Consider the following 101,509-nt stretch of genomic DNA (forward strand, 5'->3'; position numbering starts at 1 on the left):
TTATTAGAGAAACTTGGGATGGCAATTGCAAACACTGCCTAAAAGCCACACCACTCCTCCCCAAAACCAAAAACGTGAAACAGGGGTCAACTGCAGGGTGAACAGGCTTTAGCAGAATGCTTTCTTGTTACATGTGAATTGGATTCCAAAGTAAACAAAAAAATCTCAGACTGTGCCCTTTCAATCCCAGTGACGGAGCAGGACAGGTACTTTGTTGCTGTGTTCTGCAGCGTTCATTTTTGTTAAAAGATGTATCAGAAAAGCCTTGTTCAGATGCTGATTTGCCTCTTCAAACAGCTCTGCTGCTTCCTCCATAACACTTTCTCTGGCTGGTCTTTTTCCTGATGGTCTGAATAATTAGTTCTCTGGGGAGATCAAGTCTTTTCTTGCTTCCTACTACTGGAACAGGGAATATCTGGACTAATCCCATGGTACCCTGATAATGCTCCCTTTGACATGTAGGAGATCCTTTATGGAGCATGATGTGACCCTTCCTGCAGACAAACACATGTCACATGTGCCAGGTGAAGCAGGCTCCAGCTAGATCCATTTATGTTTATCACCCAGTACAGCAGGACTTGCACAGTGGTATCTCTGCAGCAATCCTGTTTGATAAGCTGCTCTGCAAAGAGCAGAATGCCAGTGTGGATGAGAGCTCCTCTATTCCTGCCTGGGTGGCCATAACAGATGGTCTATAGTGGAACTCCAGACACACAAAAAAACGTGAAGTGGCACAAATCTGAGTCACTGGTACAAAAATCTCTGTTCTGGAGGGCTCTTGACTGCTGTTCCAACTGTCTGGGTGCTAAAAAGCAGAGCTGAACTGGTGAGGAGCTGGCCCTGAAAATTCCTTTCCAGCTATTTTTAAAAAGCCCTTTTGTAGCAGAGTGAGGCAGTGTAAGTTTTCAAAAGAATAGGTTTGTCTTGCATCTTTGATAGCAATGGAAAAACACTGATCAAAAGCATTTATTATTGCTTGTAGATCTCCAGGAAGGGCTGCAGGTACTGAATGTGCACATATTTTCATATATAGGCCCACACACTTGTATGGGAAATGTTGGTCATGGGAACTTTTATCTGAGGAAAGTTAATTTTTATTCTTGCAAATTGGTATTACATGTATTTATACAAACACATACATAAACATATACAGATACACATCTATGTAAAACACCTGCAGAACTCAGTTCTTCTCCATCTCTGCTTGGGATTCACATCACCATTTTCAAAGCAGCAATTTTTACAAAATACAGGCTAAACAGAGAATAGGAGAAGGAAAAGTAACAGTATCCCTTTAAAACATCAACAGTCTTACATTCATGTCTTATGTTGTGCTCTGAAATCTCATCACAGATGAGGACTTCACAGATTAAAGCAGAAAAAAGAAAGCGACCAGGAAATAAATGGGAAGCCCACTGCATAAAATCTGATGGCCACATGATAAAGAAAAGGTAAGATTTGGTTATTCCCTGATAAAGCCTGTATTTTTTCCTTGAATTGTTACTGTCCAAACATCACCTGATACAAAACACATCATAAAAATGCTTTACACAGCCAAAATGGAGCAGCCAGACTACATGGACCATCTAAGAAATGAATTAGCTGAATGCATTATTTACCAGCTTGTTCAGCTGCACTGAAGAACTAATTCTGTAGTTATTATACAAAGTCAGAATGAAGAGTAAAAACATCTGTGTGCACTGGACAGTGGACTTGGACAGCACTGTTGATTTTTGTCCCTTCTATGGCAGTTATTTTAATAGATACATCACAGGTTTCAGTTTTAGGTATTTGATGTTTTACAAAGATGGATTAATCCCATACTAGGAAAACTGAAGTACAATCATGTAAAATGACTTGCTGAACTGCACCTGAAGTGCCAGTGTAGCCATCAGGCTGTGCTAGAACCTCCCTTCTGCAGAGTGTGCTGCCAGCAGCTTTATGAGCTGCTCACATCAAAAGCAGCACACAGGACACTGAGCAGAACTGAGCAATTCTGAGCACATGGAACAGCACAACACACACAAATGCAGGTTCTGTCCCTCACTAATGGGACATTGCACTGGTTTTGCCATATTTTACCTTATCTTGGTATAACTCCAACCCACATTCGTTGTTATCCACCCTTGTTTGCATTTAGAATATTTTAGCTGCTTTAGTTTAAGAAAATTTAAAGTTTTAAATGTCTACAAATGCGTACAAATAACTCTTCTAAACTTAAGAGTTACACAACCCTTCTGTAACTGTGGCACAGTTCAATCTTAGTTTTGCTTTTTTAAATACAATCCTTCCGAGAAGTGCAATCGATTTACAGAGGATGACAAATTCTACAGTTCTCTGACTTAACATCACATGGAATTTCATTTTAAAAGATGCCTTGACTGCTTGATTATAAAATAAAAATGAAGGCATGGCATTAGGGCTGTTGCAGGAAATAATTTCTCAAGCAGCATTACTGTCTACTTGAGGGAGAAATACCTGGCTTGGGAGGTCAGCAGAAATGGATGCGGGGGTAAAACAGGTCAGCAGGATTGTGAATAGATCAGACTGACTCAAAAGCTTTTGTATTGGCAGGTGTGGACAGGAGTGGGGTCTGTGACAGGCAGGACAGCAGATGCTGGCCTTGCTGAGGCCTTAATTTTAGTAATGTCCAGTCTTGGGCACTACTGTTAAAAAAAAAAAAAAAGATGTGAATGGTTTTGAGACAACATAAGGAGAAGACATAAGCATCTTAATAGGTTTAAACCTGTGCCACACCAGGAAAGATTGAAAGGAAGCGAAATTGCTTTGCCTATAGGTAAAAAAAATATAGGGGAGACATTTATCTTAAGATACAAGGAGGCACTTTGAGAGATGAGAAGCAAAACCACTCACATCCATTACAGTTATACTTCAGTGGCCATAAGCTTTTCACTAGTGCTGCAGGTTCCTCAGCAGGAGCTGGACCAGGGAACTGGCTGAAAATTAGCAGTTTTGAAAGCAGTTTGACAACAGCTTAAATGACTTTGAATCAAGTCTGACACAGTCTCACTTCCTCCGTTATGCCAAAAGCTGAGTCAGGAAGCTGAGTAGGACAAAGCTAGATATCCTTTGCAGGGTTAGTAATGTTGAGGGGATTCAGCACCTGCACAAACAGCAGGGATGTGGCTGACCCACCAAAGCAACCAGCTCTCAAACTCCCTTTGAGCTAATTTCCTAAAAAAAAAAAAGACTGTACGTCAGAGGGATTTGGTCATATCAACATAGGAGGGCTGCTACTCATAGATGTCAACTTTTTAAAAAATATAACATTGATATTAACACCATTACAGAATCTCACAATCAGTGAGGTTGGAAGAGACCTCTGAGATCTAGGACTGAACACCACCTTGTCAACCAGACCATGGCACACCAGTCTTTCCTTAAACACCTCCAGGGACAGTAACTCCACCGATCACCCTGGGCAGCCCATTCCAATGTCTAATCACCCTTCCTGTACAGGAATTCTTTCGAATGTCCAACCCAACCCTCCCGTGGCTCAGCAGGGATGTTCCCTGACATCCCTTACTTTGTCCCTTTATTTCTGTCACTTGTCTGAGAGAGAGGAGACTGAACCCTGGCTACACCCTCCTTTCAGGGAGTTGCAGAGCACTAAAATCACCCCTGAGCCTCCTCTTCTCCAGACTAAACATCCCCAGCTCCCTCAGCTGCTCCTCACAGGACCTGGTGCTGCGGATCCTTGCCCAGCTTCGTTACCCTGTAGCCATTAGCTGTATTTGGGAAAACCCCCAGCAAAAACAAATCAACCAAACCCATCAAACACCAAGCCATCGGGTAGATAAATTTCACCGAAATTTATGATATTTAACTATGGTATCTACAAGCAGTCATGGTGCTGGTCCCTGGTTCCAAGTATATATAAATATACTTGGGGGGGCAAAAAAAAAAAAAAGAAAAAAAGCGATGGAGGCAGCGATCACACACTGGGCTGAGAAACCCAAGGGTGCAGAGCTGCAGCAGAGAAGAGTGAGGGGTGCAGCGGCTGCTTCCCAAAGCAGGGACCCGCCGGCTCGGTCCCTGCGGCTGCACCCAGCGCGGCCCCTCGCCCGCAGTGCGCCCCGGGCAGCGGCTCTGCGCCCCCCGAGAAGCTCCCACGGGGCTTTACCTCAGCCTGAGCGCGGTGTCCCCTCAGCAGCGCCGGGTTTTACTGCTCAGCCGACGGGCCCCGCCGCTCGCCCGGCACAGGGATGCGGGCGACGCGCGGCCGAGAGAGGCGAGGGACGCGCGGGGCTGCGGGGCCGCGCTGCCGGGGGAGGGGGCGGCCCTTTCCCGGCGCTCCCGGCGGCCAAGGCGGCTCCGGGCGCCACTGAGGCGGCGCGTCCCGGCGGCGGCTCCGGTGGGCGGTCGGAGGCGGTCCGCGGGCGGGGGGCGGTGGCAGCAGCGCGCTCGGTTGTGAGCGAGAGCGAGTGCGTGCGAGCGAGTGCCATGGCCGGAGCCCGCTGAGAGCCACAATAGGAGCGAGACCCCGACGCCCACCGGGACCCTCCGCTCGCTCTCCCCCGCGCCAGCCGCCGGCGGAACAGCAGCGCTCCCCGCCCTGCCCGGCACTGCCCCCCCCCCCCGCGCCCGCCGCTCCCCCTCGGCTCGGCTCGGCTCGGCTCCCTCCCGCCTCGCAGGGCCCTTCTCCGGGAATGTGAAGAGGCAGCAGCACCGCAGGCAGCGGGGAGTGCACGGGACTGAGCGGAGCCGCCCGCGCCTGAACCCGCCGCCGACGCCGCCCTGCGCCGGGGAGGCCGCGCTGCCGCCGAGGCCGAGGCCTACAGGGCTCCTGCGCCGCCGCGGCAGCGACCGAGCCCGGCGAGAACCGCACTCGGGCCGCCGCCGCCGCCAGGCATCGGCCGCGCTCCGCCAAGGCCGTCGCCGCCTCCCTCCGTCTCCGGCTTCTCTACCGGGAGCGTCAAGGTAACTCCATCGGCGGCCCGGCGGTGCGGGAGGAGGAGGCGCGGGGGGCTGCGGGAGGACATGTTCCAGCTGCGGAGATCCCGTCTGGAAATGACAGCCGAGAGCGGATAATTGCGCCTCTGCTCCCTTCCCCGCCGATAGCCGTCGGTATTTTCACTTCCCCCCCCACCCCCCCCACCCCCGGGACCGGCGGATCTGATGAGCGTGGCTTCGTATTTACCAAAATACTCGGGGAATGGAGCGGAGGAAGCGGGGAGCGGTGGCCGGGTTTGCAGCTTTTCCCCCTCGCACACAATAAATAATCTCGGGCTTTATTCCCCCCCTCCCCCCCACTGTTGGTGGAAACAGAGTATTTCCCTGTGATAGTGTATGCAGGGCAGCGAATGTTCATTTGGAGAGGCGAAAAAAAAGATCAGTGTTTACCGTAAGGTTGTTAGGCTGGATGTAGTCTTGTTGAATTAGAATTAGATTTTAATAATTTATAAAGCAGGTTAGGGAAACTGTTACTAAATTTACAGCAGAGAAGTGTCAGTAAAGCTCCTTGCTGACACAATGATCCTGCAGTTTAAGTGATCTACTTTAGTCGCTGTCCATTATTACTATTTTTATTATTTTTCGTAATTTGATTTGGAGAGAGCATGCAAACATTTCTGCAGGGATGGTTACACTTTAATGATGCACGTGATGAGGAGGGGAAGCTTTCTGATGAGATGAGATGGGGCCAAACCGATTCACGTTTAGGGAATATATTTTTGCTGATATATTCAGAATTTGGTTTATGTAACAGGTAACTTTGTGTGTTTTTTGGCGGACTGTTGAAATCTTAGAAGTGGGTTACTAAAGTACAGGCCATTCTATTCCAGTTTATCTGACTTTTTTATTTATTAATCTTGGCTGGGGCCTGAATGCCCTGGTGATGGTGGCTTTTTTTTTTTTTTTGCCTGGGTGATAAACAAGACCAGTTTAAGGTACAGGTTCATGTTGCTGATAGTATATTATATTTAGAAAGCCTAAGCTGGTAGTGAAAGAATACCTCAGGAGAAATCAAAATGATGGAATAAGGTTTCTTTTTCATTATTGTAATGCCAGCTGCACAGTTCAGTTTCTGGGTGCTGCACATGCTTCCTTGAAGAAGCTATGGAGTTTATACTCCCTTTTTGATAGATTCACTGCACCTATATGTAATTTTGCATTAAATAGTTCTTATCTTTTGGAGCTTGTTTACACTGTTGCAACAAGTCTTGCTTTCGAAAGCTTTTCTTACAAAAGACAAACCCAAATAATGCCTGTTTCAGTGGATTTAGTAATCTACCAAGCATACGAGTGAGCAGATCATTTCAATAAAAATAATAAGTACTCGAAAGCGTTCTGTGTGTTGTGGAATCAACTTCTTGTGGCACACGAGGAGTCACTTTGGTAATTGAAGTCAACAGACATTGGGGATGAGTAATGCTTTCCAAGGACATGCTCTAAGACCCTGATCCTGCGAGTGCTTACGCCGATGCTTAACTTTGCACGGGTGCCTGTCCTGGCCGAAACCGCCAGAGCTGCCCTCGTTAATGGTCGTGTTAATTAATGAATGCAGATGAGGCTGCTGGACTGAACTGTGCACCGAGCTGCTGCTGCTGCTTGTAACGTGTAGGCCTGAATTCCTCCTGTCTCCTCTGCCTTGAGTATTACTCATGGATTTCATCAAGCTCTGATGGGCCTTTTTAACAGGCAGGACCAGACTGGTAAATAAAATAGCTGGATGCGTTAATTCAGTGCTTGCTAGAGGTACAGAGTCAGCTGCAGGAGTACCACCAAGGCAGGTTTTGTAGGAAGAAGCGAATGCCTATTGCCTAGGCCAGCTGAAGTTGGGAAACAAACAAACTTTTGCTTGCAGAAGCCTTTTTTGGCTCTCTGCCTCTCCCTGCAAACCTTGTGTGTCTCATGCCCTTAGAGCAGTTACTGCTGCCACACTGCCAGTCGTCCAGAAATGCCAGGACATGGAATAACCACATGTAAAGGCACTCACAGGGAAACAACTGAGTGTTTCTGAAGTGGAGAATAAAGAAGTAATACGCACAGTTTGTCAGTGTTAGTGAAATTGTGAAGCACAGCAGTACTTTTTACTATAGTTTCCTAAATTTCTGTAAAATCTTGCATGTAGGTGTGGCAAATAAATGGAGTTTTTGTTCTGTCCTGTGTTTTTTGTCCTTAATGCCAAAAAACCATCTGTGCCTTTTTGTGTACCCGTTCTTGAGCAGAGTAAGTTGAAATGACTTCATCCCAAGGAGTGCATAATTTAAAGCTACGGTCAGGTCTGCAGGTCTGTGAAGTTCTGTTCTGATGAAGTTCTGAATGCAGTGATGTCAGCATTAGGTCTGAAATTTTTGGCAAATGACAGACACAGATAAAAATGTAGGCCAGAGGAATTACTACACTAATAATTAAGTTTATTCCATCCATAAGATGGGTTAGACCTCTCAACAGTTTATCTGTGTGAGTTGTCAACAGGAAGAAGATATTTGGAAAGGTTAGATGAATCTTTACCTGTTTCACTCATTTGGGACACACTTTTAACACATGCTTTCCTTCAGTAGGGATATGTCCTCAGCACCAACTACTCCTCCATCAGTGGATAAAGTAGACGGATTTTCTCGGAAGTCCGTCAGAAAAGCCAGACAGAAGAGGTCACAAAGCTCCTCCCAGTTCAGGTCTCAGGGCAAGCCTATCGAGTTAACTCCCCTGCCTCTGCTAAAAGGTAAGATCAAACACAGTTTTTAATAAATAAAACAATTTTTGCTCTACATCCAACTTAGAAAATCAAAGTATTGTCAGGAATTGCAGGGAAGTTTTCCAGGCATTGAGAAATGTTTCGTGCCAGATGTATATGTGTTTAAGCTCCACAGAATATTTTATCTGTGACTTGAGGGTGTGGTAATTGTTTGCAATACTTTTGGAAGTTTTAAATGCTGATGTTAACCCCTACCACGACTTGAATTTTCAAGGCTCTCAGGCTTTGTGCAAGTGTGTTCTGGTTTGTGAATCCTCAGCAGCTGACATAAATCAGCAGTAATTCTGGTAAGGGTAAATGGACTTCTGAGCTGAAGGAAACTGGTTTTTAGTGTCTTTCCTTGGTGTGTGGATCTGCACCCTGTGACAGTGGTGCCAACTGCAGCCCCTACAGCAAGGGAGGAGGTGGGATCCCCTCTCTTACCATTTGTGCATGGATAGCTCCCAGGTCCTGCCTTCTGCTGGATTTTGAAATGGAAAGGTCCCATGAGCTGCAGCCTCCCAAGGGGGAAGATGCTGCCAATCTGGTCTTAGGCAAGGCCCTGCTGTTTTGAGATCTTGCAGATCCCAATGCTGGTTGGGTTTCTGCTGGCAGATTGAACCTCTGGTTTGAGAAGGAAAAATATTATACAGCATACTGCTCTTAAAAGGATGTCAATATTTCTGTGATACTTTTCCTGCTTCTCCATAATTTTAGTTGTCACTGAATTTCAGTACAAATCCAGGGGTCAAAAGCACCTCTCAGAATGTCTGTCTGGTGAGGAAGGGGAACTCACCTTTCAGAAGTCTTCAACACTGACTTCTCAAATGGTTTATTTACTTCTGTGTGTTTTTTTCATTGCTATTCTTCATTTCTGCTCTAAGTAGTGAAAATAGGCATGGCTGATGCTGATAATTCTGGAAAATAGGAGGTTTATTAGGTTTAATGCTGTCCCTTTTCTTCCTTTTGGGGCAAGTATATTCCCCACATTCTCTCATCTAACTTGTTTGACAAATTTGTTAATCAGGGTATTTAAATATGTAACAAAGGTGGAACTGCACTTTGGTTGGTTCTTAACCCCACTTCATAAGGATACAGTAGTTGCAAAAAAAAAAACCTCAACAAACTCCCCAAAAATCTCACACCTTAATGTGTGTTTCTAAATTTAATTAAAAGTAGGATTCTTTTACAGGAACAGGATTAGTTCCAGTGGATCTGTCATTGCAATATTGTGGGCTTCTTTCTGTGGCTCCCTGTAGGAATGCACAAATGGAATATCCTGAGTCAAACTAAATATGCACCCAGCCCCCCTGCACTGTGCCTGGTGATGACTTTTATCCAGTATTTCTCAGTTTAGGGTTGGTTGGTGCCACTGGATTTGACTTTGTAGTCTGCAGTGAATGTTATTGGTGATACTTTGGGTGATCCTGTGCAGGGCCAGCAGTTGGACTTCAATGATCCTGTGGGTTCCTTTCAACTCAGGTTATTCTGTGATTCTAAATTTTTTTTCACTTTGTTGTTGAGCTCTTTTGTTGTTTGGTGAAAATATGATAAAGAAGCAAATACTTCTTTCAAATAGTTTTAAAGCTCAGTTTTACACTTTTCAGGTGATTTTTGGTATGCAGGTTATTTCATGCCAGTTGCTACATTTTGGAAGATGACTGGAGTTTATCCTTTGGCTTAAATGATGGGATTAGTGGAAAACATTTGGATTTCTATTTGTACAAATGAAGAAATTGATGTTGTAATTATTTCTCTCTATTCTGTAGTCCCATTCAGGGAGTAAAGCAGGCATGGACATGAGTAAAACAGTGAGACCTCGCCTTGCAGAAACACAGGCGTGTCCAGGTGCTTCATGTGACTCCTGCAGCCAGTCCTGAGGATTGAGATATAAAACTATAATAAGATAAAACAAACAGATGGGGAGCAGAGAGTGTTGGTGAGACATTTATGATTAGCGTCATAATGAGTTACAGTGGTCCAGCTTCAAATGCAGAATGTGATCCTGGGAGTTGCTTTTCCCTCTTTGCCTTAATGCGGATCCCCAGAGGCACAGGGATCTACCTGTGCAGATTAATTTGTGGGATTTGGGCCTAAGAGTGTCTCTGAACAGCAGAGCTATTGGTCCCTGCAGAAGGGACACTGGCAGCTAAAAATCATGCTGCTGCTGTTTGGAAATATTCTTGACCTACATTAATATTTGTAACATTCAGGGTTGTTAAGTCTGCAAGAAGTGAGGAAATTATTTTCTTCTGTGTTGTTCGTCCTTTTCTTGACCAATTTCATCAATGTCCTGATTATTTTTTAACTCTTATGGTTACGCTCACCTTCCAACAAGCGACCAGTTCTATTCCTTCTGTCCAGTAACCATATGATTTCCAGTTTTATCCTGGAAAATTTTGTCCTTTAAACCCAAATAGAGAAGAGATACCAGCAAAGTAGCTTTTTAAAGTCTCAAAACTGAGCTTAGTTTGGAGATGTGCAATTGATAAGCTTCCTGGTTTGGGTAAATTTCAGGTTTAATGAAATATCTTCAGAAATTTTCAGTATGGGAACTTTTTAGAGGACAGACCTCAAATTCATATTCATCAGATGTATTTCATATGCATCATAGAGGGGTCTTGCTTACACAAATATACATGCTATGCTCCCTTATATTATTTTTTTTAGATTTTTTTTGTGGATATATTGTATATTGACATTGTCAGGCTGCTTTATCTCAAACAGCACTTTATGGCCTTCAGTATCTTCTGTGATTACAAGAATCATGTATGCAGAAAAGTGCATACAACTGCTTGGTCCATTCCTTGCAAGTTTTTATACTCTGCCTGTCACCATAATGATCTGAGCACCTTCCAGTAGTGTATTAAGTGACGTGACTACACATCTGTCACATCTTATCTGCTCTCCTTCCTCTCCCTAGGGGCAGAGTCACATAGAGTGAAATGGCTTGTTTTGGTAGTGTTTTAATGCAGTCTGTTGCCTTCTGTGAGCATACACGCCTGTATTGCAAAAACAGATAGATAGCCAGCCTTGTTGTTGTTCTTCGGTAATAAAAATATTTTGGGAAAGAAAAATAAGAGGGATGCTATGTTTTGATGCTCTGTATAAGTCTGAAGGATAAGCTGCTATTTAGGAAATGGAATAAGAACAACTGGAAATTTCAATGTTGCTCATTTCAGGGAAAAAAACGTATGCAGAAATGAAGTTGTTACTCTCATATTTTTTTAAAAAGTGTGTGGATGGTATCAGTTTGCAAACAAACATTTAATGTATTTGGAAAACAAGGTGTTCCTTCTGAGGCTCTGCTGAGTTCAGGCTTTCAAAAGCCCTAAGTCAAAAAACTTCTGTTTGCCTAGAGTAAAGACTTAAAATTTTAGATGATTTCATTATATTTTTATTTATTGCATTGTGACTCAATCTAATTTGAAGCTAGCTTGAAAAATCTGACTATTGTCCAATATTACACTTTAAGCCCAGTGTTTTCTCCTTTGTTTGAAGTGTAGAGGAGTGGGATGGGAGGTGCACACGGGAGTTGTGGCACAGGTGCATTTTGCCTGTGTGTGTGCTCCTCTGTAGTTTCTCACATGCATTTTTTGAAGGTTGCTTGCTTTCCCCCGGTGGATCTCGCAGTGCATGATGGATTTTGGCTGTCCTTTGAAGAGGCTGCTGGTATTCCCCAGGCTGGCAGGTGCCTTAGGTGTAACTGGCTTGTGACAGAGCAGTCCTGGTGAAGGGCCCTTTTTTGGGATTGAGTAATTCCACCTGTGTGCCTGAAATCCCCTCCCAGGTTTGCTAACCAGGTTTGTGGTGTGCCTCAAATCGAGCTTGTTCTGTAGAGGTAAATAGGATTGTAGCTGCACTGGATAGGTGTATTATTTATTGGAGGACTATTTTGCTTTCATTTTGTATAGCTGCTCTTTTTACTTAGAAGTCTCTAGAGGTGGAACAGCAGGAGTGCAATGTTAGAAAGCATTTGGCTGGAAAAAGAGTATATTGTAAGTGCTGGACATGTGAAAACAGAGCAATTTCAGTATTACCTGCAAAAGGGGGAGGGGGAGCTCATTTGTGTTTCTGCCTGGTGTCTGTAGAGGTGGAGGAGTGTTCAGAGAATGAAAACTTACACAGAGATGATTAAAAACATCGTGTGTCTTACAAATGCACATTTAGCATCCTGAGAAATTGCACAGAGAACTTGCATGCAGCTCACAGCATCATTGCCATCCCCCTTGTCCTCATTACAAATACAAAAGTTAGGCAAAGCAAACCATCCAAAAGCCAGACTGTTAATTGTTAAATCATTTGTATCCCATTTTTCTAATTCAGGGTGTGTTTTTTTCCCTGTCATCCTTCTACACTTTCCAATGATTTAATGTAATTAGTGAAGGTTACTTTCATGTTCTCTGCAACTATTGTATATTTTTGTTGAAAAAGTTTCAAAATATGATTTTTATTTTTAGATGGTTTTTCCTCCTTAAAATAAGTGCTCAGAGCAGAAGTTCTCTGTCAACAGTACCAATTGCTTTGCTGCCTCAATATTATGAAATTTTTTGAGCTTCTAATACATTTATCAGATAGTTTCCATGGCATTAAAGAATTGGTGTAGTGGCAACAAAAGAGCATTGCATAGTCAAAAAGGGAAAAATCTCTTTCCACTTGCTATTTGCTTTTGATCATTAAATTATTTCCCTATAGCTGAGATTTTATTATAAGTTTTTCTTGTGAATCTTATCTATTGGTCAAATGCTGAGGTTCCTAAAGAGTAAAAAATTGTAACAATTTGAAAAGACTCTCAACTGAGAACTGCAAGATGTGCACCTTGTTCAAATGCAGTTACTTTTGAATTTTTAAAATATTCCTTTAGCATAAAAAAAGTATCCAGGTCTTTGCAGACCTATGGATGCCACCTAAAACTTGTAATATGAGAAATAGTTATGATTTGAGTTGTAGAAGAAGGACAGAGTTTGTTTTCTGTTGGCTTCCATGGGAGCTGCCTGCTTATCTTGTCTGTGCTGCTCTTCATTTGAGACATTTAGAATGTTTTACAGATATCAGATATACAAATATCAGTAAACTGTTAATAAAATCACTGAGCTAAATGCTCTCTTCTCATAAATAAACAGGAATTTAGGGTCATAGTGGTTATGATTTCCCAAAATAAAATTCAGCCTTATTTACAGAATTAGAAATAGATCTTAGGACTCCTAATTTATTGCATGGAAGAAACACTGCAACTTGGTTTGAGCTGCATGTACATAATCAGGGATGAATCCTGGAACTGCTTCTAGGAATTTTATGCCCATTCTGGTTGATATAAATTCTGGACATAACAGGCCACCTCTGTGTAAGATTTGGGAACAGGGCCACAATCTCAAAAGGAAGAAGTACTTAGCCCATTTAGTATATTTTTTATGAATATGTATAATGTTGTAGTCATAAGTATTAAATTTCTTCACTTTCTTTGTGCTCTTGTCAGTTGGATTTTGAATATGCACTTAACCTTCTTTATAACCTGTTTACATCTGTTGATTGTAGAAAAATTTTTCCAGTAATCTTAAAGGTTTCTGGGTGTTTCAATACACTAATTACATTCTGGTTTTTTTGATATTTTTGTTATTCTTTTGATTGCTTGTTACTGTCTCCCACATTGGGAATGTATTTTTGGAGGACAACATTTGTAGAGAATGGACAGGTTAAGTGAAAGAAATACCCTCTTATCTTAACAGTGTATGGGTGAAAATGCAGTTGGTGGGGAATTCTGTCAGCTTACCCACAATCTTCCAACGTTTCCAGTCAGTTCTCTGTATTCATTTCTGAGTCTCTCTAGGGCTGGCAGTTTTCCTATGGTCAGAGTGGTGGTGGGTTATTTTTTGTTTTTTGGGGGAAGGTGGTTTGGGTTTGTTTTGTTTTGCTTTGCTTTTGAAGCCTCCAGTGTAATTGTTTTACTTCCGGAATTTCTCAGCCTGGCTTCTGGAAGTCTTTAGTGATGATGATTCCCACCTTTTCCTTTTTTTTTCTTTATAATAATTTTTAAAGTGAAGTAAGTTGTAATTATGTAAAATGTGTTTCTGTACTCTTCACAAGATTGAGTCTGAAATCTTGATAATTTTCTGCAGGATGTTTAGACTTCATCATAGAATCACAGAGTCACAGAGCAGTTTGGGGTGGGAGGGACCTTAAAGATCATCTTGTTCCAGCCCCCTGCCATGGACAGGGACACCTTCCCCAGACCAGGCTGCTCAAAGCTCCATCCAGCCTGGCCATCATCATGAAAAACTTTTGGTTTCAGTCTGTACTTGCACAGTATGTCTTTATAATGTTCCCAGTAATACTTATCTCTCTAATAATATTGCCATTTTCTTTTCTGTGCCCAAGTGTAGCTCTGGGGGTCTGTAATAAAACCTCCTGTTTCTGTAATAAGTACCTCCTTTATATTCCTTTCCTGAAGTACCTTCAACAAATACAAGTTCTGCTTCAGCCAGGCTATTATTTCTATATAGTGCACATGGCTGTTGAAGTATAGTGCTGCCTTTATAATTGATTATGTTATGGAGCTTTACTGTTGTGAAAGAACACATTTTCCATATCTCTGGAAGTATGTGTGTATTTATAAAATCTGTGTTTGTGTATATTACATGTGTATAATATAGAAGTGTATATAAATAATCTATAGACATATTTAATGTCTTATACAAAGTTTATATTTTGAGTTTATTTAATTTTCTGTTTTTCAAATGGGATAGTGCTTCTGTTCATTGGTGTAGCTTTATAGTAAGGCAGCAGTCCTTTCACATTCATCCATTGTAAGCTACTGCCTCCCTGAGAAAAGAGCACTTTCATTAATGCTTTCTGGGGAGTGGGAGGAGGACACACAACTATTTTTAGGTTCAGGGTAACTTCCTTTCACCTACAGTTTTTTCATTCAAGTTATTACTGTTTCTTTGACTCAATCAGGCAAAAATCCTTAGTAACAGAGGAGGGGACTTGGGGAGTTCAGGGAGTTTTGGTAGGGTGGGTATTTATGGATTACTGTATAACTCACAAGTATCAGCAGATGGGCTCACTTTGCTGCATGAGAGGTTAAGGCAAATCTGTTAGAAAAATACTAAAATCTTCCTTTGAAACCTCCCTGGTAATGTCATTCTGGTTGCAGGTGCAGTGACAGGAAGGTTTTTTTCCTGGTGGCAAAACTTTGAGAAGTTCTGGAGCCAAGTGTGGCCTCTGATCTGCCGAGAGAAATGTCTGAGGGCCACAGAGCAAAACAGATTGTTGGGAACATTCCACCTCCTCCTGATTTTAGTGATGTGCTTGATCCTGTGTCCTCTCAAACAGTTAATTCAGCTAATCTGAAATGCTGGTGGATATTTATGTAGGGTTGGTAGTTTCTGTGTCTGTGGTTTTCTGCTTAAAGTAAAGAACAGTGCAGCTACAGTCTGAGGATCTTTATCAGGCATTCCAAAAGATAAGGCAGATGTCCGAAGAATCAGTGTAAAATACTTTTCTGCCCTTAGTTGTTGCACTTGATTGAAAATTTTGTCTGTTTTCAATGAAGTCTTGTAATCAGACCAAAGAGGAATCACTTTGATTAGGAGTAATAATGATCCACATTTATGGAAGGTTTTTCACCAGTAGTTTTTTTCTAATTGTTATATTAAACAAATCTAAGAGTATATGCATTTTGAAAATTATACATGTCAGTATCATTTTACTTTTGAATTTCCTGTAGGAAGTTTATTTTTCAAGTCACAGTATGTCTGACATTAACAATTTTTTTTTCCTTGAAAACAAAGAGTTAAGATTTTATTTTAAAACACTTTAGCATTTTTAATAGATTTTATTAAAAAATATTATTATTTTGTATTTATTCTCTTTGTTGATTTTTCCACTCTTCTTCCATTCCAGTATGTATGACAGATCTTAGACAGTAATATTTGCTTTGTGTGTGAAGTGCAAGGTCCTTCCTGTAGCATCTGCCAGAGTGTGGGGCAGAGGAGGAAAACAATACAGCAGAATTGCTGTACCTGCTTAAATGGGCTGAAAGAAAAAAAAAAAAGTGAAATGGCTCATTTCTGGGTAGCTTCCCAAAAGAAAAATTAGAATATCAGATTGCTGTGAAGTCTGTTTTACAGGGTTGGACATGGTGCCAGCCCTTCTGTGACAGCAGTTTCTCGTGTTCCTGAGCTGAGGAGCTTGTTCTGAGAGCTCAGTGTTGGACTGCAGAGCTGACCGAGTTACAGATGTGGAGACTGCAGACAGCAGCCTGCTCTTCTGATTACAGGAGTTTGTGCATAATTAGGGTATTTCTGAAGATTTTTATGAATTGGAAAAGGTGCATCTCCCGCCAAACACCAGTCACAGATTCAGCTGTCCTTACTTGATGGCATTTTGCAGAAGTTGAAGTAAACCATGAGTGGTATCTCAGGGGTGATGAGTAAATGCCGACACCTTTGTGGCCCTGCTGGTTAAAAGTATCAGTTTTAGAACTTGGCCCCCAGCAGGAGATATGATAAACCACTCAGTTGCAACAATTTTTATTCTGAAAAATCAGATACCATCATGAACAATAAAGTTAAGTTGAAATGTGTGTTGCCTGGAGTTCTTTGCTGTCAGATTTTGATTTAAAAAATGAAATAAATATAAATTACATGGTTATCTGTTTTATGTTTTTCATTGTGAAGACTGTCTGGGCAAAAATGTAGTTTGGGTATTGGGGGAAGCATTTATTTGGGTATTATCATAATCTTAAGGAGATCTGTCATTAGAATTGCTAGTGAGTTTCTAACTCTTTGAGGAGGATCAGAAAAAAAGTTTAGTGTCATTGAGAATTGTAGTAACTGTAGTTGGATGTGGTCTGTAGTTTTCTGTGGGATTCCTGGAAGGTTTTCAGGAAGTTTTAAGGATGTGTTGTGTATGATGTATTTTTTCATAATGCTCATGATGTGGCTGCCTAGTCTGAGTTGTGCTTTTGTTGTTTGGGATTTCTGTGCTTCTTTGCAGTGTCATGAGTGTAATGTTATTATGACTTCTTGGTTTTTTTCCATGTGCTTATACTGAACTTGGATTTTCAAATTTTACAGCGTAGGTGGTAGCAAATTTGTTTGTTGCTTTCACTGCTTTTGTCATATGGATTATGCTGCAAAGGAAATCGACTGCAAGTTAAATTTCTCCTATTACAAATTGATACTATGGATAGTCAGAAACTGAGGGAAGGATGATTTCAGATTTTTAAGGAATTAAATATTCTTATTTTTCCTTTATGTTGCCCAGTAGGATGTACTGTGAATGCATAAACTTGCATTAGTTTTCTTGGCAAGTTCTGCTCATGTGCTCTCCCCTTTCACATTCCAACAGCAGGACATGGATGTTATATGCAGTCTCTGTATAAATTAGAAAGTCTATTTAGTGTTTTCTGCTTTCACATAAGATTAACTGTTCAAAGCTGTTTATAGAGAATATGTTTTCCCATCTATGTGTAAACAGAAATGCAAAAGGTGGTGATTACAGCTGAGGCAGTACTTGATTTGCTGTTGAGAACAAAACTTATTGGTCGAATATTGTCAGTGTTACCAAGGGAGAGTAAATTTGGCAGCTTGCTCTGTTGATGTTTTCAAATAACATTTTTGGGATAGCTTTTTGAAGAAGTTGAGGTGCCACTGTGTCATCTTTGTTCTCCTTCACTTTCCCTTTATTCTCCTGGTTTCTCCTGTGCTTGTTCCTAATCACTGCCTTCCTTACTCCCACTTCTTTTTCTTCCTGCACCCTCTGATGGATACAATAACATATTTTTCCACAAGAGGGTGATAACACTCACACGTGTTAAAAGGAGCACTCCAGGTGGAGGGGATTGCAGAGGTTATTGACAAACTCAATAGAATAAAATTAGCTGTACTTATACAGAAAAACAGTCTGCTCACCTTCAGCTCCATCCATGTGTTACAGTGGTTGTTTGTGTGCACTTCTGGAGGCAAGACCAGACCTGTCAGGATGGAGATCCACCCTGGGAAGAACATGCCAGCTCCATCCTGCCTCTGTTGCAGTAATCAGACCTTGCTGCAAGACAGTCTTTCATATCTGTTATTCATGCAATAATTTTCCTTTTCCTTTCTCCCCCATGCACCCTCATGAGTATTTCTTGCTTTTTTCCCTCCCTCTCCTGTTTACTAGGATACAAAACTTCCTTCTTCACTGGTCCTATGAAACTGCAGTGGTTGAAATTTGGATTCATCTTTAAAAAGTGCATAAAGAATGAAAAGATGAGGCAGAGAGAAGGAGGAAAATAGCCATTCTTGTGATTTGTCTTTAATAGTGAATCTTAGTAAAAGTTTCTATCTGTTTTTGACTGTACCCAGACTTGAACAAGTGTTTTACTCAGGACTAGATGCTGCTTTAGTTATTCTTTTTAGGGCTAGGAAGGTTGATGGAAATAAGTGGCTCTTAGTCCCTGTGACAAGAGCAGCTCCAAAATTGTGTGCCTTAAGTGACAGAGACCTTGACAGGAGTTCTGGCACCTGGGCCTGGCTCTTGGAAAAGTGTTGTGGTGTGGCTGGAGGACAAAGATGTGGGAGCAGATCCATTATATATGTGGGAGAGGGTTGGGATGCAGGGCTTTTTAGGTGACCTTCAAGAAGAAGTCAACATGTCAGGGTGGTTGTTATCCTGTATTTTGGATGCCATAATCTCAGAAGAAGTGTCCATTGCTGTAAATTGCTTTGGAATATGATCTGAGCTGCCAGATGAAATCTCTGCAGTCACAAGTAAAAAGAGCTGCTGTGAGTCTCCTAATATTAGAGGAATGAGCAAATGAGCTCTGTACTGTGGGTTAGGCACAAGCCAGGCAGTGAAAAGGCTCCTGGAAAAATTCTGAACACTTCATTGCCATGAGTCAGCGGGAATCGTGTCGAGGAGGGAGAGAGGAACAAAGTACTTGAGGTTATGTTTACTCCATCCTCCTGTTAACTGTGAAATTCCTGGTCACAGAGTGAAATTTCTCACTCTTCTTTAATTTCAGGAAGAACAAACAAGTGTCCCAAATAATAAATAAAAAAGATTCTATCTTTTTCTAAGAAGACAACCACAGAGTCGGCGATCTTGTCAGAATCTCTTTTAAAATATTTTGTCTTTCTTTAACTGTAGGAAATACCAGTGGCGAGAGAAATGTGTTGAATTTCTCAGGACAAGTCTGTTCCTCTTCCTGTTCTTTTACTGTCCTGTTTGTCCTTAAACTACCACATCCATAATGTGCACAGTCAAGTTCAATAAACAGCATTTGGAGCTCTTGCTTCATGGGCCAAGTTTAAGTTTTGCTTCAGATATCCCATAATCTCAAACGGGACAAAATCTTACAATTAACACTCTTGAGGTGAACATCCCACCCTCACACCAGAAGAAACAATCTACAAAACCCCAAAAATACTTAGAATTTCTGTATATGCTTCTGAGCTGATTCTGACTGTAAGGGAATTGGGGACATTCTAATTTCCATTATTATGTAAATCTATTTTTCTTAAGTTTTTGGGATATTCTCCTAATGAAAGAATGCTGTAATACCTAGGAAAAAAAATTAAATAGCTCGAAGCAGGCTTTGAGTATGTCTAAGCAAGTTTCTTTTATTTCCTGCTTGGTAAGGAGCAATCATTCCTCTTGCAGAAACTTTCTTAATCAAGGACTTTGTAGAGAGGAGGATTGCCATGCCCTTCATATAGATTCTAAGGCGACCTCATTTGACACAAGTGCAGCATTGGTTTGTCTTCCCTTGTTTTGTGCAGTTGTTCCCAACGTGAACAGGCATTGCACTATGGCAAAAATTCATTTGAGAGCCAAAATCTTCAAAGTAATTTCAGTTGTGGTGAGATGTGCCAAAACTTCATGGTCAATAAAAAGCAAATGGTTTGGAAATGAGCATATTTTCATGTTTATTTGCTTTTGGAGAAGTATTATACTTCTGGATTAAAGTGTTCTGATATATCAAATATAAGAAAAAAGCTCTAAATCACCACATCATATACAATAAAAAATTCACAGCCTGTTTTTCATTACACTTGGTCTTTTAAGCTAAAGCACTCAGTAGTTGATAGTATGTTTTGCCTATGTAAAATGTCTGAAGGAACAGGACCTGTCTCATGTCCAGAGCTGCAAGGAGGAGTGGAATAGAGCACCCACTCGTGTGTGCTTCATGTTGGGAGAGCTGTCAGATGGGTGAAAGGGAAGTAATTCAGTAATTCAGCCTTCTCCCCATTCCTACATTCAGTGGCTGGACAGACACTCCCTCCCTCTTTTTTTTTTTTTTTTTTTTCTCATGCTGCTTTTGTGGTTAATGCAGTTTTTCTGCACTGTTTTTTCTTTCCCAGGTTTCTTGTCCATATTGAATATCTATATTTGGGATTATTTTTCCCAGATGTATTAGCTGATGTTTTTCCAAACTGAATTTCACATTATTTTCTGGCTGTGTTAGGAATGAGCTTAGGTTCCTTTGTATTATTTCTGACTTTACTGCTGTTCGAAATTCTCTATTTAATATCCTCTGAAGATGTTATCTATATGCTATTTTAATCATTAGATCATTAAGGAAGTTATTAATGTCTGGACTAAATTGATTCTTATATCTCCCTGGCATTTCTTTCCAGTTGGATACTTGGAGATTTTTATCCTTTTAATTCTAGACTTTTTGGCAGCACTGTGTGTCAGCCTCTTCCATCCAAAAAAATTGGAATCTGCTTTAAACGTAGGACTTTGAGGGAAAACTGAAGTGTGATTCATGCTGGAATAGAGTAAACTTTATAAATCAAATCACAATTGATACTGAAGATGTGTTGTAATCACTACATGTAATCACTACATCACTACAATACATGCACGTATTTTCACATGGATTTCAATATGCTGTCTTTTGTGCTTTCATTTGTACAGTAGTAGTTCTTAAATGATAAATTATTAAGTAAATATTTTCCTAGTGGAATGTGCTTTCTATTTTTGTATATCATCTTGAGAACAGAATGTGATTCCTTTCTGTAGGGTCAGCTATTTGAAATACTTGCCTGTGTTTGTTCTAACTACATAATCTATAATCCTCAATATGTCTTTAATCCACTTTATCTCCTACAGAACTAAATCTTTGGAATTGGGGGGAATATAGTGTGATAGATGGTATCTAAGGTTATAAAGTTTGGGAAGATTAAATTTACTTCTGAGGTCAGATTGATAGATTTTGGCAAATAACAGATAAAATAAATGACTAGTAAAAAAATAAACACTGCTCCTATTTTCATGCCTATGGAATAAACAAATAATAGGTAACAAAGAGGTAACAAAATTTCATCTCTAGAAATAAGATAAAATTAAAGATGAAATTTCCCACTTGGCTAATATTAAGCATCTCCTACAGTGATAAGGAAAAGGAATTGATTTATTTTCTGTTTTATTTTTCTTGTGTGAAGATGAATTGAACTTCAAAATGTTTACCTTTGTGTGCATGACTAAGGCAGAAAGCAGAGTGCATTTTTTAGCACTGACCACTTGGGAGTGAGTGGATGCATTAATGTGAACAGATTTAACCTTGGCTTCAAGGAGAAGGTGTGTGCATCCACACACGTGTCTTGAAGTCTGTCCTGGGATTGTTTAGGGTGCTTTAACACTCTGGGGTGCTGGCTTTGCTAAGGATTGCACAAAGTGCTTCTGTGGGATTGCTTCCTTAGAGAAATGGAAGGAGAAAAACTCCTGGGAAAAAAACTCCTTTTTTTAATCCTTCAATAAAACAAGCTGTCAGAGGTCAGGTGTCTGTGTTTGTCTAATAAAGGCATTAGGTATCGTTTGTTAGGGGATGATGGATCTGTCATTTCATCTAGTGATAAATAATCTGATTTTATAAGGTGTTTGGGGAATGAGGATAATGATCATGTCAAATGGCAGGTCTGCACAGCACAGGATTTGTTAATGAAGGCACACTGCATGGCAGGCCTGGGTTCAAAGTCCACAGGTATTTATTTTGTTTTGTTTTAAGTAGTTGGTGTTCTACACAAATACTCCTGGTTTCATATTTTAGAAGAAGCAAGATGATCAGCAATGTTAAGTAAATCTGGCTCATCAGTCCTAATATTTGTTCTTACAACAACATGCATAATACTGAAAAAAACCACATGCTTCTAATACTAAACATAAGAAAAAAGTTAGTGTGGAATTTCAGTATACTGTACTTGTAAAATTTAGGACAATCTTGAGAGGAGATGCAAATTGCAGGGAAGCTTATTTACATGAGTAGAGATTTCCTTTATGGAAAAATAAAGCTACCATGTAAAACATGGCTTTGTCTGGTACAGACCCTTAAAAATTATTCCCTGTGATCCATTCCCTGGGAGGGATGGGAGCTGGCTGACAGGGCAGTGAGTGATTCTGGCCACTGAAATGTCTCTTTTGCCACAGTGGTGGAATCCATATGGCTGCAAGGAGGAAAGGCCTGCATTTTGTTTTTTTCCAGTGAGGAAGTAAATGGGATTTCACTCTTTTTTCCCCCCCTTCAGACAACAAGAAGTTTTCTCCCAGCTTCAGTGCTTAAATTCGTGTTGTGCTCTCTGTGCTGCCATACCATTTTCAGTAAAAGAGCAGTTGCATGGAGACAAAGAGGCTGCTGATTTAAGTCTCAATAGAGAAGTCTGTTAGGCTTCAGCTGTGGGAGGATGCTAAATGTAGCTCAGAGGTTGGCAGATGCTACCTGGACCAAAACTACTTGAAAATATTAGGGAGCTGTTTAGTAGGTTTGCCTAAAAAAAGAGACATTTAATGACTGGAAGAATTGGGACAAATATGACAAAGGAGTTGCAGTTTAAAAAGGTACTTACGGTGTGGATGTGATCTGCTGTTCCTGTTGAATAAAAAAAAAAGTTCAGCTACAAATATTTTGCTAATCTTGATGGGAGGGCAGAAAAAATCCAACCCCAAGCCCTTTCTCTTCCTACCTGTCTTACTTTTTTTTTTTAAATTATGTCAGTTTATGCAACATTTTGAACTTCGTTTTCAAAGGGAACAATACTGTTTCTGATTATGATTATGTAAGTTAAGCTGAAAGCTGTGGAGTGTCATTTTCTGAAGTTTTCAGAAAGCTCGGTGTTACTATTAGCATTTTTCTAAGCCATAACACAATGAAAATTTACCTTAAGGGTTTATTTTGTGCTGAAGCTTTTGGGAGCACCATAAGCATCATTAGTGAGGTGGTGGGACTGGGCTTGGCTTTCTGCTGGGTGTGTGTGGAGCTTCATGGATGATCCAAGAGGGGAAGTTTTCTTCATCCCTGCATGAGCATCATCCATCCCTGAGGTTGGATAGTTCTGGGATCTGCCAGGGTTTCTCACCTTGTTGCTGAGCCAGAGTTTAAAGGCTCTTTAGCCATTTCATTTCTGACCTGTGAGATGCTGTGCAGGACACATGAAATGAGGTATCCCAGCATTGTTTGTTATTTTCTCTTTTAGGGATGGAGAGGGGAGATAAAAGTAATGTGAAGGTGCTGTGCAGCCTGGATAAACATAGAGAAAAGACCTAAGGAATCCACTGCTCAGTTGATTGAACAGGGAGGATGAACTTCTAATTAATTTCCAAGTGGGGTTTCTTTTATGACCTGTTCCATGGGGAGAGTTGATGAGAGGATCTCTGTGGCATGTTATTAAATAGTTAACTTCAAGGGAGATAGTTTTGCTTCTGAAGCTGAGGTTTGCACACGTGTGGGTAACAAAGCGTTTCCAGTAGAGCACGTTTGATACTTAACCTGCAAAATGTCAAAAGAGGTGATTAATGTTTTGTACCTTTGGAATAGGTTTGATTTTTGTGTGCCTGAAGCTTCTAGCAGGTGCTATAGAAACCAGGGGAAAACATTATCTTTTCAGCATGTTGCACTCAAAGTTCACATGGAGCCACAAAATATCCAAATGAGTGACAATCTCTTGTTTGAATCTAAATGGAAAATGGAGTTTTCTGTGGCCTACTTATTCTAGAAATGATCATTTCATTGTAGGCAGATTTAACTAAAACCTAGGAGACTTTGTCAAAATTACAGGAAAGAAAAAAGATAATATTCACTTTTAAAGTGAGGGAAAGAAAATGACAAGAGACTTTTCAGAGGGTCTGTGTTGATCTATCTCGCCTGCTTGTTCTTCTTTTGAGAGAAAGCAGTTTTCACTTTTCATAAATATGTTCTTGGTTGTTTGATTGCTTTTTTTTTGCTACTACATTATACAGTAATATGGCTAAAATTGCTATATACAGTTTCTTAAATTTTAGGGGTGTTTTCCAGAGTTTATAAGAGTGTATTTCAAAATGGTGCTTTAGAACTCTGCGAGTGGTCCCTTGCTATTAGTCAGGGGTGATGTTTATGCCCTAGGTCAGCTTTTTGCCTTGCCTGTGAACACCAGCCCAAAACTGGCTGAATTCTGAGACAGCAGATGACTGTGTGTAACAGCTAGATAGGGCTATCATAATTAAGAATGACCAGGCATTTTAGCATGTTATTAACCACAGTGTAGGTGTGTCATCCTCGTGGAGCAGCTGAGGGTGATTGTTTCCTCTGAGGTGTGATGGAGGCATCGCTGTTAGATCTGGCTGGGGCTCAGTAAGATCAATATGAGGATGCATCATGGCCAAACTTGCAGGAGCTGTAGCAGGATAAGAGAGATGTAGCCCCATTAAATGATGGAAAACCCAGAGAAAATGCCTTATGCAATACAATTAAAAAATAATTTTGAATAGTTTATTAAAAGGCTCATGAGCAGATATGTTCATAGTGTCTTATGGGGAGGAAATACTGGTTAAATAGAAGAACTGATGCTGTCAGCTAAAGCAGGATCCATGTGGTTTTAATAGTGAGGGAAAGTCTGTGCTGGCAGGAGCTCTTTAAATGGATGATAAATTCTCTGTGAGTTTGCTACAAGTCATGAGTTTTGATTTGAGAAGTTGTAGTTGAGCACATGTTGCCAGATTAATTCGTGGAGGGTTGCTTCTGTAGGATATCTTAGGGACTGTTTTCATTTAGGGTAAATTACCTGCTTTGGTAGCCTCTTCCAGCTTGAAGTCTCCTAAATCTGCAGCTCAAAGACCCCAGCTTATCCCCCTTGTCAAGCTGTCAAAGTCGGTGGAAACACAGCAAGGAATTTGGGAAGAAAAGTGAGGTTTTCATGAGTTAGACTAGTGGGATGTTCCCTTGGAGGAATTAGCCTCTGTTCTTTCCTCTGCTCTTTGTCTCCTGGGTGAATCTCTGCTCCTTTCTGTCTCTGCTGCTCAGCCTGAGACACGAGGGGGTGATTTACAGAATGCAGGATGACTCAAAGTGCAAGTGAACTTGGTGGGAGCTGCTCCTGAGCATCACACAGTGCTAAGTAAACATCCAGAGAAATCAGGATGTCTCCAGTTGAGCATTGAGAATTAATGGGTGCTTTTAATCTGAGTCTTTTTATTTCTCAGCATTCTTCTACATTGGTATCTTGTGAGTAATACAGCATAAAAATGACAATCTCTTAAAAAAATATTATTGTCAGCTTTGAGGAAAAACAACATAAAAATTCCATACAACATTATGCTAACTCTTTGAGATTCACTGCTTTTATTACAGCTAAGTAACTGAAAGATTGCTCTAATTTTATTTTAATAGAAACAAATCTGATTGAATTATTTCTGTTTTTCTTTTCAAAAATGTGACTATTACAAACATTTTAAAAAGTCTTGATTAGAGGTGACGAAGTGCCTAGTGAAATTCAAGTATCCAGACTGGAGCAGTGTTGTTGCTTCATTGGTTCATTTTGAGCATGAAGTCTTTTGCTTTTCAATCAGATTATATTTTTCTTTAGGAATAAAATTTTAAAATTAATTATTCTTGTTTTTTATACAATACAGTAATTCCTGATTTTTATTATACAAAATTAATTACTTTTTTTTCTTAAGAGTAGTGTACTCCTAGGGTTTTTAAAAATTTTAAACTGAAATCCATAGTCCATTTTGTTGCTTCACTGGATATTTTTCCTATCCTAAGCACATTTTAGCAAGGCTCACCAGGTTAAAGAAAGGCCATAGTGTTAAAATAATTTTAAACTGGGATCCTGCTTAAGCTCTTCTATTTTCTCACTTCCTGACTGAGCACAGCTATCTTTGCCTGGCCTTTCTCCCCTCTTTTGTTTACAGCTGAGGACAGGGCTGATACCCCATGCATTGGAGATCTTCATTGTCAGCTCAAGGAGTTCAGTAGCAAATGCTTTTTCTTAGGGAATATTGAGCAGCACATCCCTACCCTGTGAAGAGATATTTTATGGCATCAAAAATTTCATCTGTGTGAGCTTTCAGTGTTTATTCTACTGATTTGGTAGTGGAGCATGCAGCAATTTCTTGTCATGTGTTACATATTAATAGATCTGAAAAAAAAAAGGAAAGCAAAATAAGGTTAAATAAGGTTTCCTGAATATTTTATTACTTTATCTGAACTCCTTAAAACTTGCTTTTTGGTTTATTTTTTAATAAGTTTGGAAACATGAAACAGTGTGCTGATGAATCTGAAATTTATGGAGATTTGATATATATCGTATCTATTCTTAAATATATGAAATGTTTATATCAGTGAATTGCTATTCAATATATCTTGTTGAAAAATGATTATGCTCTTGTTCTCTGAAAATAAAGGCTTGTAGTTCGAGACTGCCTTTTTGAGAGTTCCCTCCAACGCTGTCTCAAGGTAGAGTTTGAAAAAGGAAGCAGTTTATAAACTGCTGAAATACAGCTCAGTGTCAAAGCAACCAAAGAGTAAAATTGCTCAAAAGAAATAGTTGCTCTTATTTTGAAAGCGAGTCAGAGTGGAGGAGCTTGCTTTGTGCTCCGCTGCTATTGGCTGCACAAACCCCTCATCTCTGTGGCTAGTGCTAGATAGGAATATTAATAATATAACTCATGCCTCGTCGTATTTTGCTGCTTAATCATCTTGTTTGGCACACCCCTGGTCATGTTGTACGTGGCCATAATTCAGGAAAGCAAACTCACTGGGGCACTGGTGTGTTAGAGTGCAGCAATCAGAGGCTGGGATTGTGCAGATGATGAAAGCGCTGCCCGGCGTGGGTTTATCCAGGAAAGCTGGGGAGAAGCTGTAGCAGGCAGGAGCAGAGTGAGGAGCACCTCCTGTGCCAGCCCATGGCTGTGCCTCCCTCGTCACAGCTTTGCTGAGGATCCAGGCTGGGTGAGCAGAAACCTGTGTCAGCAGCTTTGCTGCAAGCAAAAACTCCAGCTCTTACAAATCCTTCCCACTGTTGTCTTCCCTGTGCTCGTGCTGCTGTCAGAAGTGGCATATTAAGGAGGTTGATAATATTTTGTTGGAAAATACTTGATTATGTTAATTTAGTTTGGGAAGGTAAAGAGGGGCTCTAGCATGAATTCCAACAGAAAAGAAAATTTTTATTTTTAATATTTCCTCTTAATTTTTTCTGAACCTGACATTTCCTCAGAGACCAGAAATGAACCCTGTGAATTGCTTGTAATTCAAAGTGTTTTTATATTAGTCAGGAAAACTTCTGAAATAAATGTGGAGTAGAAAACAAATGTTTGGCTTGATCCTAAAGGTTGGATCCTTTATAGTTGAGGATGCAAGCTTTATATATCCTAAAGGTTGGATCCTTGTATTCTGTCATCATTTTATCCTATAAAGGATAAAATGATGAGAGAATACAAGGAAGTATCTAAAACAAATCAAAGGGGAAACTAAATTGGATTGGGTTTTGGTTGTTTTTGTTTTTTTTCCTTTGTTTTATTTTTAAAAAATCAAGAAGTCCTTTCCCTCTTTTGGTTTATAAATAGTTTAATCTTTAAGTAGTGTAGGTTCTTCCAAGAGACCCATGATTTTTTGTGAAGTGGCTTCCATGCCCTTGTCAATGCATGAATAAGAAATAATAGAATGGGTGGGGAGGAAGTTGATTGTAATTTGACTTAAAAGCATGAATGTTTTGACCTCAGCGATTGGCAGTTTGAAAAGAATGATTTGCTGTGCTGTTTGTGTGAGTGCTGGGTTGTTTGGTGTTAATCACCATCCAGTTATGAATATAATTCACTCGTTAGGCAAGTGAATTAGACTGTAGGCTAGTGCTGGACTTCTAAACATACCTTCAGTAAACACTCAGGTCAAAACGAGGGAGGTTACTTGGAGTGCTTTGTTGAGGGAAATTTCATACTCATCTTGTGGAAGTATTCATCTTGTGGATGTAATGAAGATAATGCTCTTCAATTTGGAGAGGTCTGTAAAAATAAGAAATTTTTATTATAGTTTCTTATGTAGTTAAAAGGTGTATTTTCTGAAATACAGTTTTGACTGTGAAGTTTTCATGTATAAACAAAGGTGTTAGGGTTTCCTTTTTGGTGAGATGTTGTTTTATTTGCTTTTTCTAGAAGTTTTGTGTTTTGGGCTCTAAGTTTCAAGTAGGATGCTTTTTGGTTTGGTTTATAATTTGACTACTTTAGCAGCTGATACCATTTAAGAATATTTTGTCTTCGCTTGCTGTAACAAAGCAGTTGAGTCAGAGGAAAGCTGATCCTTACTTTTTAAAATGATACTTTTGTTTGTGGTTTTTAGAGCTTTGAGACAGTGGTTAAAAATCAAATCAACATAAAACCTGATCCTAGCTACAGAGTTCTCCTAGGCTGGAGAGGCCCAAATCGGAAAGTGTAGGATCAGTCCCCACATTGTAACAGTTTTTCCTGCATTTCAGAATTTAGACCAGCTTTTGTGATGCTCAGGAATAATTCTTATTTGGTTATATTAGCACTTTGCCTGATTCAGGATTGCTGAATCAGGTTCAGTATTTGAAAGGTGAAGGAAGATGAGTGTTAATGTTTGTGTTACTCTGGCTGGTGTGTTTTGTGGTAACATTTTAATAAAGCAAGGGCTGATCATTGTGTTGAAGATGTTAAGAGGGACTGTGTTTGTATTCTAAGCCAAAAGAGAGATTTTCAGTTTATATTTTGCCCATCTTTTTGCTGAAGTTGTTGAGCATGCCAGGGCCTGAGTTGGTTCTCCTCTGGTTGAAGTTAGACAATTATGCTCAGAATAAAGATAAAATTTACTTACAAAAATAAACTTGAACTAGAGTTTTCAAAGTTTTTATGTGAAAATTATAAATCCAGACGTTTTTGTACCAGTAACGTGTTCTTAAATATTTTTCATAGGAATGAAATACTGTGTTTCAGTTTGGTTTGAGAAAGGACATCAGCATTGCTTATTAAGCCTAATAGAAAAGTAGATTAGTTTAAAAATAGCAGTCTAGTCGGTTTTTCATACACCTCCTGTGTATTCTTCCCCATGGACATTAAGAAAACATTAGGGGTTTCAAGTACTGTAGATAAGACATTTAGTGTGGTCACAGGGTGGTTTTGTTTTTCTTTTGTCCCCCCTAAACATTTTCAAATAGTTCTAAACTTCTTCTTCCTACGGATTTCAATGAGTTCCTTACTTACAATGAGAAAATAAACTTCCTGTTTTTTGTTGTTGGTTGTTTTTTGTTTGCTTTAAGGGCTCAGGAAGCAGAAAACCAGAAAATGACCGAAGATTGTTATCTTAGACCTACCCAAAATTTAAGGGTTAAAGGCAGCTTGTGAGGGGGTGCCAAGGAAAAATGGGATGATCAGGGAAGGGGGAACAGCCAGGGAGGGAGGTTGTTGCTCAGTCACAGAAAGGGGAGCAGAGAGGAACTGGCCAGACCTGTTGTGTGGGAGCAGCTGTGTCAGGGGCAGGGCAGGGAGCTCTGCCCCAGCCCTTCATTCTGCACTGAGAGGGGCCGAGTGCTCCTGGCAAACTGCTGCTGGCAGAGCTCAGCCACCTGCCCTCAGCCTGTTACAGTCTTTGTAACATGGAAACAGAAGAAAGTTCATGGCTTCCTTGATGTGCTGTTTCTTGGAGATAGCGAGGATGTAGAGAAATGATAAGATTTTATTCCTGAGCAGGTAAAGTTCTGTACAATAGTACGCTACTGTATAATAATACAATTTTGTTTGCCATACTTACTTATTATTCAGTCAAAATCTCTATGTGTGAGCTTACATCTGTCTATCAATTGGTTGAATTTTGGAATAATTTGATTTTTTTCCTCAAGTATCTGAGCTGTTGAAGGGAGGGCCAAGAGTAAATACTTGCCCCATGAGTGCCCTAAAGTGGTGCAGGTGCTTCAAGGAAGGATTATCTCACAGTGGGAAGAGTAGTGCCCAGAGCAGAAGAACCTGTCATTTTCCTCTTCATTACACAAACAGCCTTTTTAATTTCCTCTGCCTTGCTGAATCCTGATTGAAGCCTTGCATTGGGCCAAGGCAGCCTGGGTGCCCAGGTGAGGCTGTGTGCAGTGAGAGAGGTCTGCCTAGAGATTGCATGAGAGGAGTCTCCTGTAAAATGAGGAGAAAATCATCGGGGCAAAGACTACTTGGGTGTGCCTGAACCATTTCTTGGATGGTTGGGGTATGTAACTAGGGGTGACCGTGTCTGTCCACAGCTAGAAACTCCCAAATGGTTTTTCCAGCATAAGGTTTGTGAGTTGGAGGAGGAGTGAGAGGGATGCTCTCGAGCTGGGTCCTAGGGCTCAGGTTCCCTGGTGATCTTGTGGCTCTGAGTGTCCTGTGGGGTTTTGCTCTCCCTCCGCTCACTCCTTGCTCTCTGCAGGCACTGATGTCCCTCACAGTGCTGTGTCATGGTTTTGAGGTACCTCCATGTGTTTGAACCCAAAGAGATGTGCACACCCATTCTGTAATTGACTCCAACCCTCAGTCAGGACCAGGGCTGTGCACAGCCATATGGAACTGTTCCTTCAGAAAGAGAAACAACCCCAGCCAAACCACACTAATGGGAGAGTGGGAAGCAGGGATGTGCCAGCTAATGGGGTGGTGGTTTGCTGGGCAAGGATTTTGCAGTCTGTTGTATGTGTTCTTTCAGCAAAATCACATTTAAAGCAGATTGTTTTAGCCTTCATTTCAAGTGAAAAGGAGTTCCTTTCTCAGCAAAACAAACCATCATAGAAGCATTCAGTTTCTCATTTGCAGAATAAATGATTTTAAGTTCTCTTGAGTCCAGCATGGAAAAAGTGTTCCATCGTTTAACTGGATGCTGTGTTCTCCAAAACATCAGGTTTTTTTAAATGGCTGTTTCTTAATGATCCACAGCTGAAGGTCCTTCCCTTTACTCTTGGCAGCCTGAGCTGTCTTCATAAGGTGGAACAGGCTCTCTCTTTGGTCCTAGGAAATAGTATTAATCCTGCCAGTATTGAACTGAATCCAGAATTACTAACCTGTCAAAACTCTGCTTTTAGTTACTACAGGTCATATTCAGGATATCTGAGAGTTGCATTCATGTTGTCAAAAACACATGATGTATTTGTCTGTGGTAACATCAGAATTTCTAGAAGGAATTTGTTATGTTAATATTAAATTATTCCAGTCTCTGTTAGTAAAAATGAGTCAGGTTATCTTAATAAAATGGTAATTTTCTAATTATGTACTATATTTCTAAAGTAATGGCTTTTAAGTACCAAGCATTTAAATTTGGCTTTTTAGTGGAATAATGAGGTATTACAAAGGCTGTCAAATGTTTTAGGATGCATTCAGATAACTTAGTTATTTGTTTTTCCCAGTGTTTTCCTGGTAAAAGCTGCCTAACTAGTCTGTCTTTCTCATGGTCTGTTTTTCTTGTTTGTACCAATTTGGTTGATAACTATACAGAAGCAGAATAGTTGGGAGGAAATTCCAAGATGTTTCAACTTTTCATTAACAAAGTGACTGGGTAACAAGGAGGGTTCACTCAGATGTCTGAAACATCATTTTGTAGCTGTGTAGCAAGCTGGGCTGTATCACATACATAAGAAAGAAGTCCCTATGGAAAAGCACCCCCTTAGAATGGGTTGCTTTTATGTGTGTATTGTCTTTGCTTGTTTAAGTCTTCAAAACTCAAAATTTGCATTATTTTTGTCATTTCTTTTGAGTAACCCTTGCAAGTTTGCACATTGGTGTAGGTAGTTTGAGGGGGAAAAAACCCCTGGTGAACAGGCAGGGTGAAGTTGATCTTTAGTGCTGCAGTTTTATATGGTGCTTGCTTAAGGATTTTGAACTTTAGGCATCTTGTGCAGGAAGGCTATTATTTAAAAAAAAGTGTGTGTGACACTGCTGTAAAATCCTAGAAACTAAATTCTGGTTAATTTGTGTTAAACCCTGGAACAAATTTACTGGAAGCTTCCCTGTGTGAATGAATGTGAGCAGCTGAGAAGGAGTTACTCAGCCAGGTTACTTTTCCAGTTGTGACTAAGGGGCCAATTAGCAGCATCCGGATGAGACGGCAGCGCCTCGGTAAAAATAGATGGCATTTGGAGGAGCTGGGGGCTGCCTTGGAGGAGGGCTTCAGCTCTAGACTGAGAGAAACAAGGGAAAGAGGCACCCTTGAGCAAGGAGTAGTGCAGGACTGTGAGAAATTCCATGAGCAGCCCAGAGGAATGGCAAAAAGCAATGCCAAATTAGAGCCTGAAAGCAGCAGGGCTCTGCTGCCACAGGAGCTCCTGAGCTGGGCTCATCCTTCCATTTGACAAGAGCATAAGGCTGGCATTGATATGAAAATGAAACAGGCTGTAGCATCCTCTGAAAATGACAGGAACCAGAGGTGTGGGTGTAGAGCTCGCTAGATTGTTAGCTCTCTGTTCAGGATTGATACATTAATGCCTCAGTCAGAGGCAGGAGTAAGTCACACACCGGTGATGCTTCAGCTGATTTGCTTGCAGGCAATTAGCTGGCTACTGCTGGCATCTCTGAGACTAAATAATTAACTACCATGTGGGTACAGGGAGGAGAGCTGGATGGGCTGGGATTTTGCTTTCCAGCCTTTGCTGTTACAACTTAGTCCTGGGACCACGGCAGCTTTGATGGTCCTGCCCTGTTGTTTTCATAGGATACTGAAGCTGCTGGATTAGGATAGTTAAAAACTCTTTTGTTGCCCACTGACCTACTTTGGCTGCATATTAGCTATTGGATTGGGAAAGGGCCATCTGTGTATGTGCCCACTGGTACAGGCTGAGTGCAAAGAGAACCCAGGATGTTGTCTGTCTTCTCTGGATAAACCTCAGTCCAGGGGAGGCAATTACTTAAAATACTCAATTTTATTGTGAATGGCTGGCTTCACTCAGCATTTAATAATGTATTAGTGAATTTGCTACTTCATGGAAGAAAGAGAAGGCATGAGGGATGCACTTGAAGTCCTGTCTTCAAATACAAAGGGTGTAAGTTAAAGATTTCTTACTAGTGGTGTAGTAGTGAGCTGGCTGCTTTCTGAAAAGTGCAAGCCAGGGAAGTTGTGATCTGGGTATTCCTTTGGACAGATACAAAGCATGTTTGCTGATCTGTACCTGCAAAAGCTCTATAAAAATGCTTGCAGAATGTTATGCTAATTCACCAGTAGTGTATTTGGATCACCTCGATCACCTCACTTTTAGAGCTACCTGTATTTGTATAAACCTGCAGAGCACACATTTTTCCTGCTGAGTTTTTCTCCATTAATTTGTTGTGGAATATATAACTCATGTGATTGCTCTTCCTTTTTTAAATTTTTTTTTTATTCATTAGTAAGCAATGAGCTTTCTGCCAATTAGAGGAAAGGTGTAATCACAGTTGTAATGAACCAGAGTCACACTCCTTGACTTCAGTTTGGCCAGGGTACCACCTTCAAGATGAAGTTTGTGACCACAGCACAGCTGGGGATAAATATTGCTGGAAATCAAATTTCAGTTTATCATCTTCAACAGAGAGGCAGCTGTGCTAATGAGCAGCTTGGAAGAGGTAGAGAGGGTAGCAGTTGATGATGAAGGGTATTGTTTGGTAACCACAGAGGAAGTGTTTTAATTATATTTAATGCCTAAACTGTTATGTCTGGTTAATATTTCTAACAGTCTAAACTAAGGCTCTGCAAAGTGGCTCTAAACCCAGCAGAGCTATACCTTTGGTTGTGTTACTTGCATGGCATAACCTTGTCTGTGGAGTTTCTAATTTTCTCAGACTTATTCTTAAGAATTTAATACAAAACTTCTAATTTGTTATGGGTCAAATATTTATTTTTAACAGTAATGTGCTGTTGTAGAGTGATAATGATATTGCAGAGTGTTTAAGCAACTTCTAGAGAAATTCAGGTGCCAAGGCCCAGTGGTCATCAGATATATTTGTCTGTCCAGGAGCAGACAGCATTTATGAGGGACAAAACCCCCTGTGATGGATTTGCACACAAGCAGGTAGGTTATGTTCTGCCTAAAAAACCCTGGATTATTTTCTTCAGTGTTTCTGAGGAGGTGAGAGGTAAAGATCTTGTGAAAAAAGGTCCATGTGCATCATGCTAGTGCGAGGTTATGATAAAGGTTGTTCTTTAGACTGTTATAAATACTCTGAAATTAGATCTTTGCTCTCTAGAACCATGTTAGGGAGATAAAATGCCTATCCCCATTCAGGGTTCAAGAAGCAGAATAAAAAGTTTCTGTTCAAAAGAGAGAAAAGTGGCCTAATAGTCTATGTCAGTCAATTTTGCAAGTTTTTGCTAAAATACCTGGTTTAGGTATAACAGAGCAATAGACTCTAAAGGTGGATAATTACTAGTAAATGACTCTCATTTACATAGCTTTGAAACTGAGCTGAGCCATTCTGTGATGGACAAGATGCTATTTCTAAAGGCATAGCTGTTATTTTTACTTAGACATATGTAATGATAATACATAATAACATAAAATACCCAGCACAGCACATATTAACTTGACAGGTTATAGATGAGTATTATATAAATGTCATGTTTTTCCCTTCTATTGCTGAGTTGTTCCAGATCCTGAATAATCTGAAGATCAAAAAGTTGCTGTAGAAGTGGCATAGAATGGCAATGTGTTTCTGTGCACCAGGGAATGTGAGAGAGCTCTACAGCAATTGCAAAAGCAAAATAAAGTCGATTTATATATTTATTTTCTGTCATTTAGACATATGCACTGGGCTTGGCAGTATGAAAAAGGGCGTTCCCTGTGAGTTATTCGAGGTATTGTCACAAGGCGTTGAATAGCAGAGTGTGAGGCTCACAGGTGACCGTGTCTGGGGCTGAGCCCTGCAGGGAGTGCGCGGAGCGGGAGCCGCGTTCCCGGCAGGGAAACTGCATGGGCTGCTCGTGCTGCAGAGCCCTCACTCACCCAGCACCTTCTGAGCAATGCCTTGGAGCTTCTCAGCTGCCCAGGAGCTGTTATCCCAGCTGTACCTGCAGGTTTTCCTGTGTTTGCCGCAGCTGGGATGCAGCAGGGGGTTTGTTCTTGTGCTCAGCAAACACAGGGGATGCTGTCCCTGAGGGATTTGCTGCTGCAGTGGTGTGACCGTGTTCACAGGGGTCTCAGGATGAGGGAAGAGATGAGGATCTGACTCCATGTTTCAGAAGGCTTGATTTATTATTTTATGATATATATTACATTAAAACTATACTAAAAAAATAGAAGAAAGGATTTCATCAGAAGGCTAGCTAAGAAAAGAATAGCAAAGAATGATAACAAAGGTTTGTGACTCAGAGACTCTGTCTGAGCCAGCTGACTGTGGTTGGCCATTAATTAGAAACAACCACATGAGACCAGTCACAGATCCACCTGTTGCATTCCACAGGAGCAGATAATCAATATTTACATTTTGTTCCTGAGGTCTCTCAGCTTCTCAGGAGGAAAACTCCTAAGGGAAGGATTTTTCATAAAAGATGTCTGCGACACAGTGGAGCATCCCTGCAACCCCAGCTGGCTTTTGGCATAACGTTGAGTCCAGCTTGTTGTTTCTCATCTTGGACATCTCCGTAGGCTGAAACTAGAATTAAAAAAAACTAAATGTATAATGAAGGCTAAACCCCATGATTTTGTTGTTATGTCATGCTGGAGCATATACAGAAAAGGAAGAGATAAGAATATCTCTTATTCTTAAGAAAGAGAAATAGGAGATAAGAATGTGTAAGAAGCTGAGCTTTCACTGTGTCCGTTTGGGCACTTGGTAGTGATTTCCCAACTTGTTTCTGCAGTTTTGGGGTATGTTTACTAAATACTGGGTTCTTTTCTTACACAAACATAGTAGTTTAATGATATGTGTCACAGACATATTTTCTGAAAAATCCTTTCCTTAGGATTTTTCCTCCTGAGAAGCTGAGAGGCCTCAGGAACAAAATGTAAACAATGGTTATCTGCTGCTGTGGAATGCAACAGGTGCATCTGTGATTGGTCTCATGTGGTTGTTTCTAATTAATGGCCAATCACAGTCAGCTGGCTCAGACTCTCTGAGACACAAGCCTTTGTTATCAATCTTTGCTATTCTATTCTCAGGTAGCCTTCTGATGAAATCCTTTCTTTTATTCTTTTAGTATCGTTTTAATATAATATATATCATAAAACAATAAATCAAGCCTTCTGAACATGGAGTCAGATCCTCATCTCCTCCCTCATCCCAAGACCCCTGTGAACACCACCACAGATGTGCAGTTCCATAAAATCTTTACTCCATTACACACGTTTGTCCCCTCTGTGGAGGGAGTGAGAGAGCAAACAGTTGGGTTGTGTAGTGCATTACTGGAAAATGTTGGGAGACTATTGTGGTAAATTAGCATGAAGTAGAATATGTTGCTGACTAAATTTATACTGCCAAATGAGAAGAGAATGGAAATCATGTTTTCAGGGTTCAATTAAACTCTTCTCAATGTATAAACAGGGTTAAAGAAATGTATACTTTATATGTATGTATATTATTTAAGCTAATAAATGTGAATATTTTAAAATATAAGCCTGAGCTCTTAGACATTGGGTTATGTATGTAGAGCAGCTCTCACATAATTATTTGTTTCACTCGAGAATGAATTCCTGTAACTTCTGGGATAAATTAATGGGTCAGTATCAAGCAAAGCAGCAATTCTGGCACTTGCTCTGAGCCTGCTTGGATAAGAGTTATGAGTTGAGTTTCCTGTGCTCTTGGTTCAAGCTTTTTTGCAAGTGTCTGGGCATTTCTGTATAAATTTCATAGAGCAGCTCTGTAGTTGAAGCAAAATGAATATTGCATATTTTATTTGGACAGATGGCAGTTTCAGAATACTTACTAAGCAAGATACAATTTTTGCATTCTTACAGGAAGCATGTACAGATGTATAATTTTATCATTATTTCATTATGCACTTAATGCGCTGAAGAAATGAATTGCAATGCAAATCCTGGACTGTGACTGCATTCAGGGTGGAAGTTAGCTGTAAGATTGCTGTGACGTGTTTGTGTTCTTATATTTAATGATCATTACAGAGCACAGGCCTCTCATGTCATGCAGAAAAAAATTGTGATCTGGTAAGAATCTTATCAAAAGAAAGACAATAATCCTCTTAAGGATTCTTCTGTCTTAGGTCAGGAGGCCATCATGGGGTTTGTGCAAAGGTTTGTTTTCTTAGTGTCCTGGAAGTTGTAAACATTTTAAATTTAAGAAGCCTGGAAACAAGGTCCTGTTCATTATAAATGGCTGGTCTTGCCATAATATTGCCATTAATTTACAATGGAAAAAAAAATTGTGCACACTGTAGCAAGATAAAGCTGCAGCTGCAGTGCAATCCATCATGCTCTCTAAAATCAACAGAAAACAAGTATGAAATAAAAGAGATTTGAGCATAGCTTGACCAAGTTGAAATAATGAGCTGAGACTTGGTGTTTCTATTGATGTTTTGGGTTCCAGTGCTCTACTCAGAACTTTGGAATGGATGTAGGATGGCAGGTCCTAGAGACCAGCTGAGCAATTAAAAATACACTGAAAAGCACCTGGAAGAACTGTTAGAGATTTTAAAGGAAAGGGTGATTCCCATGGAGCACTAAGCTGCCATTGTGCAGCTTTGCTCTGTATTGGATGTTTGAGAAATCCCTTGGAAAACAAGGTGGCTTTGTTGATGTGGTGGGCTTTGGGATGTGATTTAGGGCAGAGGAGTTGAGCACATAGGTAAGTTCAGTTTACTTTGCATTTACTCTACATGTAGCTTTTGCTATTCAAATATCTACAGAAAAACCTGACTTTAATTCTGGTGTGCAGCTGCTGCTGGTCAGGGCTGAAAGGAGCTGGTGGAGGGCTCTGCACTGGAGGCATCACCAACTGGGGCTCAGCAAAGGTGGAAGGAATAACACTTGGTGACTAACCCTGGAGCCTCCCCAGCTGCAAGGATTCCCCATGAAGAGTCAGTCTTGTGTTTGTAACCAAGCGTGGTGCTAAAATCCAGGAGATCTTCTGAGTTTGTGGCATTTTCATTCTTACACTGAGAATGTTTAACAGCTCAGGGAGTTGCAGAGCATGAGCTGAGTTTACTGTGTTTTAGGGCTGTCCCCCAGGTTTGGTTTTGTTCTAATATATCTGGTTAATTAAAAGATTAGAGTCAGAAAAAAACCCAGAAGCAATAAACCATCCAGAAAACCAAACTGAAAGATGCTTATGTTTATATACATGTAGAATTTAGAAAAGAAACAGTGGGGACTTTTTTGTGAATTTTTTTTTCTTTTAATAAAGAACATTTACAACCCATTGTGCTTTTTTCCCCCCTTCTGGGAGACTTTGAAAAGTAACAATTAGGTGTTTCATGTGTAATGCTGGGTGGTATTGGGCAGAAAGTGTGTGGCAAAGGTATCCTGATAACTTCTTGACCACCTCAGGTCAGTGTTTTCAAGTGGCAGGACAGACATTGGCACCAGGTATTTCTGGTGACTGTTCAGCCATCTCAGTGGCTTAGCTGAGTGAAGGGTAGCTTGTACTTTGAAAGTGCAATTCAGTAAAAACCTACTTAAAACAACTGGCATGAGCTTTCTGAGCCAGTGTAAAAGAAACTTGAGTCAGTCCAAGAAACTGGCCACAGTAACTCTCAGTGTTTCAGCAAAGTATTTTTGTCTTCTTTTGGAGCTTTATGCCCTGTGTTCAATTTAGAGAATTGAAATCATATTTATGTGTGTTTTTGCCAGCCTTCTTGCTTTCCTGGAAAAAAAAGAAATTACTAGTAATTGTTTTTGAAATATTAGTAAAAACTGGGGAGGGAGAGAGCAAAAGGAACCTACAAAACCTTTGATCAGCCTGGGGCTCAAGTGTGTTAATTTGATGTCCAGGCAAACTCACCCCAAGTAATGTAATTGGATATATTAAAGATGTCAGAGTGTCAGGAACCTCCAGATATGTGGCTGCTTCATCAAATCCAGCCCCTAACCTCTAACTCTTTCATTCTTGTTTTGCTTAACCACTTTGAGCTGCTACTTTTTTTTCTTTTTAAAATATTCTACTTTCATTGTGTACATATTCTCCAAACATTTTTTCCCTCCATCCTCCAAATCTCCTGCTCTACCTAATTCTTTCTCTCCTGATCTTTTAATAATTTATGTTGTTTCCCTGCCTTCTTTAACTTCTCTCTGCCTTCTTTAGAATATTCACAGCCTCTTTGCTGTTCTTCCATCTCTGCTGAAATTTTTTTGTACACTCATCTACTTGCTGTTTTTCCATCAATTTTGCTCTGAAATCTTGTCATTTGAATCATTTTCCTTACCTGCTCTTTTACCTTCTTTGGCCTGGATTTCCAAATTCGAGCAATTTTTGGCTTGAATGGACTTGCATGTAGAATAGGTAAATGTTGACTGTCGTGGGTTTATTTCATTAAACTCATCCCAGTTCTTGAAGAACTAATGGGGAAATGCTGAAAATATTGTCAGTTTACCTAAAAAATGAAGATATTGCTGCCTGATTATGAAGAGACATGGTTCTGCTGAGTGGTGATTATCAGTCCAAGCATAAGGACTGACAATGTACAGACCAAATATCTCATGAGGCTATTTTTGTGGGACACCAGTTGGTGCACCAAAATACCCTGGCAGTCTTGTCTTCCATTAATTGCTCAGGAATTCTCACTATCCATCATGTATTTCCTTGATTACATGTCATTATCTGAGATGTTTCATGTAACTATTTCATAGCAGATTCCTTGTGTAGGTCAGTGATGAGTGAGAGCACCCAAACTTGTGAAACCTCAGCTCCCTTAGAGTCTCTCTGCTCACTTGGGGGTGCACATCATCAATGCCACTTTGCACTAATACAGACCTTTTGCAGCCAGTGTTCATGGAATAATGTTTTGTTATGGCTCATAAATGGCTTTGACAACCAGGCTTGTGGTCTTGGTTCACTTCCAAATTTAAAGATGTTCACAGCACAGACATCATTGGTGCGAATGGACAAGTGTTGGTCACAGTTAAATGAACCATAGCCCAGAGGAGGCTTTGAGCTGTATGAAAATGAAGAGAAATTAAATTAAATTATATTATTGCCTGCACTGTGCCTGATGTAGAAATAGGCAAAAGGTTCAACTTCATAAAGTGTAAAAGCATAATTTTGAAAAATATGCTTTATTAAATTCTTTTTATTGTCAATTTATAGCACTTCATCCACGTAGTAGTCTATTCAGGGGCTGAAACCTGAGGTACCACATATGTGAGTAAAGGCAGAATTTTGATTAATATATCTACATTACAAAATTTGGGCAGTTTATATGTCTAAGAATACATCTTTTAAGGAGTACACAACACAACCCTGTGTTGTTTGTAATGCTGCCCCACTCGAATGATATGTTAGATCTACACTGAGTTTATAATACCCACCCCAGTAAATGATGTTTGTTGAATATCTATTAAATGACTGGGGAGTGTTATAAGCAGTGGAGGCATTTGTGGATCCAAGATCCGTGTGGAACTACCCAGGAAAATCCCACTTGGTGAGAATTTGCTCAGTTTGAGTTGGGGCAAATTTATGGCCAGGGAAATAATTCTCAATTTTGTGACAGATTAGCTGAAGAGGCAGTGATTATCAGGAAATTGGTGGATTATGTCCTGTGTTGCATTTCTAATCATGCAGTTTGAATGTGCTGGAAATGGTATGGTAATGTTGTGCTTTTTCTTTGAGTGTTTTCACTCAGGAAAGTCAGCTTGAGTTTGTCCCACTGTATTTATTGCTGTGTGAATAATTGTGCTGGTTAGATTTTACATATTTGGAACACAGTGCCTGACTGCTGCCCTGCCTGTATAATTATTAAGTCTAGAGAATGGGTTGGGAAAACAGCTTTGAGAAAAGCACCTCTTATAAATGAATGATTACTGACTTGGCAAAGCATTCATAATACTGACAGCCAGTTAGGAAAATTAAACCAATGCAATAGTGATTATTTTTCTCAAGAAGTGTTTGTGTAAGAAAAAGAGGGCAAACATTTGTACTTCTTGGAATGTTAAGAGCAATATTCTGCTGTGAGAAGTGACCTATAGACACGTGGTTGTTCTGTATTTCAGGGCTGTAAGTTAGGAAAAACTCTGAGCTGGGTGTCACCTTCTTCTCAAAGAAAACCAAAAGCTTTCAAATTCAAATTTGCCAGTTTTATTGGAATGAAGACTAGAAAGGTAACTTCTTCCATAATAAAATCTTCACAGTGATTTGTTGGGGTGAGCTGTAGCAGTTTTATGCACCACTGCCCCCTTTGTGCAGGTAGGTCTTGATGCAGGGCTTGGTTGTATTCAATGTGATTTGGTGAGTGGCAGCAAAGTGGGAGCTGTTTGGGGTTTGGAAGATTTTTTTGTCACAAGGAGATTTTGCTTAACTAGAAAAAGAATTGTGCTAGGTTTACTTAGTAACTGGAAGATATGAAAATTAAAGAAGAGTTGAGGAATTATTTTGCTATTAAGTCAAAAGGAAAAGTTGAAATTTTGCAACTCAATTGAAAGAGGAAATCTCAGAGGTGGAGCGAATGCAGAGTTCTCAGATGTTGGGACATTATAAGGAAGTTCTTAAAATTAATGTGAATAAAAATGTTACTATTAGTCTCTCTTCCTCATTTTGGATTTACTTTGGCTTTAGTATGTGTTTTTATTTTTTGTGTTTAATGTGGTGTTTGCTTTTACTGTCATACAAGAAGATGATGGTAATTCTCTATGCAAATGTCATCCTCAAGCTAACGAATACCATTAATGTATATACTGGAAGCAGTACTTATTCTGAAAGCATTTTGATTTCAATGATTCATAAATGTTCTGATAGTGCATATGTGGGTGAAGGGTAGCATGTGTGAGCATCCTCTAGTTCTGCTGAATACTTCATATGTAATCTGCATATTTTGTCTTGTTTCATTCTGATTTCTGCTGCCCTGTGTCTGCAGTCCCATGGCTTTTCCTCACAGTTGTCATGCTGCTTTGAGCAGCTCAATCCCTCCCTACACCTTCACTTCTTCACTTCCCAGCCTTGTATCCTTCACTGCAGAATTAGGGGCAGGAGGGAACTGATGCAGGTTCTCCCCCATCTGGTGTTCACTTGCCAGGGAGAGGAGAGGCAGAGCTCACTTCCCTGCATGCAGTTCCTCTGGTGCACAGTTTGTTTCCTATAATCCAAAATGAGTTACTTGTAAATGACTTTAATTAAAACATGAATGTAGTATTATAAACGTTAATATGTTTTTATGGATGTTAGAGACTTGCAATAAAAGTGTGCCATCAGATTTTTGTGTCTTTAGTTGATAAAAGGATGCAGAAGGCAGAGACTGATGAGAAGGGATGGGCTGGTTGGATTAGGATTATTTTGGGAAAAGGCTATTAAGAGAAAAACAGAATTGCTTTAGCCATTTTACTATTTCAACCCTTGCAGTAAAAAGTGTTGGTCCGTGTCTAAAAAAAATTATAGCACCTTCTGTCAGTTTTTCTGATAACTTTATAAAAACTTGACTTTAAAGCTCTGATTCTGTCTTGATAATCAGCATTCAGATGTCCTAGTACATGCTTTCACTAAGCCGATTTCCTTTGAGTCTGTGAATACTCACTGTATTTCAAAAGCTCTGAACAGTTTTAAACGGCTGAGGAGAGAACTGACAAGCCTGAAAATTAAATTGTAGCAAAGACCTGAAAATGAGGAGAGTTCTCACAGTCACCCAAACAGAAATTTATCTTGCTTTAAATTTTGGTTTTAATAAATGTATACTCCTCTGTGTATTTGACATAAATCATACATGCTACTTAATAGTGTCACTTTAATTTTATTTTATAGGTTATTAAAGTGTTATGAGTATTTACACAGATTTATTAGAGTGCTTGCTCAATTTTCTACTTTTATGTGAAAGTAGATACAATGGTAATATAGCAGGTTATTAAATTTTGGCACCTAAATGTGTGGCTGTGTGTTAGCATGGGAGTAAAATTCATTGAAAGCTCTGAGTATCTGCTGAGAAGAAAAGGGTTTGCTGTCTTTGCTCAGCCAGCTGTGAACATCTGTAGGGAGCTGTGTGTTCATTCCAAGCTGCTGCATTAGGGAGTTCAGGAGTTCTGCTGTGGGGTCTGTAGGTGTGTGCCCCAAATACCAGAAAAATTGAGATTTTTTCCGGGGTGAGATTCCCCACCCCGGAATCTCAAACCAGCCAACACCATGGTCTGTGTGGGAAGGCTGGGAGCGTGGAATACGGATTTTATTTATTTGTACCACCCTTTTCTTGGCTTAGGACCCCCTAATTTTTCAAGCATATTTACTCTCATATACATCCCCTGTTTCTAAGTACAAAACCCCCCTGGCATTGTGTGTTACCCTGTTCCCAAGGCACCCCAAATTCCCAGGAACACTGAGAAAATTTACTGAGTGAAACTTCTTAGAGTTGTATTCCCTAGTGTGAGTGGCAACTTGCTTAATAAAGAAAAGCAGATATGACCAGAACAATTGGTTTATGGGGTTTTATTCTGTGGGGCTTTGAGGTTTTTTTGTTGTTTGTTTAGAGGTTTTTTGCTTGGCTGTGGTTTGGTTTTTCTTAGTTTCCCCTATGGTTCATGTGGCCTGTTGATGCAGTCAGACTGGCATGAATTTCATGAAGGGTTTTAGAGTGGTTTTTCTTGAGAAGAATGTAATTATACTTTTTGTTTTGTTCCCACACCTCCAGATACTTAACTGGAGAAAGAAAAAGAAAAACTTTTATGACTTATTTTAATGCTTTAGTAATTTAAAAATTTTTATTTAATATGAACCCTGCTTAAAATGAGTGCAATCTTGAGTCATATATATGAGTCTGGTTTTAACTTGTGCTGAATTGTATCCTAATGGATTCCACTTGATTTCAGCCTGTTTTTCTTTAGCTATAATGTCCTTGTTGGTCAAAACAAACATGTTAAAGTCATGTAGAACAGTGCAACCAAACCCCATTATGGTCATGTAGCAACATATTGATACCTTTTAAATATTTTCAAGGTCTGTGGTGCATTATAGGTGTAATAAAGAAGAGTGTAAGTTTTAGAAATAAAGCTTTTGAAAAGTAACCAATTGCACTTTTTCTTTTTTTCAGCCTGTGTATAAGGCTGTCTGTGGAAGAAATGTTTCATCATTTAACTGTTGCCTGCTTGTTAATAACAGTGAATTCTGAAGTCCATTCATCTCTGTTATTTGAAGGCAGGTAGTCAAGAGAGCAGTCACAGAACTCTGCTTCCTCAGGCCCTTTATGTCCTGTAGGGCTGTAACCTTAGAAAGGTCATGTATAGAAATGATCTTTTTTGTTGTGGGTGAAGGCTAATGAGTTTCTCTGTCTCCTTGGCTCATGTTGGGTTTCAGCTCTGTTTGAATGTGTGAGAGACACCTGGCCAGTGGAATGGCTTCAGGGTGCCTGGTTTTGGGACCTTCAGTGTTCCAGAGGTGTTTGTGGAGGATTCTCCTCCCATGTAAATTCCCTGTTGAATCCTGTCACTACTTCAGTGCTGTAAACAAAACCAGGTTGAAGAAACTGTTGCATCTTTATTTGTTCTGCAATCCACGTTTATTCTTTTTAGTGTTTAAGCACTGGTTTTAATTAAATTGAAGCACTGTGTTAAAGCAAAACAGATTTGTGGTGCTTAAGTCTTAAAACTATTTAAAAGTACCATACAATTACTAACACCTCCCAGCATTTGCCAGGTATTCCTTACTATGACTTATTCTGTGTCAGCAGTGAGAAGTTCCATCTTAGATTGGCCTTTGAGAAGTCCAGGTTTTAAGAAATAAACACAAATTCTTTACTATTAAAGCTTTTTTTTAAACTGAGATCAGGAAGGTGGACCAGTGGATTTTGGTGCTGAGGCAGGCATTGGTGCCTAAATAAAACCAGGTAGTTGAAAGGAAGCTCCCTAGTCTGAGGCCAAACCTTCAGAGTAAAAATGTGGAATTTCATCTCTACAACTTTCTGCTGTTGCTGTCCTCTTGTGTACATGAACATTGGATAAATGAAGTTGCCTCTGTATTCTTTTGATGCATGTGGTAAAGTAATCAACAACTAAGAAGTTGACATTGCTTTTATTATTGTATTAAGTCTTTTTATTTGCTGTAAATTAAGAAAACAGAGCAAAAGTAGTGAGTTCTGCTTACTTTATTGGTCAAGCACATATTATTTTTTGTGAAAATGTTCCTATTGATGCATGTTATGTGTTCACAGTACAGAAAAAAAATCCTCACTGTTTCAGTGAAATTGATTTTGCTATGGGAAGTGTCAATATGGGAATAATGATTGAAACTCAGAACTTGTTTATGGAATTATGGCCTTGCTGTGTGTTCATATATATGTATTCATGTATATTCATGCAGGGTTATAAATGACGTGGTGTTTTTAGAAATACAAATTAATCAAGCTTGATGTGTTTGACACTTCTTTCATCCTTCTTTGGAGTTGAAGTTAATGATGGTAAAAGCCAGCCTCCAATCCAAGTAGTTGTTTATTGTAAAATTAAATCTTGAATGCTGGTGTGTGTCCATTCTCTACTTCAGCCTGGACTTTCTTGGTGAACTTTATTTTCCTCGTGGCAGTTGATGATTAAATTCCTTCTACAATACGTTCAAGATCTCAAACACACAATAGCAATACAGTTCCTGTAAGTGGTTCATTTGTTAATCTGAGCTCTGTTTTACAAGAATTGTATGAATGCTGCTTTCCTTTGAAATTGATCTTCAAAAAGAAATCCTGTTTTGTATAATAAGATGCCAGACTCACAAAGATTTCCTTTCTTGTTTCATAGACGTTCCATCTTCAGAGCAGCCTGAACTGTTCCTAAAGAAACTTCAACAGTGCTGTGTCATTTTTGACTTCATGGACACGCTTTCAGACCTTAAAATGAAAGAATACAAGCGCTCCACTCTTAATGAACTGGTGGACTACATTACAATAAGCAGAGGCTGTTTGACAGAGCAGACTTACCCTGAAGTAGTTAGAATGGTGAGTTCTTTCTTTCTCATGGTCTCTTGTTAAACCCACTTGCACTTCCAGTTACACCCTGTGGGCAAAATTGAACCCTGGGGTAGGTGGATTAAGTGATGCCTTTGGCTTGGATTTATTGATAGACATTGATTGGGGATAATTCTCCAATGACAAAAATATTAATTTTTATATATTTTAAATGAAAGTCAAGTAGATTATGGTTATTATAGTGTCACAAATTACGAAAGGAAACCTGGATTGTTTCCTGATAGAGAAAGCCAGCAGCCATTAAATCACAGTCCCTCATGTTTCCTCAAATCTCTCTTCCCTCTCCTCCCAGTGTAAATAATGGAATAATTTTTGCAAGTTTCTTTTCTTTCTTTGAACTTTCTCCAAGTTCTTGGGTGTCTGCCTCAGGTACAGATACCTTAAAGCATGCATGGATAATAATTTTAAAATAATAAATGCTAAAAATGTTGTACAGGATTGTTGTGTCAATTTCCTCGTTGGGTTATGTGGATTCATTGCAGGGGCTGTTAGAGTGAGCAAGATTGCTCAACTATAAAGCCACACCTTGTATATATAAATTGTTAAATAATAGTGTTTTCATTGTAAAAATGGAAACAGTACCAGATGCTCTGTGGTGAAGAATGTTCATTGCAACTGGCAAAATCAATCACTGCTTTAAAATGTTTGTTCTGTGCTACTGAACAGAACCCTTATAACCTGTTCTCTAAATGAGAAAGCAATTAATTAAATATAGATTTGGTCTTGACAGTTTCCTAACAGTACTGTGTGATTGTGGGATCCACTGGCTATGTGCTGTAAGAAGAAAAACATGAATAGTTTTTGCATTGCATTGTGTTTGCTCCTTGCTTCTTTTCTGACACACAGATACATGCTGTGTTGCTTGTCTGTAGTATTTAAAAATAGCTGTAAATTGTGACAGAACCATCAAGCAGTTAATCATGAAGGAAAAAAAACAGAATTAAGGGTGTATGAAAAAATCTTAATATGTCTTCTTTGTGTGTATGAATTGTCAGAAAGCCTGTAATTATGAGTTCAGGTTCTTTCCCTTCTCCCTCACCCTCTCCTGCCCCTTTCTGCACTGGACCAGTCTTGTGAATGAACTGCTTGCTGTGTTATTTCTTCACAATGTGAACTCATGCACCATTCACATACCAGGCAGAATACAGAATGGCTTTTTTTTCTTCTCATTTTTTTGCTGGTGCTGCACTGTGGTATCTAAATGGTTTGCATGTGTTAGTTTAATCTGATGTGTACCCCTTGTGATGAACAAAGTATATCACACCCTTTGCCTAGAAAAGATGTTGATGCACAGATAACTTCAATAAAATGGAGGACTTTTTCTGTGTGTAGCAGATGCCTCCAAACTCATCCCCCCAGAGAATTTGGTAATTTTTATAGCATTTCTGTTACTGAGGTTTTATTCTTGGGTTGACACTGGTTATTGTTGTTTACTGCAGCAACATCTCTTGAATAAAAACTCTGCAAGTTAGTGGTGCCTTAGCCTGGGCCCCAGGAAGCAAGAAGAATTTGATTTGTAATTGTTTATGAGGTTCAATTTGAATCATAAATAATAATCTATGAAACAGTAAAGTAAAACCCCTTTGGTATCATGTCCTGCTGTCCCTGCAGTCACTTGTATTGATTCACACAACAGGTTTTAACTTAAGGAAATGATGTATTGCCTAAAGAGTTTGAAAAGCATGGTTTTGAATAATTTCCTTAAATATAGTCTGTATTTATGGTATGGAGTAGCTATTGGAAATAAAGACACAGCCTGAATATTTCCAGTGGATTTCACAGATATTTACTAATGGTGCTTAAGAAATTCCAGTTTCACTTGGATCCTTTTAGATAGAAATCTGTTCTCTCATCTTTTCCTTTCATGGTGTCATGCCCTTCTTCATTCTGCTTTCTTCTACTTTGCATTTGTGGTGCTGAACCCAGGCTGTTTCCTCTTCAGTGCTGGGATACTGAAGCAGGGGAGGACTGTGAATATTCTCATGTCCTGTGTCTGGCTACCCAGTGACTCCTGACTGCCCAAATCTGATTTTTTTTTAACAAGTAAAAAGATGCCTATTATTTAAGTATTTAAAGAAGTGAACATGTTTTTATTCCTTAAGAATTTCCTGAGGAAATTTTAAGTAAATATAATTGGAAATTGTAATTTAGATTTTGGGTGAAACTCCAACCTGCAGCAGCTGCCTGAGCTTTGGTGAAGGTGTAAGCAGCTGAAAGCTGGACTCCCCTGCTTGTGCCTGCCACAACCAGTGGTGTTTTGGGTGCATGTGCTGCTGGAAAACCACTTTGGTGGTTGTGTTCCATGGGAGCAGGAGGCAGTGCTGTGATGCTGAATTTGTGGGGATGAACCCATAGCAGATACATGAATAATTCCTGTTGATGGTCCCAGTGAATGCTGCTGCACTGTTTCTGCTAAACCACATCACCAGGGCTTTTGAGGCTTGCAGGTGTTTTGTTTTTTGTAGATGGACTGTCTGGTAAAAATGCTGGTTTTTCCTGCTGGTCTTTGCCTATAAAAGCAAGACTTCTTCACCACTTTGAGAGCACAGGCCCTACAGGGAAGGGTAGTTCTAATATGCTATAGAATGAGTTTTCAGCACATACTGCCTGGTGAAGAGATGGCATTAGTCACTTTGTACTAAAGCACTGCTTTTTGGTGTAACTTACTCTTTGCAGTAAATACATGTTCTTGTTTCAGGCAGCTTTGTGCCCATAATCATGCACTGATACAGACTTAAATGTGCACAGTTGACTTCACAAGTGCAGCTACCACCTTCATGTGCTTTTGGGGATTTTCACCAAAGTCTCCAGCTGGGTTCACAAGGGAGCTGTCACATTGACAGTCTCAGACCTGTCATGATAGTGAAGAAAACAGCAATATCTGTGTTCTGACCAAATTAGCATCCCCACTGCCTGCCTGCCACAATTGTCATGGGAGTGTTTTGATTGAAAGACCAGGATCTTAAAACTGATCAAAACTGAGCCTGGTTGTTTTATGTCCCTTTGAAAGATCTCTACCCCGTTATGTTTAGTGTTTATGAATCTCAGAATTAGTATTTTCTGCTTGTCCCTTTTGGCTACTGTGATTTGGAGGTGAAGGGAAAAAAAAGTCCTTTTGTGAGTTTTAACATCATCCAGGAGCAGAGAAAAAAAAAAGGTGCACCAGTCTAAAACTGGTATTTTTAAAGTTACTAATACTCATAGAGAAAGATTAATAGTTAAAGTATTTTCTAAATCATCTAAAATGTTTGAAAAAGTAATTTATGTGGAAGAGACTTCTTTTGTTTTAAGGTTTTATAATGTATGTGTATGTTAATGATCTCTGTCAGTGACCCAAAAGGTGTTTGGCTCTAGACATACTAGGCTAGGAAAAATTTGCCAGTAGAATTCTTCAGAAGAGCTGAGATTTTTAATTGCTTCTAAAATATAAGGGTTTGAAAAAGTCATTTGTGGCAGCCAGATAACTTAGAGATGTTTTTCATGCTGACCATCTAAAATTTATGCCATTAAAAGCTTTATCCATGCTTGTAGCATCACATGTTTTCATCTTCTTCTCTTGAGCATGTGATATGATGTTGGATATAGCTAAATGTGAAACCACTTGGCTGTTTGTCAACCTGTGTACAAATCTGCTTCTTTAAATCACTCTCTATAGCTTGATACAGTGTCTGGCATGTTATTTGTTATTCAAAAAAAATAAAATAAACCAGAATCTCCTAATGACCACCAAAGCAATTGGCAGAGGCCTCACCATGTCATCAGTATCAGTTGATGGGGAGAGGAATTGGGATTTGTGGTAATGGCCATGAGCTGAACAGATTTATTCAGGAGGGGATTGCTCAGCATGCTTCCCCTGCAGTTTGATGTGTTGTTCAGAAGGGCAGATGACTTTCTTTAGAATTAGGCAAATCTTAGGAAAAATGGCCTTGCCAATTAAGCCACACTCTGCTAAGAAGGAAATGCCTGTAGTAGGACTTTATGAGCCAATAATTGGGCATTTAATCTAAAATTTATTCCTGTCTGAGCAAAATGTGGAGGCTTAAACTAATGATACTGATTTTTGCTGGTAGATTAAGCAGTGGTAGTTGAAGGAAATAAATGTTTGTTTTTATCTGTGGTATCCTGAAGCATGTATGTGGTAGAACTGTTTGTGCTTTATGGATGTTAAGACATAGATTGAGGAAACTCATCTATTTAATTTGAAAAATGAACAAAAAAAAATGACAAGCTGTTAAAATGAGAAGTCTGGATGAATCTCTTTGTTGGTGAGCAACCTTTCAGCTCTCCTACTTGCTTCTTTAGAAATTGCAGACCTGGGCCCTGACGTTTACACATCAGTGTGTGTTTGCCAGCCCACAGGAGATGGCTAATGAAACTCTCTTCAGATCCATCTTTTAGAATGGAGTAGTGATACTTTGTTCTCTTTTCTAAGTGCTGAAATGCCTCTGGCTTCCCATTGTCATCTTTATCTTTTCTGTAATGGCAAATTAAATAAAATAAGACTGTAATTTCTGTTCAGCCCAAGTGAAACATCATAGGAGATGTCATGTGGTGTAGAAGCTGTGTTAAGCAACAGAGGGAAAGAAACTTGGTTAAATCAATACCCAAATAAACACAAAAAATGCATTTTAAAGGTCAGATTCTGGTTTGGGTTGGTTTTTTTTTTATCCTCTCTCTCTTCTTTCTACTGACAGCAATCTGGAGAGATTGCATTGGTTTTTACTGCAGGTTTGTCTCAACAGATGTGAGGGCAGAGTCTGTTCAGGAGTTTGTTTGTGACAGACCCGTTAAACATAAAGAATATCTTGCTAAGCCATGATTTTTTTAGTATGTTGAGCAACCTATTTTTAAGAAGTGTTCTAGCTGTTAGACTTCATAGGCATTATGGTTTTTATATTTTCTATAGCTTTAGCTGTGTCTTGTGACTAAGTATGACATCTTCAGAGTTTCTGTATTAAAATGTTTTTGGATAGAGATTTTTTTGCAGATCCACCTATATTCATCTTTTTTGATTTAACAAAAAACCTGTGTGTATATTCCTGTTGCTTCTTGCATTAGATTTCAAAATATAAAATGAATGTCATTTTGAGTTTAAGGGAAAACAATGAAATCATATGCTCTCACAAGAATTGACAAATCATATCCCTTTCTAATGGGAATCTTATGTAAGTTCAGAAATTCTGTAAAATATTAGGAATTAATCTTGAACTTGACTCAGTGGAAGTAGAATGGATTTGGAAGGCATCTGAAATGCTGGAAGGAAAATGCAATGTCCTTTGATTCCCCCCCCCCAATGTTTTTTGATTAAAAATTGTCATATAGGTGCAGCCATAATGGAGCAAACAAACATGCTATTGTTAAAAAAAACACATAAAAATCACATAATATTTTACATTCTGTTCTTCTTTCTTTATTGTGAGGGTTAGCAGTTCTGTAGAAGCAGGAAAAGAATCTACCTTTGATTCCTTTTGTGCATTATTTCTAAATACTTTTGTTAGATGTTTTTGTTGCTCACATTCTTTATACTCCTAGCTCATATTAGATGTACAATGCTTATTAAAAGAAGAGGCTCTGATGTTTTGTGCCCTTCTCAAAAGAATCAGTTGGAGGCAGCTCCTCTTGCAGCAGTTGTCCCTAATAATTTCTCTGGACAGTCTGTAATTACATTTACCTGTATCCATTATTGCTGTGGTTGGTTACATGGGCCTTGCATCTGTCAGGCTGTGTCTGCATAACAGTGCAGTGACTGGGTCTGAAGGAGAGAAATAAACTGGGAAAACACTTTTCTTGTTCAAGAAACACTTGAGCTGTATTTATTTATTTATTTACTTAAAGGACCTTTACATCCCCACACCCTATTTTGGCTGTGTCAGCCTTTAAAGCATTTTGTCTACAGACAAGCACAGTGTTAATCTGCTTCTGAGGGATTGTTTTCCTGAGTTTTGAATTGTGTGTTTTGTTCTGTAGTTTGGAGTCCAGGACAGCATGAGTTTTGCAATGCTGTCTAGAGTTCAAGTTCATTCATTGGCAGGCTTTCACTTGATCTCCTGCCTGCTCCAGAGGTGAGGGGCTCTTTCTGCTTGTGCTGTGCTTTAATTTGTGCAAGGTACTTAGCTACTGCTATGATTTTTCAGACTGTATTATAGAATTACCTTGGCACACATTAAATAAATAATTCTTCCATTGAATCATCTGAAAACTTAGTTACAGGGAGATAGTGATGAATGGGGTTACTGGTTGGGTGCCCAGATATAGTTTGGGTCTGGGTGACCCAGAGAGGAATTGCAGAGCTCCAGTTGCCAGCAATGAGGAGGGTGTACCCAGGGCTGGGGCTGAGCTAACACTTCTAATTCAGATCCCAAGTGTCACAATCCACCTTGGTTCTTGTCTGAGTGAACAAGATTAGAACAAGGGGTGGCGGCTTTAAACTGGGAGAACAAAGGGTAATGACTTGAATTTGGATGGGGACAGGGCCAGATTATGTGATAGGATGGAATTCTTCACTGTTAGCTTGGTGAGACACTGGCACAGGTTATCCAGAGAAGCTGCTGCTGCTGCCTCATCCCTGGAATTGTTTAAGGCCAGGTTAGATGGGGCTTGGAAAAACCTGGTCTAGTGGAAAGTGTCTCTGCCTGTGGCAGGGCAGATTGGAATTAGATGATTTATAAGGTCCCTTCCAACCCAAACCATTCTGTGGTTCTGTGAGGAGTTTCAGGGTGTTTGTAAATTGGGTTTATTTTGGGAAAAGCATCCACTGCAGGAGTATAGCTACTGTTTTGTTCAGTGCAAGGTATCACTAGAAAGCAGCTCCTCCCTCTAAACACACGTGATGTGGACATTGCACCTGAGCTCCAGCTGTTTTCTCCTACAAACTCGCTCCTGTTGTAGTTCTGCCAAGAGAAGCATTGCCCAAGGATCTTGGGTTTGCTGCTTCCTCATCTGTATGGATGGAAGCTGCCACCACCATTGAAGTGGGTGAGGGTAAGCTAACAAGTTTAGGAGCCCAGATCCAGAGCTAAATTCTTGCAAGTTATTGATTGAATTTTTAGGAGACTTAAAGGTCAAGGGAAAATGAGAAGAACTGTTTTCCCCCCAGCCTGTGATCTGGATTGTTGACTGTGTTCACAATCCAATGTAGTTCATTTTGATGCAGCCAAGTCAAAAGTAATGCTTCTGGGCAAAAGAAGGCACATAATATTAAGCCCTGAAAGACTGTATTCAGGCAAGCAGTGGTGCAGAAAAGAGCCTGAGCATTGTGGATTGCTTATCATGAGCATCTTAATATGAATTTCTGGTACGCTGCACTGTTCAAAGAGGTGAATGTCGATAAATTAATATGACAACATGCAGGAGAAAAGAGGGAGATGGTCTGGCTCTTTATATATACCCCAGTGCACTTGTGCACAGGTGGGAGGTCAAAGGAAGGAAGCAAAAATAATCACAGGATTAAAAACAAACAGAGAGACCAACAACTGCCTGGGTTTAGGAGCTTTGTTTTTCCATTTAACGCCACAGAGGTTGAGAGTTGTCATGTCTATGTAAAAATACCTATCTATAGATAGACACATACTGCATATGCAAATATATATATATACAGGTGTAAAAGAGATCTGGTGGCTTAGCAGGAACCAACAGGGTATCAGGCAGATTCAACCTTGAGATCACAAACAGTGCTGTAGCTAAATTAGTAGTGAAACTTTAGGAAAAGAGAGCTGGTGGAACAGTTTATAATCTTTTAAGATAAAATTAGATACTACATTTTGTAAGATGTTCTTTAGTCAAACTTCTGGGAACAATTCAGCGGGTTTTATAGAGAGATTATACTGGGTGACTGCAGTAGTTGCTTCAGGCTCTAGAATATGTAAATCTGTAAATGATAATGAAAAACTCCACATATGCAGATATGTTTCAGAAGGACAAGTGCAGTGTCTTTTCTGGGGACCAGTGTTGTCTCCAGGTTAGATGGCTTCATGTTATGACTTAATTACATTTTATTGCTTCTCTATGTTATTATTATGCACAGCAGTTTAAACATTGTGAGCAGAGATACTGGGTTTCAATTTTATATGTACATGGGGTTTATTTGGATGATTCCACATAGTTTTAATTGAAGAACAGGTGTTCCCTGTAAGCTAAATGGGTATCCACTTACCCTGCTTTTATATAGAGAATACATTAAACTTTGCAGTGTGTGTGTTTGTTTTCATTTCAGCTTTCATTCAGGAAGACTATTACTGATAAAAATCTTTGTTTCAAACAGCTCAGAGTAGAAGTGCTCAGCTGCAATTCAATTTGTGAAGTGTTTCTGTTACAGTGTTGTCACTTTTATAGCACTCCAGTGAGGGGCAAGGAGAGGACTTCTCAAAACATGAATTTTGACTTCAGACTTGAGCCTCTTATTGCCATCTTTTCTAAAAGTTATTTTTAATATAAATGTGGTGATAAATATATCTTGAAGTTTGATGCTTTTACCTTTATATTCCTAATTTTGTGGTTGTGTATTGCCAGGTAGCAGCCATCAGATTTGTTCAGAAATTGCAGCTCACTCTCTGGGAGGTTACAGAGCAGCCTTCCCTGCCTTGTTTGTTTTAAACAAATTGACATTGACTTGTAATTACCTGGGAGAGTTTTTGTCTTGTGTCTGGCTGGAGTTAGGTGTTAGATCAGATCTTAAGAAGAAATTCTTTATTAAGAGGGCAAGTGAAGCACTGGCACAGGTTGCCCAGAGAAGTTGTGATTGCCCGTCCCTGGAAGTGTTCAAAGCCAGCCTGGATGGGGTTTGGAGCAGCCTGGTCTAGTGGGTGGCATCCCTGCCCATGGCAGGGGGGTGGAAGATGTCCTTAAAGGTCCCTTCCAACCCAAACCACTCCATGATTCTGTGACTTGTACCTCATTGACACAGAGCTCAGAGGTTTCTGTGCATCTCCAGTCTGGAAATCTGTCATTTCAGCATTTCCACTTTGGTCTGGTTTTTGATTCAGTGCCAGTGGATAGATTGAACTGCTTGTTAGGTTGGTTTCTGGCACTTGGGTGTTGAGATTCTGTGTGGTGGAGGAGCTCTGGTGGACTTTGCACACCTGGTTTGGTGTGTGCTTCTGAAAGGTACAGCCATGGAGAAAGAGGGTGCAGGTGTTTTTGAGGACAGAGAGGGCACATCTGTCTTGATAGGACTTTCTAGAATATTGGAGTTCTGGTTTGCCTTCCAAAAGGATCATCTGGGCTTGGAGGCGTTCCTAATCGGCGGCAGACGGAAGTCACTATTGATCCATGGTCATTTGTGCTGGCTTTGGGACAGGATCCCCTGGGGACTGTGTCTGCAGGCTGGCAGGGATGTCCTCTGCCTTGATGATCCAAGCAAGGTCAGGAGAGAAATGGTTCAGCCATCCAGCTGAAGGAATTTTGGCATGCTGCTTGGGCCCAGGGATCAATTCTAAATAGCTGCCTTATGCCTATCTGAGGAAAAGTCTTTCCAGATCTGATGTTCCTGTGTTGTGTGGTGGCTGTCAGGGTCTCCAAAGTACAGCTGGGCAGTTCATGCATGGAAGGACTTGTTGTCTTCAGCTCCCCCTTAGAGGCTTATAAACATTAACCACCCAGAGGCTACTGATTCAGATAAGCTGCTATAAATTGACACTGCATGTAAATGAGCTATCGTGCTGTGTTGTGGTGATTAATGTAACTGTAATGGCACACATTATCTCCTAAAGTTATGATAACCTGGGGAAATCACTTAAAGATAACCTGTTCTGTCTGTTCTCCTCAGGAGGATATCTGCATTTTGGCTCCACATAGCTTATCTTTGCTCCTAACGCAAACTAGAAAATTAAAGAGAGCAAACTGCATGCTAGGACCATATTCTAGCCTGCATTGCATTTACTCCTGCATGTTAATTTTCTTATGCAAAAAAACCTGCTTTTGGGTTGCCTTGAGACTGGCATTTTTTAATAGGCACTCTCCAGAGATCATACTAATTTTGTCCCAAGCTCAAGATCCAGGTGTCTGTGCTGGAGCTCAGCTAATTGTTGCTGAACCTCTCATACTTCTGTCGTGGTGGTAAGGCCCTGGCACTAACTTCTTGAGGCTTGGTTTGACTTCATTTGAGTCTTACAGGAATTTGTCTTTGTTTAGTTCTTCATTCTGAAAGTATGTACTTTCCCTTGCAGGCTTTACTTGTGCCATAAATTCAGTATTTGTTCCAGTTTCTAAACAAAACAGCTGATGAGTGATCTGTAGGTACAAGTTTTAATAATACATGTAGAGTTAAATTTGCAGGAAATTTTCTTTCTTGTTTCAAATGCAATTTAAAGCAGAAAAGGGGGGAAAAAAAGCTGCCTTTGATTTTCTTAGTTTCTTATTTTGATCCAAATCCTGAGAGAGCTGGGATTTTTGACTGTGAAGCATTACCAAAAAATGCTTGAGTAAGTATTTTAGAATCCCAAATCTTTGGATTCAAGGTACATTTCCCACTTTTTACTTGGGAATCCTTTGGGCTGTCTGTTCTACCATAGAAACTCTGTCTTGCTAATTGTGATCACTCCTCCTCTCCCTGTGTTTTCATATCAGGGATAGTAGAAGGAGGAGCTGAGGAATCCTTGAGGAAAGACAAACTGTAACATGTATGTATTCCTGGAATAGTTATTTGACCTCTCATGAGATTAGAAATGTCTCTTCATGAAGGGGCTCTCGAGAGAAGTGAATGAGCTGGAGAAGAGGCAGGAGAAGGGAGGAGAAGATCTTTTCCTGGTGAGTGCTGGCAGTCGCTCTGTGCTTGGCACAGGGCAGGAGGAGCTCATGCCCATCTGCAGGAAGTGCCGAGCCTCTCCAGGCTGAAAGCAGCGCTGAGCTTTACAGAGAGGGGCTCCTGTGGAGCCTGCAGGACTGGAACTGCAGTGGCACACACCCTCTTGTGGCAGGAAGGGACAAGTCCCAGCACAAACCAGCGTGGCCTCTTGGTTTCTGTGCTCCCTGGTTTGCCTTGCTCACTCTTTGGTGTTCAGTGAGCATCCCTCACTCGGGTGCACCACCTGTGCTTTCCTGTACTTGCCTCTTTCATCTTCCTGTTCTTGCACTGCCTGAATCTGTTCTGTCTTGCAAATTCTAAAACTTCACCCTATTTAAATCTGGTTTTATCAGTATTTGGATAGTATTTAAACTGGGCTTTAAAGTGCCCTTACTTACTTAGTTGCCAACATACTGAAAATACTCCTTACGGACTAAAACATTTACAGGAATAAAAAGGCTGGAAAAATAACCAAGGGTGCTGAAGAACATACTAGTTTTGTGTCTTAAATAGCTTAGTTTGTCTGAACTGCTATGAAGGGGTCATGTATAGATTAGGGGATAACATGCTGCTTTTCCCAGCGGTTTGATTAACCAGCTTAGGACTGGGTCAGATGCGCAGGAGCAGAGCAGGGAAGGCTCATCATCACCTTGCAAGTGCAGAGGGGCCCTCCAGCATGTTTGCAGTTATCAGATTTGCTGCATAATAAGCTGTACGCTCCATTCAGCACTCTAATTAACCCAGGAAAGCTCTCTGGCTCAGTCTGTGCTGATAGCATGAACCTCACAAAGCCAGGCAGTCTCACCAAAGTACCTCTAAATAAGATTAAGCAAAGCGAGCCAGCCATGAAATAAAATGTAGGCTAAGTGTCAAGCAAATACTCTTATTTGCTTTCATTTAGTACCAAGTTCTGCACTTGGCATGAGGTGTCCAAGCATTTAATGTGTGAGTAGCACTGGCAACTCCTAGCAAGTGCTGACAGATGAGACCTTAATCATTAATGTTTCTCTGTAGAGACAAAAATAACCAAATGCTGTGTGACAACGCTTACAAACACGAGTTGATGGTATTTCCTACAACTCCTAAGCAGTCCTGGCTCCCACTGATCCCATCAGGATTGGGAATTACATGTTGGTGGAACATGGTGGCAGACTGGGTAATGCTGGGATGTCAGAGGAAAGGAGAAAAGCCAAGGCTGGTGGCAGGTTTGTAAAGTGACAGGTTCCTTAGTTAGCCCTGTGCTGCTGCTAAAGATCCTTGTCAGACAGCAGGAAAAAGAAACAGTGTGAGTGATGGAGGATGGAGCAGGTACAGACATACAGGGTCCTGAAATCTATGACCTGTTTGCAGAATGGATCTCATCCTCCTTTCTCTGCCTTTTCAGGTATCTTGCAATATCTTCAGAACTCTCCCACCTAGTGACAGCAATGAATTTGATCCAGAAGAAGATGAGCCCACCTTGGAGGCATCGTGGCCGCACTTACAGGTTTTTGATTATTTACCTCAGAAGAAATTCTTGTCATTGCTTGATGTATCTAATAATTTATCTAATAATTTTCTCAGCTTTTTTTTTTAACCTGTGAATCAGAACTATTCTGTGAGACACCAACATGTATTAATACTGTTTATGATTCTAATATAGTACCTAAAGAGAAGGGAGAGAACTTTGTGATATTTCTAAAACGTTAAAGCTTTCTTTCAAAATGATATTGATGGTGTCCCTCATATTCCCGTTTTCCTTCACTGATTTAAAAATTATTTTGCTTTCCCAACTGCTTTGATGCACAAGTATTTTTCAACAACTGCAGCAAGAGCATTGTGAGGATGACACTGCTGGCAGTTTTGCTTTATTGAGGGTGGTTAATATTCATAGGAGAGTGCACAGGTGTTGGCAGCTGATCAGAAAAATGAATGAGAAGCTGCATCCCTATCTAAGTCCTCCTTCCTCTCCTCAAGGTTTGCTCCCAGGTGTTTGGAGCAGGATTCCAGCTCACTCAGTAGCATCCCTTCCTCTGAATTTCAGTTGTCAAAACAAGGGATTTTGAGACCCCCATGTGGAATAACACTCTATCCAGCTCTGGGGTTAATAGCACAAGAAAACTGTAGACCTGTTGGACTGGGTCCAGCGAGCAGGGTGCAAAGATGATCGGAGGGCTGGAGCACCTGTCCTGTGAGCACAGGCTGAGAGAGCAGGGATTGTTCATTCTGGAGAAGAGAAGGCTCCAGGGAAACCCCATTGCAGCCTTCCTGTACTTGAAAGGGAGATTGTAAAAAAACAAGGGAGAGAGTGGCTTTTTACATGGTCAGATGGTGACAGGACAATGAGAGATTCAGATTGCACTTTCTTAAGAAGCTCTTGAGTTGTGAGGGTGTGAGGCCTGCCACAGAGGTTGCCAGAGAAGCTGTGGCTGCTCCATCTCTGGGAGTGTTGAAGGCCAGGTTGGATAAGCAGCCTGGTCTTGGGAGTGCTGTCCCTGCCCATGGCAGGGAGGGTGAAATGAGGTGATCTTTAATGCCCTTTCCAACCCAAACCATTCCATCATTCTGCAATTTTCAGTGAAGAACATAAACTAAACTGGAGAAAATATCCTTGATACTAATGCAGTAAATTCCTTTATAGAAAATCTAGATGAAGATGCTGTGTGTGTTAGTCAGGATAATGACTCACACCACTGGTAAATTTACAGGAAGTTTGCTTGAGTAACAATTTGTGGAGCTTTGGGAGTTTTTGTGAGCAAAGGAGCAGAATTGATCTCAGCCTGAAATGAGGATTCTATTTTACAGTTGCATGCACAATCCTGTGAGGGTTTTTTTTTTTTCACTCTTTTGTGCTCTCTAATTCAGAATCTCTTGAAATGTAGGTTCATCCCTCATTTATATTTAAATTTCACAAAAAATAAGAATCTTCAAAACTTCAAGGCAGCTCTGAGGAGCTGTGCCTGCCTGGAAACAGCACATTCAGTGACACTGGTGCTGTAGTTCAAAAAGTCATTACTTGCATGGAAATGAGGGAATTTCTTATCCAGTGGATGACTTAGCATTGTCAAGAAGAAATTCACCAAAGTATTTGTGAAAAGTCAATGGAATTGATTTCCTGATGATTTAATGTTGGTGTTATGTAAGCTGTCACTTTTCCCACAACTTACTTCTCAACCTCACTCCTGCTTTTTGATTTCCTATTGCTTCCTTTGAGAAGTCAGAGAACAGTGTTATAAAGTACCAGCAGCAGTTTTGCAGCATATTTCTGTCATGGAAAAATTTAAAATGATTTTCAAATGTACTTTTTAAGCTTCCTTTCTCCTTTCAGTATCAATATTCATACTTACTAAAGACAAAAAGGAAGAAGTTTTCAGTGGCTGCTCTTCATGAAAAGGTTCTGCAAAGAGAATGGCTGGCTGGTAGCTCATTATCAGTGACAGATCAGAGTTGCTGTCTTATGAGGCCACAGCAGTCTCTGTTTCACTTCACTTCCTTGTTCCCTGCTTTTTATACTCTTCTTTTTCTCCACTAAATGAAAAGTCTTGCTGTCCCACTGAAGAGTTTAGGTAGAGATGGAATTGCATGAAAATAAGCAGATTTTCTCCTGCCCTGAGGCTAATCTTTACAGTAGCTTAGGAACTTCTGAATAAATTCTGGTTTGTATTCTTCTTCTGTGTTTCAAGTTGTACTAGAACACTACTCTAAGCAATTTCTAATTTAATTTAAATATTTCCAACTGTTTCACCAACCCCTTCAGAATTGTAATGTCTGTATTTGATGTGACTTCAGCAGTTCAGAGGGCAGTTTAAATGTGCTTCCCAATTACTCTGGGAAACTTTACAAGATGATAACAAGCATTACAAGATGGCAGTGCCTGTTCTTGGTGATGAAATGTCTTTGACTGGAGTTAAATAAGCAGAGGCAGCTTAAAAAGCTCATGTAATTAAGTTTAACTAAAAGGTGGTAACTTAATAAAGGAGAAAAATCTTTTCCATTTTTTTAACCCTTTGTACTGGGGAAAAATAAGCACTTAATCTTTAATAAAATAATTTAGGGAAATACTAAAAATATAAAGAGTAATCAAGTCATAAATTAAACCCATGTTTTGTTTATTTTTTCTTTTGCAGCTTGTATATGAGTTTTTCATACGATTTTTGGAAAGCCAAGAATTTCAGCCCAGCATTGCCAAAAAGTACATAGATCAGAAATTTGTATTGCAGGTAAGCTGGTGTGTTTTTTTTAAGGCTTAGTGCTGCTTTTGGGGAAAAAAAAGTCCTTTAAAAAGATTTAGTTTAGAATTTGAAAGTATAACTTCATTTGCAACAGAAGAAGGCTAAACCAGCGTCTACAATGAAAGTTTTCAATCTATGGAGGAAATGGAAAAAGGTGTGTGTGTTTATATGTCAGCTTGTTACTATAGATACATAAAATAGATGGTTTGGATCCAGTTTCAATACCTCAGTCAAAATATTTGACTTTCTGGTTTTGAGACAGAGCTGAAACAGTAACTGTTGTAAAATGAAAAGTTTCCCACCAAGTAGTCTCAGAATGCTGTTCTCTCTATCTAGAGACTACTTAAACACCAGTTTTAATGTGTCTTAGTATTGTTGATACTTTTGTTTTCTGGGTAAGCCAGGACACTCCACAGATACATTTTTTTGTCTTCAGATTTGAGAACAGGCCTGACTTGGGTTTTGTTTTCCCTTTGTGAGTTTTTGTGTAACTGCAAAGTCAGAAAGAACTTTGTGCTTGATGCTGTCTGTAGCTTGCTTGTGAAAATCAGGGGAATTTAGAAAGATTGCTATTTAGTTAGAAAATGGAGTTTCCTTGCAGGCTGTCACTTGAATGAAAAAGCAACTTGGAGTTGGCAGGAGAGACTCAGCATTTCTGAAGACCTTTCTCTTGTCCCTTATCACTCATGGCGCTTTTATTTTTCCCTGTACTGCTCAGGCAATAAAAGTTGTGCTTTTACTGTTCATTGTGTTGTCTGGATGAAGAATACCTGAAAAATGGAGTGAACAGAGCAATTTCTGTCCTTACATTCAAAGTTTCAAAGAAGATAATTCAGTTTTCTTCTTGATAGCACAAGACCTTCTTCATCCTACAAAGGCAATAGGATATACTTAAATTTTTCCTTTATCCTTCTCCTAAACACAATAGCATTTTTCATCTGGATCAAACCTCTGGTGGTTTCCTTTTTGTTCATCTCAGTACTGATTTAACAAGAAGATGCACCAATGTGTTCATCCAGTACCTGGTGGAGATAAAAGAACATGCATGACAAATCACTCCTGACAGGTTTTTTCTGGCTGGTTTTGGTTTGATTAGATAGAGCAGGATTGCATTAGGATGAATACATGTGCTCTCCTTCAATATCTAGTAAAAATAATTCTTAGATGCTCCTGTTCTGTGCTGCTGAACTTGGTCATGACTGGCAACATCCCACTCAACCCTTTTAAGACATTCAAAACTGTCAGTTTGGCACAGGAGAATGGGTCTAAACCAAGGATTTTAAATTCTTTTTACATCTTGCTAGTTTTCATTAAATCTATTAAATGGAAGAATATTTGCTACTGAAAGAGGGGAATATGAGATTTTAAAACCTACATATCAGAAAACATGGTATGACAATTAAGAAGGCAAAGAAGTTCTAAGGATTCCTATGTTCTTATGGGGTTTGGTGATGCACATTTTTATATTGCTGTGCACAGTGTCAATTTAAAATTGACATTTTTCTAGCAAAAGTTCTATTCAGACCTACATATACACACATATACACACTACATATAAATAGTTATATTTCCATGTGTGTAAATACTTTTTGGTGAGCTGTAGGAAATTGGGGTGTCCTTCCACTTCCTGTTGTGTTTGTTGTGTGTCAGGAGCAACTCCTGAGTACCTGCAGATCCCTTACACAGGACAGCAATTTGAGACTTAAGAACATGAAGCATTTTGGTGTCTTGTGACACTGACACCACAAATGGGACTTTTGGAGTATTTGGAATCAGCTTTTTCTCAAAATTAATTTTTTTTTTAATTTTAATGATGTGTTTCTTGGCAGTAAGGATGCCTGTATGAAAAAAAAAGGAAAATGTTCATTTTTAATGGACTTTTTTCAAACTTTTTGCTTATTTACTTGCTTTTTGCTTGCTTTTATTAAGTATAGCTGCATTTCTGGCTTTCAGCTGTATGTTTTAATAAAATACTGTATTTATCAGTGTAGCTGTTCATTTTTAAAGCCTGCTTATGTACAGTTTGAAATGGTTGGCAGTGGTTGCTAAGAGACATACTATTCAAATATATCCACAAGTCTCTGTTATGTAGGTTGCTATTTTGGAAAATTAATTTCCTTTTTCTATGTATGTTTAGAATAGCCAAAATAAATTATGGAAGTCTTGCTGCTAATTCATAAAAATAAGACTTTATTGTTGAAACCTGAAAACCAATTGGACATAGCAAAATAATAGTCTTATTATTATTTTTTTTTTTTAATGAGAGACTTAGTTTAGCAATGTTTCCAGAGAGGATCTGCATAAGAGAACTGGAAATATAAATACTTTTCAATCCAGTAAGAAAACAAAAACCATAAGTGCTTCCAGCTGTTTGCTGTCTTAGGCTGAGATGTTCTATTTGGGGAAGGATGAGGTGACTATTTATTTATTTAAATCCAGAACTAATTGAGGAGAGCAATGTGTTTATAACCTCTGGAGGGCAGCTGACAAACCTCATACTTCCCTCCTGAGATCCCCACCACTGCAAAGATGATACAGTGAGGTCTCACTTCAAGCTGCAGAAATGTTCCAAACAATGAGGAAGATATGTGTGCATCAGTCCTAGACCTGGATGTTAGAAAGCAAAATCCCAGACAGCCTAACAAATTTAAATCATATTTTTTCTTATCTTTTTCACCTCCTCAGAGTTATACAGTAGTTTAACAGAGATCAGGTGTAGCATGCATACACTGACATATCTACTTGCTGTAGGTATTTATAATTTATCTGTTTGTGAATCTAAGATAATTTTGTTTTCTGCCACTCCTGTAATGATTTTCTGACATTTGTAAGACCCATTTGTAAGACCTGTTTGACAATCTCTCTATTTCTCCTGCAAGACAAGTAGTCATTCAGTTACTTTTTTTCATGCAAGACAGATACTGGTTGCCATTGATTACTAAAAATTACCTAAAATTCCCTGGTTTCTGCACATTTGTGGCAGTTGGTTGTGCTTTTTGCTTTAATGTTTACCTCTGAATTTATTCCAAACATCCAGCAGAATACCCAGTGTTGTGGTGTTGCAAAAAAAAATGAGGATGGTGGCTAAGGGAAAGCTCATACTGTTGTGGCAGAGGATTCAAGGGGAATAAAAACAATATTTTGGTGATATTCCTGCTGCTCATTTCATGCAGCTTCAGGTGTCAGTGTTTGGGATACATTTTGTGCAGTACCAGACACTAAAACACCTTCTGAGTCTCGCATAACCAAGAACTACTTAGTAAATGTGGGTTTTCTAGTTTTTTTTCTTTATTCATTGTTTTGTTTTTTTTTAATTGTCATTGGTAATGAAATCACCATTTTGTTCAAAGTGAAGGATTAATTCCCTCTGATGCTGTTGATTTGTGGCAATTGGTGGAGATCCCATAGCAGCAGATCCAGTGCTGGCATGGACTTCCCTGTTGGGTCTTTCCACAGCATGAGGGCCTTGCAATCACTAGGAAGGCTTAAGAGCTCTTCATATGAATGACAGGCAATTAGAAAAATGTGACCTTGACACAACCTTGTGAGGACAAAGTGTTAGAGCAAATGAGGACCTTCTGGTTCTGCAGAGTCAGGGAATGGGGGATGTAAAAGGCAAACTGTCTTATCATATTTATTATTGGGATGAAGAAGGGCAGCAATCACAAATTTATTATTCTGAGTTTTATGATGCTATACTGAGGTTCCAGCAGGTTTTTTTAATATTGGATATCTACTGCTTAGGTACCATGGATGTCACATTCTTTGACTCGTGTGTTTTCATGAATTCCGTTTCCTACAGAAGTCTGTTGTGTCCTGCTTGTCAAATGTCTCCTGTTTCAGTTCTCTTTTTCCTTTAAACACAGCTGTTGGAGCTGTTTGACAGTGAAGACCCTCGGGAACGAGACTACCTAAAAACAGTCTTGCACAGAATTTATGGCAAGTTCCTGGGCCTTAGAGCATTTATCCGAAAACAGATAAATAATATTTTTCTACGGTAAGTTGTGGAAGAAGGAGCTTTTCACTTATGAACCCTTTAGGAAACTGATATATTGCTTATATTTAACTTTTCTTTTTTTAGATTTGTTTATGAAACTGAACACTTCAATGGCGTAGCTGAGCTGTTGGAAATTTTAGGAAGGTAAAGGAGTCTTTATTTATTATCTAACTCAGACTTCCCTTTGGACACGTCAGGGTAGTGTCAGATTTGGAAAAAGTATTATGATAATCCCTGACTCTGAAAACAGATGTGTGCACATGCTCATCTTTAAGCCCATGTGCAAATCTCTGTCACATCTTTGCCAAGAATATCTAAGTACAAGTTCCAGCCCAAGTGTTGGGTTGATTTTATGTGTGTGAGTCCATTAAACACTGCACGCTTCATCCTTACATGCTGGGGGATTATTTTCTTCTGAGCACACTTAGCAGAGGGGATGTTTTGAGTGAGTCTAATTTTGGTGGGTTAATTACTCAAGACCACCTTGCTCAGATGAATTTACAGACCACATAGACAAGGTCTTCTCTGTTTGGCAGCAGGTTTGTGCAGCTGTTTATGTGGTTATTCCTAATGGGAGCTGGATTGCTACCTGGATATGCAGTGCCCTGCTAATATAAACTAATACTGTTTATAAAAGCAGGGCCAAAAGCAGGACCAAAGTCAGCAGCTGTTTACAAGTGCTGTTTGTAAACAGCTGCTGACTGCTAAATATATTTTAATCTAGAAAGTGCTTATTCAGATCTCAGTATTGTTCTCTGTGATGATGACACTAACAAATATTTCTTTTCTCATTTCCAGTATTATCAATGGTTTTGCTTTACCTCTCAAGGCAGAGCATAAACAGTTTCTGGTGAAGGTGCTGATCCCTTTACACACAGTCAGGAGTTTATCACTCTTCCATGCACAGGTAGAAATTATGAAAGTATTTTCTTTACAGTAAGAATTATATGTATATTTTTAAAGGTTGTCTTGTAAATTTAATTACATGCACATAAAAAGGAGAGGGGAATTCTAAATGGACAAAAAATACAATTGATTTTTTTTAAAATTGATTCAGTATCTTTTGTATGAGAAGTATCTAGCTTCTGTTCTGATTAGGTAATTAAAAGCATAATATATATCTGTAATAGTTTGGAAATTTTATTTGGTAGTTAAGCTCTATCTCAAGGTTTTCCTCTCTGCTGTTTTCTCATTCTCACAAGTTTGCCTTTCCCATTCTCTCTCCTAAGAGGATGTTTGGGTTTCCTTAGTCTTGTCCTGTCAAGGCTCTTCTTCACCCTGGCAACCTTCTGAATACTCATACCCACATTTTTTCATTTAATATTCTCCCTCACAGATTGCTTAATACTGCCTTTATGCTCTCATACATCTTTTTATACCTTCAGTTTTCATGATGTAATTTTTCCTCTGATAGCTGCTACCTGTTGCCTTTCTCTTTCATTCTCAGATAGTGAAAATTTTCAGTATTTCTTTTGGTGACAAAGCTTTGCTTTCTAAATATGTTATTCCAGGTTTTAGCTGTGTCGACTCATCTTGCAAGAATTCTCATGACTTTGCTGTATAAAATTAGTAAAAAGTTGCACTTTAAGAGAGTAGCACAGGCTTCAAAACATTGCTTGTATGACTGCATTTAGATTCCCAAGTTATTCTGATTTTTGTTCTTTTATAGAACGTTGTTTCTTATGAACTTGTTTCTTATAAACTGAACTTTGAATGGATTTGCACAGTGCAAACTCTGCATCTCAGTCTAAAACTGGATGTAGTTTGAGAGAGCTGAATAGCATCTTGCCTCAAGTTTTTCTTTATAAAAAAGTTGGGGTTTTGTTGTTTCTTTATAGAAATGTTCTAATTTTGTTTTTGTAAATTGTCACCTCTTCCCAGCTGGCGTATTGCATAGTACAGTTTCTGGAGAAGGACCCCTCACTCACAGAACCAGTAAATATTTCTTTCATACTTTTTTTTTCACTATGAATGGTTTATCCTGTAGAGAGAAAAGCAAAAAGTCTAACTTCTTTTTCCTTCTAATTTAGGTCATTAGAGGCTTAATGAAATTCTGGCCAAAAACCTGCAGTCAGAAAGAGGTAAGAGATATGCTGATATTACAAAGAAAAAGAGTTACTTTGCTCTAAAACATAATAAGCAGGGATCTTTAATTCGTGGTTGATAGCACATGCTGTGGTGAATCTTGGTATTACTTCTTGTAGATGATTTTTCAATACTTTAATTCTAGTTTTTTAAACAGTTTTGACTGTGCAAAGTTTGATAAGTCTGGTTCCTATTCACAAAATAATTCCTGATTCTGCTGCAGAGAATATTTTAGAAAGGAGAAAATAAACATAGTTGAGGATAGGTTGGAAAACTCTGTTAGATTTGGAATTGTTTATATATGAAGACAGTATTTTTCCAGTGAGGATGAAAGATACTTTCTGTGGTGTTTACCTACTAAACATGTAAAAGATGCAGTTAAACACGTGCATTTTTGTTTCAGATGCAAATCAGAGTTTCCCTAGTGAGGTTTTGTGAAACAGCAAAACTGTTATTTTCAATGTTGCTCTCAAAAATGAGGTAAAATGATGAGAATCCCCTTAGTTACTGAAGTTTGAGCCTTTGTTCAGATCTTTGTGTGAGACAAGGTTTTCAGCATGGATGTTTATACTGGTGCAATTCTGAATTTCATTCAAAATACTTTAAATGCAGCACTTGAAGAAGAAACTTGTCCTTGTTTTAAGGGACTGAGTCCAAAAAAAAGCTGCCAGTGGTAGAACTGATGACATTTTTTGAGAGAGGGTCTCACTGAGCTGAGTGAAGTTTCCATTTCTTGCTGAAGCAGTAGAATTTGGAGGTTACCAGCATTCTGCAGAACAAGATGATTTGGAGGTTTTGTATTCAAAGCTTTCTTTTTTGTCTTTAGGTCATGTTCCTAGGAGAGCTGGAGGAAATCTTGGATGTAATTGAACCATCACAATTTGTCAAAATCCAGGAACCCTTGTTTAAACAAATTGCCAAGTGTGTCTCTAGCCCTCATTTTCAGGTCAGTGTTAAAGGTTATTGTTTATATAGGAATGTACAGTCTCAGTTTCAAACATAACTGCCCCCCAAATGTAAATATTATTCTATGTTATGTTTTTAAGTACTTGTCCTCTGTGGAAGAGGATTATGTTGGGGTGGAAGGTTAGGTCTGAGCTCCATTAATAACTTGTTAGAGGTGTTTGGGGTTACAGCTCAGAGCTTGTCCTTCTGAGCCCCTCACAAATCCTTAACCTGTGTCCAAGCAGGCTTTGAGCCCTCTCACTGAGGGTGGCAGGTGCTGGCCCCATAGACCCTGGAGGATGGATTTGCTCCCTGGTTTTGGTGCAGTTCCTGTTTTCTGGCTTGATTCCTTCTAACCATGTACCCATGTGTCTGGTTAGAGGTGACACAAACTGTGTAGCCTGTTCTAATCACATTGTGTAATGGGAGGAAGGGGAATGCATGGGCTGTAAATGGATATGTGAAGAGGATATAGAGTTCATGGCCTGTAGTGTCTCCATATTAAGCCTGGTGATCTGTCCTGGCACAAAGACAGATGTGACTTTTCAGCTCTTCCTTGGACTTCATCCTTTTTAAAATCATAATTCAGATCAGCATCCTCCTTCCTACCCCCAGCTTCTCTCCAGGGTAATTACTGTCCTTGGTACCTTCCCCACACTGAAGATTTCTCCTCCCTTACCCACCCCAGCTCCTGCCTGGGCCTTTCCCTGTCTCCTTTCCCTGGTATCCCAGCACTGCTGGCTTTTTTCCAACTGCACTCTTCCTGATTTTGAGGGAAAGGGTGATGGGAAGTCTGTCTGCTCTTCCTTTCCCTCCTCAACTGATGCTGTGTCTGCACCCAGTCTTCAGTCAGCAATAACACATTGCTCAGGAAATAGAGAGTGGGTGCTGTGGGATCAGAACTACAGGATAGAAATTAATTCCATTAATGCATGTTATGCTACTGATCATAGTAGTTTAATTCCAAAACTAATGACTCCTGGTAGCTCATCTTTGTAGAGTTTCTCTGTGATTTGTTTTTCTGTCAGAAAATCACAAAATTACAGCTATCTGAATTCCTGTTCCTGTTTTATTTCTTTGACTCAAAGGTGGCTGAAAGAGCGCTGTATTATTGGAATAATGAATACATCATGAGTTTGATAGAGGAGAACTCAAATGTTATACTTCCCATCATGTTTTCCAGCCTTTACAGGATTTCTAAAGAGCACTGGAATCCGTAAGTTTGTGCATTTACACTTTATCTTTCAGCATTTGACATCCCACTGATAAACTCAGGGAATGTATTGCAGAACATCTGAATGGGAGAGATGCACACTCAGAGCTGCTCTGAGCAAGTGCAGCTCTGTTAATGACAAAATGTATTAGTCTGCACTTGAGCTTGTCTCAGTGTTTTTAATTAACTGGTATGTGTACAAAAATCACTACTTTGTAGGATAAAAATAGGCCTTCTCACAAGATGGAAAAAAAGAAGAAATTAAATGTTACATTGTTATTGAAGGAAAAATGTTGCTCATCAAGTGTTTCTCCTACGCAGTTTTTTTATAAACGGGTTGGCTCTTAAGCCTGATTCTAAATTGTCTAGAAGAATATCTGTTGGCATTAATAAAGCTTTGTGGCTGTATCATCATCAGATACCTCTGGGAGACTTTTGGTGTTGGCATTTTTTAAACATCCATGAAACAGACAGTATATTCTTAGGTTGGGTTGTTTTTTCTAAATTTATTTAAATACAACTGTTTTCTATGACAATAATTAAGCAGTTACTTAGCATTGATATTGTGATAATTAGGCAATTTTATTTTAAACTGAATGGCCTAGTAAAAAGTGTTTTTATGAAAAATTGTATTGTAGGAAGATGACATACCATACATCCTTTATTTTAGTTGGAAAGTTTTTCTAAGTCAAGATGATTAGCATTTAGTAACGCCAGTATTTTTAATGAGCTGTGCTATGTTCAGGTCCCAGTTGCTTTGAGACCTTACTGTAAAATGTTTTATCTTTTCAAACACTGGTCTTTTTGTTCTGTTCTAGTCAAACTCTCAGGGTTGTGTGTTTACATGACAAATCTAATGCTGCTGGAAAGCCTCTGTAGCTTAACACTGGTCACAAAAAGACACTTTCCAGTCTCCAACCTTTTAATACTATGCACTGAGATGCTTCTGGTAATGAGAATATTCCAGTATCCCAATTCAGACTTTCCATACCCATAGTAATTTTGTTACACGAGCCAGGTAATGACACATCTAAAATAAAGGAGCTATTTAAAGAATTTTTATATTTATAAGAAAAATTTTCATGCAGGAAACAAAAATGAAAGTTTATTTAAAGAGATGAGAGACAGGGGTGCGTGGGAAATGGCACATGGTTTGTGTGTCCTGTAAGGATTAGCTCCAAAGGCTCCTGGCACTTGTGCTGTTGATTCACTGCCTCCTGGCTGAGGAGCTGCTTCTTAAGCAGCCCTGGGTCTGAATATGACAGCCAGAGTAGTGGATCAGGAACTGTGAAAGGGAAAATGAATAAGAACTGCATGAGCACAAGGAAATCACTCTTGAAATACAGCTTTGTATTTTGCATAGATGGAGTGAATATTCAGCTTCATAGAAGAGTCATAAGGAAATAAGAATCACTTTCATTTTGTGTTTGAATTCTATTCCTTGTGCCAGCACTGATGATTTGAATCTCTGTAGTTGCATTCAGAATTGCTCCACAGCATGAGGGAAGAGACTGTAGTTATGTGTAATAGCTTTCTGTTGTTGCCTTTCACCCTGGAGTTTTGGCCTGCTCCATTTCAGTAGTCAGTAGGGACGTGAAAGCCGATTCTCACCTTTAAGTATGTTAATCCAAAGTAGTTTCAGTGCAATCGAAGAATTTACATAACCATGCTTGCAGGAACAGAATCGGTCACAGAAAGGCTGCGAAGAGAAGACACTTTTTATTTCACCTTTGATTTCACCTGAAACTAATGGATCTCTTTCTTTCTTCTCTTTCCATGTTTCACAGGGCTATTGTGGCTTTAGTCTACAATGTGTTGAAGGCATTTATGGAAATGAACAGCACCATGTTTGACGAGCTGACAGCCACTTACAAGTCAGATCGTCAGCGGTAACTTTTTAAAGCTTTTTTTTGTCAGCTGTGCACATGGCCTGCAGTTTAGTTCTCCCCTTACACTCAGGTGCAGTTGCAGAATTTCAGACATGATTAACACTGCCCCATTTTTGCCCTTGCCTGCTTGTTGGGCTTCTCATTGCAGGATGTGAGATTGTGTGCAGGTTGTTCTTTAGGCCTTATTAAATACAGTATCCACTGCATGGCTTGGGAATCCACATTCCTGGTGCAATTCCTTTTTGACTTCATATTCCAAAACACTTAAGTATATCAAGATCTTCAATAATAAAAGGAAAACAAGCGTTGAAAGGTAACACTTTGCTTAAAGACTTAAAAAAAAAAGTTACACTGTGGTTTGGAAAGAGACATGAAGGAAACCCTTAAGATTTGATTTTCCAAGCTGCTGTTTGTTGGCTCTTAAAGCAAAGAGACATCTCTCAGCCTTTTTGTTTCTTATTCAGAGGTCCTGCTGTATCTGAGTCTTTCAGCATGCAGTATCCATTAAATACACCACTCATAGAGGCATTAGTTCAGCTCCAGTGCCTTCCTGTCTTTTCTCCCATTTTCTCTAATCTTTATTTCTCCATTACAGTGCAGCATCTTTTCTCAAAAGTTTCACCTCATGCAAAGATTAGGTGAAAAAAATGAGCAAATTTCAGGAGCTTTGAACAGGTTGCAGCTTCATTTCAGCCATACTTTGGCTGTGACTCAGGGTTCCCCCAAACAACACAAAGGGCACTGCACGTCAGCAGAGGTTTTTAGGGTAGTCCAACCTTGAAAGTCTCTTGGCTGCTGTAGTTTTTTGGCTTGTGTGACTGGAGTCACTGGCCTTTCATTCCTCTTTGTTTTATAGCCCCAAAAATGTGCACATAACAGGCTAGTTCATTAATAGGGTATTTTACTTGTAGAGATTTATTTAGAGATAGATTTGAGCTAAGAAGCCAGATATTCTTGATATGTATTGATAAATAAGTGCCAATCACGTAGTGCGGTTGAGATAAATTGTGGTTTCCCTGCAAAAAGGCAGAGAGTTTTAGGACTGATCATCTAGTCCAGATGTTCACTGAGGCAGCTTGGTGACCTGAATCCATTTGTGGTTGCACTTTGCCCCTTAAGATGAGAAATTCTGCTCTGAACAGCACCAGACACTGCAGTGGTGTGTCCCATGTCTGGATAATGGAGGAGCTTTAGTGGCTGAACTGCACAAAGAATTTCTTTTGCACCTGCTGACGTTGTACTTCTTAGCAAGGCGGGTGCTAACCATGTCACCATTTTTATTTGCTTCTTAGAATTTTAAAAGCTGAATGTATAAACCAGGATATTTACCTTAAGGTTTTCAGAAAATCTTCAGCATCTCAATAAAACCACATTTTAGGAGGGTAGCTTTGATACCACTTAAAGCTTGAGGAGAAATATGTTCAATATTAATGGCTGGGATAGGTCAAATAGGTGAGTTGGATGAGGTGATTATCCTCTAACAGACCTTTAGGTAAGCAGGCATGTATTTCCTAATGATTAGAAGATAAATATTGGTAAGTAGCCTGAAAATATAAGGCTATTTCACTTGTTCTTATATTTAAGTTTAAATACTCTCCAGTAACAATAAGGCTCTTTTTTTTTTCTTTACTGTTCTTCAGAGATTTATCTGAAAGCTGTTTGTATTTTTATTATATGTTTAAAATCCTCTTGGGAAATCAGAATTCCCAACAAATGAGCCAGATGTTGCTATGTTGAGTGAATCAAAGTGTGTAGGAATGTTTCTAATCCCTTGAAATACTTCTCAAAACTTCTCTAATGTGACTGGCAGAGAATCTGTGTATCTGTCATTGTTGGATTTCCATTTCATCTAAACCTGCAAGGTGATGTCATAGAACTTGAGAGCATTTTGTGCCTTGCAGTCTCAAGGAGATTTATTCACAGTAAGCTGAGGCAGAGACAGGAAATTTAGAAAGCAAACAATGCAGGTAAAGTAAATGTTAGGTTTGCTGTTTAATTTTCTCAAATCAGCCACTAAAGTCTGTTTTTAAAGCAAATGCTACACAGATCCTGCAGGAATTTGGTGTGGAAAAAGAGTAACTCACTGCACAAAAGACACATCTTGTAGGTTGAACTTTGCCTTGGCTGGTGCCTAAGCTATAGGGAAGCCAGCAGTCATGTAAGTAAAAATAGTGATTCTAAAAGAATCAAGGAATGCTTTCTAGAAGGTTGCTGTGATTTACAAGATTATTTATATCTTAAATAAATAAACCTGAAAATAATTACCTTAGTCCAAAATGTTAATTTTTATAATTTTGACAGATTAGTTCTGTAGTAAAAGTCCACTGCATTTTTTAATTTCTTACTGCAAATTAGTGTCTATGAACACTGTCACTTTGCTCAGCTTACATTTTATGCTCTTCCCTTACTGCTTTGTTTAGTTAAATTTATGTAGGTAACAAAAAGAAAATACCAAAAAAGAAGTTAAATACATGTTAGGAAAATTGCAGTTGTGTTTAAGAAAATCAGTGCAGCTCTTTAATGTCAACTATATATTTTTTAACATATTTATCTCCAGTCTTCTTTCCTGCTAACTCTTTGTTTTATTTCATCTGTCAGTGAGAAGAAGAAAGAGAAAGAGCGTGAAGAACTGTGGAAAAAACTGGAGGATTTGGAATTAAAGAGAGGTCTTAGACGTGATGGAATAATTCCAACTTAACAAAAATACAAAACAGCATTATTAACCTGTGGAGTCACACATTTATGTAGTAGAAGATGGAGCAACAGTTTTCTGTATTGTGCAACTTTACAGTAGATTTCACATTTGTTTCATTATTACAACAGCACTGTATATACCTGTCTCTAAGTAAAGGAAAAAAATAAGGACTTTAATCCAAAGTTTGGACAACAGATGGACTTCTCAGAACTTTGCAAACATAATCATTGTTTTAACCCTTCTTTAAAACCAGTCTTCAAAGATCTGTTGATGAAAATTGCAATGTCAGATTCCATTGTCAGGACCTGTTCCTTATTTATCGTTAGCAGAGAGTATAATACAACTTTCAAATGTGAACAATCTTAAAATTTAGCTTGTCTTTCTGCTAAACTGTTACGTGTATTTATAGTAAAAGAGAAAAAAAGACTGTCATTTCCTTATGAGTTTGTGTAACATCCTCCTTCTCTGGATAACTTTACTGTAATTTGACTTTCTTTTCCTTTTGCATATCTTCATAAGTTGAATGTCCATTCAGATCAGGGCCATAAAAAACATTGGTCCTGAATAAAAGTTTTGTTTACTGGTGTGAGCATTTTTTTAGTACCAGGCTGTCTCTGGTGCTTCCTTAATTTGAACATTAGGAATTAAAAAAACGAGTAGGTGATAAACATAGTAGGAACGGGAGCTTTGGATTCGTGCACCTATTTATTGCAAATCCAAATTAGTGTCCACAATCCATGGAAAAAAAAAAAAAGGGCAGTGGTAACACCCTGGACTTCAGTACCTAACCAGTATTAGTGATGCAGCATTGGAAACATGAACCAGACTTGGTTTAGAAACACCAATTGCTAAATTATTACAGTATGTTCTTATTGGACCATTCTGAAAGAATAAACAACACAAGCATGAAATTGATCTCCAGTGGTCATGGATCTAATTGGAAATTGAGTTGAGATAGCAGTTTGGACAGTTTGGAGTTGTTGCCTTACTTTTTAATATGTATTTATAAAGTGTTCCAGCAAAAGAGGATGTAGCCTCTAAGAAACATACTCTAGTGTTTTTGTGGTTCTAGTACTATTACTCATCACAGTACCAGCCCTATGGTCTTAGCTGGAAAGGATTCTGGATAATACACTTCTGCATTCTCATCTGGATGCTCATTCCTAACTACTGTATTTGTTACCAAAAGTGGTTCTACAAATGCTACTGAAAAAAAAAAATTCTGGAAATCCTAATGTTCTGAGTATTAATAATAAAGTTTAAAATGCTTTTATATCAAAGGTGCATTGTGACCAAATTGTTTAAAACAAAAGAGGAAAAAAAAAAAACAAAAACAAAGAAGAGGGCTGTATTATAAGTATACATTATTGGCTATCTGCTTTGTATTTGAAAGTGGAATCTTACATCTTTGGTAGGTAAAATGCTGATAAGACTTCTGTACAGTATATATTTAGCTAATGCAGTTGCATTATTCTATACCGGAAGGTATGTGTTTCAGGATTTTTCTCCAGGATGCTTTTGAACTGTTATAGACATATGACAACAGTGAATTGATAATCCTAAACCATCAATCCAGCAGTATTTACATTATAAAAATGAATTGGTGTTCATGAGTCTTTGTGATAGTTGCAAACATGAATTTATGACCTGTTGCCATTGATAGAAATACAGTATAAATACAAGCTTGTATATTTTTCTTCCTACCATTTAAATATACCAGTAGGATTTGAAGTTTTCTTGTTTTCAGGCACGGAAAAAAAAAAAGTAAAAAAGAATTCCCTCCTAGACTACTGACTGTTTCAGGATTATCAGGTCACAGTTTGTACTCCTGGGTCTGCACACACAAATGTTGTAAACTCAAGGCTTTGTAAGAACTTGACACTGTTAATTCTGGAAAGAAAAAAAAAAGTGGAACTAGTCATATGCAACACCAAACACAACAAGATTTAATGGGATTACTATGAGCTTCTTTTAAGAACATTGACTGGGACTCAATGTAAATTAGGCAGTTACTGTCATAGTTGAAACATTTTATTTTAAAGTGCTGAAGCAAAGGTGCAAGCTGAAATACTGAAGATTAAATAAATTTATAACAAATCATGTCCCTTAGCCCATTGATTTTGACAGTCTTTTATTTCTGTTACCAAGAAAACAAACTTGCTAGTGTGATTTCTGTGTGAAATGATCATTTCACAGTACAAGAGGGTGGACTCAAACTCATGCTCAAAGACTATGTTCCATTGTGAAAAACTGAGAAAGAATGGAGGAATAAAACTTGATGTTCTTCACCTGGTGGAGTAAAACACAACAGTGTGAAATTAGAAAAAGCACCTTGTCCTGTACTTAGAGTTTAGGTGAGTGTTGTTTGTTCATGACTATTTTTGGTTTTGCCATGTCATTCTACTCTTGATCATACAAAACTGACCAGACCCTGGTGGGTTGCAATATTTCGTGGCCTGTGCCGCGGGGACAGCGGGGAGTGTCTGCCGTTCCTAGATGATTTATCACTTCTGAGAAGGAATGTTCCTTCAAGGAGAAGGAGGTGATGTGCTGTTGTATGAAGTCACTTGACTCTAAAGGCTGAGTGAAGCGCCTGAAGAAGCGCCTGCAGCCAGGACCCCGCGCGTGCCGCAGCCCCAGCGCCGTGCCCGGCCCCGCAGGGCTGGAGCTGCGGCAGGAGGAAGAGGAAGGCAGCCTGAGTGTGATCAGTGCATCATAAATTACACTTCTGTTTGTTTGCTTCCTGAGTTCCACAAGCCACCTTGGTTGGTGTCAGTGTTGTTGTTGACTGCTCGTGCGGCAGCGTTGGGTGGTCCTGCGTGTCCTGGGCCACATTGGTCTCAGGGGGAAGGGTTGGGCACTGCTGCTCACAGGAAGGAGCTGCGAGGGCATTGGGGCATGGGGATGTAACAACTGTGCAAGTAAAGTTCCTCTCATACACTCTGAATTGACCACATGTTGCTTTCTTCATCTTGCACGTCTCCCGTACTGTTTTCCTTTCGTTGCTTTTGAGTGTTTTTTGTCTCCCTTCCAAAGGTTGGAATGCTTTAAATAAAGGTATTCTAATGCCATTGGAGCGTTTTGCTAGCAGGGTTATAGTAAATTTAATCTTGATTTTGTTAGCATAAGTAAAAAGGTTTAATTTATTTTTTTAATCTGTTCTCATATATGGAAAAATCGAGGGTGTTGGAGCCAAGAATTGCTTGAGTAAGAAATGCAGCAGCTGTACTTGCATTATACGTGTGTAAGTGCAGCCTTAGGCTCTCTCACTTGATGGAAAAGAAAATATATTAGGAGCTCTAAAAAGCTCTTTATTGTTTTGTGAGGAGTGGGAAGGATGAGATTCTTCTCCCTCCAAGTAAAACTGACATAATTTCCTTTTAGTTCTGTCTTTGAAAACAAAGATGCCCTTTTCTCTTAATTGTGTGACACCACTATCCCAAAGCAGTTGCCCTTAAAACAAGAGTGATGATGCTAAAGTTCGAAGAATGTTTTTATTTACTTACAGCTTTTTTAATTTGGCTCCTGTGCTTCCCTTAGCAGCTCTGAAGTGAGCCATGAATTAGTTCTTCCTAGTTGGTATGTGCAGCAGATTTTATGTAGCCCAGTTTTCCATTTTGAACTCTATGAAACAACATCTTGAAAGAGAATGGAACTACTTTTGGTAGAAAACTTTTATCCAAGTGTTGCTTCCCATCCACAGAAGCGTGTGCTTTTTATCACAACCTCTCTGAGTAAGAGTTTTTGTTACTTGGATCACCTGCTGTAAATATGTTGTATTCATAACCTCATGGAGCCATGAGGAGTTTTCAAATATAAATAGTACCAATACATTTCTTGTTGTTGTCCTATTTTTGATTGTAGTATAGCGAATGACCTGTCATGCTTTTTGTTTCAAGGTTAGCATTAGATTCATAGATCTTAATATTTTAGCATTTCATTGTTTAAGCAGGAGAGGGCAGCAAAAGTTCATTTTTCCCCATAGGAATGCTCTGGTCCCATTATTGTTTTTAAACTTAGGTGCATCTAACTATCTGTGAGTAGGGGGGAAAAATGAAACTTTTTTATATATATTAAAAGGTGCATATGAAAATATATAGACTGGTCCAACCAGACTGTGAAAATGTCTTCTACTCTACATCCAAGTAATAATAATAAAAATATCTTCCACCTCTGGATAAAGTACAAGCAGGTCTTAAACTCTTGGATTCAAATGTCATTCTTTGGAAACAGTTTACTTTCTTAAAAGTGGTATCAAAGAAACTCAAACTCAATGGTGCTCCCAGCTATAAATGTGTTATCTTCCTCTTTTGCACATGCTCAAGAGGCTCTGTACTGTGGGTGCATCTAAATAAAGAAGCAATGAAGTGTTTTCCAGGTGCTTGGCTTTTTTTTCCACCTCCTCCCATCTAAACTTCATGAGCCTTTTCAGCAGTGAACTTGGAGCAGTCAGGTGCCCATCTGCATGTATCAAATGTAAGGAATCTTGTCTGGAAAAACAAAAAATGAAGAAATGAGGTGGTAATTTTAAATTTCAGCCAGGATTACCATAGCAAACACTACGTTTTCATTAAGTTAATTTTTTTTCAGAGGGCCTCTGATGATGATGAGTATCCTTGTACCTCCCACAACCCCTCTGTGAGGGAGGTCAGGATGCAGGGAAGAGGCATTAAAGCCACACAGAGTTCTTTGGGAACCCTCTGAGCCTTCCCCTGTGCATCTGGTGAAGGGATTTGTTCCTTTCTGGCAGCATTCCAGTGTTTCAGTGCTCGTGCTGCTCTGCCTTGCAGTTTGGAGGTGAAGGGAAAGGCTGGAGGTCATCAGGGGAAACCTCTGGAGAGAGCCTGGAAAGGGGCACTGCAGGTGGATGGCTTTAGCAGCACTGTAGGAGAGCTGGTTGCTTCCATAAAATGAGAAATATTTATTAAACATCTGATTTTTAAATACCATGTTTTTAACATTATTTGTTCCAATAGTCTAATCCTTAATTCTTTCCAATTTTTTTTCCAACTTGAATTTTAATCAGTTGGATCTTGCCTGTCTTTGTTAGAAGAGCTCATTATCACAAATCTCTTTAAATACTTGTAAGACAATATTCAGAGCAATTCAGCTTAACAACTCCATGTCTCTCTACTTTCTTATTGCAAGGCAAGTATTTTCTAAAGAAGTTAAAAAAATAAAGAGAACATGCACTAAGTTGGCCTCCAGGGTAGGATTTGTCTTCTTACTTGCAAGTTAGAAATCAACCTTTACAGGATTGGAATTAAAAACTTAAATTAGTTTCCTACTTTCAGTAATGATAATTGCTTTGCTAATTTTTCATCTTGGTCTTTCCTTCTCAGGGATGTTTTGGTTTCTCCTGCAGCAGCAGAATGTCTGGTTTATCTTACATTAAGTTTGGACCTCAGATCACAGGTGTGTAGCCTACAGAAGTAGATTTGTGTGCAGGTACAGGCTGGTCCCAAGGCTGCATTAATTAGTGCCTCAGTACTCTGAAGGAATAGCTTGGGATTTAAACTGGACACTGATACAAAGTCTCAAATTATGATCTGTGATTTTAAAGATGGAGCTGAAGCTAAATCAAATACCCTGAATTTGTTAGTAAATACCTTGAAAGCAAATGTACCAACCCACTGTGAGCAGTGACCACAGGCTCTTCTGGGAGCTTCCATGACATGAAAATAGGTAATACAAAAACTTTATTTTGCAATATTTTAATGTTTGTTTGTTTTTGTTTCTCCCCTGTCCATCTTGTCTATTCAGTATTACCATCCCTCCTTCAGTCAGTGAAGGTGTGAGAAGCTGGAGGTCACTCAGGAAGGCTGGAAAGCTTGAGATGCATTTAAAGAAATGTCTGGTTTTTATTCAGTGGTTCATTCTTCCATACACACTGAAAGTGTCTGGGAACTTGGCATTATCCCTGCATCTGGGAAGGGCTTCCAAAAAGAGAATGAGAAAGGAATATTCTACACACCAGCTGAAATATTCTATCCACCACCTGAATCTTGTCAAAATCCTTACTTTGCAAGCTTTTCCTCGTGTCAGAAGCCTGTGCACTTCCCTGGCAGAGGCAGCAGTGTCCCAGCAGTGGATATTCCTGGAGCCCCAGCCACAGCAGGAGCACCCTGGGGCAGAGTGGCTCTGACAGCCAGGGAGGAAAGACCTTGTGTTTGCACAGGGATTTGTGCAGCCCTCAGTAAAGGCAGAGGGTACCTGCAAACCTTTGTGAACTGAGCAGGCTCGAGTCAGGTTTGAATCTTTGCCTTTTGAACCTTCAGCACATGTGAGCAAACTGGACAACTGATTCAGTTTTAGGTTTTTATATTATTTCTGCAAAGTGTGCTCAGTGGGGTTACAGCTTATGCTCATCCCAAAGGCTGTGCAGCAACTCCCCTGCTTTTTAGGATATTTGGCAATGTTTATGATGTGCATGAGTGGAAAATCACTGTATATTCATTTAACTGTCTCCAACCAACATGGGAATCTGCATTACATAATCTTCCATTTCAGGCATCTTGGAGGCACCAGGCTGAAATCTGCAGGTGCCAGATCTTGGAGTAAACTGCAACTTGGCAAAGGGCACTCTTGATTTCTGGAGGAAGGAAATGTGGAACTCAGACAGTGGTAATTAGTTTGTTAGCCCACAGACTATTTCACAAGCACAAGGGGATATTATTGCTGTTTGCTCTCCATGACACTCATCAGACAATAATTGTCACGGTCAGTGGTTATGCACATTTCAAACATCAGCTCTGGCCAGACAAAAATGACTCAGGAATACAAAGAAAATAATATTTCCAACTGCAGTGTGGTGCCCCCAGCCCCCCTTTCTCCTGTGCTGCACCAGGTTCTGCAAACACAAGTGTAAGGAGTTGTATTGGGCTGAATTCAAGCAAAATGTGCTGTTCTAGTTGAGATTGTCATAAGAGGAACATAACTACAGACCAGGGGGCACTTCAGCCTTTTCCAAACAAATGCCTTTAAGTGGTCAGCTAAAGAAATGGGACCTCATTTTAGAGGCCCTTCCACCAGATCAGATTGTTCTAAGCCCCATCCAATCTGGCTTGAACACTCCCAGGGATGGGGCAGCCACAACAGCTCTGGGCAGCCTGTGCCAGGGCCTCAGCACCCTCACAATAAAGTATTTTCCCCAATATCCTGTCTAACCATGCCCTCCATCAGTTGGAAGCCATTCCCCATTGTCCTCTCACTACACAGCATTGTAAAATGTCCTCTGATCAATGTCTGCAAAGCTCACTAGAAAGCTCACAAGCTGCACAAACCTTTTGGATTTTTCTGCTAATACAGCTTAGGCCAAGCATGTACAAGAGTTCTTGCTTGCTTGATTTTTGTCTGAATTTGGGAGAGCAGAGGTGGCCACTTGTCCCATGGAATTTTATTCCCTCAACTTCCAACTTTTTCAGCTGTTTTTTCCCCCTCTGAACATTTCATCTGGTTTTTCTTGCACTGGGTGTGAGTTGGTGACTTTCTCTGCAGTTCAAATACACTTTAGTACCAAAGATCCCCCGGTTTACATCAGGTGCTTCAGACTTACCAACCCTGGCATTCAGGTGCAAGAGAACACTCTTCCAGCAGGAATCAGGTGTGCCCAGAATGCACCCTTTAACCTATGATCTCAGTTGCTTGGAAAAGAGATTAACTAAATTAAACTGTAAAAATATACACATGGACAATTTTTCCTATCCCCTTCAAATAATAATTTCTATAATTTATATTTCTGTTAAATCCACAATCAAACTTCTCACTTCCTATTCTAATTTACCAATCCCCTCTAAAATCATTGACAATGATACGTATGCTGTATATAATTTCATGGGACAATATCCAATCTATTACTAGGACTTAAAATCTAATAATTAAATTTATATGCTTGGATTAATTGTCTAGGAAAACAGACTCTATAAATAAGCCATTTAATGTCATAGTGGCTTTTTGGTGTTTTTTTGGGCATCAATTAGTCACTGATGTAGAATATCCTGTTTTGATTGCATCATCAGTGCAGGAGGGAGTGTGGGCATGGAATCCAAATCTTGCAGCAATAAATAAAACTTGATTTCCAATGCTTAAGTTGTTGCTTCAACATAAGCCTGATTTCATGGGAGTGCTATTGGGCCAACCTTCATTCATTGTGGCAGGGTAGTTCAAGGCAGAAATGGGTTCAGTTTTTTATTCCAGTGCTTTATTGACCAGAAAGAGAAAAATCAGATGAAAAGAAAGCATTTCTACCACAACATTCTTTTTCAGTAGCCAGAGTGGGCAAAATACAGGTCAGGCTTAGCAGCAGTGATTTCAAGCTTGCTATGGAAATGCTGGTAGTTAAACTTCTGTGACCTTACTTCCACACTGGCTTGTCTCCTTCTGTGCTGCCTGACTTGGCAGCAGATGAACTCCCTAAAACACAGCTTTAAAATGTATTTTCCTTTACTGAAACCTTGAATTGTTTTCCATGTGTTCACATTCTCTCATTCCCATCCATTTTCCCCATCAGGCCATTCATGCTAATACATTTTCCAAGCAGAGTCTCACCTTCTGGAAGTGTCTCTCTGCAGAGCTGGGGCTGTTATCCCTTTTCGCTCAGAACCATGACTGAGGAGGTGACAGGAGGATGAGGAGAAGGTTTCTGGCATCCCTGTGCCAATGGGGTGGCAGTGTGAGCAATGCAGGGAGGACATCTCTGCTCCCCATATGGTTCCTCCCTTCTCTGAGGGGAGAGGGCTGTGGGGGAACCCTCACTCACTCTCCATTGGATCCCCATTCCTTAGGTTTTCCATCCCACCACACATTTCCCTGAGGATCAGATGCCTGGAGGGGAGGATATGCAGAAAACAGGTTTGTGTTAGTCTGGGATAGAGTTTGTCCCTCTGCAGAAGGGGATTTTGTTTAAATCTCAAAGATAAATCAGATGTTTTCTATCCAAGGCTAAGGTTTGGGGTCTTTTTAAAGATTATTTTCATTATTTTTACTATGACTGCACTAACATGTTCTTGAATGATGGAGATCTTGCCTCTTCCAAGTACAGAAACAGGGTGAGACAGATTAAGTACAGCTCTTCTGTAAACTGCAGGACTTAATTCTCTTCCTGCCAGAGTCAGTGATGGAAGCCCTGTTGCTGTCACCAAAAGTAAAATAAAGATCTGTGAGGAGATTGGACAAATCTGCTGTGTCTATGTGGGAAAGTGGTCAGTACTAACAGGGGTGACATGGACTCATTTCCTCTTCCTGCAGTAAATGGATCCCATTCACATCACCCACTATTGTGTGCACATTGTCTGCGTGACCTCCAGAAAGCTTTTATGGATATGAGCTCCAGAGGGAATGGGTGATCCCAGTTTGCTTCCTGCCTGTTTTACAATGACACCCATCAGCTCCAGAAAAAAACCCGAATAAATGTCTGATGCGTAGTTTGTGATCTGTACCTGAGCATTCAGGTAAACACTTCAGCACATGTAATGAACCCAGCCCTGGGATGTTAAGTGAGGCAGTTTTACTGAAGCTGTCTAGACACAATGTCTGCCTACAAAAGAATTTGGTTATGAACAGGGCCTCATTGTTCAAAAGATGTTATTCTGCTGTTGGGGAAATGGAAAAGATTTTTTTTTTCTTTCAGGAGCAGGGAACTGCCCTTTCCTGGTGCAGTTGTCATTTCATAAATGGCGTTACTAAAAATTTTCTCCTCTGAGACCCTCCATTATTATTAATTACGTAAAACATTCTGTCTTGCAAAAAAACCTGCTAACCTATTCTTTGACATGAGAAAAAAAATGGGAAGTAAGCAGTATAATTTCACTTGCTTTGTTTGGAGAAATGCATCCAGGAGAGGTGTTTTGTATGGACTGCAGTAAGTGTCACTGTGAGGCTGAGAAGCAAGGTATGTACCATCTGTTTGACACCCTGTAATGGAAGTGGACCAGCACTTTGACTGTGGAAAAAGGGACCTTGCATGGAATGTTCTGCTCTGCCCCTGACCTGAGAGGAGAAGGAAAAACGTGGGTTTGGAATGAAGTTTTAAAGCTGGAGGTGTTACAGTGAGGTGAAAAGACCAGTCAAAATCTGTTCAAACATTTATCTGCCTTGAAAGATGATCAGATGTTTAAGGAATTAAGGAGACAAGGCATTTTTGAAGATGTCACAGGATAGGGTTGTCTCAGCCATGTCAGTGAAAAGCTCAGTCTGGATCTCTTCACTGCCAGGGGGTGCTGGTTAACAATGGTTGAACATGAGCCAGGGGTGCCCAGGTGGCCAAAAAGGCCAATGGAACCTGGCCTGTGTCAGCAGCAGTGTGGCCAGCAGGAACAGGGCAGGGATTGTCCCCCGTGCTGGGCACAGGGCAGTGACTGTCCCCCGTGCTGGGCACTGCTGAGGCTGCACCTCAGATCCTGGGCTCAGTTTTGGGCCCCTCACTACAAGAAGGACATTGAGGGGTTGGAACAGGTCCAGAGAAGGACAGCAGAGCTGGAGAAGGGTCTGGAGCACGAGTCCTGTGAGGAGCAGCTGAGGGAGCTGGGGGGGCTCAGCCTGGAGAAAAGGAGGCTCAGGGAAGACCTTCTCACTCTACAATTCCCTGAAGGAAAGCTGTAGCCACGTGGGGGTGGGTCTGTTTTCCCAAGTTACAAAGAACAGGACAAGAGAAGCCACCTCAAGCTGTGCCAGGGGACATTCAGATTGGGCATTAGGAAGAATTTCTTCACCCCAAAAGTGGTCAAGGATTGGCAGAGGCTGCTTGGGGACATGAAATCACCATTCCTGGAGGTGTTTAAAAGATTTGCAGATGTGGCACTTGGGGACATGGTTTAGTGGTGGGCTTGACAGTGCTGGATTAACAGCTGGACTCAGTGATCTTAAAAGTATTTTCCATCCTTAATGATTCTGTGATTTTACCTGTCCTTATATGTGACTATTTTAGGCTAACCTCTGTGTGGGGCTTAGAGAGGTTGTCCTTCTCTTCAGGTGCTGGGGAGGAGAGGGCAACAGAAGGAGTGGGGAGCTGTATTCAGTGCCTCCAGTAATTTCCTATTTGCATGTGCCAAATAGGTTTGGCAGAGGAGAGATTCTGAATAACACCATGTCTGGATGAAATGCCCTGAGCCTTTTAAAAAAATGAATGAAAATTCAGTGTCCCATGGCTTTGGTGATAAAAACCCCTTGACAATGATGTCAAGAAGACCACACTTAAAGCAGGGAACCATCCTTGGATCGTGTTTTGAAGTTCTCACTTTCCTGTGACATGGAGAATCCTTTTTATTCCAGAATTCCCCTTCGGTCAGGCAAAATCTGTGTTGCTCACCCTGCAGCCACTGTCTGTTCTTATATATTAATTAGAAGGTTTGGAAAACCTTTGCCTGGACACGGTCCTGTGCATGCACTCAACTTAAATGGGGGAAGAGAGCAGATTAGAAAATTTTAATCTATCTGCCAACACTCTGGCTCCTTGGATTAAAAAAAATAAGGCAATTTCTGAGTTGTAAAAGGCTGTGCAATGTCCAGAAGCTGCCCTTGGTACCAATCTCTTTAGAGACACATTACAGTTCCACCAGTGCTCTCCATGCTGTGCAGGGAATGCCACCCAAAGCAGGAAGATCAGTAAATGTTGGGTTGTGGCTCTGGAGTTTGTTCTGTGTCTTCTTGGCATTCTGTGGCCAGCTTCTGTGAGGAGGAACTTCTATAGGAAATACAGACCAGCATACTGACTCCCTTCCAGTGTCAGTGGAGATTTGGCCATTGCTAACCTTGGTAAATTTTACCTACAGTGCTTGTTGCTCTTGGGTGATGCTTTATAAAGTGTTCAGAAACTGGAGCCTGCAGGACACCTGATCCTTGATGCTAATTAAAGAGGCAAAATTTAAATTTGATTTTCTAGCCTTATGTTTTGAGTCAAACCCAGAATTTTATTATCATTTCAGCTTAATCTGTGAGTCATTTGTAATGCATTTTCCTTCTAAAGCAACATCTGTATGTTGTATTCTTTACATGTCCACGAAGTTCAGTCTTTTAGTACTTTGAGTCAAATGGGAATCCCTGGGGTACAGTTTGGCACACACCTCTGCAAACATACCTTTTAGTCATTTACTGCTGGGTTAAAGCCTAAATGGATGATGGAGGATTTAAGCAGCTGGATTTCAACATCTATTTGCCACATGCCAGCTGCAAGCAAAGCAAGAAATTATTGTACTTAGCCATGATTTACATATTTGACCTTTGAACTCCAGAGGATATAGCTGACATTGTCAGAGTCAAATACTGTGTGAAGCTCTGTGAAACATGAAACTTGGCTTATTAGACTTGTCTGATCTTTATAAATTAATGTCTGGTTTGAAAGTGTCTTTAAATGACAAAAGTGTTTTGTTTTTATCAGGATTTATCTGTCTGATCTAATTAAAGTAGACATAGCTTACAAAGACTGCAGAATAAAAAGCATGCTTGAAGAAAGGCAGAGGTGTGTAGCATCAGCACCATAAAATTGAATTTGTGGTACTTTTCTCAGTTAATCTCTATTGATTAATCCATATGCAGGAGAGTGCAGGCTCTGACCTGAACTTTCAGCTCAGGTGAAATCGTTACTACTGTGATATCAGAATTTGTAAATAAGCTATAAACTATAATGAGTGATAGTAATTGGGAAGAAATTCTTCCATGAGAGGGTGGTGAGGCAGTCACAGTGTGATGTGCCTGTGCCAGTGATGCTCAGAGGTGAAAGATGGATCTTTGTTATCTCTCACTCTTCTTATCTTCCTCCCCTGGTAATTCTTCAGTTGCTGATAAGTTGGTGACTCAAGATAGACAACAGAAACCTGGGCAGCCTCTGGTACCTCAGCTCTCTCTGCAGGGTGGTGGGATTTGTTTCTGGCCTGCTGGAACATATTTTTCTTCCTGGCCCCTGTGAGCCCTGCTGGTCCCACGACATGGGGTGAATCTGCACCCACAAGGAACTTGTAAAAATCAGTGGGAATGGGGTGAAGAACTGGAAATAGGAGGACTCAAAGTGTTGTCTGAGGTCCACATTTCCCCAGGGGGTAAAAAGAGTTCAGGCTGGAAGATTTGGTTCTATTTACTTCTGACACTTTTTGCCTGTTACTGTCTGGGTCTGTGCTGTGCTGAGGTTTGACTTGGCCAGGTGCCTCTCTGGGGTTTGGGACTCTCATCCTGTTTGTTTTCCTGGCTGGATTTGGATTAGTTCAGTAGTTCTATGAGGTTATTCTGACAGGATTCACAGGAAGAGACAGTAGCTTTGTTTCAGGAGATTTCATTTCCAGCTTTGTCTAATTTGCAAACTTCACTCATCACAAAGGCAAAATTAAAAGGGGAGCATTAGCACTGGGGGTGATGTGAGTCACACAAGGTGTCTGTTCTGGCTTCGAACAGTAGGGAAATTATTGAATTAAGGTAATGGATCTTTGAACTTCTGTCGTTTTGATTAAGAAGCTTCATCTTCAAATTCTGAGCCCAGAGCAGCTGTGTCATTGCTCATTAGTCTGTCCTAAAAGACTAAAATGTCTTTTCTAAAAAGACAATTAAAGGAAAGCTATGGAGTGCAGAAGGGACTTGAGTTAAGTGGTTATTGTCAGCCACATAAAGTTTGCATGGCATCTGTATTTATTGGAAAAATCTTTTCCACATTGCAATGAATTCAGATCAAATCTCCAGGCAATTCCCTGTGTACAATTAGAGAGCCCAGTTCTCTCTCCCATCAATATTCACCAAATTCCATTGGATTTGAATTCTTGAATCCAGATTCTGAGCTGAATATGATCAGCATCATCACCATGAAGGGACAGTTTCATAGGGAAGAAAATGTGGCTGTGTTTGATGACAATGTGAGGGTGCACACGCTTCCAAAGTGCCTGAGGAAACTGAGAAGAATGTTACAAGAGTGTGGTGAAGTGGTGTTTGATTGCTTACTATCAGGAGCTATGCTTGACAAATACACCTTTCCAGAGCAGCCTTTACAAAGAGTCTCCTTACTTTCCTAAGGACCATGACAAAGGAGTTCCACAGCCTGGGCTCAGTGCTGAACCTTTACTCTCCTCCTCATCTGGATATGTGGGTTTGTGCTTGTCCCCTCACCATTGTGTATATCACACCCCCTGAACCTTCAGGGAAGGAATGCCCCTGTTGCAGGTAAATCCTTCCTGCCACAGTCTTTGAGAAATGTCTTCAGCAGCTGTTAATCTTTGCAACGTGTAACTTACAGCCACAGTGGAGTAGGACTCTGGAATCAATATTTGCACTGGTTTGACTGGGACAGATATCAGACAAACTGTCTGGTCTATCTTTTATTTTAATTTTTTTAAACATCTTTTATTTTAAATTTTGCTATCCTTTGCCATTGGGCCAGGATTAATTTTGTTCAAACCGGTTATTTTCTTGACAATGGAGAGTCTTTACTTCCTTTTCTGCCTTTATATTTTTCCTTCTGATTTCTACTTGCGAAGCATTTTGCTCAAAGTTTAAGGGTTGAGAAACCAGCTTTTCTGAGGTACCCTGTATATAAACATATAAAAAAAGTAATTTTAGTAAATGTGTTCAAACCATAGTTTTTGTCCACATAGTAACAAATCAGGTTTTTGTCCATATAGTTTCAAATCAGGTTATGATCAGTTTCTGAACTGAACCTGCCGTTCTGCCATTGATTTATTGGAATTACCTTGTTTAGGGTGCAATACCTGTATGTTAGAGAAGTGCACTGCCAAATTTTAGAAGCTTCAGCTCTTCCAGTGTCTGCAGGACCTTCATTAGTTCTCTTCTGGATTGAATCCATGATAGCTACAGGCCTTTTTTAGCAGAAGAGTGTTATCTCGCTGGGATAGATGTGCCTCAAGCAAACTGTGGATTAGTGTTTTTTGTTACTGTTAAGCCTCACCCTTGGACTTCATTTTCCAAGTCTGATGGAAAAGGAAGAGAAGAATAGTGTCTGACAGATTCCTTATAACAGCCGTGCTGCTGAGGCAGTCTGTGCTGAAGCAGCTGGGATTCTGCTGCAGTCAGCACACAGCTTTTCCCCAGCACTTCAGATCCGCAGAGCTGGATTTTACAGGTGTGCTCACTGGGCCGTTCTGCCATTCCTAACACAGGTACCCCCACAAGCTGCAAAAAGTGTTTACCTCTTCTGTAAGAGGGCTCATTCCCCTGAGTACTGAGTGTGGTGTGATTTACTGCCACAGCAGCCTCAAGAAATCCTCTTTCCTCACTGCATTCTTGTCCCCCTAATGCTCATTCAGCCGATGCCAGCTCGTGTTGTGTTAAGCCCAGGAAGCAAAATGAGCAGAAAGTCTTTTACAGCAGAAGTGGCTTTGTGTGCCCAAGACCTTCAGCAAGGACTGGTGTCCCATTGTCAGCAGGGAGAGCCCACATTTATCTCACTCCTGCCCAGGAACACATTTCCTCCCTCTGCTTGCACTTGGCACAGTTTCTGTCAGAGCCTTTCAAGGAGCTTTACTTGCTGCCTTTGATTTTCATGTACAGATCAGCCATGCCCTCTCAAGGTTAAACCTGCTTTGTCTGCCCCTTTACAAACCAACTCTTTGCATTCTTTCAGAATGTAGAAAATGACAGAAAGTCACTCTCCAAGACAAACACACAGCAGCTGTGGGGATCAAATAATCTTAATGCACTTGTTTCAAATGCTTTTCAGGACATAAAGGTTATCTTTTTTCCAAAACTACCAGCGTAGTAGTTTACCAAGAGTAAACAACCTATTGACATAAAGTCTGGTTTAACTTGTGATTCTAAAAGTAATTCTAATGCTATTTTTTTCTGTGAGTTCATCAAATTACATCTAACATTTATAGCTATGTATCCTACCTGATAGTTTTATGACTCTGCTCTAAACTGAACCCTAATCTCTCTCGGGTGCCACCTCCTGTGATCTTGGCCAGCCATCCCACACCACCTGGATTCCTCACCCATTTCTCCTTCTGTGGTGCTTTTGAAGTAACACTCACCTTTTCAAACCCCTGCTGTGTGCAGTACATTAAATATCTCCTGTCCAGTCACTGACTTTTCTTGCGTGAATGGTCACTGGATTCTTTTGGCCTCCAGAGCCTGCATGGCTCTGTGCAGTGCTTACTGTGTGTACAGCATTGGTATTTCCCTTGGTCTGCCTCATTAAATAGCTCATCTCAGCTCCTTTCTCACGATCAACCCAATTTGAAACCCTACTGGTGTATTTATTGATTAGCTTAAATGAGATAAACTCACAGAACAGTAAGACAGCAAAAACTCTGTGTGGGAAAAAGGCAGCACTCAGGCTTTTCACACAACACAATCCAAATCCTTCAGGAATTGGTGTCTGTCCCACAAACAGACAGGATTTTCTAGAAACAGAATAAGTGAGGGTCTGCAATTTCTCTTTTGTTTCACTCTAAGAGGCCATTCACTACAAATGGAGATGAGAGAACAGGATCTTACTTAGCTGGAGTCACTGAAACCAAACTGACTTACACAAAAACTCCCGCACCTGTTTTTTTAATCCACAGAAGAAGAGGGATCTGTCAAAGCTGGCTCATCTGCCATCTGGCACGTATTTCCTGTACCTGCCTCTAATCTTGGGCTCATTTTTGCTGGTACATTTCCAGAATCAAATAAAGGGGACTTAAGCTCAGTATTTTTGCTTTTACATGCTTTCCCCATAAGCCAGGAACTTTTAAAGTGTATATTTTTGAAAAAGCTTTAAAAGATTATATTCTAGCTTTATTTTTGGTCTGTGAAAATTACAGAGAAGTAGTTTTAGGGTTATTTTAGTGGAAAGTGATCATTTTAAACCGGTGACAAGACTTTGGCTGATCCTCTTGACTTCCCTGTGATTTCATTTGTCTTTGAATTTCTGCTTTTCCCTCTTGGTTTCAATGGGGGAAAAAGGTGTCTGGGACATGGTCTGGTGATCTGATGGAGACATTCACAACACCTCCATTGAACATTCCACCTCCAAAATCTCACCTGATCACCCTTCACTTGAACCTGGAGTCATTTACTGCCAGTGAGACTGGGAACAATAATGAAGGAGAATACTGGGATGGATTTTAAACAACCCCTCCCTTCTAACTTTTCAAATTTATTATTAAAAATTTTGTTCCTTCTTTTTTTTTTTATTCTTTTGGTGTCTGTTAAGTGAATTAATTATTTGAAGCAGTTGTTTCCCATGTCATGATGGCAATATGGCAACAGCACTAAATACCTGCTGCTTTTCTGTTTTTCAGACAGTCCCTTCCCTCTTTCCCTTGTTCCAATCACTGTTTCCTAATTTAGACAGAAAAGGTAGACCTTGAGAGTAAATAACCAGCCTTTTGCATTCCAGCTTGTGTGGCTGCTCCAAGCTGAATAATGGAACCCAGCAAGTGCTCTGGGGTTCCCAGGGCTCTGAGAACAGGAAGGAGCTCTGCTGCTGCACCAAATGTGGGCTGCTGACCCTGACAGAGAAACAAGGACCTCCAGCCATGGGTTATTTACCCTGAAAAGGGGAGAGCACCATTGTGGTGTACCTTGTTTGGTTCTGAATGGTTCACTATCTCATTTCCTCAATGGCAGTTTGTGTTTTCCATAGCTCATGATACAGAAAGCTGAAATGCAATCCATCAGATGTATGTATGGGATATTTGTAAGCTAAATTAACAAGCTCATAGTAATCACTGCTTCATATTTGATAATGATGCATGTTCTGGACATCAACAGATGCTGTTTCCCTTGGTTGTTGTGGTTTTTTTCCTCTACTCTTTTTTTGATTTCTACTTATTTTGCTTTTCCCTCTAAGACATTGTAGCATGGATTTTATTTGAATCAGGGTTTCCCCTGTGTTTTCTGTTCTCATGGCTGGGTTGTATTGCTGTGGCTGTCTCTGACAGCATCATCCTGAGTGGTCCATAATCCCTGACACTTGCCCTGTCTTTTAGGATTGTTCTGGAGCTGGGAGGTCACTGTCCATCCATGGTGGAAGGGAAGGGAGGTGACTTTCTCCAGGCCACTGGGTGAGCTTGTGGCTTCACTTCTTTCATGAACCCACTGACCAGCAAGTTTTTCACAGAACCAGCTTCCTCAGCTGCTCCCTGTCCTGTGGACAGCTGAGAATTGGGTTTGCACAGTGAAGGCAGAGGACAACGATTTCTGAATTTCCTTTCACAGTGAAACTCACCTGTGTTTCAGTTGCCTGCCTCACCAAGAGAAGAACACTTTCCTTCCTTGTAAGCTCACACCTCCTTCCCCCATCCCTTGCCCTTGCTTGTACACAGAACTCAAGTAAAAAAGATCTTCAGCAGTTGACAAAAATCCAGGCAATTTTTTGTACAAGTATCTGACAAGTCTCCCTTGAGGATGTTTACTTAGGACTTGTAAATTAGAGGTAATGATAATTTCAGAGCCAGCTTCCAATTCCTTCACAAAGGTGTTGATATTCCATTATGGAAAAGAAGATCCATTTTGCCCCAGTGCATGCTCATAATTTCACTCACCAAGACACTCCTTTTTTTTATCAGGTAATGAAACAATAACCTGCAAAAACAACAGTTCCCTTGAAGCTAATCACTGCTGGAAAGGGGAGCCTTGCTTTACAGTCAATGGCTTTGATGCCTTGGGTGGTTCAAGTAAGGATCTGCCTTGATTGACAAGACCCTTTCTATAAATTTGAGCAATTAGACATCCCAGTAGCAGCTGCTGGAGAGACCTACTGGTCACAAACCTGACAGAGATTGCAGTGCAGGTCTCCTGCTGCTCACTCTGACATCCTGAAACACCATCTGCAATTTAAAACTGCAAAAGGAATTCTGACTCCAACGAGTTAGGTGAGTGCATGTCTGTGTTTGCTCCCTGTCATGGCTCTGGCTCATGAATAAAGCAGCAGGATTTGCTAAAGTGGCAAAGGATAAATGTTTGATTTGTTCTGAAGTTTGTCTATTTTGCTCTACATATATTTTTTTAAAAATAAGGAGTTTTAGGATTTTTTTACCCTGTTGAAGGTTACGTATAGTTATACTCTCTTTAATCACATGTAAGACTCTAGTGTATACATGCTGACATATATGATGCCAACATCATGTCCTGATATAAAGCTCTGATTTAGCAATTTAGATTTTAAATCATTTTGTTTAAGAGGAGCCTAGAAACTCAAGCATCAGCCAGGCAAGTGGCAGTCCCAGCTCACTTAATTTTGGTCTGTGCAGCTGAGGACAGACCCCAGCACACACCAGTCTGTGCCCCATGAAGTAGATGACTTTCTCAAAATTCAGTGTCAAATCTGGGGTTTCTAAGATAGATGTATTTAAATGCAATGACAGTATGTGAATTGTAAAATGTGAATTGTAAAATGGACCTCATGACTTAAAGCTACTTTCCAGCTCTCTTTTTTTGACAGGAGAGCTGCTCCAGAGAAGTTGCTTGCTTTCTTTGCTGAGACAGAAGGTCAGCAGGTATTGGAGGGTCTTGGTGGGCGCTGGGCTGCTCTGGTGTGAGGAACTGAGGGTTCCTGTGGTCACCTTGGCCATGTCCCCTGTCTGCCCATCTCTGATCACTGCCTTGGCAGCCTGGGCTGGGTGTGAGCTGTGCTGAAGGTTCAGCCAAGCCCCTCTGGCTGCAGCCCTGGGAGGGGAATGGCACCAGGCCAGTGCGCTGGGTGCTGGTAATACTCCAGGATTTTTACTCTCCTTTATTTTTACTCAATTACTCTTCAATAACACTTTGGAGATGCTGAGATTGTAGCACAAATTCGGGGATGCTTGGCTCCCAGCTGTGCAGCTCTTGGGTTTTTGTGAGCTCAGGACAGGGTGGTAAAAAGGCATATGCTGCAAAACAAATCTGCAATATGGAGATTGGGAGTATGAGAGTATGGAGTGGGGCTGTAGCATGGGCTGGTGACCTTATGTCTTCCAGACAAACTCCCACTGCTCTGCAGGGAAAGCCTTCACACTGCTACATTCTGTGACAGACCTTTTTACTGAGATTTTCCACTTCTGGGAGTAGCGACCCCTCATTCCTCCCCTGGCCCCTCTTCTCCCAGGCTGAGTGAGGATGAGGTTTGAAGGGAGGAAGGGCTACCCCTGCCTCATCCGAGCCCATTCACTCGCCCTTCTCGCTGCTGGGCTGTGCTGGCTCTCCCAGCCCTGCCCTCCTGTCCCCTGTGCCCTCAGCATGAAGCTGCCCTGGCTGATCCCCGGAGCTCTCCTGGTGCTGCTGCCGCCCGGCCGCGCCGCTGCCGCGGCCTCGGCGCCGGACCTGCGGACGTTCGTGGGCTGCGCCGTGAGGGAGTTCACCTTCATGGCCAGGAAACGCGGCTGCCGCGGCCTCCGGGTCACCACCGACGCCTGCTGGGGCCGCTGCGAGACCTGGGAGGTGAGGCTGTGAACCAGGGACACCCCTGGCTGGTGTTTGTACCTCAAAAAAATCCCTCTGAAGACATCCACCCCCAGTGCCCGTGGCCCCCTGGCTGCGCTGTCAGCGTTTGTTGTCCCCTCCCTCCTGCCCCTGCCCCACAGGGCAATGGAAGCCATGTGATGATATTAATGAAGCACTTATGTAATGCTCTTACTGCGCAGTCTGAAAGCCTCTTACAGCTTGAACACTTAAGGAGAGGGGGTCTTTATTACTTCACTTGAAAAAAACAGTATTCCTTGGAGATTAGCATGGAGGCCCCAATTAACGGGTAATATATTTTGTTCCAAAAAGCAGATCCCAAAGATAATGTCTGTTTCTAATTCGGTCCCGTTTTAAGTCACAGCCCTGTATAAATATGAAGTGCTTAAGTTTTAGAGGTGTACAGAAGTTTTAGAGGTGTACAGAGGGAGAAAGAAGGAGCATAAGTTCATCCACACACATATCAGAGAGCAAGTTTCTGACTGTCTTTGCCATTCAGCAACTGGAGAGCTCAAGGGGCCAATCCCAATTTAATTTATTCAGAAAACCTCGAGTGACTCAGAGGGATTTTGTCCACATGAAGACAAGGACTCTACACTAGTGACCAGAGATGGAGCAGGCTCTGTGTGCCAACCCTGACTCCCCTTCTTCTTAACTTTTTGGGATGAGGGAAAAGGCCACCGGTGGCAGATTCCATAAAGTGCCTGGGAGGAATCTCTTGACTCCTGCTTCCCCCTGTTCCCAAGCTGAGACCTTGCAGCCTCCCCTGCTGAATACACCTGGCTGTGGATTCAACAGTTTCCAGAAGGCACCACGATGTGTTTGGATGTGCCTTTGTAAGAGGGAAGGTTTCTGCACATCTTGCTGAAATATTGTATTTGTTCTCTCCAACTTTTTTGTTTCCAAGGATGGGCTCTTTGCACAGCACAGAGGCAAAGAAAGAAATTAAAATGTCTCCTGGCTGGGAGGTATTAGGCAGTGGGCTCCCATTCCTGTGGGTGCTGCCCATTCCCAAAGCCTTTGGAAAATGGGTGCCCCTGTTAAGGAGAAACTGATTTCTCAGCAAAAACAATGCCACTGTGACACCACATGGCAGGGTGGGTTTCAAGGCTTTCTCCCATCATCTTCTGATGGCTGAGGTCTCTGGCCAAGCTGATTTTTTCCAGAGGAATTGCAGACTTCTCTGCTGGCTGCTGCGCCAAGAATTTTCCCCATAGTGTACAGCCATTGGGATTTGTGGGAAGTGCAGCCTGACAGGGAAGACTGGTCTGGCTGAGAAAACACCCAGCCCTTGGCACCTGGATGCACCCCTGCTCTTAGGCAGCTTGTGCACATGAAGGGTTTCCAGCAGAATGTGTTTAATGGAAAATCAATGCACTTGGAAGAAAGCAGCTGCTTTTGGCAGCTTTTGGTCGAAACACTCATACTCTGCTAAAAACCACTTTTGGGATAATCTTTTGTCTTCCTTCAAGCAGGTTTTAATAGGAGCTTTATGCTTTAGGCAAACTGAAACACATACATGCACCCACTCCCCTCCATGGCAGGGCTCCAAGAGGCAAGCTGTTAAAGAATGTAGCCTAAAATTTATTCCATGGCCCCTTCCACCTGATCCAGTAGCTCCTCTATTCACACAAAATCCCCTTGAGGAAACTGGGGCTCCAGATGTTTGCCTTGCATCTTGCCTGAGGCCAGCATTTCTCCCCTGCAGAAACCAATCCTGGAGCCTCCTTACATCGAGTCCCACCACAGAATCTGCACCTACAACGAGACCAGGATGGTGACGGTGAAGCTGCCCAGGTGTGCCCCTGACGTGGATCCCTTCTACACCTACCCGGTGGCCATCCGCTGTGACTGTGACATCTGCTCCACTGCCACCACCGAGTGTGAGACCTACTGACCTCCCCTCCCAGCCTGGGCAACGAGGGGATGAATTCTGCCCCAGCTTCACACCCTTGGTGCCTCCAGCATCCTGGAGGGTGTAAAGCAGCCCAGAATTTGATCTCTCTCTGTAATGCTGCTGCTCACTGACTTTTCTGGGCAGAGGAGGCTTAATCTCCTCTCCTTGTTGCAGACATCTTTTTATGAAAATCCTTTCCTTAGGATTTTTCCTCCTGAGAAGCTGAGAGGCCTCAGGAACAAATGTAAACATTGATTATCTGCTGCTGTGGAATGCAACAGGTGCATCTGTGATTGGTCTCATGTTGGTTGTTTCTAATTAATGGCCAATCACAGTCAGCTGGCTCGGACAGAGTCTGGGACAGCTGCCTTTGTTATTCATTCCTTTCTATTCTATCCTTAGCTAGCCTTCTGAGATGAAACCTTTTTTTCTATTCTTTTAGCATAGTTTTAATATAATATATATCATAAAACAATAAATCAAGCCTTCAGAAACATGGAGTCAGATCTATGTCTCTTCCCTCAACATAAGACCCCCGTGAACATGGTCACACTCTCCTCATGCTGCTCAAAGCATTATTGCTGTAGAAACCCACAGCCTTACAATAGCAAATCCCATAAAAAGAAATGTTGCAGTTTCCCTTCCCTCTGTGTGACCTTTCTTCCTGCACATGGACTGAAACAGCCACTGGGGTGTGGAAATACCCCACAAAAACATTGCCTCCTCCACAACAGCCTGATCCATCTGGGGTTTAGCTTCTTCCCAGTAACATAAATGCAGTTACCAACACTTCCACTCCCCCTCCCAGCCCCATTAGTTAATCTTACCCTGCAGTCATTCAGGAGTAACAGTCAAAGAAAAAGGTCTCAAGGCCAATGAAATGGAAATAAGTATTCAGATCACTACCTTGAAATTAGGGAAAATGCATACTCAGCCCTGACTCAGCCAAGGATTTAGCTCATGATTAAGTGTTTTGCTTAATATCAGTGGACTTTTACAGTTAAGCATGTATTTCAGTGCTTTGCTTTATTGGAGTTATTTTGTTGAAAAAAAAAAAATAACCTCACAAGAGAAAATTCCTGAAAATAAGAAAAAAAAGATACACATTATGTGCAGGACCATCTGCTTTTGTCCAGGGATTTGGAGGGGAAATGGCTTCACGTGGAATCAGTGAGACTCTGCAGAGCCCAAGGAATCTCTCCTGACAGTTTCCAGAGTCAGAGGGACCAAGCCAAAATGCAACGATCATGGTTTGGTTTCAGTGAGCCCCTGGCTGAGGTGGTGGGAAAGAGGGAGCTAAGGAAGGGTGTTCCCACAGCTCCCTGAGACCTGCTCCTCTGAGGGTGCACACAGAGCTGGGGGACAGCCAGATGTGCCTGCAGGAAAGCTGTGCAGTGTCCAAAATGGTGGGTGAGACATGTCCAGCACAGGAAAGAGAGCAAATGTTCCACAGGACACTTCACACCTCCTCAGACCCACTCCTTACAAACCAGGGGGACACCTGGGAGCTGCCACAGGAGCCCCCTGTGACCACAGCCACACAAGAGCCTTTGTTCCCTGGTTCCCACCTGCAGGAGGACACACTCACATTCATCCCTCATTTCTCCCCTGAGCAAAATGGGAAATTAGGCGAATGAAGGAAGATTTGCCAAGTGGGAGAGGCCCAAAGGAGCTCACAAAACAAAGACACCTTTTCAGATAGCCATTAGGAGAGAATTGCTGCTCAGGGCAATACCTGCACCTGTCTCCCCCCACTCAGTGCCTTGTCTCCTGGATGCAGGCACCTTCATTTACAGGGATGCATTCTTGAAACTACCCCAGGTGTCCTGTCCACACTGAGACAGATTTAATTTAACCACTAATTTATTGGTTGATATAATATTTTTTATCTGTGAAAGCTGTACTATGACTGAGTAGGAAGATCACCCATTCTGTAATTCTGAATAGAGACTGCTCTGTCCAACAGCATCAGGAGCAGTTTTTTTGCTGATGGAGAATTTAACTACCCTTTAAAAATCCTCATGTTTTGTTTCAAATTGTACCTCAGGATCCCTCTGATATTGTTAATTGACATTACAGTTATTATGGGAAAGCTGCAAATTTTGTGTCCTTAATAAACCTCAAAACTGTAGTATGAAAGCAATTTCAAGCAATGTGTCCCTCCTTTTCTGTGTGTAGAGATTTCTCACGTAGAATATCTATAAGCTCTTACAAACTCTCTGCCAGAGCTGTGAACACCTGCAAAACATCTCCTTGGTGTGAAGTCATTTCCTTCACTGAATTTCTCTGATGGAGTCTGGCTGTGCTGCAGTCTCAGGATTAGAGGCAGGGTTAGAAAGTGGCAAACTTCCTTCCTTTGCAGCCAGCAGGAAATCAGGGCTGTACCTGGACACAGTGGGACAGTAGAAACCTCAGCAAGTGATCAGAACAAATCACTGCAGGGTGGGAAAAGGGGTTTGACTGATGCAGCCAGCCTGGGGAACAGAAGGGGGAGGTGGGAAGGATGTACTGACTGAAACCAAATCAGCAAAATGCTGCTTTATGGTGATCTTTCAAGGAGGAGAGAAAAAGAGATGCTGTGTGATGCCCTGAGTGACAGAAATCCAATCAACACTAGATTGCAAATGTGGAACTTTATCCCCAGAAGTTATTACACGAGTAGGTCTTAATTCTGTTAAATTCATATCAAGTTTTATACTTAAAATCACAGAATAGTTTGAGTTGTTTCTAGTCCAGCCTGCCTGCAAAGAGCAGGAAAATCTTCCACTAGACCAGATCCTCAAAGCCCTGTCCAACCTCATCTAGAATGTTCCCAGGGATGGGGCATCCACCACCTCTCTAGCCAGTGTTTCACCATCCTCACTGTAAAACACTTGTATAAATCAACCCTCTTTTTGGTTAAAATCATTACTCCTTGTCCTGTCACAACCTGTGACCGGGTCTTTAGTTTTCACATCCTTAATTCTGAAGCTGGGGTGGTACATCTTGCCCAGAATTTGTAGGCGGTCAATACTGCCCACATGAGAAGCTTCTTCCCAGGCAAATGTCACCTCCTTGGGAGCATTTTAGTGCTCTTTAAAGCCATGGATTTACATGTCATCACCCAACCTGTCCAAAGCAGTTGAACAGCTTGTCTGTCTTTGGTATGTGTTTGCAAGGAGTGATTGTCACAAAGGCCCTGGCACCTCAGCTATTCTCTCTTCCACGAAAAGCAGTGGATTTCTTCGTGCCTCAGTTTCCCTTTTGGACACTGGGAATGATGCTGCAGGTGATTATTTCCTCTCTACAGTGCGTTCTGCAGTGTATGGGCTGTGAGGCCCCTTGTGCCCAGGCACATCTGTATCCTGCAGTGCACTCAGTGCCTGCAAGATAAATAGAAATTATTAGCTTTATTGTAGAAATTAATGGCTCCATTATTCCCTTGGCTACATCCACCCAGCCTTATCTGGCAGCAATTTAGGAATTTTCTGTTCTGGGGGATTTCTTTGGCACATTGCTGTTAACCCCAGACATGTGGGTTCTCCGTGCCACTTCTTCCCAGATAAAATCAGGCCATGGAAAGTCTGGTGAGTAATGCCACCTTCCTCTGGGGAAGGTGAATAAAATATATTCCAGGCTATATGCTGTGCCCTCTTGGATTGTCCTGGCTCCTCTGAGAATGTGTCCATTTATAGCAGCCAGGGATTTGGGCTGCAGTGCCTCTTTGTTTGGAATAAACCTTGATATCCTTTGTCTTTTCTCTGCAAGTGCTGCAGGCAGGGCTGAGGTTCACAAGCTGAGGTTCACAAGCTGCAGGAAGATGAAAAGAGCCTTCCTCTGGTGAAACTTGCTTTGGTTCAACCAAGATGAGGGATGATGTTCAGGAATGGTGGCATTTCTAGGCTTAACTTGAAGACCAGACCAGCTGGTCAATGAGATTGCTTCTGGTCTTGAAATGAATTTTAATGAACAGCTGGGTAACAAAGGCACTTAAAAATATTTTTTTTGGTAATTAATTTTTTTTTTTTTTTAAATATCCACATCTCTGCACTGGAACACTGGAGCCAATCATATTCTTATTTCCAGACCAGCAGGGCTGTCATTCCTCATGTAAATTCTTCATCACCATAAGCCTTTCACTTTCCCTCCTGACCCTCCCTGCCCTGGCTGCTGAACCACAGGGTGCACAGCTCATCATCTTCCTTGCCAATATGTTGGTAGGTGTTTTTCCTACCTGAAAAGTCCTGCAAGGTGCATGTGATGAGCATCTGGGAAAATAAACACAGCAGCACACCTCCCCAAAAGGATGTTGTCAAAATACTTTCAAATACATTTATTTTGTTAAAATAAACTATGTACAATAAATGATATTAATGTGCATTACAATATACAGTAATTACATGTTTAAAAGATGATAAACAAAAGAGTACAGAATTATGTGCTGTAAATAGGAAATTAATAGTGTTTACATGATTTTTAAACTATGCAGAACACATTTGCTTAAAAACTGAATTTTCTTGGTTTGAAATAGTTTTGCTTTGAATTCTGAAGATTTGGTTAATCTTTGGGAAAAAGGCATACGACTCAAAAACCAGACATACTGTTTTAGTGCCCATCCTTTGGTTTCACCAGCCCCTTATTCCAGCAATATTGCACACAGCAACTTTTAAGAGAGAAAAATTCAGTTGCTCACATCAAGTAAGTGACTCTTTCTCCTAACTGGCTGAGACCTGACTGGTGATGAGTTAGGTCCTGATTTGTGTTGAGGTCATTGCATCTGCTTAACAAATTCAATCAGAATAACTTGTTGAACTGTTAGTTTTAAATATTTCTTAAGAATTAATTTTAAGTATAACTATTAAACATGAAAATAAAGGAATGAAATGTCCTTGTCTTTGTGTTCTTGGGGGAGCAGAGAATCTCTGTGCCGTGAAATTCTTGTATTTGTAGAAGTGCATCAACATCATGACACATTAAGCTGGATTCAGTTGTCCTCACACTCCATCTCCCTGCTCCTCTCTGCAGCCTTGTTTGAAGTCCTCCCAGTCTGAAGGTGCTGCTGAGCCCCAGGTGTGACTCCACAGAGGCACCTCCCAGCCCATTCACCAGCCTCAGTCGATGTTTTTTGGGGCATCAGGGCCACCACACCATGTCCTGCTCTGTCGCATTTCCCACCTGGCACCCTGGACTTGGGTCACTTCTGCTCATGAGTGAAGAAAACTTTGCCATTGTCTTTCCCCTCTCATGTAAATTTTTGTTATTGCTTATCAGTGAATTAATATTTACAAGCTTGGGGAGAGTTTGGGCTCATTATCTCCATGCTGACAGGGCAGCTCAGTGCCTGCCAGGTCTGTGATGCAGTTAGAGCAGCTGCCTATTCAGGGGAGAAATGCTGAGAGGGACGACATGATAGCCACACTCTGGACATGATTTACCCAAAAACTAGTTTGACAGACATCAGACAGTTTTCATGTTATCAATACAAAAAAATGTTGTGTTGGAAGATC

At 40.4% G+C, this 101,509-nt stretch overlaps 2 protein-coding genes across 3 annotated transcripts; both read left to right on the plus strand.

Annotated features, from left to right (window-relative positions):
• Positions 1–4,835: 4,835 nt before the first annotated feature.
• Positions 4,836–75,874, plus strand: PPP2R5E (protein phosphatase 2 regulatory subunit B'epsilon). 2 transcript variants are annotated; one of them, XM_054286823.1, is made up of 14 exons: positions 4,836–4,941; positions 7,527–7,687; positions 45,733–45,929; positions 58,124–58,225; positions 60,846–60,938; positions 64,817–64,947; positions 65,032–65,091; positions 65,746–65,854; positions 66,829–66,882; positions 66,978–67,028; positions 67,859–67,978; positions 69,066–69,193; positions 70,978–71,079; positions 73,678–75,874. In XM_054286823.1, exons 2-14 carry the CDS (start codon positions 7,531–7,533, stop codon positions 73,775–73,777), a joined length of 1,404 nt encoding a protein of 467 aa, XP_054142798.1. In that variant the 5' UTR covers positions 4,836–4,941; positions 7,527–7,530; the 3' UTR covers positions 73,778–75,874. The 2 variants fall into 2 exon arrangements, with proteins under 2 accessions (XP_054142798.1, XP_054142796.1); XM_054286821.1 differs by having other exon boundaries at positions 4,839–4,941; positions 7,524–7,687.
• An 18,030-nt stretch (positions 75,875–93,904) lies between these two features.
• GPHB5 (glycoprotein hormone subunit beta 5) lies at positions 93,905–96,023 on the plus strand. Its single transcript, XM_054286863.1, has 2 exons — positions 93,905–94,105; positions 95,835–96,023. Exons 1-2 carry the CDS (start codon positions 93,905–93,907, stop codon positions 96,021–96,023), a joined length of 390 nt encoding a protein of 129 aa, XP_054142838.1.
• Positions 96,024–101,509: the final 5,486 nt, after the last annotated feature.

This window comes from Melozone crissalis, unplaced genomic scaffold (assembly GCF_028551555.1).
Source record: "Melozone crissalis strain CALT ecotype California unplaced genomic scaffold, PUWL_Pcris_2 ptg000056l_1, whole genome shotgun sequence".
Taxonomy (NCBI): domain Eukaryota; kingdom Metazoa; phylum Chordata; class Aves; order Passeriformes; family Passerellidae; genus Melozone; species Melozone crissalis.

Bases quoted from the DNA above. Each gene is read 5' to 3' on its own strand.
- PPP2R5E (XM_054286823.1), top strand. From the start codon at position 7,531: ATGTCCTCAGCACCAACTACTCCTCCATCAGTGGATAAAGTAGACGGA. The intron at 58,226-60,845 runs GTTTTTGATTAT...TTTCTTTTGCAG, and splicing joins CATCGTGGCCGCACTTACAG to CTTGTATATGAGTTTTTCAT. The intron at 69,194-70,977 runs GTAAGTTTGTGC...CATGTTTCACAG, and splicing joins TCTAAAGAGCACTGGAATCC to GGCTATTGTGGCTTTAGTCT.
- GPHB5 (XM_054286863.1), top strand. From the start codon at position 93,905: ATGAAGCTGCCCTGGCTGATCCCCGGAGCTCTCCTGGTGCTGCTGCCG. The intron at 94,106-95,834 runs GTGAGGCTGTGA...TCTCCCCTGCAG, and splicing joins GCCGCTGCGAGACCTGGGAG to AAACCAATCCTGGAGCCTCC.